Genomic DNA, 144,179 nt, shown 5'->3' with positions numbered 1-144,179 from the left:
AAGATAAACTTTGTCACATGCTCAAAATGCTTAGCTCCATACCTGCTAAAATCTTTCCCATTAGAATTAAATGAGTAGTTGGAGAGGAAGAAAGCTATGTGGCTAAACATTCGTAGGCATTGTGTAGGTTGTGGCATTGACCATGTAGCTAGCAATTTCCAAGAAGCTCCTAATGAGTTTTAAAAGGATGTGCCCAAAACAAGAGATAAGATCCCATTCTACTATCTTGAAGGAATCGCCTCTCCTCACTCATCTAGCATTGATTTTAAACTAATAACACTTAGAGTGGTGATAAGAGACCATGATAGAATGACTGAAAACCAGGATATATTGTCCTCAAATGAGGAGCTAGTTCAAGAACAAGTCTCTCCAAAACCACAAAGGGTACATAAACATGAGCATTCATATGAGATGTAAAATCCTAAAAGAAAACTTGGGAAAAAGGGATGTTGGAATTAGGGTTGCAGAGAAATGCACACAGCTTGGAGAAGATGAAGGAAGCTCAAGGCAGACAACTAAGAGTATATTACTTAGTGTGCAATGGAAAGATAGATAGCCCTAGAGTGATGGGCGTATATACAATGCATAGGGGGAAAAACCTCCTACAGAGGGAAAAAATGCCCCGGGTGTATTTTGTGTTCACACACATCACTACCACATGTATATGGTAACAAATCCCCCCTAGAGTGATGCGGTGAACAAGAGTTGGCACATGATTAAAGGGAAGTTCCATGCCCTGAGGACATGATCAGTTCACAAAGGGGAGCAAGCCCAAAGCTTTGTGGAAAACTTTGAGCTTCTCACAAGAAAATGCCTTTGTGAAAAGATCTGCAAGGTTGTCTTGTGTTGGCACATAAGCCAAGATGATCTCTCCTGTTGAGAGCCTCTCCCTGACATAGTGGTAATTCACCTCAATGTGCTTTGTGCGAGCATGAAAAACTGGGTTTCTTGCAACTGCCAATGCGCTCTAACTGTCAGTGTAGATAGTGTTGGCAGTGTCCTGTCCAACACCCAAATCTGCCATAAGGTGTCTGAGCCATACACACTCAACCGTAGCTGTGAAGACTGCCCTCTACTCAGCCTCACAACTAGAAGTGGCCCGCTTCTTGCTCAACCATTATACCACATGAACTTCCAAGCATGAAACAAAAACCACTTGTGGACACTTGCGTGTCAAACAACCAGCCCAATCTGAGTCCAAAAAAGCATGAAAGTTTGGCGGCAATGATCCCCCCTTGGGATAAAACAAGCCAAGATGTAAAGTGCCACTAAGCTAGCGGAAAATCCTCTTGACAGCCTACCAATGCTTAGACCCTTGGCTATGGATAAATCTATTGACCTGTGAGACTACAAACTAAATATCCAACCTCATGGCATACATAAATGAGGCAGCCAACAACAATTTGGTAAAGAGTGACATATGCACGATCACAAACATCATGTAGACTCAACTTCAAACCTATTTCCATGGGAGTGGCAATAGGTTTGCAATCTTCAAGTCCAAACTTACATAGCAATGTCTCTAAGTTTTCTGACACAAGGCAATACCACCATCACACTGCTTAAACTATATGCCCAAGTAATGCTGCAATAGCCCCAAATATTTCATCTTGAAAGTAGCATTCAAATCAGCCTTAAATTCAGTAATATGTCTCTCATTTGGTCCAGTGATTAGCAAATCATCTACATAAAGAACCACAATGATAAGTACATCACCCTCACACTTTACATACAATGTGCTTTCTGTTGGACTGTTACGAAAGCCTTGTTTGACCAAATGAGTGTCAGCTTTCTCATACCAAGCACAAGGAGATTGCTTCAACCCATACAAAGCCTTCTTACATCTGCACACTTTGTCCTCTTGTCCTTTGTTGACCAAACCGCGAGACTGCATTACATAAACTTCCTCAAATATGTCCCCATTCAAGAAAGAAGTAACAATGTCTAATTGATGTACATCCCAGCCAAAATGAGCTACCAATGCACATAGAAAACGCATAGTAGTCATACGACAAGTGGGAGCAAAAGTCTCTTCATACTCTATGCCTTTTTTTTGTGCATAACCCTTTGCAACAAGTCGAGCCTTATGGCGATCGATCTCACCATCCGGCTTGTGTTTCAACTTGTAAACCCACTTCATACCAATGGCCTTTTTGCCAAGAGGCAAATCACATAAAGTCCATGTGTCATTTTCTATAAGTGCATCATATTCTGATTGCATGGCAGCCATCCAATTTTTTGAATTCTGTGCTTCATCAAAAGACAGAGGTTCCTCAACATCATGTAAGCTAGACACATCCAAAGCATATCAATCTGATGCATAAGATGCATGGCCAGAGCCTGAACGAGTACCACTAGACAAAGGTGCATCCAATTTACTATCACGCAATGTATGCACCAGCCATTTTGGCATACCTCTAACTTGCTCATTTTCATGCCTTTCCTCATCAAGTACATCATGTACATATGCATCAGCTATAGGCTAATTTGTAACATTTTTAGAGACCCCCATAGGTTGTACATTTGCCTCATTGGAATTTACATTCGAACTTCCACCACTAAAAAGAGGCAACAAAGTGTCATAAATGTCCTATGAGCTTACATTATACAGGCAAAAGATTCTTTTTGATCCCAGGTACATAAAGTGCATCAACAAGTCTGAAAGAACTTCCATTTGCAGCAGTAAGCACAATCTTTCTAACTCCCTGAACCAGATAAGAGGCATTGTTGGCACAAGTGACTAAATTCCCACGAGGGACAGACTCAAGAGAGGTGAAGAATTCACGATGTGAGGTAATGTGCTTTGTAGCACCACTATCGAAATACCACACATGTGAATCTGCAGCAACTGACATGCATGCATCATGGACAGCAGGATTATAAGTGCACTCTACACTAAAAGCCCATTCTGCATCAACATCAACATCAGCATCAGAGTCTCCTTTCACAGAAGACTCAACAATGGCTGCATTTGTAGTGGAACTGGCATTTGCAGTGGAACCACCCTCTTTCTTCTTACCCTCTTTGGCCTTTAACTTAGGACATTTCTTGATCAAGTGATCATTACCTTTACTATAATGGTAACGCATCTTCTTTTTTCCTTATCACCAAAATTTCTAGACAAATTGCTGCTAGCAGAAGCATTAGGAACAGGAGTTTTTCAACGATAAAAAGCTTGTTCTCTCTCAAAGCTTGAAAAATTACCTTACTCAAGCCAAAAGGCATGACTAAATATTCATAAAGACCAAACATTGTACGAAATGCGGTCTTTAGGATATCTTCATTCACTATCCTTATTTGATGATAGCCGCTTTTAAGGTCAATCCTACTGAAGTAGGTTGAACCTTGTAGCTTATCAAACAGATCTTCTACCCATGGTACGAGAAATTTTTTTTCGATAGTGATATGGTTTAGCGCTCGATAGTCCACACACATGTGGTATGTACTTTTACACTAAAAGGATTGGAGAACAAAAGGGAGAGGAACTAGGCCTCCCCATCCCTTTGTCTACCAACTCTTGTACTTGCCTCATGATCTCCTCGCTTGGGAAACTCGATAAGGAGGCTTGTTAGGTGGTGAGGTTTTTGGTAGGAGCTCAATTCGATGGTCATCATCCCCTCGTTTTTTTTGGAGGTAAGTCCATAGGGATATCATCGATGAACACATCTTGGAATCCATTTAGTAAAATTAGACAAGTCTAATTCTTCTTGATTCCTAGCACTTTGCTTTGTTAAAAACATTAGCATCATAGTAGAGACTCTTTGACAAAAATCATGTATGCCAAAATTGAGCTTTTCATTGACTTATCAAAAGAAGGTGAATTTACCTTGAATTTACAAGTGGTACAGTACGACCAGACTCACTAGCATCTATATACATGCTCTTTTCCTTGTAGGTGAGGTAGATTCTCCTTTCAAGGAATTTCATGTTGGTAGCGATGCGGTTGAACCATGGTGCCCCTAGGATAACATCCTCATGTTGGAGAGGAGAGATGAAAACGTCTTCTTTGTTGACGTAGCTTTGGACATGAAGGCTCAACTTTCCAATGAAAGGAGTAATGGAGGCTTGCTATCCCTTGAAAGCTCCATCAGTTGTTATAGTATCTCCCATCTTGAAAGCTTGAATGCCCAATTTAGTGGCCAACTCCATTGATATGAAGTTGTGAGTAGAGCTAGGGTCAAACAAGATGAAGGCATCATGCTCCCTTACCTTTCCCCAAGCATAGGAGAGAGGTGATCCTTTGCAATGAGCATCCTCTTTTGGAGCTTCAATTGTGGAAGCCCTAGGAGTCTCATTGCGGGCATTTCTCTTGGGACAAGAATGATAGCCATGTCCTTGCTCCCCACATTTGAAACATTTCTGATCCTTACAAAAAGCTTCTAGCTCTTCAGGAGAGAGTTTATTTTTACCTTTGTAAACTCCCTTCTCCTTAGACCGATTGTTGTTGTTTTTGTTGTTGTTGGAATTGCCTTGGGAAGAATTTTGGGCATTTTTTTTCTCCTTTGCATCACTTTAGTCTTCGCTTCCATGGGCTTGCCATTCCTTCTAGCCCCTTCTTGGAAATTAATGTGCAAAGAAACCATAGTGTGGTCTATTACTTCGATGATAGAACCAAGCCATTGAGAGTTCACGTACTCGGCCATTTATTCAGGTAATCTCGGACAAAATTGTTGCTTTTGCTCTGCAAAGTCTATCTTTTGAAAGACAGTAGCCTTGAGATGTAAATCCCAAAACTTGTCCACATATTTGTGGATAGACTCGTTAGATTGCAGCTTCAAATGCCGCCATTTTGGTAAGCACTTTGTCCTTTGTATCGCTTATAAGGAATTACTTCATGATGAAAACTTGTAGATTTTTCCATGTCTTTGGGGCCTTGCCATTTCCACAAAGGCTAGCCCACCATTGATGAGCCAATTTTTGGAAGTGCATAGCTACATGGCATAGCTTGGAGGACTTTGTGAAGCCCTCCTCTCCAAAGGCCACATCAAATTGCTAGATGAAGGCCAATACTTTGTCTGGTAGCACCAAAGGTGCCATCATAGGTGAGAAAAGAGATACTCTTTCATCCCTCTTTGAACTTCTTGAGCTTTTGGGACCTTCCCCATGCAGGGTAAGATTTGCGATGTCCTCTCCTCTTGTATTCTCTAGGAGAATAGTTGTTTCTTTCGTCGGAAGAGAAGGAAGGTGAAGAAGAAGGAGAAGAGGGTGACCTCTTTCTTGCCTTTTTCTTCCTTTGTTTCCTCTCTTCCCTTTTGGAGTGACAAGGAGAAGGACTATGGGATGACCGTTTCCTCTTGGGAGGAGTTGGGAGCGTCTATCGCCGTCTTCGTGGAGCCACATCTTTAGATTTCTCCTCTCTTGTGGGAGAGAGTCTTCTTTTGGGAGTCTCATCAAGAGGCATCCTAATCTCTCTCTTCTCTTGCAGAGAAAGGTAAATCCCATAAGCACGAAGTTGTTGAGTAACTTAGGCTTGCAAAGAAGGGGTTGCCCATAGCTTGCTACAACCATAATTAACAAACATGGGGGCATCATCATTAGCACCTTCATGTGCAAAATCGAAGTTATCAATTTTCATTCTACTCTCTTGGTTATTGTCAGCCATGTTGATTTTAAACTTATGTATAGATTACTTTGTGCTTTGGTACCCTCAAAAGACTTAGTTGCAATTGTTCTTTACCTTTGAAAATTAGTTCTCAAGCAGCCACACCCATGGTTTAGAGTCTATTGATTGCAAAGACTAGTGGAGAGGGTCTAACATTGCTCGGTTGGTTATGGTTCCTATTGAGCTTGCTCGTAGCTCAATAATGGTTAAGCCAAAGGCAAGCCCCAAGGGACTCCATTATTAAGACTATAGTTCCCAATGGTGTACGTCAAACTAAGTCCTTCTCAACCACCATAATAGATCGTTGCCCCACTTACCCTATTGCAATGAGCAGGTCCAACCTTTCATGGACAACTTAAGGACCTCTCTTCTTAAGCAAGAAAAGAGAAACCCATAGCACTGATACCAATGTAATGAAAATGGACTATGAACTTTGAGAATAGCGGAATTAAGAGAATTAGAGTGATTATTTTCATGATACTACTTTGGGAACATAGAGGGTGAACTTAATTAGCGGTAGCAACATAACCATAATACTTAATTAACTTGGCATGAATAGTACTTTTGCAAGAGAGAGAGTTAGAGAACTTGACAACAGTTGAGGATCGAATTTATGTGGAACCGGTCCCCCTCCAATAGGCTTTTGTATTATAGATTCTCCCATCAAGAGAGAATTGGTACAATACAATCTTTGTGTTCCTTGTGGCCTAGGTGATGCAATGAAGATGGGAAGCATCATGCATCACAAGAATAACATAATCCTTTGCAAAAGCATTAACCATCCCCGGCCTCAGCCCCAAGGCCTCAAACACCTTCAAAAATGGAGAGAGATAGTGGGGAATGAGGGTAGGGAAGATGAGGAAGAAACATTCATAGGAGAAAGGAATAGCTCCTCACTTATCATCACTCTTCTTGCTTAGCATAATATAACAGAATAGTAATGAAGATGAATAAGATGGAAAGCTTAAGCATTGAATCATGGATCTTGGTTGGATTTGCACTCCATAGCCAAGAGTGTTGGTGTAGGCTCTCAACCTCTCAACAAGCTTGGAGAAGGAGATGGAGATCTTTCACTTTGCACAATGTGTGTGTGTGTGTGTGTGTGTGTGTGTGTGTGTGTGTGTGTGTGTGGAGGGGAGAGAGTATACCCCCCAAGCTAGCCCCACCTTGCTTTGTTCGACCCCCTCTTCTAGCTCATGGTGGAAGCTCATTAGACCCCTTAATAGCAAATCAAATGCAGAGTGCATATCAAGCAAGCATGCTAGCCTTGGGACAATTTTCCCCCTTTCCCCTTTGAGAGAGAGGACTTGATAAATGCATACACAATTAATTAAATTAGCTAAATTATCATTAAACCCCTTGAGAGGATAACCAATAGGCTTTAGGCACACCTTGAGGGCAACATGAAGAGGAAGTTAACAAGTTTCCTTGTTACTTCTTTAGAAAATGCTTGAATTGTGTGAGGGTGTGTGTGTTCTCTCTCTATATCCTACAATGAGGTCTCGCCACCTCTTGAGTAGGGATCATGTTGACTTTTGGGAACACTTTGAACCCTTCAAGCTTGGGGAAGGTTCTCACCTCAAGCTCATGTATGGAACCTCAGGCACGACAAGCACATCAATCACCTTAGTCAGAAAGCACGATAAGCACCTCAAGCACCTTAGTGAGCAAGCGGGACAAGCACCTCAAGCACCTTAGTCAGCAAGCACGACAAGCACCTGAAGCTTGGGCCAGATTCCCACCTTAAGTAAAGTCCTAGCTTGCCTAAGGTCAAAGGACTTTTAACACTAACCTTTGGAGGTCTTTAATGAAGCTCACCCTAAGGTCTTTAAGCTCCATTAGGTAGCCTTGCTCTTTGACATACCCTCTATCATTTGAACCCTTTAACCTTGGCCCCATGCTGAGATAGATCCATAAGCACATGTCTATATTCTAACCCTTGTTCCCATTTATTCTCCCACATTAAATGATCACTTTAATATGAGAGAATCATTTGGGTGGTTAGATATTAGAATTTATGACATTATGTGTATGAGGAAAAATTAAATAGGTCACTCTTATTTTTTCTTGGTATCCCAACAACATGCAGCCTCCTACATTTTGTTGCGGTAAGGGTAGTTCTGACTAGGGTACATTCATATGTTCTCCATGTTGGGGGGTGATTCTATCTCTTGCATATCTACCATCATTAATCATTAGGAAAAATATGAACCCTCTAGGGGCCCTTTGGGATTAAGGTTAATTAGAGGCCAGTCAATGAGAAGAGGGTGGTGGACACATTCTATGCCCTCAAAAATGTAGGGGGACAAAGTAGTCTTACACTTCTTAAATGGGCTCTTACCTAGTGAGAAGGTGGGGGGGCAGGGGGGGGGGGGGGGGGGTTGGCCATATGGAACCTCCAACTCCTCAGATACATGATGTAAAATCACCGTTTTGGAAGTAATAAAAAATATTTGAAATTGTCTCTCTATCTTGCAAATTCTTTTGAATGTGATTTGTCAATCTTGAAAATTGTTTCAATTGGTGATATGAAAATTGTTTTGATTGGTGACTTTGTAATTTCAAGTTCTGTATGTAATTTAAGTCAATTTCAATAAATTTAGGTATTTTATGTTCCCTAGGGGGTAGATAAGCCTACCAAGGGCCAAAAAAATTCTGGCCACAAGGGCGGGCAAATGGCCCATCCATCAGTTTTGGATGGGCCATTTGCGCGCCCTTGTGGCCAGGCTTTATTTTGCCCCTGGTAGGCTTATCTACCCCCTAGGATACTTACAAAGCAAAAATTTATTGAAATGAATTCGTATGGCATCATTAATTTAGATGCACCCTTTTTATGGCAATTCCAGCATATGTTCACACTCAAGGACACTAGAAAAGGTGAAATCAATTATAAAATGAAGTTTTCAGCACACTATCACCTACTTTAGCTCTACCTAGTACACCCCTGCACCAAAAATCCCAATTACATTGAACATTTGAAAAATCCAAATTAATGTTGCATAGACACTTGTTTTCACAATATCTTTTTTTTTTTTAATCCTATAGGGAATTCAAAGCTTGAAATGGCCAAAAAAGGGTGTCCACAAGGATCCATGTAAAATAATGTTGCAAAACCAATAGGTTTTAGTAAATTTGTGCTTTCTAAGTACCCTTGGGGGTAGATAAGCCTACAAGGGGCAAAAAAAAGCCTGGCCACAAGGGCGCGCAAATGGCCCATCCAAAACTAATGGATGAGCCATTTGCGCGCCCTTGTGGCCAGGCTTTTTTTTGCCCCTTGTAGGCTTATCTACCCCCAAGGGTACTTAAAAAGCACAAATTTATTGAAATTGATTGAAATTACATACAGAACTTGAAATTACAAAGTCATTTCATTACAAAGATAATAGACACAGTAGACACAACTGTTGATCATATCGTCATTGGAAAGTCAAATCATTACAAAGATAAGGGTGTGCAATACAAAAAGAGAGGTAACTTCGGCTAATGCTCGAAGTCTCGTCGCAATCGACGTGCAAGCTGCATATCTTTTGGCTATATTGTCACTCGCTTTGCATGAATGGCGCATAGGTTGGTATCTTCCAACACCGAAATGATGTGGGCCTCTGCAGCTTCTTGAATAACCTCTAGCGCTATTGCTTCCATTCTATATTGATTTCCATAGCTTTGAAGTACCTCCTTCATAGTGCGAGCAAAGGGGGCGCGTCGAATCAAAAGCTTCGTCGTCTTCTGGTAGTGGCGGATTTCTGCAAATACCCTTGCTATTTTTCGATGCCATTGCGGTTGTCTTGGGGGCACTTGCACATTTGCTGGCGGGCGGTGTTTAGGCTTCTTGAAAAACTTAGACTTGCGCCTGTTTACATACTTAGGGGTTGGTTCTGCAGCCTCTTTTGATTCTTCCTCTTCCCTTGGCTGCCAATCTTGTCGTGTGGGGAGAGCTCCCTGGCCTCAAGGCAATGTCTTCCCCCCAACGGCCACCCGGTGTGTACGCGGTATTTTATCTCGCAGCCATGGTGACTCACTCTCTGATTCAGTGTCTGTATGGACCACCCGAGTCCTGGATGGTCCTGCTTGTGATTGGTGGCGTGACGGCTGCTCCCTATCGGACTTTGTTGTTTGCTGGCCCTCTTCTTCTCTCCAATGCTGGGCACGTTGCTTCATTCTCCTTCTAGGTGTTATATCTTGAGGAGGTGGAGATTCAACAGTCCTCGATGACTCTCGTGCCCTCCCACCATGCCCACTACCAGATGAGTTCCTGGAACGGCCAGGCGTTCGTGGCCGTTTTCTTGTGCCTTTAAGCCATGACGGCTTCTCACATACTTGGAGGGTGTTTTTGTTGGCAGGCGGATGCTCTTTCGCGGTTTGTTTGGTGCGCGCCATTTCGTTGGTAAGAGCTCACCTTTTCTTAAGAAATGAGTGGTTTATGAGAGCATGCAATATTTATAAGGGCCCATTTAAAAAAGGACCCTGTTCACACAAAAAAAAAAAAGTATAATTTTTTAAATAAACATGTCGCTAAGAGTTGGACCCTGCGTTCACGTTTAGTGACTCGCGCAGTATCCACTTTGATCCTTGTCGCACTCTGCATCACCGCCATGCAGCATGCTTGGTGGGACCTTGCAACATTTGCCACTTGTTGCCTTGCTCTTGACGACTCCATTTCCGCACTTCAATAGCAATCTTGGATTGTCGCGCACGCTCCATTGTGAGCTTACGAGCAAATATTGTGCGAAAAAACCAGTTGAACATCTCCTCCAAATAATTGGATTGCACCATTCCACCACCATGTCGAGTATTTTTGAAGTACACTCCCCTTGCTCGATAATGGGACTTCTCCATGCCTTGAGTGCTAAAAATTTCAAGCGATCCATACTTGTGCATAAAAAATGCACCATGCGCAAACAAGATATGTTGTTCACATGAATAAACATCCACATTGTTAAATAAAAGCAATCCCTTGTAATGAATACACCATGTAAAATGACTTACCATGTAATGTGTGATGTTATTTTCACCCAAAAAAGGGTGAAGACCTTGGTAAAATCCACCAAGGCTTCTTGAAATGATTGGCGTTGTTCTTTTGTTGTGCTGTTAAGGCCCATAAGCTTGACCATTTTATCAAAATGTGCCCAAACTTGCTTGCGCTTGTCTGCAATCTCGCCATTTGAATCATTGTCGGTAGTAGCTTTTCATAACTCCTTCTAAAGCTTCCAAAGGTTACCTGCCTACTGGTTGGAGCTGTTTTGAGCATCATATCGACTTGGCTTTCCTTGGGAAACTTTCTTCAAAAAGTGTCTAGCTTTTTGTCCACTCATTGACACTTGTTGAGCAATTTCATGGGCCTCCCCTGTGTTCTTTGCAGCAACGATAGGCACATTTCCACCGTGACAGCCAATGGAATTCAAGAGTACCTCCACTCTTTCGATCGCTTCCTGGGACTTTTCCAACGGTTTCATTGTGAAAGCATAGTCAATGTGGAGCTTCAATAGCCTATCAAAAATGCACATGAATGCGTGTAATGTACAAAAATGTACATTCGATAGAGGAAATCAAAATATTGGATTCCAAGTGTGGTCCTTTTAATCACAGTCTAGGGCATTGAGCATGGGACATCTCAGAATAGACGCTTCCCATTCTCTACCTTCATCTCCGGCATCACGACAATCTAACCCTTGTTCTCCATGCCCTTGTCATGGAAGCATGGAACTAGCCTTTGCAGTGCTCTTATGTGATTTTTGTCCATTAGGTTTGTACCCTCGAGTGCAAAATTGACAAGGCATGAGAGAAGAAGCCCCTTGTTTGCAGCCAAGCAAACACTTTATGGTCTTCAAATCCCCACCTAAGTGCCACTCCACATCATAACTACCAAAACCCTCAATCTCCAACTTCTGACCTGCAATTTGGGAGTGTATTACTTCTGTAATCCATGGATTTCTCTCAAAAATCCATGAAAGTACTCCATTGGTCTCTTTGGGCACCTCAATAGCACCCAACCACCAAATGTCTTTCTCTGATTGCACGCTAAAAGATGGGGTGGGAGATAGCTCGACTGAATCCCTTCGCTTGGTTTGCATAAGGGCCTCGTTCCTTAGAGTGACACTTAGCCTCTCTAACCTTCGGCCTTTCACTATTTGACACTCATCGAGTTTCAGCACAAAAGCGACTTTTGTGCCAAGCACTACAAAATAAATAGTGCTAAGACCTTAAACTTTAGAGTCTATGATAAGAATAATACCAAAGAAAAAAGTAAAGTGTGTCACTTTCTTCAGGTAACTCGTAAAATCTAAGCATGGCTTCTTGAAGCCTTCTAAGATCCACGATAATATTGTTCCACATTGTGTAAGGAAAGCCCTTCTCCGAAGGTCTTATGGATTGTTTCTTACCTTTTCCCCTTGTCTTTGTTGCGCACGAAGCATAAAGGGAAGTTTGCATTGTGTCCTCAATGTGTAGGTATGTCCCAATGCGGGAGAACACATCTTCGTTTGTGGCCTTCTTTGCGAGCTTGAACTTGTGAGGAACGGGAAATAGGTTTTCCACAATGCCATGTTCTTGAGGGCATCCTTTAGGAGTTGGAAAATAACCTGATAGGCTTTGGTGCTGATTCCAGCCTCATCACAAGTTTGTTGAACGTCAACAGCACTAACCACATTTCTTAATTTACGCATAAGGTCCTTGGTGACTGCATCCTTAATGTGCTTACCTCCAGGTGATTGTAAGATAGAAATCACGTCCTGGATATTGAGACAACTAGTGAGAAGGTTGACTCGATCATCTTGGCTTGTTCCACTGCATGCCTCCTGGATGAAGTTTCTAGCAACAAATAAACATAAATGTTAGAAAATAGTGTGAAGTAAGAATGCATCATGCAAGTAAAGACCAAATCACCTTGTGGCTGTAACTCGTCGTTTGCGTGCTCCTCCCGAATGTGCAAGAGTTTCAATGGATGAATACGTGCGTTTGTATTCCCTTGCACCAAGGGTTTTTCTTTCAAGTATGTGATGGTGTTGGTAAGCTTTTGGATGTGGGACTCCTTTTCTTGCATTTGTTGTTCAAGAGTTTTAACTACCCTCTCCGAAGAGGCAACACTCTCTTGTAATGCCGTCGTCTTGAGGTGAAGAGCTTGACATTCGTGCATCCACATATGCAAAGAAGCACATGCACCCATACACAACCGCTTGCAATAGCCTAACAAGCCTGCTTCTCCCCTCCCAAGAAATTGAAGAAATGTGAAAAGGCTATTAAACGGTGGATGGAAGCGGCTTATAGGATCGTAAGGGTACAAATGGCCATCCACCCAAATGTCAACATTGGTCTCACAAGCGGTGCGACGTTCCTATGATGACCTTTGATCACCTTCACTAGTGGTCTTCGGTGCAAATGCCGTGGGTAAGCGAATATGTATGTTTTTGGTGTGCGGAGTACGTAGTGGTGGAAGCAAACCATTTGTGACATCCGTGAGCACCATGGAAGCTGTTGCGTGAGGAAGCAAATGATGAAAAGATAGAGGGGGAAGGGTAGAGAGGTTGAGGAAGATGGGAGGAGAGAAGGAGGGAGGGGGGGGAGGGAGAGATTGGGGAGGAGGAGGAAGGTAGGGGCAGGGAGGGAGAGGAGAGGGAGAGGGAGAGAGGAGAGAGGAGGAGGAGAGAACAAAATGTTTATTACTTTTTGGGGAAAAAGATTTTTGAAAAAATGGACTTTCTAAGCTTGTGGGTTAAAAAATGGGTCAAAAAATGATTTTTGGATATGTATATATGTTGGTAGGGAGTTTTAAGTAAAAAACAAGTAAAAATGAAATTTTTTTTTAAAAGTCAAATTTTGACTCTTTGTGACCTACGTTTTTGCTGATGTGGACACACCCCTATGCTTCCTTCACTTTAAAAAAATCTAGAGAGAGAAAGTAACCCTTTAGGTCCACATCCTACATTTGTCTAAAAAAAAGGCTAGAAAAGCCTACTCAAAACTACCTTCTTCAATGCCCTTGCCCCCTAAACCCCACACAACATTAGCCTTAATCCTTAAAAATTAGGATTCCTTACAAGGCCCATGCAAAGTTCATATTTCTCCTGATGTATTATGGTTATCTCACTTGACACCATGTACTATAAAGTGTTGATCAATCATCATTCATACATGGATTTTGGCCTCACAAGTGGGTTGACTCATTGATCACAAGTATTGCAAAAATGGTGCAAAATAGGATTCCTTGATACTTTGGTCTTAACATGCATGTTCTAAGGAATACACTTCAATAATTTAGTGATGGAAATAAACTTTTTTCCAAAGGTTGGAAAACTTGCAAATGGAAAAGTTAGAGGTGAAATGATCATATTTGAAGGTTTTCTCACTAAATTCCATCAAATTGTATAGGTTTTTATCTTCTAATTTTAAATTTGGAGGCAAACCTCAAAACCACAAAGATTACCAGGGTATATTCACTCAAATGTTCCTACTTGGTTTATATCCTAGTTTTGTGCATTAAGCCATAGAAGTGGCTGATGCATATTAGATCTAAGTGCAATGTGGAGAAATTAAGAATGATCTCTCTGTCAAAAAATGACTCATTTGACCAGTCTAAATGGTTAGGAGAGATTATCTCAAAAGGAAAGGTCTTTCGCCACCTTGGTGTCCCACTATGGGTGGGAGTAGCTCAAAAACAAAGGTTCCAATGGGCCATGAACAAAGTTTAAAGATGCAATGGTGGGAATACATGCTCCTCCCTTTCCACAATAGGACGAACGTAATAAGTTTGTTCTTCATCTTGTATTTTTCCTTTGTGGAACATCTCCTCAAAATAGAAAAATGCAATAAGAAGGAATTCTTGAAACCAGTGAAAAGATTCCTATGGAAAATATCACCAAAGATATTGTGCCCTAACAATGGGATAAATGGGAGTGTGTTTCTATACCTAAGGTGAAAGGCAATAGAGGGACCTTAACTCTACAATCCATGATGGAGTCCAATGTACTAAATTTATGGTCTCAATTTCCAAACTAGGCCTTGCATGGCCATCATGACATGGGACATGATTGACAAGGTGAAGCTAACCTCCCAAGTAGTCTCGTGTAAAGAGGTTGAGGTCCATGAAAAACTAATGGCATCTCAATAGGAAAACTTGAATTTGGGCGGGATTACGGCGAGCTGATATGTATATGTGTCAAAGCATCAAAGACATGAATGAGGAGGGGTTCTTTGCAAAATTCACCATGTATATCTTGAGGCTGTAGAGCCTCACCCTCAAAGACTTCTACTTCATGTAAGGCATCTGCTAAACCCAGCTTTTCATACACAGTTTCAACTATATCTTCATCATTAGCCTGTAAGAAGGTAGCATCTTGTACAATACACTCATCAATCATAGCTTCTAATTTTCATTGTACTTGTCCTCGAATATCTGTGTAGTTTGGTAGACTTGGACTTTGTTCTTGATAGCTTGCATAATGCTCATAACTTACTTGTACAATAGCTTCTTTGAAGTATTCCCAGTCGTCGTTGCAGGTTTTGGTAACCTCTTGAATCTGATACTTCAAATCTGAATTCACTAACTGTTCAAAGGTTTTGATCATTAACTCTTCTGGTATCCCTCTTAACTTTGTTTCTGATTCATAACACTCTAGGTAGCCCTCTGGATCATAACCATCAAAGACTCACCCCTCATCAAATACCGATCTAAAGCTACATCCAAAGTTTCATCCATTTGAATCTTCTTCTTCATGGTCTCCATTTCAAGCAGAGATCCTTGAACCAATTGAAGCATCATCAAAAAATCTGGAACTGTTGACTTATCATCAAAACCATTTGCACTTAACTCTCCCACCAACTTCATCATCTGCTCTAAATTCTCCATGTGTACCTACCACCCCTGCTTGTTTCACGTCGGGTTCACCAAAGATGTCCGAGGATATGTCTTCAAAACGTTGGAGAGGGGGAATAGGAAACACACCCAGAACACAAAATGTTTGCCTCTCTATAGCCTAGGAATTCCACAGCACCCCTAACCTCTCTAATAACACCTTCAAATTGGCTAATTTGTACTAACAACTCCACTTTAGCATACCGAACCACCGCCTCGCACCCTGCAAGAAACACTCTTCAACACAAACACACCTACACTGCTCAACTCACCCTTTCCGACTCACAACACACCCCAATTCTACCCTCTTAGTGACACCCTTCAAGTTGCAGGCAAACACCGGCAATTACACAAAGAGCAAGAGGAAAGGAGGGGGATGGGGAGAAGCAACACAAGAAGTAGGGGCAAATATTTGGTATTATTGCATAGGGGGTAGCACAGTCACGTATGCAGCTCCAATGGCAAGCTTGCAATACACAAGCTTGAAAACCCTCAATTACTCCCTCTGCAAAAAAAGCCTCTTGGTCCAAAGACCCCAAAAAATGAACGTCTATCCCCTTTTATAAGGTTTGCCTAAGGCTAAAAATGAAAAATAACATGAGCTATCTAGCTCGTACAACTTAACTGGAGCTTCTTTTAGAAATTTCGATTGCATTTCCACCCCTTGGTACACTTAGTATTTTGGTATATGCATGGTCTTTCTCTTTGTCCATTTTGGCTTTTGTGGCAGGCGGGATAGGCCCCTTTTCAACGGCTTTGTGACCTCTCACCATACAACCCTCTTATAATGTTTTCCCAAGCAACAAAAAACAAACACAAGAGCTCTTGAGTCACATACAAGAAAATACTACAAAAGAATCTCAAAATGAAAATGCATCACCTTAAACCAAACAAGATGAGGTTTCCAAGCATGAATTGAAGAGACTCAAGAGAGTTTGAACCGCGGTAGCACCCAACTTATTGATTCAATTGATGTGTAAGAGTAGGTACAACTTTGATTGGAAGTTATGAATCACTCACTCCCTTGCAATGCTACAACTAGCTCAAAGAAGATTTCCTATACACCACAAGTGATGGTGTATAGAGAGCTCACTCTCGAATGGTACGCTCAAAGTAGTGAGAAATAGTGTAAAGATCATGCTATTTACAAAGGAAAAAGGGCTCTATTTATAGGTGAGGAGAGACCTTATTAGGATTATCTCCTGATCAACATTTACATAGAAAACCATGTTTAAAAGATTTTTTATATGTTCTTATGAGAGTGGGGCTCTCTTGCCTCTTGAGTCACATGGATGTGGGCTCAAGAGGAGAGAACTATTGAGATAAAATAGAGAATATTCTAAAGAGGTGAGTGATTTTTTGTGTGAGGTTGCCTACTCCAAGGTAGAGTAGAGTGGGTGCAATTTACAAGGGTTAGAAGTTAGTGTTAGTAGTTAGTAGGATGGGGTAAAATTACATGGCATATGCACTCAAGGTGCATTATATGATTTACACAATGATAAAAAGTAAGAGAAGGATTAGAATATACACAATTAGATGAAAACCACAAGATAGAAAGGGAATTTTTCACCTATCTACTCCAGCAAATGAAGCGGTTGTAGAACTCTGTCGGTGTAGTTCTTGTGACCATGGAAAAGTTGAATTTTCCATGTTCAAGCTCCTGATTTTGTAGAGCTTGAGCTTGGTTACTTGCTGATTGTTTCTCTTTTTGTGAAAGGATGAAGAGGTTTTGGTAATATGAGTTTGATTCTAGAGAGAGAAATTGAGCTATAAGTGTGTAGAGATGATATTTTTTGGGCTATGGAGTAAGGGAGATATGGGAATGGTGAAGAAGATGAAAGAAGCCATGAAAGTTGCAGGTTTGAGTGAGTGATGGAGAGTAATCAGTGTGTGTGTGTGTGTGTGTGTGTGTGTGTGTGTGTGTGTGTGTGTGTGTGTGTGTGTGTGTGGAAGTAGGAAAGAAGGTGAGAGAAGACTATGGGTTACTTTGTGAGAAAAGTGGGCAGACTGGGGTCAACACAAAAAATCCTATCTCACCGGTGGTAGCTCCAAAAATTATCAAAAATTTTGAAATGATTATTCAGCTCTTGGTGCACATTTTGTTTTCTTACCACCGCTTCAAATTTGGAGTAGAGATAGATATAAAAAATCTCAATCAAAATACCTAGTTTTCTTCACAAAAAAGTCTTCAGTGGCCCCCCTTTTGTTGAATTTGCATAAGGCTCCAAAGGTTAACCCCTTCTTGCATGAGAGCATGACCTAATAAATTTCTAGAGGTTTGAAAACATGCATGGTTGTGAATTATGCACAAATAATATATGGATATGATGGACAAAAAATAGATTAATATATAATTAATTCATGGAATCTAGAATAGTGTTAGCTATATATAAAAATACAGGGAATCAAATGAGGAGGGTCCTCATTTGTTTTTATTGATGTATATTTATTTACAAGAGATGAGGAAAAACACATGTAGAAAATAAGAAGTTAGTGAAAGGCAGTGACTGATGGTGAAAGGTATTTTTGAGGTTTTTCATTGGAGTGGATTCACACCAAAAATAAGAGAAGCTTGCATGAAATGATTTTTTAAAGAATACATGGTAAGAAAGATCATGGTAATGGTGAGTAAATGTACATAGCATACTTTAGTAAATAACACACCTAGGCACACCTAGAAAAAGTTTGAAGAAACCTGACAAGAGGAGACCGAATAGGAAGAGAAGTTGGACCAACCAATGGCAACAACACCAAACTCTACTGAAGCAATAGAAGGAGGAGGTAAGATGGAAATGCTAATTGAAGGTAGACAAGAGCCTAAACTACAAATGGAGATTCAAGAAGAACTCAAAGAGGCAACCCCCAAATGTATAACACCTGCTCATTTGGAACAATAAAAAGTCAAGCAAGATATACTTGAGGAAGATAAAATAGAGAAGGCTAGCACCTACCACCTACTAGCCTGCAAGACATAGAATAATATGCACAGTTCACACACCATATAGTGGAAAAGATGAAAACAAAAGTCTATGCAAAAGAGAAAAAGATCAAAAGTAAGTGGAGGCTGCTAATATACATCTAATTGCCAGGATTGAATTAGGCAGGATTGAATTAGGCCATGCATTTGTGAAAGAGTACATTAACTTGTACAAGCAAGCACACGTAGAGATTGGTAGTTTAAAGGAGGCCAGCACCGACCAGCTGAACTTCCACATTAGTTAAGCCATTGACAACTGCAAGTGAATTCCATGAGAAGAAGCTACAAGAGGTCAATGCCTCTCTACTGGATACCAATGCTCATGCCTAGTGGCTACAAACCTAGCTAGAGGTAGCAAACCTTCAAGAGATTAGTGTTAACATTAGGAATAATTTTTTATATGCATTAGTGTGCATTTTTCATTTTTTTTTGCATACTTTAGCCCTTAATTTACTTTCTCCCCGTAAATCTGCATTGATTGTGTGTGGAGAAAGTGATCTTTGAACTCTCTTTTATGAGCCCCTAAGCTTCCTATTTTGAGAGTCCTAGCCCAATTAATCAAATCCTAAACTTTTTCTAATAAATAGGGTGTGTGTGTGTGTGTGGGAGATCACTATAAATACGGTGTGTGTAATTGTGTGTCCCGTGTGTGTGGGGGCTCAGTATAAAGCTGAGATCATATTGCCTTCTTTCTGAGCATTGCATAAGCAAGCCCACATGAGCTCATGGTTAGACTAAAAAAGTGTCGAGCATGCTCAGATTCCAATTAATGGTTCTCGATTAAAACAATGTCAGTAGGTATACCATAAAGTCGATATAGATGCTCAACAAATAACCAAGCCAATAAATGAGAGTTTATATCTAAATGATAGGAATAAAACTATCCATCTTGGTTAACCTATCAATGATTAGCCACATTAAGACACGTTCTGTTTGTATTCTAGGTAGTCCAATGATAAAATCCATAGAGATACTCTCCCATTTCCCCAAAAAAATGTCTAATGCGGGAAGAAGACCTTCAATATTTAACCTTTTTGCTTTATTGATTTAACAATTATCACTTGTCAGTATGCATTGCTGACCAATAAAAGTGCCTTTTAATAATACTATAAGTCTTCCTAACGCAAGTTGGGTATCATGCACTAGGGCCGTCGTGACACTCATGAGTTATAGAGTATCTGGCGCCTTACATCTTGATCCCTTGGAACACATACCCTACAATTGTAAATTAAATAACCATCATCTATGAAAAATTATTTCACTTAAATCCATCTTGAGCATCCATAGATGCTTGAATATCATTGAGAAACTCTTCATTGGGATCCCTTTTGTCAATGGTTTCCCATATCTTGGAATATGCAGGATCATCGTGACAATTTCCTTTGATTGATTCAAGTAAATCACATGCAAAATGAGTAAAACTTAACTCATTTATCATAGGCATTCTACTAAGGGAATTCAGTACAATATTTTATTTTCCTTTTTGAGACCTAATCTCGTAGTCAAACTCTAGAAGTAGTTCAACCCATTTAACCTTTTGTTCTTTGAGCTTTGTTTGATTAGTGTGTCTTAATTCTCTCTTAATCAAACACTATCATAACTTTGGCACCATGTAAATAGCTCCTCCACTTCTTTCAAGCATGCACAATAGCATACAACTCCCTTTCATGATTGAATAGTTTTTTGCTTTCAAAAGCAATGATTTGACTCTCTTGAAGAAGGACCACACCTATAGCAAAACTGCTAGCATTTGTCTCAACCATAAATAATTTATTGGGATCCACAAGGAATGAAATAGGATTTGTAGCTCTGTCTACATTTAGCTTTTGCAAACTTCTTTTTTGTTCTTCCCCCCACTCAGAGGTTTTTCCATTCCCTTTGACTTGGTTAGTCATGGGAACTGCTACCTTGGCTTAATATTGATGAAACATTAATAGAAACTAAACATTCCTAAGAAGATGTGTAGCCCTTCCAAAGATAGTCCCCAAGACTCCTAGGACATTAGGACTTGTTTGGGGTCTTCTTGGGCCCTTTAAATTGGACGCTTATTGAAGTGCTTAAAATTCTAAGAAGGTTTGACCAAGCTAATGGCATAGGCCTGAAAATACATATTTGCATTTCTTCTAAAAAGTAAATAGGTCTCAATCATATCTAGTCACCAGATCCTCTCAGCTTTTTGGGTGTTAGTGCAGCCCCACATACCACTCCCACACTTTTGAATTTGAAAATTTTCGTCACTTTTCCCTCCATCCTTTTGAAGGTGTTGCAAATGTCTTTCTCTCTCTATACCCTCTCTCTAAAATGAGTTTGGAGGGTTATGCTTGGGTTTAGGATTCTTTTTCCCTCTCTAGAAGCCATAGCCTGCAGATTTGAAGCTCCTCTTCCTTCCTCACCTCCACCTCTCTCTCTCTCTCTTGTAATAGCTCACCATAGCTCTTTCTCTCTCTACTATACATTGGTTTAGACCTGCACATTATTGCAAGCTCGATCTCCATCTCCATTGGCATCTCCACCTCCACCTCCATCTCCAGCTCCACCTCTACCTCCATATCCATCTCCAACTCCACCTGCACCTCCATCTCCATCTCCATTTCCATCTTTACCTACATCTCCATCCCCAGCTACAATGGCTATGCAAGACATCACCAACAAGCCTTCAAGTTCAGATTACATGTCAATTTGGAGCAGAAGTGTTCAAATTTGCAAAGCAATCAAGACAACGAGTCTATTCCAATGGACATGTTACGATTACAAGGGAGGAAAGCCATTGACCTTTGAACGGATAGTGCGATTTATCCCCTTGATCCTTAGACAGGTGCATCTTCACCATTTTGCAACATCATGTAGCTCTTATGCTTTTTGGGTGATGGCTACCATGGATTGTTAGTCTATTGCCAAAGGATTTACACTTTGTACTTGCAAGAGCTCTCGACACATAATCAGATTCAAACAAAACTAGACATGTTGCAAGTTGCAAGCTTAGCTGAAAAGGAACAACTTCGGACATCATCCTTGATGACAAAGGAGCAATTCATGGTGCAAATAGTAGAATTAAGGAAGAAACTTGCAGAGCAGAAGGTGAATCTTGACAAAAGATGAAAGCGTAGGGCTATGGGGCTCCTTGTTAAACTTGGAGGCACTCATAAGAGAAGTGTACACCAAACAAGGTAGTTGCAAGTTGTAAGAGTGTAGTTTGTGTAGACATGTAGTAGTGTTAGTGTGTATACGCGCTTCACCAGGGGCACTTTTCTCCCACTGGGTTTTTTCCCCTAGACATCTGGTGTGAAAGGACACCTTATCTCTTAGGGTTTCATATAAGCTTTGTAGCTCTGAGTTTGTATACTCTATTTTTCTAATACAGAGAGACAGACTACAGAGATCTCGTACGCAAGCTCTGTGTCTTCTCCTTCTCCATCTTCTTCCTACTATGAGTTGTTGTCTTCCTTCTGTTTCCTGTTTCATCATCTGCAACAATTGGTATCAGAGCGAGGTGATTTCCAGAGCCTCTACTTGCGTTTTCGCGTCCGCGCGCGCAATCGCAGTTTTCAGGTAGTTTTCGGAAAATTTGCTCGTGGGAGCATCCTCGACGTTCCGAGAGTATTCTGATCAGGTGACCTAATGTTTTACCCCCCTTTCGAAGCCAATCGAGCCCTCAAAATTTTGTTCTGAGCAGCGTAGCAGAAGTTACTTTTCGGAGGCGTTTAGATCAAGAGGGTGTGATTTTTGACAGATTTTCTTCAAGTAAACAGTTCTTTTGGGAAGCAGCTTGTCTTAGCTTTGTGTTGAGATTTTGTGTAGAGTTTTGCTTGCATTGGAGAGGAGATTTTTGAATCTCTTGGAGGTTATTTTTCTCTCTTGTGTGCATCCACAGTATGGCTCAATCTATGGAGAAAGAGATTTTTGGTGCGTTTACATCTGAAGACAAATTGGATGGTACCAACTATTCTCTTTGGTCTTTTATGGCCAAAAATGTTTTGGTTGGTAAAGGATTGTGGGATTATGTATCTGGAGATTAAGTTTGTCCAATTAGCATTGCACCTGCCACGCCTGGTCGTGGTGCAGCTGTTGGTGCAAGACCCTCACAAGTCACTCCAGAGCAAATGAGATGGGATACTAAAGATGCACAAGCTATGGCTGTGATTGCCTTAACCATAAAGAGGACAATCACACCACATATCAGATCTTGCAGAACTTCTGAGGATGCTTGGAACACTCTGCAAGCTATGTTCGGAGGAAGAAACGCTGCCAGAATAGAGTTTTTGAAGAAACAACTTGACAAAATACAGATGGACGAAGGTGACGATATCGTCGAGCATCTTACAAAAATCAGGGATCTTAAAGAGCAATTGCTTAGCATTGATGAAGTGATTCCAAAGAAGGACTTGGTTTCCAAAACACTCAATTCACTACCACCATCTTATTTGACTTTTCAGACTTCTTTGACTCTGTCTTTGCGAGCTAATCCTGAGCCTCTTCATTTTGAAGAGTTAGTGGCTTTGCTATTGCAGGAGGATCAATCACGTAAGAACAAGTCTTTACAGGTGGATGGTATGGATCATGCTCTTGTTGTACAGAACAAAAACAAGGGTAAAGAGAGTGATCCTTACTCCAAGTCTAGTGCAGGACAATCTTCAGAGAAGTCTAAAGGTGATTCCAACAAGTCCAAGAAGAAAGGTAAATGTCACTACTGCAAGAAACCTGGTCACTACATTAGTGAGTGTAAAAAGCGAATTGCTAAAGAAAAGAAGAAAGAGTCAAGTTTGGTTATTTCAGCTTCTGGTGATTCTTCTACAGCTAAAGAAGAGTCTGCAAACTTTGTGCAGGATTCTTATGCTTTCGTAGTATGTTCAAATTTTTCTGCTTACAGTGTTGACAAGACACAAATGATTTGGTACTTTGATAGTGGTGCATCCAGGCATATTACTTCAAGGAAGGATTTGTTTTGTTCATTGGATGCAGCTCCAGCAGGAAAGAAGGTGACATGTGCAAATAATGCTTCTTATCCAATCAAAGGCGTTGGTAAGATTTTGATTACCATTTCAGATGGTTCAGATTTATGCTTGCCAGATGTCTTATATGTTCCAGGGATCAAGAAGAATTTGTTGTCTGTATCCTCTCTTGCAAAAAATGGTCTTCGGGTCATTTTTGAGGATGACAGATGTGTTGTACGAGATCGAGAGAATGGTTATTCTCTTATCACTACAGGTACGCTGGAAAATGGACTATTTGTGCTAGATCGTTATGAAAAGCAGATTCAGGTATGTATTGCAGAAACAAAGACTCAGGCCATGCAGGATGCTGAGTTGTGGCATGCTAGATTTGGGCATGTTAGTTATGGCAGTTTGATGACTTTACAACGTCATAATATGGTGCATGATTTGTCTTTATTGGAGATGCCACCAAGACATGTATGTGAAGGTTGCGTTCTTGGAAAGATGCACAGATTTGCATTTTCGCAGGATGGTTCAGTTAAAGGGACACGAAAGTTGCAGCTTGTACACAGTGATGTATGTGGTCCTATGAGGACGCCATCTATAGGAAACAGCCTTTATTTTGTGACCTTCATTGATGACTTTTACAGGTTTTGTTGGGTGTATCCACTCAAAGCAAAGTCAGATGTGTTTGCAGTTTTTCAACATTATGTCGCCATGGTTGAAAATGAAACAGGTTGCAAAGTACAGACTCTTTGTACCGATCGAGGAGGTGAATACATGTCAGGTGCATTTAAGGATTTTTTGGGAAAGAAAGGCATTAAACACCAATGCACTATGCCATACACATCACAACAGAATGGTGTTGCAGAAAGGAAGAACAGGTCTTTAATGGAGACGGCTAGATGTATGCTCAAGGCTAAGAGTTTGCCTCATAAGCTATGGATGGAGGCAGTTGCTTGTGCAGCACATGTTTTGAACAGGTGTCCTACTCGTGCCTTGAAGACCATTACTCCATATGAATCTTGGTATGACAGAAAACCTTCAGTCAGTTATCTTCGTGTTTTTGGTTGTCTTGCTTATGCTCACATCCCTCAGCAGTTACGTGGGAAGCTTGATGATAAGGCAATCAAATGTATATTTGTGGGGTACAATAGTGGAAGTAAAGGCTATAGACTTTACAATCCTGCTACAAACAAGATTTTTGAAAGTCGTGATGTAATTTTTGCAGAAACTACTGCTCAACCTATGGTTGCTTTTGATGTACCGCATATGGAGACACATGATGTATTTGAAGGTTTGCTTCCTTCTTTTGTGGAGAATCAAGAATCACAACAGGTTGATAATCTTGATCAATCTTTTGATCAGCATGTGACACCTCATGATGTAGAGGAAATTCTGCGTGAAGAGCAAGAAGTTCTCAGGGAAGAAAGAACCTTGTCTAAATGGGTTCAGAAAACTTTTCAGGATAGCAAGTTGGATGCACCGTTGCCACGAAAAACACGTGCTAGTACTACTTTTGGTAGAGAGCAAGTAGATTTGGCTTGCTTTAGCACTCTTTGTGATGCAGATGAGCCTGATTCATTTGAACAAGCTTCAGAGTGTGTTCAGTGGAAAGATGCTATGCAGCAAGAAATTGATTCTATTCATAAGAATCATACATGGGATCTAGTGGACTTGCCTACAGGAAAAAAGCCCATTGGTACAAAGTGGGTTTTTAAGGTAAAAAGGAAACAAGATGGTACTGTTGACAGGTACAAAGCAAGGCTTGTGGAAAAAGGCTATGCGCAACAGAAAGGCATAGATTATGATGAAACCTTTGCTCCTACTTCTCGTGCGTCCACAATTAGATCACTAGTTGCAATTGCTGCTCATCATGGTTGGAAAGTGCATCAGTTGGATATCAAAACTGCTTTTTTGAATGGTGATTTGCAGGAAGAAGTTTAAGTAAGTCAACCAAGTGGTTTTGTTGTAAAAGGTCAAGAGCAAAAGGTGTGTAGATTGCGTAAAGCTTTGTATGGTCTCAAACAGGCTCCAAGAGCATGGTATAAGAAGATACATACTTATTTGATTGGCCAGGGATTTCAGAATAGTCCAACAGAAAGTACGTTGTATGTCAAAAAGAGAGATGGAGTTCTCATTATGCTAACACTTTATGTAGATGATATGCTTCTTACAGGCAATAATGCAAATGAAGTTGAAGCGTTTAAAGATGCTTTGAGAAAAACCTTTGAGATGTCTGATCTTGGTTTGCTACATTATTACTTGGGTATTCAGTTTGTGCAATCAGAGGATGGCATATACATGTTGCAGGCAAAATATTTGCATAAAATTTTGGACAAGTTTGGTATGCAAAATTGTAAACCAATCTCTACACCCGTAGAAACTAGATCAAAGTTGAGCATGCACGATGCTGGAGAACCTTTTGATGTACATACTTATGCAGCAGCGGTTGGTTGCTTGATATATTTGGCAGGCAACACTCGTCCAGACATTCAATTTGGGGTTTCACAAGCAAGCAGATTTATGCACAGCCCAGGTATGCATCATTGGCAGGCTGTGAAGCGCATACTTCGTTACCTTTCAGGTACCCCTAATCTTGCCATGTTCTTTCCAAGGGGGGATATGTATGGAAAGCACAGTTCTATGCAGCTTCTTGGTTACAGCGATTCAGATTGGGCTGGTGATTTTGACACACGACATTCCACAAGTGGCAATTGTTTTTTCTTGGGAAATGCATGTATATCTTGGCTAAGCAAGAAGCAACCCACAATGGCTACATCAACTTGTGAAGCTAAGTACAGGGCAACTTTCACGGCAACAGTTGATTGTGTATGGATACGCAGGTTATTGGCAGATCTTTGTGAGTGTCAACAAGCACCCACTACCATTTTCACTGACAGTCGGAGTGCTATGGCAGTTGCAAGGAATCCAGTATTTCATGCAAGAACAAAGCACATAGAGGTTCACTACTACTATGTGAGGGAAAGGCTACATGCAGGGGAGATCACACTAACTTACTGTCCTACACAGGATAACATTGCAGATCTATTTACGAAGGCATTATCACGAGAAAAGTTTGAAGCTTTCCGAAAAGCTTTGGGCTTACTCTCATACACATGATGATCTGCTACCTTGTACGGATTCACACTATCACTACAGGGGGGATTTGTAGACATGTAGTAGTGTTAGTGTGTATACGCGCTTCACCAGGGGCACTTTTCTCCCACTAGGTTTTTCCCCCTGGACATCTGGTGTGAAAGGACACCTTATCTCTTAGGGTTTCATATAAGCTTTGTAGCTCTGGGTTTGTATACTCTATTATTCTAATACAGAGAGACAGACTACAGAGATCTCGTACGCAAGCTCTGTGTCTTCTCCTTCTCCATCTTCTTCCTACTCTGAGTTGCTGTCTTCCTTCTGTTTCCTGTTTCATCATCTTCAACAGTTTGTTAGTAGAATTTAGTAATTGACTCCATTTCTATTTGCTTTTTGTAGAGAATGTGTGGAAGCAATTCTAGGTTGCAACAATATTGAGGAGTCATTCAAGGAATCCATACTTCGGTACGTGGTTGATGAGAAAGACATTATAAATATGATCTCTGATCCTGGACATGCTAATTGCGACAATCCCTATAGAAACTGTTGTTGAAGGAGTTTCAAAATATTATTCCTTTTGGCGACATGCTTATAGTGTGCAACTTAGCTAGGATCAGTGATAAGGGTTACAAAGCATTGTATGCATGCATAACATGGCATCTACACAGCAAGGGAATGGCTCAATCAATGTTACCAACCGCATACAATATGGCTATGGCAAAAAAACCGCAAACAACCATGTTTCAACCTTGCTAGGCAGGTATAAGTGGGTGGATGGCAACATGCCAATGTCCTCAAAGATTTTTGTTCACAACAGGTTCAACAATGTTTACGTTGAAATAGAAGCCGTGCAACGATCTATGATCCAATATTACAATATCACAATAGAGGAGACAGATGAAAAAGCTACTTTTATGTTAGAATAAGATGAATGCCAGGTTGTCAAAGGGTAGAGGGTGGAGCACACAAGCCTCATTGTTGAGCAGGGTACTAATGGGAAAGGGGTTACAATGTGAAGAGGCGGCCGAGTTGATTAGCAGGAGGTGGCAAAGGCAAGATTTTTATGGGGTGCAATCAGAGAAGAACATATGGTGGCAGGCGGCATGGGCACTCCTGCACGAGGACCATGACAGTTTGAGGTGGTATTTCAACCGTTCAGGTATTCAAGAGGCAATAGATCGACAATGCAATAGGGAACTCCTCAATGTCCCTCGTTGTAAGATCCCCAAAATTTGGGTCTCTTTTAAAAATAAAAAAATTAGATTTCAATGATAGTTTTGTCAGATTTTGGTTTAAAATGCTTTTTTGACAATATTGTATGGTTCTAAAGTGAAAAGCAAGGTCGTTTCCATGTTCCAGTAGGTCAGACGGATGTTTGGTTTAGTTTTAGAAAATTCCACTTTTTTTTAGCTTTTTCATGTTTTTTATGCGTTTAGGTGCTTTTTTGCAAAAAATAGGGCCGGATCCTTAATCTATGAGATCCGGGGAAGCTATATTTCAATTTTATAAAAATTTGCTTTTCGAGCGTTTTTCACGCTATTTTTAGCTTTTCATGATTTTTAGTGTTTTTTAGTGAAAAATAAGTCCGCTTCTTATTCCAATGGAGAAGGGGAAACTTAATGAACTTAAATAATCCCACGGAGAATCAAGAGAGACAAATCAAAGGATTCCACATTGAAGACGATGATCTTTACTTCAATAACCGTCTTTGTCCCAAATCAAGTTGGATCAAGCTTCAAGTACTACAAGAAGCTCATGATATGCCTATTTCAAGACACCCAAGATACATTAAGACTTACACTACTGTAAGGAAAAGTTTCTTTTGTCCAGGATTAAAGTGTGATGTATTGAACTATGTTATAAGATGTTTAACGTTGTTGGGAAACAAACAAACTGGAACACAAGAGCGTTGAAAGAGAACTACAAGACACAAAAAGCTTTAGGAAACTCCTTTGAAACACCACTAATCCAACAAGAGTAGTCCCCTTGGGAATTTACTGGCCGTCGCCCACCCAAGAGACTATGCCCACAAAGAAGGAAGAAACCTGTTAGGCACGGAATTATGGACGTCGCCTACCAATGCTCTTGAAAACAAAGATTTCCCCTTCATCAAAAACCACTTTAAAACTCTCACTTCAAAGCATACATTACCCACCAGATGTATGGGTTTCCACAATTCAACCTACAAAGTTTTGCCCCAAAGCTGCCATGCACTGTAGGTTGTAGAGAACATACCATAACTCCAAAACCCCAACTCCAAAAGACATTATTTCAAACTTCAAAAATATTTGCAAAATCTGCAACAAAAGTGCTAAAATCCTTTAAATTGAACCCACGTACAACTATGTGCAAAATCAATGCAGGAAGACCAGGTGTAGAGAGAGCTAGTCGAGGGTAAAAAACTGCATCAAAAGACATCAAGAAGCCAGAACGAGAGCAAACCTGCAAAATTCTAAACTTTGGCTGAACTTTTTTAAGTTTGTACATGAGTTAGTTATATACAAGTCTCACTTCAAAAAACTCACTCACGGGCACTTATAGTAGCCCGACAATTGTCACTAGACTAGCGACTTGTAGTGCATGTACATGTGCTTGCTAAAGCAAGCTAAAAACCTCACAAAACCAAAGCTCACACACCCTTTTGACATCGGGCGTCATGTCCATATGTACAAATTTACAAAAAATGGGGTTCTCAAAATGCGCGCAGCAATGTGTCAATGTATTAAAGTTGGACAAGTTCAATACCCTGATAAGCTTCAACCAATTGATGCACCACAAATAAAGTGGGAATGCATATCCATGGATTTCATTATAGGACTTCCTACATCTCTAGAATATGACTCTTTTTTTGTGGTTGTTGATATACTTACAAAAATAACCCATTTCTTTTCAATCAAGACAACATTTACGGCTAAGGATATAGCTCAAGTCTTCATGAAAGGTGTTTTCATGTACAATGGTTTACCTCATTGTACAATTTCTCATCGTGATGCTGCAAAGCTTATCTCAAATTTTTGAAAAGCTTTATTCTCAACTACAGGAACCCAGTTGGCCTTTAGTACTGTTGATCACCCTCAAACTGATGGGGTCAAACAGAAAGGACCAATCAAATCATTGAAGACATGTTAAGAGCTTATTGTATGCATGAGCGGGGTAAATGGGCCAGATATTTGTATTTGGTTGAATTTACGTACAATTCTTCATTCCAACACTCGATTGGGATGTCTCATTTTCAAGCATTATATAGACAAGAGTGTCTTACTCCACTAAAAAGGACAGACCCTCTCATACGTGTTCAAGCATCCAAAGAAATGTTGGATGAAATGCAACTTCAGACCGATCTTATACGACAAGATATTAAGACTGCTCAAGATAGACAGAAAAGTTATGCTGACCCTAAACGATCTACTAGACTCTTTGAAGAAGAAAATATGGTATTTTTTAGAGTGAAACCCAAACGTAGCTCTTTATCAATGGGTAGATGTAAGAAGCTCAGTGTCATTATTGTGGACCTTTTGTAATCACAAAGAGGATCGCTGATCAAGCTTACAGACTCTTATTACCACCGCACATAAAGGTACATGATGTTTTTTGGCTTGCTCCACATCACATTCTTGATGATTCTCTATTATCTACCTCTACCGATGGAACTTTTGAGGTATATCCTGAAGTGATACTTCAAAGTAGAAATAAGCCTCTTTGTAATTGGACCATTATTGAGCACCTTGTTAAATGGTCGAGATATCCTAAGGAAGGTGCTACTTGAGAACGTGATGATGTAATGAAACTAAATTACTCAAAATTCATGTCGAGGTGAGGACACCTCGAATTTTTTAAGTTTGGGAGGATGTAAGATTCCTAAAATTTGGGTCTCTTTTAAAAATTAAAAAAATAGCTTTCAATGACCATTTTGACATATTTTGGTTTAGAATGCTTGTTTGACAATATTGCAAGGTTCTAAAGTGAAAAGCGAGGTCGTTTCCATGTTCCAGAGGGTCAGACGGACATTTGGTTCAGTTTTAGAAAAATCTCCTTTTTTTAGCTTTTTCATGCTTTTAAGTGCTTTTTTGCAAAAAGCAAGGCTAGATCCTTGATCTACGAGTTCCGGGGAAGCCATGGTTCAATTTTGTAAACATCTGCTTTTCGAGTTTTTTTCACACTATTTGTAGATTTTCATTATTCTTAGTGCTTTTTAGTGAAAAGCAAGTTCGCTTTTTTATTCCAGCGGACGAAGAGAACTCGTGGTTCAATTTTACAAAATTTTGCATTTTTTTCTTTTTACGCTATTTTTAGCTTTTCCTGCTTTTCGACGTTTTTGAAAAGCAATGTGCTTTTTAGGACGACCTAAACATAAAAATATTATTTTTAGTTTTCGTCGGATTTAAAAACCACTACCCGAAGAAAAAAACGAGATTAAACGAAATTTTTACGGGGATTATTTTTATAAAAAGGGATAAGGTAAATAAGCCAGGGTAGTACGAAAAAGTCATTATTATGTAGGAGCATCACAGTGCAACATAGTATAATCACGGTTTCATTAGTTGCCCGGATACTGTTCCATTAGTCAATTTTATTGTAAAAATTGAATGGTAAGTGGGAGAGTTGATGTCAAAAGTTGTGCCATGTTTTTAGCAAAGTGCCCAAAAGCTTGCAGCTATTCCAGGCAGAAGAGGTATCGCTAGTTTTTGGCTTGGGCATCATTCTGGCTTGCTGGAGTGTTTATAAATTGCCAGGGAGTGCTCAGATTACAGTGCCGTCAGTTGCATCTACTACCGCAAGGCACTACATACATATTATATGGAGAGGTGCAAGCTCTCCATTACCATCTCCATAAGCTCTTTCCTCTTGCTTGTGGGAAGGAGAAGAAGAAGAATACTCTCTCTCTACTTGCTGACTATCTCCTCTCTCAATTCACAGTGTACGCGCTCTCCAAAGGCTCTCATGGGAAAACCTCCACGTAGCTCTCATCACCTCTCTCTTGCGGAAAAGGAAGAAGCCTTTTAACAACCCCTAATCAATTCTAAAGCATGGTGAGAAGCTCTAAACTCCATAGCCATCATCCCTCTCTCTCTCTCTCTCTCTCTCTCTCTCTCTCTCTCTCTCTCTCTCTCTCTCTCTCTCTCTATGTGTGTGTGTGTGTGTCTCGTTTCTGAGTAGATATCCTCTCTATGGTTTTTTTTTTGTATACGAGTGCATGTATGGACTTGTCGAGTGCGTATGAAGTTGCTCCATGATTATTTCATTATGTTTAACACGCTGATTTACGCACACAATGTGTTTATGGTCATAACTCAGGAAACCTTTATGAATCGGTGTGAACCCTTTGAACCAGATATAAAACACATCGTTTAGAACATTTTCTCTCGTAAATTTTATGTAAAAATCACGGAGAGCTAAAAGTTATGGTAAAAAAACAACTTGCTACCCACTACACATTCAAATTTTTGGACCCCAGGCTCCTTGGAGGACCACTATCTAGATTCACCGGATGAGAAAACCCACTTAACCAATTGAGAAGCTTGATTAAACTTGATGATAAATGTATTTAGGTCTCCATTATCGCTTTGGAAATGCGAGTTATTAACTATTCCATAACCGGATTTACCTATGCGTACAGGGATGCTACCAATGGAGAGTATCATACGACGTCGTGAATTCACCAAGATGTTTATATATGATTTATGGTTTATTTTGGTGATTTGATTTCAAGTATTAGATGTCCATAAACTTATGTGAGGGTATATGATTAGTCAACCCGAACCGTACAGGCAGATGTGAATAAAGTGGCTTTCTTTTTGTGTTATTGTTTGTTGCATGAGTATCATATGGGCAACGTGATGTGATAAGGTGTGAGTATATATTATGGATCTAATCTTGTTGCATTGTTTTGAGGTCAAACACTTTCAATTGCATGTTATGTATGCACCCGAAAATGGCAAAAGGTTTTTTTTCGCACATATGTGAAGTTATGGTTTATAGTCGACGTAAATGTTAGAGCTATTTTGCATCATGTTTATGTTGATGGAATGATATCATATGATGTATATAACCTCATGGATAGATGCGGATTCCTCATATACATGTGTATGATTGCAGGTCAAAACTAGCTCTATGTGCTAGGGGGTTGAAGTGCAAGTATGATGCATCAATTATGCATGATTGGATGTTGTCAAAATTGGATTTTGATATCATGTTTAGTTTTTTGTCGGACTTATTTTTGTTGGGATTAAAGCCCAAGTGGCCTCTTATACGGATATGGCCGGTCGCCCGCCTAACTCGCTTATCACTAACTCTTTGTATATACTCACTTATACTTGTGTGAATAATAAGATCTGTGTGATAACCCTTCAACAAATTCTCTGTGTACTGTGTAATATCTCTGTCTATGTATCTGTGTGTGTGTGTGTGTGTGTCGATCTAAGCTCCGCTCCGCGACTTCAATTGGTATCAGAGTAAGGTTCAGTGTGTTTTCGCGTAATCGCCTGCGTGCTTTTCAGGCAAATTCTGGATCCGGAGCTTGGAAATTCATACTCGACATTGCGGGAGTATTTCCATCAAGTGACCTACGGTTTTACCCCCCTTTCGAAGTTGTTTATGCCCTCAAATTTTCGATATGAGCACTATCAAAAGATAGGTTTCAACCACAAAGAAACCCGTCTTTTGTAGATTGGCAAGCAAGAGGTGGTCGGCATCAATATCGGCATCGACATACATCACTCATTAGTCTTCAAAGCATCATCTATAGACCAGATACACATATATATCGTCAGATATATATATTGCAGTCTGCATTGCTACTTCTTGTGCTTGCCAGGTTCCAAGGGAGGTGTGGCCATACGACTGCTTGACACCACTGGCATGCATTGCAAATTGATGTAATGTGATTGTGGGTCTGCTAGTTGTGAGTCACGCTAGCAGACAGACCGCCGCAGCGGTCATAGGACAGTGATTGGTCTATCGTAGGATGTATGTTAGTTCTAGGCAGTTTGCTGAGCCATCTGAGAGGGTCGTGTGTGAGGCTTTTTGAAGCCAAGCACTGGGGGCTGGGTTAGCCAATGTGAGGTGAATTAGGTTGCTGGAGTTCCCCTCCACACACATCGTCTTCGGTGACTTTTATCCCATAGGATGTATGACTTTGTGTAGATACTAGATTGCATCTTATGCGTCAGGCCGTTGAGGCATTGTTCAGGGTTCAGTCTTGAGCCAAATACAGGTTCTGTGATCACCCAGACAAGAGACAGTGTATGCTTACAGTATAGCATATTACAAAGATTTTTAGATTTGTCACTGGTCAGCTATTTATGGTTGTTTTTGAGCTATCTTTTGGTTTCCAGAGCTCAGTTTACAAGGAAAACTCTGTCAAAATTTTTCAAAATATTGATAGTTCTTGAGGAGAGGTGTTCAGCTTGTTTTTTACAGCTTGTTTATTGTATACAGAGGTCAGTTTACAGGGGAAACTCTGCCGAATTTTTCCCAGGAGTAAACAGTTTAGCAAACATGGCATCTTCTCAAAGTGAGACTCTTTACAATATAAAGAAGCTGGATGGCACAAACTTTCCATTCTGGAAGAAGCAAATTTGGCAGGTTTTGGTACAGAAAAAACAAGTGAAGCCACTAAAGCTCAAAGGGAAAAGACCACAAGGTATGGTTGAAGATGAGTGGGAAGAGCTTGACGAGTTAGCTTGTTCCACAATCATGTTGACACTGACAGAAAATGTTTACTTCAATGTAGCAGAAGAGACTACAGCGTATGGCGTATGGCAAAAGCTATGTGGTATGTACAAGAAACAAAGTGCTGCTTCTCAGATTTACTGGCTCAAGAAATTGGTGGATTTGAAGATGAAGGAAGAGACAGCCATGTCAAATCATCTCAATGAATTTCACACAATTTTCAGCCAGTTAACTGCACAGGAGATAGTCTTTCCAGATTCAGTGAAGACTATGTTTCTCTTAATCACTTGCCAGACAGTTGGGATACTTTTTGCACGGCATTAAGTAATTCTGTCGCGCCAGAGGGTCTTACAAGTGCCAATGTAGAAGGCAGGTTTCTTACAGAGGAAGTGAACAGAAAGAACATTGACAAAGGCAAAGGCAATAGCGCTTTGGTCGTTCGAAGGAGACAACAATCTAAAGAGAAGAAGGGTAAGAAGACACAAAACCGAAGTAAGTTTCGTCACTCGAAGTCAAAGGATGACATAGAATGCTACCATTGTGGCAAAAAGGGTCACATGAAGAGAGATTGTAAGAAGTGGAAACAAGAAAAAGGCAAAACTAAGAGTTCTGAGTAAGATGAAAAGAAGAGTTCAGTGAAGATCGAAGAGGTGAATGTCACAGGATCTAGTTCAGATAGTGATTCTGGTATAGCAACTGGTGACATCTTCCTCACAAGCAATTTTGATTCTGTTTTCTTGACTGCAAAGGATGGACATGCTATCAGTGATTGGATTATCGACTCAAGGGCATCTTTACATGTTTCTCCGTACAAAGAGTGGTTTACATTATATGTGGCTACTAAAGATTATGCCAGACTTGGCAATGAGCAGGTTTGTGACATACTTGGAGTGGGAGATGTGCAATTGAAGTTTCAGAATGGCTCAAGAATGTCATACATGTTCCAACAATCTGAAAGAGCTTGATTAGTACAGGGAAGTTGGATGATGCGGGTTATGTGACAGTTTTTTGGAACAGCGCTTGGAAGATCTCCAAAGGTTGATGATTGTAGCACATGGCAACAAGTCAAAACTCAGTACAGTTTACATGTTTCAAAGGTTAAAAACCATGTAATTAATGTGATTGAGCAGCCAAGTGTGTCACTGTGCTTGGCATAGGCACAATGACCATCAACAACTATGTTGATCAGGAGACATTCAATTCTGTTGATCTATTCTATTGAGATTGAAATGGGTGGCTAGTTGGTATGCTCTTACCATCTTGTGTTGACATGTTCCTTAAATCGGGTCAAGTGAGTGAGACCTTTATTATTGACTTTTCTGGCAGCTTCTCTCCAAAATCTCCCCATTTCAGTGTCTTTGCTGCTTTGATGCATTTACGTACTAGCTTGAGTCTAAGTTTCATACTAAACCATTGAGGTGCCATCAGTTCGTTATGAACCTGAGCCTCTTTCCATGAGCCCACATAGGAGATGAGCTTCGCCTTGTTGATCATGCCCCATGTTATGACGGTTCATGCCTGGTCTCGTTTGGCGATTGCTACCATAAATTTGGACACTAGGCTTCAGCGTGCATTGCAAGGTCGACGATTCTGATACCGCTAAGCTCCTTGGGTCTGGCAATGCATTCCCATCCACGATTTGGTGTTATTTTTCCATAATAATTTTTTCATGGGTTTCAAGAATTCCGTCCAATTGTATTTTGCTATCTTTAGGAGGAGCCCAACAAGGACAGATACGAGATTATAAATGAATCACCTTAACCTCATTGTGGAATGGGAGGAGCACATATTTTCATCTTTGCATTTTGCTTCGAACTTTGTCCATGGCCCACTAGAACCTTTGCTTCTGAGATTTCCCACCCCTATTGGGGCTCCTAGATGGCGAAATACCTTTACTTTTGAGACAATCTCACCTAACCATTTGGAAGGGTCAAACGCATCGTTTTTAGACAAAGATATCAATCTTGATTTCGCCATGTTTCGTAAAAAAACTCAAGGAAGGAAAGCACGTCAATTGCCAAACACGATGGCTACGAGGGTCAAACGCATCGTTTTTAGACAAAGATATCAATCTTGATTTCGCCGTGTTTCATAAGGAATCTCAAGGAAGGAAAGCACATCAATTGCCAAACACGATGGCTATGAGGATCATATGCAAGCCACTCAAGCAGAGAGATAGGTGTGATCAAGGGAGAGAGACATATTTGACAATGTTTGGAACAAAGAGTAAAAAACTCACTATATTTCTTGCAATGTAAAGCAAAAACATAAAGAATGAAGTCGCGAGGAGATTCTCAATACTTATCAATACTTAGATGGCATGAGGGATAGAGGGTGGAACGAATTGGGGGTGGTATGGTTTTTGAATGGAAGCAACATAAGCAAACCCGAAGGAATTCACCTGCTACACGAGTGTTGGGCCCTTTTATTTCGCATACAAGATTACCCCCTGTGGTTTGCCCTTTTTTTCAATGAATACACGAGATGCCATTTTCATGTATCCAATAAGTAATATACAAAGAGCAATTTCAATGGATTCTCAAAACCTTGCAAACACTCCATAGCTTCAAAGCTTTTTAGAAAGCCAAGAAGCCTTCCAAGCTTATAGCATATGTCCTAAGGATGAAAATTGAGGAGCTTTAGGGTAGAGTATGTACCAACGATTTAAAAAAAATCGCTATTAATAGGAATCTTGAGCGATTCCACAACAAGGACAATATGCGCAAGACGATGATGAGCGGTGATGCTGGTAGCAAGACGACGGGCAATGAGCAAACACAGGCGCGAAGCCAAGCAAGACCATGAGCAAGCAATGGTAGAGCAGGGGCCGGTGACCGCAGTCATTGAGCTAAGAAGGCTTTTTTTGTATTTTTGAACTGTCTTAGTTCATACACCACAATGGCTTGGGCGGGATGGTTAGTGCGATAGACTCTTTGCGATGGCACACGTTACATGCTCGACTCCCTGCACTCGATTGGAGTTCTACTCTAGCTTGGAAAAGAATGAGGCAGATGAGGCATCTACGAAGATTCCAAGCAATAAAATTAAAAGCGAACCAATATGCGAGTACATGTAGAGTAAGCAAGGAAAAAAACACATATTACACAATGTTTGGAAGGAGGATGGTGCTTGCGATGTAGAGCAAAAAGTATGAACTAAAGTATTACAAAAATCCTCAATATACATAGATGGCATAAGGATGTAATGACTTAGGGGTGGTGTGGATCTTTGAGTGCGCTTCAATATAAACCACATAAGAAGCACCTGACGAGAGGAGAGATGCTTGACATGCAATACAAGAACCAATTGAAGAACAATGTTACAAAGAGTTAGTGGTGGAAACCCTTCATTTAGGGAACCCATTTTAGCAAACGTACTATTAAATTTAGTATAACCTTCAAAGATGATATTTTGATTATGGAAAATTACCAAAATACCCCTCTAATTTGTGGAAATTCCCAAAATACCCCTCATATTTCAAAAATTCCCAAAGTACCCCCATAATTTGTCATAAATTCCCAAAATGCCCTTCAAATTTTTCAAATTTTTCAAAATTCCCAAAATACCCCTGGTTGTGAGAGTAAATTTCTCCAAAAACAAAAAAAAAATGTAGTTTTTCATAAGAAGAGTGATTGTCTACCATGCAAGATGCTAAAACTAAAATTTGAGTTGGTTATGTAAGCTTTGGAGATAAATTCCTTCATTATTTTTGGACATAATTGACTTTTTTTGGGAGGTAATTTGCAAAAAATTACATGCTAAGCACTTAAAAACCTTGTCAAACAAGAACAAAGATTAGAAAATCTTGAAGATCCAACGAAAATAGATATAGGGGTATTTTGGGAATGTTTGAAATTTGAAGGGTATATTGCGAATTTCCACAAATTAGAGGGGTATTTTGGTAATTTTCCCTTTGATTATTGAAGCAAGTGTCACTTAAGAAGATAATTATTCCTATGTTATCTTGCAAACTAGTGTGGATCACAAGAATCCATTAGTACTCCTTGATACACGAGCAAAACCTTCATTGAAAAAAGAAGCATGGGAAAACACATCAAAATGATGATTTGCATTATGATCTTATTGATGCTCCCTCCTTGTCCAAAGTTGTAATAGAAGGTGCCTAACCCAAGTTTAGAACCTTCAATTTTATTTCTAGCTAGACGATGGTCCTGGCCTTGTGACATTGTTTTTTTGTATTCATGAACCTTTCACCACCAAGCATGTTCTTATCAAGAATCACCAAGCCGCTCCAATATTATGATGTTCCCGCTCCAATTATTGTTAGCAATGCTGCAGTGGTAAAATGGAGCATGTATAGAAAATGAACCCTTCTCACCTCTATTGCACCCTTCACATTAACATTTAATAGAATCGACAAGCAAGAAACAAGTAGCGTTAGTAGTATCACAAGAAGTTTTGGACAAATTCTCACAATATTTCTCACATTGTGACTTACCTCAACACCATGAGCTTCTGTGAGGGAGGCGCCGCATACCTAGCAAGGTACGATTGGGGGCAGGGGACCGCCGGCCCGATGGGGGGGCCGGGGGTCCTTTGCCCCCAATCCTACCTAGCTAGGTATGCGGTGCCTCTCGAGTAGAAGCTCATGATGTTATTGTATAAAAAACATTGAGAAAGACTCCATTTTCCTACATGAGAAAATTTCTAAATCTTGTGTGTATCAAACTATCAAAACAAAGCTTATTAACACCAAACCTTAGCAAAAGATCACGTGAGAAAAATGCAACATTCTTACCTTTGGTGTAACCTTCGTTTGTATGCTATTCTCTCAATGTGTGGCTTGGTACGCTTACATTTAGCTATGTTTCTCTTTCGTCGAGGTTCACGACTTTGAAGAAGACGATAAGCTTGAGTGCGGTGAAGAAGATGATGAGCTTGATGTGGTGGAGAAGGACACGCCAAAACAGTCATTTTGCAGGAGGAAATTTTTTTGAATTTGCAAAAGAGAATGAGAGGGAAACAAAACTAAGGGGGGAAACCTTTCACCTCATAGGAAAGAGGCGATGAAACGTGAAACCTAAACGTCAATATAAGAAAAAAAACACTCCAAAACGGCTCAACTTTGCAAGTTGTAGTAATAACTTGAAAGTTGTTTCAGCCGAGGTTTCATGTGGGTCGTTTCAACACGACCCGAAGCGTTTCAAGCAGTGTTCTGGAAAAATCGTTTTTCCAAACATACAAAATTCCTTTTCTTGATTTTGTCAAAAGAAAATTTTTAAAAATTAGGTCATTTTTTCGGGTTTGTACGCTATTTTTCTCGGTTTTGAGGTAGAATTTCTCCTTTTCCCCTTGCTCTCAACCAGCATTTTTGGAATTGAAAACGGCACGATATTAAGCTAAGACACATTTTTCCCGAACGCTGGTTTCAAGAGTTTGAAAGTTTCAAGCTTTCACCCGTGCCGAAACGCATTTCATAGTGGCCATGCGTTAAAATGACATTTCACAAAGAGAATAGGAAGGCAAACGTTTAGCGATCTTGAAAGTGAGTCAGCTGCTCTTGACAATGACAGCCAAAGTACCAAAGTAAAAGCCAAGAGATTCACCCTCGTCATTTTTGAATCCACAAATTCCTTTTTTAGTTTTTAAAATGCAAATCAATACTCTGTCTTGAATCTCTTACAAGAAATAAAGTGACCTCAAACTTCCCCTAAGGATACCTTGACCTTTGGCCCTAGATTCCTTGACCTTTATGCATGGGTATAAAGGTCATCATGTGCCTTAACTTTTGAGGCTAAAGTCCTTGACCTTTCACATGAATCACTTCCTTTCAAATGGGCTAAACATGGGCTATGCAAACTAAGCATGCTAAATGGTAAGGAATAGACAAAAGGAGGCATTTATGGAGGAGGAATCTAGGCTATCACCCCAACACCTATAGGTAAAGGAATCTACTCCTCCAAGCCAAAATCTCAATAGGAAAGGTGATCAAAGCAAGTCTAAGTTGGGTAATGTGCTAAGTGCAACCCAAAGCATGCCTAGAACACAAGCCTAGCATGTGTATGACTGACCAAACCAGGACAAAGTGCATGTTCACGTTTGAATGAGAGCCTTAATGCAAGTTAAAAAGCGTATGGAAAGTGTATCCATTGGCCTTGTAACAACATATGTTGAAAAGCTACCAAGGAGAATGAAAAACGACCACGATGATCCGAGCCAAATAGCCCATCAACGAAGATCACCATGGATAGGAGCACCAAGTGTACCAAGTGAAGACAAGGCGTAGTGGAGGATAAGGAGAGGACTCCCTCATTTCACTCTAGCCCAAGAAGAGAGGCTATACATCGAAAGCTAGCAAAACACTCAAGTCATAGTACTAGTCTTATGTCATAGGAGGGTGTAAGGAATGAAGAGGCTAAACCTTTATCCACATTGAAGATGACAAGGTGAGAGCAACACTCCAAGAAGAACCTATCTCAAAACCATAGACATCATCAATGTTTATATCCTATAAAAAATCATGCCATCTATTGTCACATTCAAATACGCTAGGTAGTGGGGATCGATAGCCGTGGATGATCCTAACTAAGCGAAACGAGACCACCCTATCAATATCACAAACTTTTTTTTTTTTTTTTTACTTGGAAAACCTATATATGAGAAAGTTTTGAGGTAAATTGACCATATTTGAAGGTTTTTACAATAAATTTCTCTCCCCTTCAAACTTAAAAGGTTGGTTTGTACACTAAATTTTAACTAAACTTAAAAGGTAGATTGACCATATTTGAAGGTTTTTACAATAAATTTCTCTCACATTCAAACTTAAAAGGTTGGTTTGTACACTAAATTTTAACTAAACTTAAAAGGTAGATTGACCATATTTGAAGGTTTTTACACTAAATCTTCACCTTCCAACTTAAAATTTGGAGGTATATCTCAAAATTTGTAGGTGGAATTATATTAAACCGATGTTTTTTTCTAGCACTGCAAACTATCCTAATTGAGAGTAACCACCATCCCCATATAAAGAAGCTTGGGAACCACCACTTCAAGAATAGTAAAGCTAAGGAAATCAAGAAGATTGTCCTTGGCCATGGCTAAGAGGAACCACCACTCCTTGGCTAAAGAAGCTAGGGAGGAATCATCCTCCTCATAAGCCTCGTAAGGAACATCTCTCTCCAAAGCAACGTTCTAACAACTCCTTCCACCCAATGGCAATAGGCCTAGGAGAGGTAATAATGAGTTTTACTTTAGAAGCTGCAATATTTTTTAGTTATGGCTAAAAATAAATGAAAATTATTTTTGTGCACACAAAATAAATACATGAATTTATGAATCCATTAGTACCAATTATGTCCGGATATTATGATAAGTAGACAGTAGCTATACTTCAAAACAAGTACATGAATAAGATGGTATCTCGAGTTCGTTCAAAAATGTTATAATTTGATAGTTTTTGCGATGGCGGCCCACGAAGTGACCGACCGAACACGTTGGAAATACAGCCCGATGAGAGCCGACAAACGGTCAAGAGAGATATGATATCCGTTGGGTAAATAATGCCCCAGATTGGCCAGAAAACTAGGAAATAACCCTTATAAATGCAATGGCCAGTCAATATAAACGCGGTTAATTGTTTTAAACATTAAAATAAGACTTAAAGCTCAGCGACGATCTCTCTCTCCAAAGCAACGTTCTAACAACTCCTTCCACCCAATGGCAATAGGCCTAGGAGAGGTAATAATGAGTTTTACTTTAAAAGCTGCAATATTTTTTAGTTATGGCTAAAAATAAATGAAAATTATATTTGTGCACACAAAATAAATACATGAATTTATGAATCCATTAGTACCAATTATGAACGGGTAAACTTTCCACTGCAATGCACCATCTGGAAATCTATCTATGTCCGGATAGTATGATAAGTAGACACTAGCTATACTTCAAAACAAGTACATGAATAAGATGGTGTCCCGAGTTCGTTCAAAAATGCTATAATTTGATAGTTTTTGCGATGGCGGCCCACGAAGTGACCGACCGAACACGGTGGAAATACAACCCGATGAGAGCTGACAAACTGAGTCAAGAGAGATATGAAATCGGTTGGGTAAATAATGCCCCAGATCGGCCAAAAAATTGGGAAATAACCCTTATAAATGCAATGGCCAGTCCATATAAACGCGGTTAATTGTTTTAAACATTAAAATAAGACTTAAAGCTAAGCGACGACTAGTGTAAGATTTAGAAAAGCAGCAGCACTGACAGTTTTGTGAGGCATCTCTCTCTCTCTCTCTCTCTCTCTCTCTCTCTCTCTCTCTCTCTCTCTCTCTCTCTCTCTGTGGCAAGTAAATTCCCAGCGCTAGGATAAAAGGAGGGTAACGCTACCATCTGTGGGGACACTACATCAGTTTCCCTTCATGCAAAGATTCTCCTCTCTCAGCTCTCAATCCAACCAATTCTATCTCTCTCTACAATTTTCTTGCGAGGCGAAGGCAGTGAAGCCCGCGGCAAAAGCAAAGTGCAGCCGTAGGAGCTTGTGTGCGTTCCTACACAGAATAGTTGCACTTAGACAAGTGAAGTAGCGGCTGCCCACAAAAGTGTGGGCACTCTGACGCGTTCCAAAAGTGGAATTCAACCAAGGAGAGCTCATGTGGGCATCCCTTACACGAGCAGATATCAATAGAAGCCTCTCCGCGCTAAAATTCCCAGTATGATGCAAACATAGCCGTTCTCGGATATAGGTATAATGAATTTCAACCAATAGGCTTATGAAATCATGCATCTTTAGGCATCAGAAAATATTCGAGACATGAACAATGAATTCTGTTTCTCGATCACATACTTGTAACAGTTTAGAAATTAACAAAAATCTCCTTCTAGGGAGAGACTAGCCCATCTTTTGGTTCCTAGTGCTGTGTCGGCTTTTCTGCATTGTTTTTCCCAATTTTTATGTCGTAAATTCCACATGTGAAAAAGTAATTTAGTTTTAAAGTTACAAATTCACGCTTGCGTTTCTGTGACAGTGGTCAAAGAGCAAGGCCCTCTCCTTTCCTTTCTTAAAGCGAGACGATCCTTGGCAGAAAATGGCAGAAAAATATTCGTCATGGTCGGACAAGCAAAAGAGCTTGAGCGGCTCAGGCAACAGATGGCAGAATTGTAAGTTGTTCTAACTCCGTCAAAAGTGCAAAAAGTGCTTAAGACCCTTGAAAAAGAGAAAGCAAAGATGGTGGAAGAGCCACCTCAGAAGCCCCATGTACCAACTCAAGGAATACCTCAGACTGAGCGCCAACACGACCTCGGAGGACCCTGCAGTAGGAACCTCCCAACATCATGAAGAAGAAGAAATCCCTTCGCCAACTTACTCGTCAAATTACTCTTTCATGAAGAAGCTGGATAATATCATTCTGGATGAGGAGCTTGACTTGCCCCCAGACGATGTTGTACATAACCACCAAAAGCAGAAAAGCAAGACAAGGATCGTAAAAAGAGTCGGCACAAAATTCCGGTGGATAAGGATACCAAAGCCAGCTCCAAGAAGCGGTCCTGACACCACAAGAAGAAAAAGAAGACGTTCAAAGCTGGAGACAAAGATGTTAAATTCGAATGTTATAAGGGAAAGAGGATCGCTATGAATGTTCTCTTTTATTTGACAATTCGAGGTGGCTTTTCCAAAAGGTAACTTCTCAGAGCGCTCGAAACTGCACCATATTAGCATATATCTGAAAGCTATGGCTAGCAACTGGTGGCTTACCACAATTCTAAACCACCACACGAAAGCGGCATTCAGCTCAGCCCAAAGTCCAAGAAACGAAGGTAGAGGGAGCAAAGAAAAGCAAATTCCTCACTCCCTCTCAGCTGAAGGCGTACATGGAAGAGGACATATGTTACTATTGTGACGAGAAAGGCCACAAGAAACCAAATTTCCCACAGCTTACGAAAGATTCTCCTCCTCCTACAACAAATTTAGTACTTGACATACAAGCCAACACCAAGAAGGCGAAAGGAAAAAGGTAACTACTCAAAGGGTGGGGTAGCTTGAATGGGCAAAGAGTATTGTTAATTTAGGCCCACCGACAACTTCATCTCATTAGATACCTCAGAATCTCTTGGACTTACTCCTGAAAGACTGGGAACTCCAATCAATTCAGAATCAGCCTTTTAAGGGTTGATTATGAATTCCACTCCTTTGTAAGGGCATTTGAACTCAAAGATTGGAAAGTACTCTGATCGAGAGTTTTCCCAGAGTGGAAATACGATCCGACGATAGCCAACACACTGACTTGAGAGAGATGCAATCGATCAAGTAAATAATGCCCCAGATCCGGCAAGAAAACTAGGATTTAATGCCCCTTTTAAAGTGTAAAGGTTAAAAAACCCTTATAAACTCAATGACCGCTCAGTTAGAACGCGGTCAAATGTTTTAAACCTTCAATTAAGACTTCAAACTCAACAAATAGCGCATGATTTAGAAAAGCACCAACATTGACAGCTTTGCAAGGCATTTCCCTCTCTGACGCCATCTGGCAAGGAAATTCTCAGCACTATAATAAAAGGAGAATAGCGCTACCATCTATGGAGACACTACAACAGTTTCCCTTCACACACACTCTCCTCTCTCGGCTCTCAATTCAACCAATTCTCTCTCTCTACGAGTTTCTTGCTCGTGTCCGAGAAGGTCGTGCAGAGGTGGTGAAGCCCGCGCCGGAAGCAAAGTCCAGCCATAGGAGCTACGAAATAGTCGCATTGAGACGAGCACAGAACCGGCTGTCCACGAATCAGGTTCACCGACCAATGGCATTAGTTAGACCAACACGCCATAAGTGCTAATTCCAGGACATCGTCTCCACACTGCATAGGTAACACCGTCAAGCTTCACGGATGAGAAACGACACCATAACTCCACATTAGAAGAAGAGGAATCCCCAAAATCTCGGGTCTCAAGAATAAAAGAGGCTGGGTGTATCTGATATTCATGCCAAGAAGGCACCACACCAATAAAGTAAGAAAGGCCAGCGGAAGCAACAAAGCCAACAAGGGAGCAATTGATGAGAACCAATTAAGCTGCTGTCTGTGTCAAAATACTGCAATAAGGGGTTGAAAACGCTGCTGAACAAGAAAATATCAGCAGTCCATTTGTTCTCGAGGACATCAGAGCAAGCTATAGAAGGCTGATGAAGACTTTAGGACCCTGGTGTGGAGGAATGCGGCCAGAATCACCAAGAACAAGCCGCAATCAGCAATGAAGCAAACTCCATGTTGTGTGGAAGGTCACGTGCTCACAAGAGGCAGCCAGCGATGTTAAAAGAACCGAGATCAGACAAGGAAGAAGGCTAACCACATATACTTCCAAAGCACTATATGATGATGAGGGAGTGGGAGGAAATTGCTAACTCTGGAAGTGCTCCCGATGGCTTTCAACTCTGGAATTAGCGAGACAACAACAAAGCGGGGCTCCCTAGCCTTGCTCACAGCGCCTTTCCTCTCATAAACTCCAGCTTACAGAAGCCAAAAATTGTTATCATCAGTTTACAAAAAAGCTCTTATTTCAACTGTACCACTACTTTCATTTGCTATGCTACTAATAGCAAAGTCAATCGACGTCTTCTGAATGAAGAACTTAAGCAGTCTGAATAACTTAAGCAGCCATCCAGACTTCACATAAAAAGGATTGCCATCAACCATGGCCTAAATCCAGACCATCTGCAAACCCAACCGCCCATCACAAGATCCTAAAGCTCCAGCAACAAAGGCTCCCATATTCCAGGGCCCAGGCATTCCGTCAAATTCCACAGAACAGACTGATGTGAAAATGTGCACTGGACCAGCTCCAAGACCATTTGTACAAATGAAACTAGGCCATTCTTTCCCTGTAACTGCAATTGCAAGGGCTCTTCCTCTCATCAAAAAGGGAGAGATTATAAATCCCATGATAAGAGTTGAGGTGCTAAATAGCAGGCATACAGGAACATTTTGATGAAGTAAAATTCTTTACCGCAGATTCCTGAAAAATTATTTGCAGGAGATTGTTACACATTTGGTCAGTCTCTTACAATACATATTCAGCAGTCATAATGTTGCCGATGAAGTGGGCTGATTTGAGCCATTCAACCAATACCACAAATACTCTTCAAAATAGTCATTACCTGCTTAGGGTCAATTGACAATAAAAAGCTTACAGTTGATTATTGGTAGATGCAGAAGCCTGAAGCCGACGGGAGAGCTCAAGTATTCGATTACCGTCTAATAATAAAGAAAATTAGAACCCTCAACAAATTTGTGAATGGCCAGAATTACAGTCCTAGAAGGGCTAGATGCTCACCTTCACATGGGAGCATGCGCAATCAAGATCGAAACAACTTAAAACACGGTCTCTTCAGCCTTCGTGCGCTTCTTGAGAGCTGCATTCAGAGACGTTCTCCTTCAAGCAATTTATTGTAGGCAAGAGCTGACAAAAAGTGGCATTCAACACAAGTATCAGGCAAAAGAACTGTTTCAAACAAATGTCAGTAATGGTGATAAAGACAGTTCAAATGAATAGCAGGAACAGAACACGTAAACTATAAATCATCTCCATTCACCATTCACATGCAGTTACAGCAATTGATTTATAATAACAAAAGGGGAGAAAACTAAGAGAATGAAGCTCAAAAATAGTCCTTAATTACTAAAGCTAGACAATGGAGCGCCGTCTCTCTTCTTGGCAACTGTGGTGAAATCCCATTGATACATCGTGAAAGCAACATTGGAGCACTCCTCACTACATCAAATCTTTTTGCTTGTAAGACTCGCCAAGGGGTCCTCTTTTAACTTATAATTCAGCTCTTCAAGTGCTTCATGCAACGAAAACCCTCTTAGCCCAAATTCTCTAAAGAGGAAATAATACCTCCGATTTCCTACGAGCTGTCCCCCATAATCCCCTGTTCTGGCCCGATTTCGGCAACATAACCGTACTAGGATGCTTCACAGACGGTATCCCCACGAAATAAGTGACTTTCCCGGCGCATACAAACACTTTACAAAACCTGGCGAGAATCTGCGGCACTCTGAATTCTCTGTTTTCTGCCCTGAAAATGCGCCAGATCACCTATACAGCGGTCCCCTCGGGTCCCCGGACGTCTTGGGGGTATTACGGACCGTTTAGGGCCGAAACCCTAAACCTGCAAAAATACACAACAGGCTGTATTTTCCTGTTTTGGGCTCTGTTTCACAGCCGGTCGCATCCGTAGCAAGCCCTTGAGCTCCCGTACCTGTAGGGCTACTTGTCCTTTGAATCGGACGAGATTTCTCATGTGAAATCTCTCCGAATTCACCTGTACTGCGGGGGATTAGCAACTAGCTAATCCAGTACCTATGCAAGAGGCTCTTGCCTCGGCAATCACGCATGAACCCACATACATGCAGATGAGTAGCCCTCAAACGGGGCATCACGATTCTGTATTCAAAAGGGGAGAGAGGTGCGCGAGGGCGGAATCATCGCGGTACATAGTGCAAGGAGAAGGCAAACGTTCCATTAAAGCTTCATCACCTGCACCAACTACTCACACACACACTGTAAGTCCCAATGTGAGAGAAGGGCAGCCCTCAATGGATTTTGCACCAATTTTCAGTTGAGGTGGTAGAGTTTGACCCTCTGGAGACTCTGGTGCTGCCAAGTATCCACTATGCCTCTTTTGAGTTAATTTCCTAGTACTCGCTGACTTATAAGTGTAGCGAGGGGGCCTAAATGACTTTGAACTGACCCTAGACACCCTTTTACTGCCCGGATTCCAGTGTCAATCGGCCCAACCAACTTGTGGCGACAAGGCCTTCCCGTCTACAGGTGAAACTCTCGGCCGTCGGCCGTTTCACACTGGCCATACAATGTCAGGCCATTTGTGACTGCAAAAAAGAGGGTCCCAAAAATAAATAAAAAAGCAACGGAATAACTAAGGTTAGCAGTTGCCACGTCCTCCTGACAGTAATTAACAGTTGCCACGTCCTCATGACATACCCCCCTCTTGAAATCGCAAACGTCCTCGATTGCATGCCACATATACGTGCCATTGATGATCTTGTGTTGTTAGCACGGTTTTAGTATGTACCCGCAAGAAAGATCATAACACATAGATACAAATGAGACCTTCATACTTTTGTCATTTCCATGTATGATAGAAGTGAGCATAATACCTTTAACACGTGAAGAGCGATGCACACTTCTATTGCCTTGAACCTATATGTACATTTGATGTGCTAGCCCTCCTTTGCACACATTGGGTTGGGGCATACGTAGGCTGTAACCCAAAGGCCTCAAGGTAAAGCTGCAATACATTTGGTGACTTTGACAATTCATGTTTTTCTATCCACTTTGCATCCATAGGTAGATAGTTCTTGAACTTCACCAAATAACGTCTTGCAACCTGTCCCTTAACTTTTCTTTCTTTATGTGTCGAAATCTGCTCAAGTACCAAGATCTCATCAAGTTCATCGAGTTCTGGCTAATCCTCCTGTGGCATATCTTCTGGCACGTCACCCACAAAGGGTCTTAGAAGACTCACGTGAAACACGTTATGAATCTTCCAAGTGTCAGGCAATTTCAGCCTATAAGCAACATCGTTGATCTTCTCAAGTACTTGAAAGGCCCATAATAACACATGCTGAGCTTTGGAAACAACCTTTCCTTGCCCTTCATCTTCTTTAACCTTGCCTTTTCACCATGAGAGTATCCAATCACTAGGTGAAAACAGTAATTCACGACGGTGACGATCACTAGCCCTTTTCTGCTTTGCTTGAGTCTTCTCCAAGGCAAGCTTAATCTTCTTATACATTTCATCCATGTTCTCAACATATCGATCTGCCTCAAAGATCTTGTCCTTTGTATGCAAAATGGGAGGAATCTTTTTGCGGGAGGAATCTTTTTGCCATCTTCAACAATCTCAAAAGGTGCCTTGCCTGTGGACGAATGCACCGTATTGTTGTACGTATACTCAAGCATAGGCAACTATTGTTCCCACTTGCCCTTATTATCTGACACATAACACTTCAGCAGATCCAAGAGAGTAGAGCTAGCCTCTTCTGAATGTCCATCAATTTGTGGATGAAATGAGGATGAAAACTTTAGCGTGGTGCCAATGTTTTCAAACAATCCTCTCCAAAACAAACTCATCATGTGAGGATCACGATCACTGACAATCAACTATGGCACACCATGGTACTTAAACACATTGTACATGAACAATCGTGTCATCTGGTCACATTTTATCTTCTTCCAGATAACCCTAGTGCCTTTTGCCTGTCAAATTTGACCTTTTGGCAAATCACCCATGCTCGCACAAAGGCATCCACATCTCTCCTCAAAGTAGGCCAATAAAAGAATGTCTCTACCGCTTTCACTGTCGCATTAATACCACGATGCCTTGCATACGATGGGACATGACTTTCTACCATGACCTTATGTCGCAATGGCCTAGTGACACAAAGTCTGCCATGCATCATCATAAAACCGTCTCTAAGGAGGTAGTGCTCATGACATTACCCTTCTTGCAACTGTTCAAAGATCCTTGAAAAATCTTCATCAATAGCATATTGTTCCTTCATGTCATCAAGCTCATGATGATACGGAATTGACACAACTAAAATTTGTGGCTTTCTTGATAATGCATCAGCCACAACATTCTTCTTGCCTTCCACATGCATTATCTAGAAGTGGAACATAGAAAGAATGTTTGCCCATCGCATATGCTTTTCGAATAACTTTTACAGTGTCAAGAAGTATCGCAAGGTCTCAAGGTCTCAAGGTCTGATGATTTGTCTGGATAACAAAAGCAGCACCTAACAGGTAGTTCTTCAAGCTAGAGAGCGCATGAATGACGGCCAATAACTCTTTCTCAGATTTGCATAGCCTTTTCTAGCCCTTGCAAGATTCTGCTTTCGTAAGCTACTACCCGACCATCTTGCATTAGCACTGCTCCGATGCTATTGCCACACGCGTCTCACTCGACCACAAATGACTTCCTGAGATCTGGTAAAACAATCACAGGATGATCTGACGTCAACTTTTCCTTTAAGAGACTGAAAGCTGAAATCTCTTTTGGGTCCATCTCAAAGTGGCCTCTTTCTTTTGCATAGCGTAAAGAGGTGAAGTTATCTCTGCAAAATTCCTGATAAACCTTCTATAGTATGAGCACAATCCCAAGAAGCTTCGGACATCGTGTACAGTCTTCAAGTCTGGCCATGTCTTAATAGCTTCAACCTTTGAGGGATCCATTCGGACACCATCCTTTGACACTATGTGGCCAAGAAAATGGATCTCTTCTAAGAAGAATTCACTTTTCTTAGGATTAACAAGTAACCTGTGACTACGTAACTCTTCGAACACAATGGTCAAGTAACGCCTATGCTCCTCTTCATTCTTTGAATAGACTAATGCGAGCGGAAAATCCGGTCCATCATCCGATTGAACGTAGCACGAGCATTTGTAAGACCAAATGGCATCACTAAAAACTCATAGAGACTAAATGTCGTCCTAAACGCAGTAGGGGGTACCAGCTGGAGAAAACTCAAAAAATGGTGGTATTAATCTAAAATGGAAAAGGGAAGGGTCGAAGGCTCAGTGAGAAGGGGGGGGAGGCAAGGCACGTGGGGACCATGCGTCGCTTCTCTTCAACTTCTTCTCTAAACGCGTGCAAGTTGAGCTTTGTGTGTGTGTGTGAGAGAGAGAGAGAGACCTGGGATAGACGAAAATAGCCAGGGCACACATCTCTCTCTCTCTCTCTCTCTCTCTCTCTCTCTCTCTCTCTCTCTCTCTCTCTCTCTCTCTCTCTCTCTCTCTCTCGCCCCTCCCCCCCCCGGTTGCCATGGAGGTAAAAGGGCAAGGTGAAGGTGCTAAGGAAGATCTGGAAAAAGAGGCAACTGGGCTTGCAAGTGGCGAAGCAGAGGCTAGGCTCCACAGGCGCTACAAAGTCTGCGGAGATGCTCATGAAAGCTCTCTCACTCTCATGTTTGGAAGCTGTGCTCTGCATCTTCTCTCGCAGAGGGAGTGCATCCGTGTTGCAGCCATGCGAAGGGTGCAGGAGGGAGGGAGGGGAGGGGAGGGGCTGTCAGAGAAAAGTGCACACGCAGCCGAGGCGCAAGGGCGAGGCACGCCCAGATGCAGAGGGGAGAATATAAACGGAATCTCTTGAATATTGAATTTTATTTGAATACTTCCAATAGCAATCTTGTGCACATCCTCTGGCCTTATACGAATCTGATGGTACCCGCTCTTAAGGTCTGTTGAAAATTGCAGCACCCTCTAAACGGTCAAGAATATCATCGATCCTTGGAATAGGAAACCTGTTCTTGATGGTATTCTTATTCAAAGCACGGTAAAGTCAGTGCCTGCTAAGCCAGTTTATGGCTTCTGTCTGTTTTGCAAGCGTAATCGAGGGCGATTACAATGCTTTCAAGAGGGGGGTATGTCACAACTTGGTGACATTGCTGCCCAATACACACACACACACACAAGGATGCAGAAATGATGACGTGGCTGAACATGCTGACGTGGCTGGCTGCCGGCAGAGCTGACACGTAGCAGGCTGTACGGACACGCAGAAATCGCGGCAGGAATTGCGGCAACAGAAAAAAAAGCATGATTTGCGGTGGTTTTTGCTTTTTGCTGGCTATGCAAATTGAGAGAGAGAAAGAGAGAGAAGCTCTTTTGCTTTTATGTTTTTTTTTAAGCTTTTGATTTTAAAGCTTTTGGGGCTCTGCTTTTAGCATCCCTTGTAACCTACATATTGGTGGTTTGGGCTCTCACTTCTCAAAGCATCAGGATGCAGAGTCTGAGAGTGAGTCCCGACTACTTGCTTGTACTTTGAGTTTTATATTAATACAAAAAGAAATACCAAAAGGAGCGCCAGTGGCCAATATCTCTAGGCACGGAACTCCGTCGGACCAGTGTTGAATCAATTGTGAACTGTGAACTGGGTGATTATTTGTGGTGTCGCAGTTGATCCTCGACTTGGAGTATCCAAGTCTGTTACAATGGTATCAGAGCGTGGCCGATTTCTCTTCTACCGGGAAATCCGATCCTTTTTATGCGACACTTATGGCTTCAGACAAAGATCAGTCCTCTACATCCGAAGATGCGGGAGGAGAGCACGAAGAAGATTCACACGAGGAGTATGGCCCGCCTCGGCCTACTCCGGTGGAGCTTGAAAAGATGGAGCGTCGACGATTGATCGACGGCGCAGGAAAGATGATGCTAAATTTTGCGAAGGACCCGAAATTTGCAAAATTCATGACTCAAACCTCCTTCGACTAGGTGTATGCACAGTGGCAGCAGACCACTGAACCACCCCACAAACCATTACTCAAGAAACCTCCTACCCCAAGGATGTTTACTGAGCAGGAATTAGAAGAGGTGGTTGATGCACGGATTTCTCAGCTTTTGACGCGCAGAACAAAGCAGAAACGCATGACAAAAGCAGAAGAAAGGAACTGATTCCCCGGGTTATTTGGGTCGTCAATCTACTTTTGCCTCGGCTAAAAGCAAAAGAAGCGTGCGCGGTTTGAAGGATTACCCAGTTCTTCTTCTTCTTCTTCTTCTTCTTCTTCTTCGAGTTCTTCTAGCTCTTCCGATTCAAGCAAAGAAGACTAAAAAGGCAAAAAGCCATGTAAAAAACATAAGGGCAATAAAAAGGCAAAGAAGTCTAACTCTCGCCCAGTTTCAGACAGTTTTTCAGAGGACTCGTCTTCAGATTGTTCAGACTCCGACGATCGCAAATTCTATTCAAAGAAGAAAAAATTTTACAAAGCCAAGCAGTATAACTTTCTAGAAGATAAAAGCAAGAGTTCAAAGAAGGTGGACAATCAATTAAATTTCACACTTTTTCTAGTTTTCGAGATGCTTTGAAGGCTTTGGCCTTCATACAGCAATTTGACATAGCCTTCTCTGGAGGACGTTACTCAAAGCACTCCAAGATTCTGAGGGCTACTTCCTATTTCAGAGGGAATGCTCAAACTTGGTGGTCCACTCTTCTATTGAAGAGGAAAGCGCCAGTTAAATGGCTGAAATTTAAAAGGCTTTTTATTTCTTCTTGGCTCACTTGAGAGTACAAACGCGACATACGAACTGCTTGGAACCATCTTCGGATGACCAAGAAAGATACTTTAGACGCATATTGCGAGAGATTCTGGAGCTCTTTTCCACCAGTGTCAGTTGGAGCGAAAGTGAATTTTGAACTTTGCTCAAGATGAGTGCTCCGAACTGTGGTCAAGGGTCCTTTTACTTACGGAAAGGAGAGCCTTCCATTCCTTTAGTGAGAGAGTGCAATGGACACAAACAAAGTGAATAGACACTGTGAATGAAGGTGCATCAGATTGAGAGAGAAAAAGAGAGAAGAATACGACACCAGAATGTTCTCAAACCCCTCCTCCAAAGGCCCCACTCTCTATGGCGAGAGCGGTCTACTATGATTGCACAAATCTCTACAATGCTTGGACTTGCCGACAATGTCAACGACGATGAGGACGACGACGAGACGAGCTGAAATCTGAAAACGCTAATGGCTGAAATCTGCAAATCTTTATATGCTGAATTTTGACTCTATGTCAGTGACGATGACGATGCGACGACGCCGCGCTGAAAACGCAGATGCTAAAGTCTGCGTTTTCCGGGCTGAAACTGCAAAGTTCGCTGGATTTGAAAGTGCGGCGAGAATTTGCTGCGGGGAGGTGAGATCTGCGAGGTTCGGGGATTCTACTGCGGGTACTGACTGCTAAAAACTGAAAACACTGATGCTATCTGAGGTCTTGTCGCGAAGATCTGCAAAAACGCTGATGGTCTCAGGTTGATGCAAAAACGCTAAGGCTAAAAACTGCTATTTGCTCTGGAATCTGCTACTGCTAGGGAATCTGCTGTCTTCTGTTGTCGCCGGGGCTGATTTGCTGTTCAAAAACGCCACGGCTGATCAATCTTGCAAAAACGCTAGCTTCTCAGATGGGCTGAAAAACGCTAGGTCTCTTACGGGGGTTGGTCTTGCTAAGTAGTTGTTTGTTGAGCAAGTGCTCCTGCTGCCTCTTCTGCCAGAAAGTGCTAGTGCTAGGTTTCTTTATATACAAACTTAACAAAATTGCCCTACCTAGTTCCCAACAAAAGCCACTTAAAAATAATAAGTAAAAAATGTCAAAAATAGGGAAAATAGGTCTATGCACTGTAAAAATGCTCCTGATGGGTTCTTATGGAAATTTGATAATCATGTTGTGTGCAACCAAAGGATATGCATCTACTCTAAGTGTCTAGACATGCACGGTCTGCGAGCAAACTCACAAAAGTGCTAGATCACTTCCTATTCTAAACTGACTGAACTGGACTGAACCCTTGTCATGAAGTAGCTTGTCCACGTACACATAGGGTTAGATGTGGACGTGACATCCCCTCCTTTTCAAAGTGAGGTACTGGTACCGAACTGTATGGCGTCGAGGGAGATCGCCAACAACATCCGGAATCCTCGAAAGGACTCTTCGCCGGCCCATTCTAAGGTGTGGGTCGTGCGATACTTCAACTTCATAAAGGTCTGCAAAGTCTTCTTCTTTGGGCCGGGCCGAAAGCGACACAAAATCATCTGTAGCTCTTTCAATGCTTCAACTTCGTCTATAGTCATGCGTCTACCTTCTTCAAGAATCTCCGAAGCTGAAAATTCATGAAACCACTTCCAACACAAAACCATGAACATACCCATTCCATGTAAAGTGACTGGAAAAATTCTCGTCTTCTCTAAAGACTGTGCATGCAACGTAGATGAACATAGAGACGGAGTGCCAAACCGTTCATCAAACACGTGCAAACAATGAGATCGAATCTTTTCTTTCTTATCTAAATCTATCAACTGTGGCAAATCACAATGGAAATGTCGATGCTCGATGCTCAATCTTTCTTGTGCTCTTTCTGAGACTGTGTCATGCCAAGGAAGAGACATGAAATGTGAATTCCTTGGGTGCAAACATTTTATCTTTTCACGGATCATCCGCATACATCCGTGCTCATTCATGAGGGAATCGTGCTCAACGTACAATATGGCAGGCCTATGAAAAGGGATCACATAAAGACACTGACTAAAATACAGGAAAGCATCACGAATGAAACACTCGAACAATGCGTGCTGACTAATCATTTGAACACATAGTACTTCCTGAGAGGGTTCTTTCGACCTAGGCTCGACAGCCAAAATCGGTTCTTCGGGATCTATCGAATCTTCTTGTGGGGGTTCTGTAAACCTCAACTCGAAAGCCAAGATCGGTTCTTCATGATTGATTGAATCTGCAATGAGGTTAGCTTCACTAGAAAAAGTATCATATCATCTTCATGCAAATCATCATGCTTGTGAGAAATCACATCTTGATCATGCTCATCATCATGCTTGTCATTATCATGCAAATCATGTGTGTCATGCTGTGGAGAAGACGAGACTGAGAGAGTCTCCTTTTCCCGAATCTCTTGCATCTGTGCCTGCACTTGAGAAGAGTGCAACAATGCGGCTTTCCTTCCGTTGTTCTCATGCTCTATGGCTGCCATTCTTTCTTCGTATTCACGCTCTATGGCTGCCTTTCTTGCTTCACGTTCTAACTTCCTTGCTTAGCATTCTAACCTCCTGCCCCATCATCATCTTGTCGAAAGCCTCCATAGGAGTTAGTGCAATCAAAGGGAGAGGGTCAGAAAAACCTCTTGGTGTGGAAAATTCTTCTTCGCCACTTTCCTACTCACCACCTCCATGCGAAGTATCCAATCCGCTTCGGGTGATGACCATACTCTGAGATCGAGGTTCTTGTGGGTTCTTGTAGTCTTGGGTTCTTAAGTTCACGAGGAACTTGGGTTCTTGTGGGTCTTGGGGTCTTGAGGTTCTTGAGGTTCTTGAAGGTCTTGAGTCTTGAGGTTCTTGAGTTCTTCTTTCGCTTGCAATTTGTGTTACAGAAGGATCTTCTCTTACACGAGCTATCCTCTTCCCTGCAGTCGCACCCCTTGGCGGCCTTGCGCTCACACCAAGGTTGCTTTTTCCCACCTCACGTCGATTGGCCGGCCGCTAAGTGCACGGTCCGCTCTCAATGAGTGAGAAGAGGCACAAGGGGAGACTGGACAAGCCCTTCTTTCTTGGGTTTCTTGTCACTCTTCAAAAACACGATTAGAAATCGACACACCCAAGAGGTCTTGGGCTACGTGCGACCGTAACAAGCAAAAAAATTTATGTGGTTCTTGTGGTTCTTTCCTTGAGTGATACAGAACACTGTCAAAGCTCTAATACCAATGTCAGGTGGAGCGGAAGTGAATGTTGAACTTTGCTCAAGATGAGTGCTCCGAACTGTGCTCAAGGGTCCTTTTACTTACGGAAGGGAGAGCCTTCCATTCCTTCAGTGTGAGAGTACAATGGACACAAACAAAGTGAATAGACACTGTGAATGAAGGTGCATGAGACTGAGAGATAGAGAGAGAAGAATACGACACCAGAATGTTGTCAAACCCCTCCTCCAAAGGTCCCACTCTCTATGGCAAGAGCGGTCTACACAAATCTCTACAATGCTTGGACTTGCCGACTGTAATGGAATTGGCCTATTTAATTTGAGAGTAGCGGAAATTAATGAGAGTACTTTTGAGAAATGACTTTGTGAGCATAGCGGGTGAACATAATTGAATATAGCAACATAATCATAGCAATTAGTTAACTTGGCATGAACAATACTTTTGCAAGAGAGAGAATTTAGAGAACATGACAACAGTTGAGGACCGGATTTATGTGGAGCCGGTCCCCCCCCCCAATCGGCATTTGTATTATGATTTCTCCCATTAAGAGAGACTTGTTACAATACAATCTTTGTGTTCCTTGTGACCTAGGTGATGCAATGAAGATGGAAAGCTTCATGCATCACAAACATAACATAAACTTGAAGAAATCTTTAACTATCCCAAGCCTCAATCCCAAGACCTCAAACACCTTCGAAGGTGGAGAGAGCTAGCAGGGAATGAGGGTAGGGAAGAGGAAGAAGAAACATTTCGTAGGAGAAAGAATTAGTTCCTCACTTATCATAACTCTTGTTGCTAGCATATATAATAGCATAGTAATGAAGAAGAAGGAGATGGCAAGCTTAAGCATTGAAGCATGGCTCTTGGTTGGATTTGCACTCCATATCCAAGAGTGTTGGTGTAGGCTCTCAACCTCCACTTGCTTGGAGAAGGAGAGGGAGCTCTGGCACTTTGCATAGCACACAATGAGAGTGTTTGTGAGTGTGTGTGGGTGAGTATACCCCCTAAGCAACCCCCTAGCTTGCTTGGGTCGACCCCCCCTTGTAGCTCATGCTTGAAGCTCATTGGACCCCTCCAGGGCCCAGGCCTAGCCAATCACAAGCAGGAGGCATTACAAGCAGCAAGGGTAGCCTTGAGACAAGTGTCCCCCTTTCCCCTTTGAGAGAGAGGGCTAGATAAATGCTAAATCAATTAATTAAATCTCCTCAATTACTATTGGACCCCTTGGGTGGCCAACCAATAGGCTTCACGCACACCATGAGGGCAACTTAAGGAGGAACTTGACAAGTGTCCCTCTTGCTTTCTTTGTACCATGCTTGCCTTGTGTGAGTGTGTGCGTGTTCTCTCTCATCCCCCCTCATGTAGGGCTCGCCCCCTCCTTGTAGGGATTGAATATTTGACTTTTTGACACCTCAAGTCCCTCATACATAGGCCCAGTTCCCACCACAAGCTTGGCCGTTAAGCACTTTAAGCTTGGGCTAGGTTCTCACCTTAAGTGCAACCCTAGCATCTCAAGCATGTCAAGCACCTCAAGCATCTCAATAATTAAGCACCTCAAGTATCTCAAGCACCTCAAGCACCTTAGTCATCAAGCATGACAAGCACCTCGAGCTGAGTCGGGTTCCCACGCCTCAAGGTCAGCCCTAGCTTACCTAACGTCAAAGGACTTTTACACACATTATTGGAGGTCTTCAATGAAGCTAACCCTAAGGTCTTATGCTCCATTGGTTAGCCTTGCTCTTTGATAGACCATCTCTCATTTGGGCCCCTTTACCATTTGCCCCATGTTGAGATAGATCTATAAGTACATGTCTATATCTTAACCCTTGTTCCCATTTATTCTCCCACATTAAGTGATCAGTTTAATATGAGAGAATCATTTGGGTTGGTTAGATATTAGATATTAGATTTTATATCATTACCTCTCTCTTGAAATCATAGTCGCCCTCGACTATGAGGTAGAAGAGATAAAGCCTTAGTCATTAGTCAATTTTACTTAGCGGGTAGAGGATCCCTTTTTACCCTACGATATCTTTCCAAGATGGATGACTAATCCATTTGGTGCTTGGGAGACATAGCTGCCGCAAGCATGTCTGCTCTTTAGTCCATTTCATTCTCCCAAAGTAGAGTGACAAATTCTACTTGGTGTTTGAGAGACGTCATCATCACAAACATGATTCTAAGCATGCATAATAGTTAAATTTGTGCACAATTAAAAAGAGGACTAGTCTTATAAGACAAAAACATGAGTCATTTAAAGAAATTTGTACATTTGCTTACTCTAATGTAGCATTGTAAGCATTGACAAGGTTCATACTATCCTTAAGCTGTATTCCTTGTATCCATCTAGCATCTTCAAAAGGATAATTTTTAAACTTAATAAGATACCATCGGATATTCTTACCATGTCGTAGTACCTTGTCTTCATGCCGAAGGACAGCTTCGGGTTGTAGCACCTCTTCTTGGTCTTCAACTTCAGGAGGGTCTTCAATAATTGGTTCAGTTGGTGGCTCTCCTTTGTAGGGCTTAAGTAGGCTTACATGAAAGGCATTGTGTATGAGCCAATGGTTGGGCAACTTGAGTTGATAAGCCGTCTCATTGATGGGCTTCAAGATTTGGAAAGGACCATAGTATCTTTTTGCTAGTTTAGCATAATACTTTTAATGGCCCGTAGGATTTTTGCCCGTCGTTTGCCTTAATCGAGCCTTAGGAAACTTGAGCAAGACCCAATCATTTCCTTTGAACATTAAGGCTCTTCTGTGCTTATCAGCAACAACTTTTTGCCTTTGTTGAGAGATGGATATAGCCTCCTTAATCTTTTGAAAAGATTCTTGTAGGTCACGGCTATACTCATCGGCAGCGAAGATCTTCCCATGTACTTTGAGTAGCAAGGGACTTTTAGGTCTTCCCTCAATGATCTCAAAAGGTGCTTTTCCCGTAGAAGTATGTACAGTATTATTGTAGGCATACTCTACAAGAGGTAAGTAATTTTCCCATTGTGAGCGTTGATCTACTTCGGTAACATAAGTCTTGAGTAGATCGAGTATCGTAAGATTGGCTATCTCACTTTGGCCATCCGTTTGTGGGTGATAGGCCGAAGAGAAATTCAATCTTGTTCCTAGATTTTCAAAGAGACCTTTCCAGAAATTACTGGTCATTCTAGGATCTCTATCTAACACGATGGATGTGGGTAATCCATGGTGCTTGAAAATCTGAGATATGAAGAGAGTTGCCATTTGATGTGCCTTAATAGTCTTTTTGACAGGAATAAAATGTGCTTGCTTGCTAAACCTGTCAACTATTGTCCATATTCCTGTATTCCCATGGATAGATTTGGGTAATCCAAAGATGAAATCCATGGATATACCCTCCCATGGTGAATTTGGGATAGGCAATGGCTGGAGTAATCCAGGTTGCTTCCCTCTATCATACTTGGTCTTTTGGCATACTACACATTTTGAAACATACTCTTGTATGTCCACTTTCATGGTAGGCCAATAGAAGTACGTCTCTACTCCTCGGAGAGTAGGTTGAATACCTCTATGCCCCGCATATGGAGGAGCATGGAATTCATACATAACTTTCTCACGAAGGGAATGGGTAACACATAGCCTATTGCCGTGGAGAAGATAACCATCCTGCAAAGTGAATGGTTCCTCTTTCTTCCCCAAAGCAAGGGCTGACATTATGTCTCTAAAGTCAGGGTCAGTAGCATACTCATCTATCGTAGAGGATAGATCATTGTGAGTAGCTATAGACACCACATTAACTTTGGGTCGTCGTGAAAGTGCATCGGCCACTTGATTGTGCTTACCAGCTATGTGAGCAATATGCAAATTAAATTGCGAAAGAAAATTTGCCCACCTCATTTGTTTGTCGGAAAGCTTGGTTTGTGTCATGAAAGAGTTGAGACTTTGGTGGTCGGTTCGTAGGATAAATGGAGTCCCCAATAGATAGTGCTTCCATGTGTCTAGGGCATGTAGAACAGCTAAAAGCTCTTTCTCATAAATGCCCAAGACTCGTTCATCAATATTGAGCCTTCGGCTCTCATATGCTATGGCATGCCCTTCTTGAAGTAAAACTGCTCCAAGGCAATCATCACAAGCATCACATTGGACCTCAAATGGCTTTGAGAGATCCGGAAGCACGAGGACTGGTTGGGAAGTAAGCTTCTCTTTGAGATTTTTAAAAGCATTTTGCTCCTTAGCAGTCCATACAAACTTAACGTTCTTCTTAGTTAAGTCGTGTAGTGGTCCTGCTACTTGAGAGAATTTTGCTATGAAGCGTCTATAGTATGCGCACATACCAACAAAGCTTCTTAGCTCATGTAGATTTCTTGGGTTAGGCCATGCTTTTATTACCTCTAACTTTGATGGATCCATTCAGATACCATCTTTAGAGATAATATGACCTAGGTATTGAATCTCTTGAAGAAAGAATTCGCTTTTCTTTTGGTTGAGAAAAAGCTTATTCTCCCTCAATGCTTGAAAAATCACTTGGAGATGTTGCTTATGTTCCTCCAAAGACTTGGAGTAAATGATGATATCATCAAAGAACACTCCAGTGAATTTGCAGTATGGTCTAAAAACTTTCTCCATCAAACGATTAAACGTAGCTGGTGCATTGGTCAAGCCAAAAGGCATGACTAGATATTCATAAAGACCAAACGTTATACAAAACGTGGTCTTTAAGATATCTTCATCCACTATCCTTATTTGATGATAGCCACTCTTAAGGTCACTCCTACTGAAGTAGGTAGAGCCTTGTAGCTTATCAAACAGATCTTCTACCCGAGGTACGGGAAATCTGTTTTTGATAGTGATATTGTTTAGTGCTCGATAGTCCACACACATACGGTATGTACCATCTTTCTTTTGCACTAGAAAGACTGGAGAACAAAAGGGAGAGGAACTAGGCCTCACCATCCCTTTGTCTACCAACTCTTGTACTTGCCTCATGATCTCCTCTTGTTGAGCTTGTGAGACTCGATAAGGAGGCTTGTTAGGTGGTGAGCTTCCAGGAAGGAGCTCAATGCGATGGTCATCATCCCCTCGTTTTCGAGGTAAGTCCATAGGGATATCATCGATGAACACATCTTGGAATCCTTTTAGAAAATTAGACAAGTCTAACTCTTCTTGATTCCTACCATTTACATTTGATGAAACATTAGTATCTTTTAGAGACTCTTTGACAAAAATCATATACGCAGAAACTGAGCTCTTCATTGACTTATCAAAAGCAAGAGGATTTACAAGTGGAATAGTGCGACCACGCTCACTAGCATCTATATACATGTTCTTTCCCCTGTAGGTGAAGTAGATTTTCTTTTCAGGGAACTTCATGTTGGAAGCCATGCGATCAAACCATGGTGCCCCTAGGATAACATCCTCATGTTGGAGAGGAGAGATGAAGAAGTCTTCTTTGTCGACATAGCTCTGGACATGAAGCCTCAACCTCCCAATCAAGGGAGTAACGGAGGCTTGTTGTCCCTTGAAAGCTGCATCAGCCACTACTATATCTCCCATCTCAAAAGCTTGAATGCCCAACTTGGTGCCCAACTCCGTTGATATGAAGTTGAGAGTAGAGCCAGGGTCAAACAATATGAAAGCATCATGCTCTCTTACCTTTCCCCAAGCATAGGAAAGTGATGATCCTTTGCAATGAGCATCCTCTTTTGGAGCTTCGATGGTCGAAGCCCTAGGAGTCTCATTGCGACTATTCTTCTTGGGGCAAGAACGATAGCCATGTCCTTGCTCCCCACACTTGAAACACTTATGGTCCTTGCGAAAAGCTTCAAGCTCTTCAGGAGAGAGTTTGTTTTTACCTTTGTAAACTCCCTTCTCCTTGGACCGATTGTTGTTGTTGTTGGAATTGACTTGGGAAGTATTTTGAACATTGGTTTTCCCCTTTGCATCATTTTTGTCTATGTTTTCCATGGGCTTGACATTACGTCTAGCCCCTTGATGGAAATTGATACGTGAAGCAACCATGGTGTGATGGATTACTTCGCTAATAGTACCAAGCCGTTGAGAGTTGATGTATTCGGCCATCTCTTCAGGTAATCCCGCACAGAATTGTTACTTTTGCTCGGCAAAGTCTATCTTTTTGAAGACAGTAGCCTTGAGATGTAAATCCCTTTAATTCTCCATCGGTAGTTACAGTATCTCCCATCTTGAAATCTTGAATGACCAACTTAGTGGCCAGCTCCGTTGATATGAAGTTGTGAGTAGAGCCAGGGTCAAACAGGATGAATGCATCATGCTCCCTTACCTTTCCCCAACCATAGGAGAGAGGTGATCCTTTGCAATGAGCATCCTCTTTTGGAGCTTTGATCGTGGAAGCTCTTGGAGTCTCATTGCGGGCATTTCTTTTGGGGCAAAAACGATAGCCATGTCCTTGCTCCCCACACTTAAAACATTTGTGGTCCTTACAAAAAGCTTCTAACTCTTCAGGAGAGAGTTTATTTTTACCTTTGTAAACTCTCTTCTCCTTGGACCGATTGTTGTTGTTGTTATTGTTGTTGGAATTGCATTGGAAAGAATTTTGGGCATTGTTTTTCCCCTTTGCATCATTTTTGTCTTTGCTTTCCATGGGCTTGGCATTCCTTTTAACCCCTTGTTGGAAATTGATGTGCGAAGCAACCATAGTGTGGTAAATTACTTTGGTGATAGAACCATGGCGTTGGGAGTTGATGTACTCAACCATCTCTTCAGGTAATCCTGCACAGAATTGTTGCTTTTGCTCGGGAAAGTCTATCTTTTGGAAGACAGTAGCCTTTAGATATAAATCCCAAAATTCTCCACATATTTGTGGATAGACTCATGGGAGAGGAGCTTTAAGTTGCGCCATTCGGTAAGCACTTTGTCCTTTGCATCGCTTGCAAGGAATTGCTTCATGATGGAAACTCGTAGAGTTTTCCATGTCTTTGGGACTTCACCATTTCCACGAAGGCTAGCCCACCATTGACGAGCTGATTTTTGGAAGTGCATAGCTATATGGCGTAGCTTGGAGGACCTGTGAAGCCCTCATCTCCAAAGGCCGCATCAAATTGCTGGATGAAGGCCAACACTTTTTCGGTAGCACCAAAGGTGCCATCATAGGTGAGAAAAGAGATACTCTTTCCTCCTTCCTTGAACTTCTTTAGCTTTTGTGACCTTCGCCATGCAGGAAATGATTTGCGATGTCCTCCCCTCTTGTATTCTCTAGGAGAATAGCCATAACTTTCGTCGGAAGAGGAGGAAGGTGAAGAAGAAGGAGAAGAGGGTGACCTCTTTCTAGCCCTTTTTTTCTTTTGTTTCCTCTCTTGCCTTTCAGAGTGATGAGAAGGACTATGTGTTGATCTTTTCCTCTTGGGAGGAGTGGGCGATCGTCTAGACCACCGTCTTCGTGGAGCCACATCTTCAGAGGAACTTAAACTTTCATTGCTTTCTTGCTCTTTGGATTCCTCCTCTCGAATAGAAGAGTCTTCTTTTGGAGGTCTCTTCAAGAGGCCTCCTTAGCTCTCTCTCCTCTTGGAGAGGAAGGGAAATTCCATAAGCACGAAGTTGTTGAGTACCTTCGGCTTGCAAAGCAGGGTTGCCCATAGCTTGCTGCAACCTAGTCACGAGATAATTCACAAACATAGGAGCATCATCATCAGCCATCATGTGCAAAATCAAAGCTATCAATGTTCATTCTACTCTCTTGATTATTGTCACCCATGTAAACAAAATTTATGTATGTACTTAGTGTATGCCCTTGATTATTGTCAGCCATGTTAACAAAATTTATGTATGTACTTAGTGTATGCTTTGGCAATTCAAAACCTTAGTTGCCACTCCTCTTAGCCTTTGAAAATCGGCTCTTAAGTATTTACACCCACAGCTCGAAGTGGTTAATTATAGAGCAGAGGAGTAGATCTAACATAGCAGAGTTGCCAAGGGCTAACTCCTTTCGGACTTCTTATGGCTCAATAATGGTAAAGCCGTAGGCAAGTCTAAAAAGACTCCATTATTAAGTCCAAAGCTCAAGAGATGTGCACCATCCCCCACATAGTGGGCTCAACAAAACCGATAATAGATCCCAGTTCCACTTACCCTAATATAATTAACAACATCAACCATTTATAGGCTACTTAAGGACCTCTCTTCTTAAGCAAGAAAAGAGAAACCAAATGCTCTAATACCAATGTAATGGAATTGGCCTATTTAATTTGAGAGTAGCGGAAATTAATGAGAGTACTTTTGAGAAATGACTTTGTGAGCATAGCGGGTGAACATAATTGAATATAGCAACATAATCATAGCAATTAGTTAACTTGGCATGAACAATACTTTTGCAAGAGAGAGAATTTAGAGAACATGACAACAGTTGAGGACCGGATTTATGTGGAGCCGGTCCCCTCCCCAATCGGCATTTGTATTATGATTTCTCCCATTAAGAGAGACTTGTTACAATACAATCTTTGTGTTCCTTGTGACTTAGGTGATGCAATGAAGATGGAAAGCTTCATGCATCACAAACATAACATAAACTTGAAGAAATCTTTAACTATCCCAAGCCTCAATCCCAAGACCTCAAACACCTTCGAAGGTGGAGAGAGCTAGCAGGGAATGAGGGTAGGGAAGAGGAAGAAGAAACATTTCGTAGGAGAGAGAATTAGTTCCTCACTTATCATAACTCTTGTTGCTAGCATATATATATAGTAATAAAGAAGAAGGAGATGGCAAGCTTAAGCATTGAAGCATGGCTCTTGGTTGGATTTGCACTCCATATCCAAGAGTGTTGGTGTAGACTCTCAACCTCCACTTGCTTGGAGAAGGAGAGGGAGCTCTTGCACTTTACATAGCACACAATGAGAGTGTTTGTGAGTGTGTGTGGGTGAGTATACCCCCTAAGCAACCCCCTAGCTTGCTTGGGTCGACCCCCCCTTGTAGCTCATGCTTGAAGCTCATTGGACCCCTCCAGGGCCCAGGCCTAGCCAATCACAAGCAGGAGGCATTACAAGCAGCAAGGGTAGCCTTGAGACAAGTGTCCCCCTTTCCCCTTTGAGAGAGAGGGCTAGATAAATGCTAAATCAATTAATTAAATCTCCTCAATTACTATTGGACCCCTTGGGTGGCCAACCAATAGGCTTCACGCACACCATGAGGGCAACTTAAGGAGGAACTTGACAAGTGTCCCTCTTGCTTTCTTTGTACCATGCTTGCCTTGTGTGAGTGTGTGCGTGTTCTCTCTCATCCCCTCTCATGTAGGGCTCGCCCCCTCCTTGTAGGGATTGAATATTTGACTTTTTGACACCTCAAGCCCCTCATACATAGGCCCAGTTCTCACCACAAGCTTGGCCGTTAAGCACTTTAAGCTTGGGCTAGGTTCTCACCTTAAGTGCATGTCAAGCACCTCAAGCATCTCAATAATTAAGCACCTCAATCATCAAGCACCTCAAGCACCTTAGTCATCAAGCATGACAAGCACCTCGAGCTGGGTCGGGTTCCCGCGCCTCAAGGTCAGCCGTAGCTTACCTAAGGTCAAAGGACTTTTACACACATTATTGGAGGTCTTCAATGAAGCTAACCCTAAGGTCTTATGCTCCATTGGTTAGCCTTGCTCTTTGATAGACCATCTCTCATTTGGGCCCCTTTACCATTTGCCCCATGTTGAGATAGATCTATAAGCACATGTCTATATCTTAACCCTTGTTCCCGTTTATTCTCCCACATTAAGTGATCAGTTTAATATGAGAGAATCATTTGGGTTGGTTAGATATTAGATATTAGATTTTATGACACCGACGAGGTCGACGACGATGAGGACGACGACGAGACGGGCTGAAATTTGAAAAGACTAATGGCTGAAATCTGCAAATCTTTATCTGTTGAATTCTGACTCTATGTCGGTGACGATGTCAATGACGACGATGCGACGACGCCGCGCTGAAAACGCAGATGCTGAAATCTGGATTTTCAGGGCTGAAACTGCAAACGTCGCTGGATCTGACCGTGCGGCGAGGATTTGCTGCGGGAAGGTGAGATCTGCGAGGTTCAGGGGTTCTATTGCGGGTACTGACTGCTGAAAACTGAAAACGCTGATGCTATCTGAGGTCTTGTCGTGGAGATCTGCAAAAACGTTGATGGTCTCAGGTTGATGCAAAAACGCTAAGGCTGAAAACTGCTATCTGCTATAGAATCTACTAACGCTAGGGAATTGTTAGGTACAGTGGAATGAATGTTTGCGCTTTGCTCAAGATGAGTGCTCCGAACTGTGCTCAAGGTTCCTTTCGTTCTTATGGAAGGTAGAGCCTTCCGTTCTTAGTGAGAAAATGCTATGATCACAAACAAAGTGAATGGACACTGTGCGTGCAAGTGTATGAGACTGAGAGATAGAGAGAGAAGAGAGATACGACACCAAAGACGTTGTAAAACCCTCCTCCGAAGGCCCCACTCTCATCGGCGAGAGTGGTCTACTTATGATTGCACAATCTGGTACAAATGAATACAAGTGACTAATGCAAGTCTAGGCTATGTCGACGATGACGACAGTGATGACGAAGTCGACCTAAGGGCTGAAATCTGCAATCTTTCTACTGCTATCCAAAATCGCTATGGGCTGAAATCTGCTAATCTTCTATCTGCTGAATTTTGACTCTGTCGGTGACGATGTCGATGACGACGATGCGACGACGACGCGCTAAAAACGGAAATGCTGAAATCTGCGTTTTCCGAGCTGACTTGCGGAAACTGACCGTGCGGCGAGGAACTGCTGCGGGAAGGTGAGATCTGCGAGGTTCGGGACTTGATCTGCGGGTACTTATTGCTGAAAACTGAAAACGCTGATGTTCCTTGACTTTCCGTCGCGATGATCTGCAAAAACGCTGAGGTGGTGCTGCAAATCAAAAACGCTAGGTGCTGAAATTGGTCTTTCTGTCGCCGGGATTCTGCAAATGCAAAAACGCTAGGCTGATCTGTTGTGTCTAACTGTTGCCGGGTTGATCTGCCATGCAAAACGCTAGGGCTGATCTGCAATGGAGAAAACGCTAGGCTGTCCTTGGCTGAAAACACTAAGTCTCCTGCCCGGGGGGTTCTGCTGAGAAGTTGCCTGTTGAGCGTGGAGCTCCTGCTGCCTCTTCTGCCATTGAGTGCTAACTTGGGTTTGCTTATATACAAACTTAGCAAAGTTGCCCTACCTACTTTTGTTGGAAAGTCACTTAAATTAATAAGTGAAAATTGCCAAAAATAGGTAAAATAGGCTAAATGCACTGAAAAATTCCGTTAACTGATTCTAATGGATTCTGATGGGGATACTGATGATCATGTTGTGTGCAACCAGAGGATATGCATCTATACTAAGTGACTGGGCATGCACGGTCTACGAATAGACTCACAAAAGTGCCAGATCACTTCTAAATCTAGACTGACTAAACTCTGATCATGTTGTAGCTTGTCCACGGACACATAGGGTTCGATGTGTCACGTGACATCCCCTCTTTTTCAAAGTGAGGTACTGGTACCGAACTGTATAGCGTCGAGGGAGATCGCCAATAGCCTCCGGAATCCTGAAAGGGGCTCTTCACCGGCCCACTCTGATGTGTGGGTTGTGCGGTACTTGAACTTCCTAAAAGGTCTGCAACGCTTGCTTCTTTGGGCCGCGCCGAAAGCAACACTAAGTCTTCTCTTGCTCCTTCGATGCGTCAACTTCGTCTAGAGTCCTGCTTCTTTCTTCTTCAAGAATCTCTATGGCTGAAAGTTCCTGAAACCACTTCCAACACAAAAACATGAACATACCCATTCCATGTAAAGTGACTGGAAAAAATCTCGTCTTCCTCAAAGACTGTGCATGCAATGTAGATGAACAAATAGACGGAGTGCTAAACTGTTCACCACACACACGCAAACAATGAGATCGAATCTCTCTCTTTTGATCTAAAGCAATCAACTGTGGCAATTCACAGATTCCTCCCATCAGTAGCAGTAGATAGCCCAGCGTTTTCCTTGCAAAAACGCCAGCAACACTTGCAGATCTCAGCATTTTTCAGCCAGCGATATCAGCAGCAAAAACGCAGATTTTCAGCCTTGAAAAACGCAGGTTTTTCAGCAAATGAACAGTAGCATATCAGCCCCAGATTGGTTGCAGAAGATCCCCCATTTTCAGCCATGAAAACACAACCAAAACAGTCATTTCAGCCACCGAAACAGTCCCGAATTTCAGCGATTAGAAGATCCCAGATTTCAGCCATCAAGTCGTCGTTGTCATCGGCATAGTCCCATTGCATCAGTCCATTGCATACGCATTGTACACCTTTGTGCAAACAAAGTAGACCCCTCTCGTCGAAGAGAGTGGGGCCTTCGGAGGAGGGTTTTACAACCTCTCGGGTGTCGTATCTCTTCTCTCTCCTTCTCTCAGTTTCATTCACTTGCACGCACAATATCCACTCACTTTGTTCGTGATCATAGCACTCTCCATAAAGACGGAAGGCTCTCTCCTTCCCTAAGGACTAAAAGGAACCTTGAGCAATAAAGATCACTAATCTTGAGAAAAAACAACATTCATTCCGCTGCACCTAACACATTCGTGCTCATTCATGAGAGAAACGTGCTCAACGTACAATATGTGTCACCAGCGTCTGACTACTATCTATCCTTTTTCCTGATTTCTTTCTTATTATTTATACATTTTCACTTTTTGGAAACACCCCTCTGGAAATCTAACTGCCCTGCATTGCATACCTAGTGTGGAACTGTTCAGAGGGAGTCCAGGCCCGAGGGCAAGAGAGCACTAAGGTTGGACAAGGACTATGGTTAGCCAAAGTGGGGTCATTGACTAGCCAAAGTGGAATCCTTTGCTACAGAGGCTACATTTCAGTTCTTGGTGTGGCTGCAGTGTACAAAGAGGGTCGGATGACCTAGAAAGATACAATGGCAACATCTCCTAAAATTTAGGGAACTGCTATTTTGGGACTTGAAAATGTGTTCGCGTCATTATCTCCGGAATGACAAGGGAAACATTTTATTACTCTACCGTGAAGTCAACTGGGCAACCGGTCAGGAGATTTTTAGGCGGCAACCCCGAAACAGGAAATAGCCTGTAAATGTGCCAAGTGGCACATTTCTATGCACTTTCCTCATGCAGGAAGAAGTGGCGCTGATTTTAGGAGAAGGGAGGCTCATTTTCAGTCTGTCACAGGTTGAGAGCTATGGAGTGCTTCATTTCCCTCTTATGTACAATGCGGTGCCAGGAGTGATGCCCTGCACGCTACGCACTGCCCTCTCTCTCCTATGGCAATATGTTATGCCCCTCTAGTGGGCTTTTCAATTGGCCAATGTACAGTTGTGTGGGTTCATGCGCGATTGCCGAGGCAAGCGCCTCTTGCACAGGTACTGGATTAGCTAGCGGCTAATCCCCCGTAGATACAGGTGATTCGGAGAGGTTTCACGTGCGAAATCTCGTCCGATTCAAAGGGCAAGTAGCCCTACAGGTGCGGGAGCTCGAGGACTTGCTACGGATGGAAGCAACCTACAAGCTATGCAACAAGTCTTTCCACCACCTTCAGTACACCCTGGCTATTTTGGAGGTGGATCGATATTCCAGAGCATGGCTGGTCATACACCTGGAAATCAGTTTTACACGCCAGGAACACTGTTCGGGGGTGCTCAAATGATGATGCCTAACCCCATGTATGGTGTCATGGGCATGCAACCAGGGTTTCAAAGCACTCAGGGCCAATTTGGGATGCCACAAGCAAATTTTGGTATGGCTGGAATTACAAATCAGCAGCCAAATATGGCATTTCCAGGTCAACTTAATAGCGGTCAAGGAACACAGATGAACCTTAACAGTGTTCCCATGTTTCAGTCACTTCCATATGACAACTTAACGCCGCTGGAGAAGCCAACTCCGTACAAAGAAAGTGACAAAGGTGTGACATTCACGACCTTTACAGGGTTTGATGACAGGAAGAAGGCTCTCTCATTCCTCCAACAGTTTGACAAGGCCTATGCAGGGGGAAATTTTACAGAGGCTTCAAAGGTCCGCAAGGCAGCCACTTTCTTGACAAGGAATGCGGGACAATGGTGGACAACTTTATTGCTTCAAGGGCAAGCTCCGTCCACATGGATTTACTTCAAGCAGATTTTTGCAGCAGCATGTTTATCTGATGACTTTGAAGTAGATGTCATGACAAAATGGCACCAGCTTAATGCTGCTACTTGCAAGAATCTGGACGACTACAATCGGAAGTTTTGGAAAGCTCTACTTCCAGTAACTTCCTATAGGTTTGTGCCATTGACAGAACAGATTGAAAAATACTGTTGTGGCCTACCCAAAGGATTGAGAAAGTACTGTACGAAGACTACTTTGACGCAGCTCATCGAGGTAGCAAACACTGGCAATGGTTTACTCAAGGGAGAAGATTGTGGATTTAATATTGGCGTCAAGGAAGGATCGGCCAAGGAAAATTCAGCGAAGAAGTACGTTCCCAATGAGGTTCCTAAAGCGACTCAGGAGCCATCCAACGCAGGGAAAGGCAAAGCTATGGCTGAATCAGAAAAGGGACCAGCAAAGAAATGGAAAAGACGTTTTCCTCACAAGTCGGAAGAGCAAAAGAAGGTCCTGAGGTCAGAAAACAAATGCTTTATCTGTGAGCACCCTGGCCACATTGCTCAAAATTGTCCTCAAAAGAAAAGGCCAGCTGATTCTGAAGACAAGGAGGACAGGAAAGGAAAGAGGCCCATGGCTGGTCTAGTGCCAGATATGGTGGGCGACAAGCCAAATTCAGATGCAAGCGAACTTTGCAGAGCATGGAGAAAGGTCAGGAATCAAACAGTGCTTATCTTCTTTGATCCAGGTGCCAAAGCGAACTTCATTTCCCCAGAATTGGCTTCAAAGTTGGGAATCAGACCTCAAGTGATGGGGTATACAGCAGAGGCAGGTTTGGCATGTCCTGGCCATACAGAGGCTGTGACACATCATCGAAAAGTTGCGCCTACATATCCAGTCCTATTTAGATGCTAAAGAATTTTACATCATGCCACTGGACGGATGTGATGTGTTGCTAGGTATTCCTTGGTTGTTTCGTGTACAGGGAATCATGGATGCCTACAACAAAAAGATCACTGTACAGAGCAAGGGAAAGACTCACATTCTGGATGTAAAGCTTAAAGGGGAGTCTATTCCCACTGTATCAGCTTCTGCTATTACTTCTGTAATCAAAAAGCATCTTTCTGCGTACTTGGTTTTTGCACATGAAGTGTCAGATTGTGATGAATCAAATTTATCTAGGTTAGATAAAGAAAGGTCAATGTTTTTACAACAATATAGTGACTGTTTTTCCGATTCATTACCGTCTCAATTATCGCCAGAGAGACCCGAGGACCATGCGATAGATTTGGTGCCAGGCAGTAGCCCACCAAATAGGCCTCCGTACAGGGTTAGTGCGGCTCAGCAGAAAGAGATAATCAGGCAAGTACAGGAGTTGTTAGAAAAGGGGCTGATTCAGCCCAGTTCATCTCCATTCTGTTCTCCAGTGTTGTTGGTGCAAAAAAAGGATGGCTCATGGCGTATGTGCATCGACTACCGTGCACTGAACAAGAATACCATCAAGAATAGGTTCCCTATACCTTGAATTGATGATATTCTAGACAAATTAGAAGGAGCAGCTATGTTTAGCAGGATAGATCTAAAGAGTGGGTACCATCAGATCCGCAATAGATCAGAGGATGTGCACAAGACGACGTTTGGCCTTTACGAATTTTTAGTGATGCCCTTTGGTCTCACAAATGCTCCTGCTACGTTCAATAGGATGATGGACAGAATTTTCCGTCCACACCAGCAGTTTGTTGGTACATTCTTTGACGACATGATAGTCTACTCAAAGAATGAAGAGGAGCATAGACATCACTTGGCCATTGTGTTCAAAGAGCTACGCAGCCATAGGTTGCTCATCAATGCAAAGAAAAGTGAATTTTTTCTGGAAGAGATTCACTTCCTGGGACACATTGTCTCAAAGGATGGTGTTAGAATGGATCCTGCTAAAGTTGAAGCGATCAAGTCATGGCCAGATTTGAAGACGGTGCACGATGTCCGAAGCTTCTTGGGACTATGCTCCTATTACAGAAGATATATCCGAAATTTCGCTGAGATTGCTTCACCTTTACATGCTCTTCAAAAGAAGGCAGTCACCTTTAGATGGACACAGAAAGAGATTTCAGCTTTTAATCTCTTAAAGGAAAAGATGACTTCAGATCCAGTCATTGTGTTGCCAGATCTTAGGAAGTCATTTGTGGTCCAGTGTGACGCCTGTGGTAGTAGCATTGGTGCAGTGCTAATGCAAGATGGCAGGGTAGTAGCCTATGAGAGTAGAATCTTGCAAGGGCCAGAAAAGACTATGCAAGTCTATGAAAAAGAACTGCAAGCCGTGATTCATGCGCTCTTAAGTTGGAAACACTACCTGCTAGGTGCAGATTTCGTTGTCCAAACGGATCATCAGACCTTGCGATACTTCTTGACACAGGCAAAGTTATCTGAGAAGCATATGCGATGGGCAAATATCTTGTCCATGTTCCATTTTCAGATTGTGCATGTAGAAGGCAAGAAGAACGTTGTGGCTGATGCCTTGTCAAGGAAGCCACAAATTTCAGCTGTGTCAATTCCTTATCATCATGAGCTTGATGATATGAGGGAACAGTATGCAAATGATGAAGATTTTGCAAGGGTCTTCGAGCAGCTAATGGATGGACAACGTCATGAACACTATCCCCTCAAAGATGGCTTCATGATGATGCATGGCAGATTGTGTGTCACAAAGCCATTGCAACGCAAAGTTATGGAAGAGAGTCATGTCCCACCGTATGCAGGGCATCGTATTATCGATGCTCCAGTAAAAGCGGTTGAGACATTCTTCTATTGGCCTACATTGAGAAGAGATGTGGATGCCTTTGTGCAAAAATGCCTAATATGCCAGAAGGTCAAGTTTGACAGGCAAAAGGCACCAGGGTTATTGCAACCACTGCCTATTCCAGATAAACCATGGGAAAGTATTGCTATGGATTTTATCTTTGATCTTCCGCGAACGCAAACAGGAAATGATGGTATTTGGACTATCATTTGCAGATTCAGCAAGCAGGCTCATTTTATTCATGTCAGGAAGAAGATAAAGCCAGGTCAGATGGCACGCTTGTTTATGAGCAATATTTTCAAGTATCATGACATGCCAGAGTCGATTGTTAGCGATTGTGATCCACGCATGACAAGTTTGTTCTGGAGAGGCTTGTTTGAGAATATGGGCACAACACTCAAATTCTCTTCGTCCTTTCAACCTCAAACAGATGGGCAGTCAGAAGAGGCAAATTCTACTGTCCTAGATCTGTTGAAGTGCTACGTGTCAGAGCATAAAGCAAAGTGGGAGTAGTATTTGCCATTGGTGGAGTATGCATACAATAATACAGTGCATTCATCAACTGGCAAGGCACCTTTTGAGATAGTTGAAGGTGGCAAGAAAGTTCCTCCCATACTGCATACAAAGGACAAGATATTTGAAGCAGACAAGTATGTTCAGGACATGGATGAAATGTACAAGAAGATCAAAGTGGCCTTAGAGAAGAGTCAAACAAAACAAAAGAAAGCAGCTGATCGTCACCGTCGTGAAGTAGTATTTTCACTTGGTGATTGGGTGCTTCTACGCTTTGAAAAGGCAAGGTTAAAGAAGATGAAGGGCAAGGAAAGACTCTTTCCAAAGCTCAGCATGCGTTACTATGGGCCTTTTCAAGTATGCGACATAATCAATGATGTTGCATATAGGCTGAAGTGGCCTGAGAGTTGGAAGATTCACAATGCGTTTCATGTGAGTCTTCTCAGACCCTATGTGGGTGATGTGCCAGAGGATATGCCAGCTGAAGATCAGCCGGAAGTCGAGGAACTTGACAATGTAACAGACTTGGACACTCCAAGTCAAGAATCAACCGCGACAGCACCAAATAACCACTTCAAAACAATTCACAGATCACAATAGATTTGCACTGGCCCGGCGGAGTTCCGTGCCTAGAGATATTGGCCCCAAAGACTGGCGCCCCTTTCGGTATTTCTTTTTGTATTAATCAATCATCAAAGTACAAGAGAGCGGTTAGGGTTTCACTCTCAGACTCTGCGTCCAGATGCTCCGAGAAGTGAGGCCCTCACCACTAATTTAAAGGTTACAAGGGATGCCCAAAAGCAGAGCCCCAAAAGCTTTTAAAATCAAAAGCATCAGTTCTCTCTCTCTCTTAGAGAGTCTTTTCTCTTTTTTTTTTATAAAAAAAAAGCAAAAGCAAAATTCGCGTCGCTCATCATTTTCCCAAAAAAAAAAATAATAATAATAATAATCCGCCTCCGCGATTTCCGGAATTTAGGGTTTTTGGCAAAAATTAGGGTTTGCAGGAATTTTAGGGTTTCTGGCAGAAATTAGGGTTTTTGCTGTCCGCCACGTCATCACTTTGTGACATACCCCCCTCTTGAAAGCATTGTAATCGACCGCGATTACGCCTGCAAAACCGACAAAAGCCATAAACCGTCTTAGCAGACACTGACTGTTAGTACCTACGTACTAGGAACACACATCTAGCACATGTACAAAATCGACAGTCACATCACATGACATCACAGGACATCACATGACATTCAACATTCATTCGGATCTTAGACCATGATTTATCGGCAATGTAGCTAGCAATCACATCTAGGTCCAATCGGGACCTCATCGATGTCCGATTGACTAACCCCTATTGCAACCATGTCTATTCGAGATCAATCAGACCAAAATGCTGCAGTCATTTCGGCTATCAGTTCCTGCACTCACAAGAAGTCAAGAACAAATCAGTATCATAATCAGGAATTCCATTTCATAAAGTCATCCAGCAGAATACTGTCAGCTCTCAGTATCCCTGAAGCTCAAAGAGACATCAGTGACTTTAGTATCAAAATCGAGGCATCTGTTGACAAAGGAGTGGAGCGACTCCCCTCTTGTGCATCCCACTGCACCAGATCTTCGGCCAAGCTGAGTTTCTTCCTCCATCCACTTCGCATCAAATGCAGGAAAGTTCTTGAACTTAACCAAGAACCGCCTTCGGACTTTACCTTTCTTCGTATCATTATGTGCCAAAATCTGTTCAGGAACAAGGATCTCCTCGTTTTCTTCCACTTCGGGTTGCTCATCAGGCTCCCCATCATCAGGCACATCACCCTTAATAGGTTTCAAGAGACTCACATGCAATGCATTGTGAATCCTCCAAGTATCTGGCAGTTTCAATCGGAAGGAGACATCATTTATCTTGTCAGTAATCTGGAAAGGTCCGTAGTATCACATACTAAGCTTTGGAAAAAGCCTCTCCTTTCCCTTGTTCTTTCGTAGGCGTGCCTTCTCAAAACGTAAGAGCACCCAATCATCCTCCTTCAATTTCATGTCGCGACGACGGCGATCCGCTGCCTTTTTCTGTCGTTCTTGAGACTTCTGCAAAGTCTCGCGAACCTTGGCAAAAGCCGTATCCAGATCTCGCGTATATTTATCCGCTTCAAAGATCTTATCTTTCGTGCTCAGGAAGGGTGGAACCTTCGCAGCACCTTCAACAATCTCAAATGGCGCCTTACCCGTCGACGAGTGTATCGTGTTATTGTAGGCAAATTCCACCAAAGGTAAGTTCTTTTCCCATTGAGTCTTCTGATGCGAGATCCAAGACTTCAATAAATCTAAAATCACTGAATTGGCAATCTCAGATTGCCCGTCAGTCTGCAAGTGGAACGATATTGAGAACTGCAACCGCGTGCCAATGTTCTCCCAAATTGCCTTCCAAAACAAACTCATAAATCTGGGGTCTCTGTCGGAGACAATCGTCTCAGGCGTGCCATGTAATCGGAAAATCATCGTGATCATTCTGTATTCTCGGGAGATCAAAAAAAATGAAATCCATTTCAATACTTTCCCAGGGGCGGGTGGGTATGGGTAAAGGCTGTAACAATCCCTGTGCTTTATGCCTGTCAAACTTGACCTTCTGGCATACCAAGCAACTGCGCACAAACTCTTCCACATCCTTCTTCAGTCTCCGCCAAAAGAAATCTCTCTCTACCCCTTTCATGGTGGTAGCAATGCCGCGGTGACCCGTAAAAGGTGGACAGTGGCAATCAGTCATAACCTTTTCCCTCAACGGCTGTGTAACGCACAACATAGTTTTTTTCATCAAGTAGCCTTCCCGAAGGGTATATCCAGCTACTGTCTCCCCATCCCGTATCCGTGTGAAAATATCTGCAAAATCTGTATCTGTGGCACACTGATCGACCATATCCTCGAAGCTCCTATGATGTATCGCGGAAATAGCCAGAACCAACGGTTTCCGAGACAAAGCATCTGCCACCACATTCTTCTGTCCCTGCACATGGACAATCTGGAAGTGAAACTGTGACAAGATGTTCGCCCACCGCATCTGCTTTTCCGAAAGCTGCTTCTGTGACAAGAAGTAGCGCAAACTCTGATGGTCTGTAAAGACAATAAAATCCGCTCCGAGTAGGTAATGCCGCCACTGAGTAAGAGCATGGATAACCGCCAAAAGCTCTTTCTCATAAATCTGTGCTGTCATCTCCGGCCTAGAGAACAAACGGCTCTCGTAAGCTATGACATGGCCTTCTTGCATCAAGACCGCACCCAGACTACGACCACAAGCATCACAATATACTTCGAATGACTTCTGCAAGTCCGGCAAAGTCAAAATAGGTCCCGTAGTCAATTTCTCTTTCAATGTCTGAAAGGCAGTCACCTCTGTGGGTCCCCACGAAAAAGGTACTCCTTTCTGTGTCAAGATATGCAAAGGGGAAGCAACCTCTGCAAACTTTCGTATGAACCGCCTGTAGTATGAACATAGTCCCAAGAAGCTTCTAACTTCATGGACATTCCTCAAATCGGGCCAATCACGGATAGTCTCTATCTTGGCCGGGTCCATTCGCACTCCTCCTGCTGACACAATGTGTCCCAAAAAGTGTATCTCTGGTAGGAAAAATTCACTTTTCTTTGCATTAATCACTAACTTGTGATCTCGTAATGCCTGAAAGACCTGAAACAGATGATCTCTGTGTTCTGCCTCATTCTTGGAGAAAACAATGATGTCGTCAAAGAAAGTGCCAACAAATAGCCTGTACTCTCGAAAAATCCTATCCATCATCCGGTTAAATGTCGCAGGAGCATTGGTTAAGCCAAAAGGCATCACCAAAAACTCAAATAACCCAAAAGTCGTCCGAAAAGCTGTCTTGTAGACATCTCCTGGTGCTATCCTGATCTGATGGTATCCACTCTTCAAGTCAATCCTGCTAAAGCACGAGGATCCCTGTAACCTGTCGAGTATATCATCGATCCTAGGAATCGGAAATCTGTTCTTGATGGTGATTTCGTTGAGAGTGCTATAATCGATGCACATTCTCCAAGATCCGTCTTTCTTCAAAACCAACAACACTGGAGAGCAATACGGTGAAGTACTAGGCTGGACAAGACCCTTTTCCAAGAGGTCTTTCACTGAGTTCATAATCTTTTCATTCTGTACTCGGCTCACACGATAAGGTGGCCGATTCAGTGGCGTGCTTCCAGATATCAGATCAATGGTATGATCTTCAGGCCCTCTCAAAAGCAATCGGCATGAGCGTGGAGAAAAAAATCTTGGCGTTCTTTTCTTCAGGTCAAAACATATTCAACCTTTATCCATCGTTCAGTTCTCCCAAAAGAATGAGTAAGAAAACTGAAGTTCATCAAGTACAATCTCTAAGCCCTTCATTTATCAAAGTCGCTTTCTCGGCCCGGTAGTCAACCACGGCGTAGTTCTTGTGGTACCAAGGGATCCCGAGTAGAACGTCACTCACGTGCCCTGAACACCCCTGTCATTGCAAACGAAGTTTGCCAATGCTCGGTGTAATGGCAACATCCCATCCGGGTGCCAGTCGAACTACCTCCGCCAGTGGCGTCAGTCTGTCGGGCGCAGTTCCAAATCGAGCCGCCAATTCCAAGTGAAAAGAAGTTGGCCTTGGCTCCTTCAAAAGAGCTTCTACATCCTTCACTTTGCCCCAAAAAAAAACGGCAAAGTTTGTACTTTCATTCATTTGATTCGGTGCAAGTCCCACGCCATGTGGTACCAGTTCTGCTTTTCTATCTGCCTTTTCTGCCACATTCCTCAGCTGCTCTCGAACTCTCAGACCTGTCGTCGTCTTTATCATTCTGTTCTTTCTGTGCCTTATCAGGGCACTTTGCGGAAATATGTCCATGTTTCCCGCATCCAAAGCACTTCCCCTCTCTGATGAAGCGAGCTCTCTCCTCAGGAGTAAGCTTGGGTCGTGCATCCTTTTTTTTTCTCTGGGTTGCTCTTTTTCATTCTACTTTCATTCCCAGAAGTCTGTTTGGCTCGTTGTGTCATGGCCTCATCTGTGGGGTAAGTCAGACTGCCAGAGTGAATGGCAAAGCCCCGCTTCGCATGACTCATCAACTCCTGAATAGAAGCTGACTTCTGTTCCAAGCAGTGATCTCGGATCTCTGTAGGTAGACCCAAGGTAAACCGCTCAATCTGTTCTCTGAATGAAGAGGCGGGTAGAAAAGAGCTCCAGAATCTTTCACAATAAGAATTCACTGTATCGCTCTTGGTCATCCGGAGATGGTTCCAAGCAGCTCGTATATCTCGCTCAAACTCTTGAGTCAACCAAGAAGAAATAAAAAGCCTCTTGAATTTCAGCCATGTAACTGGCACAGTCTTGCTTAATAGAAGCGTGGACCACCAAGTACGAGCATTCCCCTTAAAGTAAGAGGCAGCTCTCCGAATCTTGGAGTGCTCTGAATAGCGTCCTTCCGCGAAAGCGATGTCAAACTGCTGTATAAAAGACAAAGCCTTCGAAGCATCTGAGTATCCTGAAAAGTATCAAACTTGATCGAGTGGCCACCTTCCTTAAACTCTCGGACTTTCTTGCTGTTATCTTCGAGAAAGTCATACTGGTTGGCTTTGTAAAAATTCTTCTTGTTCGCATAAAACTTTCTGTCATCGGAATCTGAGCTGTCTGTAGACGAGTCCTCAGTAGAACTGTCAGTCTCTGGGCGAGATGTAGCCTTCTTTGCCTTTTTCTTGCCCGTTCCGAAGCTTTGTGTCTTGCTTCGCTTTTTGCTTTTTTTCTGTCTTCTTCGCTCTAATCCGAGGAGCTAGAAGAACTGTCAGAAGAAGAAGAAGAAGAACTGGGTACTCCTTCAAATCGAACACGCTTCTTCCGTTTCTTTGCTTTGTCGAATGTCGACTGACGACCCAAATATCCCGGGAAGTCGGTACCTTTGTTCTGCTTTTTGCCGTGCTTTTTGCCGTGCTTTTTGCCTTTCTTTTGCACGTCGAAAAGCTGAGCAATCCGTGCATCAACCACATTCTCCAGTTCCTTCTCCGTATATTTCTTGGAGGCAGAAGGTTTCTTGAGAGCGGGTTTCGGGAGTGGTGTTGTGGTTCTCTGCCACTCCATCTGTAGCTCTTTCAAAGAGGTCTCGTTCATATATTTTGCCATCTTCGGGTCCTTGGCAAAATTGAGCATCATCATTGTTGCATCGCTGATCAACTGGCGACGCTCTATCTCTCGCCGCTCCACCTAAGTAGGCCAAGGCGGGCCATACTCTCTGTCTGAATCTTCGTTGTGATCCCAGCCCGCATCTCCAGATGCAGAGGGAGTCGACTGATCATTGCCTGAAGCCATAGGTGCCGCGGAAAAAAATTCGGGGATCGGATTTCCCGTAGAAGAGAAATCGGCCGTGCTCTGATACCACTGTAACAGACTTGGACACTCCAAGTCAAGAATCAACCGCGACAGCACCAAATAACCACTTCAAAACAATTCACAGATCACAATAGATTTGCACTAGCCCGGCGGAGTTCCGTGCCTAGAGATATTGGCCCCAAAGACTGGCGCCCCTTTCGGTATTTCTTTTTGTATTAATCAATCATCAAAGTACAAGAGAGCGGTTAGGGTTTCACTCTCAGACTCTGCGTCCAGATGCTCCGAGAAGTGAGGCCCTCACCACTAATTTAAAGGTTACAAGGGATGCCCAAAAGCAGAGCCCCAAAAGCTTTTAAAATCAAAAGCATCAGTTCTCTCTCTCTCTTAGAGAGTCTTTTCTCTTTTTTTTTTATAAAAAAAAAAAGCAAAAGCAAAATTCGCGTCGCTCATCATTTTCCACAAAAAAAAAAAATAATAATAATAATAATAATCCGCCTCCGCGATTTCCGGAATTTAGGGTTTTTGGCAAAAATTAGGGTTTGCAGGAATTTTAGGGTTTCTGGCAGAAATTAGGGTTTTTGATGTCCGCCACGTCATCACTTTGTGACAGACGAGATCTTGGTCCCGGAACAGATTTTGGCACATAAAGAAAGAAAAGTGAAAGGCAAGGTTGCTAGGCGTTACTTGGTGAAGTTCAGAAACTATCCACCAATGGATGCTAAGTGGATGGAAGAAGGTGAACTTGCAGAGTCACCAACTGTGTTATCACTTTACCTTGAAGCCTTCGATTTGCAACCTACCTTGACCCCTTGAGTTTCAAAGCTACATGGATTGTCAGTGTGACAATGGCTTCTGAAAGAAATGATGTACATGGTATTTAAAGTGAGCTCAAATCAAGTACATCTTACATGAATGTTAGAGTTGTACAGATTGTCAGTTTGGCAATTGCTCTTACGGAATGTCCAAAAGTGTGGTTAGTGCTATAGAAGTGAGTATTTCTTGTCAGTTTGTCAAGGATACAGTAATTGCTTCTATTAAAGGGTACATGTGTAACTGCATTCTTAAACTGTCGGTTTGGGTATGCTCGAAAGTGTTACTGGATCCAACGTGCACTAAAAGACAGTGGCAAAATGCGTAGCTACCATTTTGTCATTGGAAAGTTAATGACTCAAGGCAATGGCAGAGTGCGAAGCTACCACTATGTCATTGGGACAGGGTTCACACGCACGCAATACATGTGTCGACGAGGTGTTCAATACACCAGGGTTAACAATGAGCATGTATGTGTCGTACATGTGTCGACAGGCGTTGAATACACCAGTGTTGACTGTGAGCATGTATGACATAGATGCAAACGAGGACGTTTGAGATTTCAAGAGGGGGGTATGTCACCAACATGAGACTACTATTTATCCTTTTTGTTGATTTCTTTCTTATTATTATACATTTTCACTTTTTGGAAACACCCCTCTGGAAATCTAACTGCCCTCCATTGCATAGCTAGTGTGGAACTGTTCAGAGGGAGTCCAGGCCCGAGGCCAAGAGAGCACTAAGGTTGGACAAGAACTATGGTTAGCCAAAGTGGGATCACTGACTAGCCAAAGTGGAATCCTTTGCTACAGAGGCTACATTTCAGTTCTTGGTGTGGCTGCAGTGTACAAAGAGGGCAGATCACCTAGAAAGATACAATGGCAGCATCTCCTAAAATTTAGGGAACTGCTATTTGGGACCTGAAAATGTGTTCGCGTCATTATCTCCTGAATGACAAGGGAAACATTTTATTACTCTGTCGTGAAGTCAACTGGGCAACCGGTCGGGAGATTTTTAGGCAGCAACCCTGAAACGAAAAATAGCCTGTAAATGTGCCAAGTGGCACATTTCTGTGCACTTTCCTCATGCAGGAAGAAGTGGCGCTGATTTTAGGAGAAGGGAGGCTCATTTTCAATCTGTCACAGGTTGAGAGCTATGGAGTGCTTCCTTTCCCTCTTATGTACAATGCGGTGCCAGGAGTGATGCCCTGCATGCTACGCATTGCCCTCTCTCCCCCCTATGGCAGTATGTTATGCCCCTCTAGTGGGCTTTTCAATTGACCAATGTACAGTTGTGTGGGTTCATGCGCGATTGCCGAGGCAAGAGCCTCTTGCAAAGGTACTGGATTAGTTAGCGGCTAATCCCCCGCAGGTACAGGTATTCGGAGAGGTTTCACGTGCGAAATCTCGTCCGATTCAAAGGGCAAGTAGCCCTACAGGTGCGGGAGCTCGAGGACTTGCTACGGATGCGACCGGCACGCAAACAGAGCCCGAAACAGTGAATTACAGCCTGCTGTGTATTTTTGCAGGTTTAGGGTTTTGGCCCTAAACGGACCCTAATACCCCTAGGAGGTTCGGGGACGCGAGGGGACCGCTGTACAGGTGATCTGGCGCATTTTCGGGGCAGAAAACAGAGAATTCAGAATGCTGCAGATTCTCGCTAGGTTTTGCAAAGTGTCCGTATGCGTCGGGAAAGTCATCCAATGTGTGGGAATACTGACTGTGAAGGGTCCTAGTACAGTTATGTTGCCGAAATCAGGCCAGAACAGTTGAAATTCAGCCAAGGTTGTGCGGGGCAGCTTGTAGGGAACCACAGCGTTTAATCCCTCTTTTAAAGAATAAAGAAATACCGAAAGGGACGCCTATTTAGGGGCCAATATGGTGTCGGTCTTCTCATAAAGGTGCAATCTAGCAGCCTGTATCCCTTTCCCTTTTGTTGTGTCTTGAAAGTACAGGTAAAGTGGGCGACAAATAAAGGGGTGAAAGCAAATAAGGTTTAAGTCTAAGGTCTACCGCCCTTTTTGGATTAAATAGGCCGGTTTCAATATGTCATGCCTAATAAAAGGGATCACATAAAGACGCTGACTGAAATACAAGAAAGGATCACGAATGAAACACTCGAACAATGTGTGCGTATCAATCATGCGAACACAATATACTTCCTGTCAGGGTTCTTTGGACCTAGGCTCGAGAGCCAAGATCGGTTCTTCTTGAATGATCGAATCGTCCTGTGGGGGTTTCTTTGGACCTCGACTCAAAAGCCAAGATCGGTTCTTTGTGATTGATTGAATCTACCCAAAGAGGGGAAGTGCTTCGGATGCAGGGAAACTGGGCATATCTCCGCGAAGTGCCCTAAAAAGGCATCGAAAGAACAGAATGACGAGGATGAAGACAGGCCAGAGAGTTCGAGAGCAGCTCAGGACCGAGGACGAAAAGGCAAGATGAAAGCAGGACTAGTTCCAAATTGCATGGGTACTGACCCAGGCACGATTAATGAGAGTACAAAACTTTGCTGAGTGTCACAAAACGGGAGCGTACACGAGCACTTAGAAATCTGAAAAATATAATACTTTGCAAACATGAGAGAAGGGAGAAGATCGACACAGTATTGGGGACCGGAAGATGGGCTGGTCCCCCCCCGTTAAGAGTATTCTTTTATTCAGGGAGAATTCTTATACAAGCACGAGAACCCGAGGAAACCCCTCCGTTCTGTAATCTTAGACCCGAAGGTCGTGCTTTCCCATAAAAGGACTTGGGCACAAGGCCGTTCCTTCCCATAAGGGACTTAGGCGCGAAGCCGTACTTTCCCGTAAGGAACTTAGGCGCGAAGCCGTACTTTCCCGTAAGGAACTTAGGCGTGAAGCCGTACTTCCCGTTAAGGGCCTTCCCGTCAGACGGGAGATTCCTGTAAAACAAACCACACAAAACAACAATTCTCAATGCGTATCAACACCTTATACCTGTCGCTCCTTGCTCGGAAAAGCGACCTCCGTACTCAGTCGTCACACGAACACTTGCCGTTTCTGTCGCCAACCTCTGCTCCAGAATCCCAGCGCTGGCTTCCTCTGCTGCTTCCGGCGTTCTCAAAAATTGAACGCTGGCTACCCTTTTATAGGATCTAGCACCCGGCGGGAATAGAGCCGAAAAAGCAGAGCCCTGGCGCCCTAGAGAGAGGGGAGAGAAAGATCGCTGAATTTGGCGCTTTCTAGAGAGAGGAGAGAGAGGGTGCGCTGTTTTCAGCCCATGTGTAAGTTTTTAGCGCTGGTTTTTTGAGAGCCTTGCTTTATTTTATTAATAAAGGGCTGGTCACTTAAAAGTGACCGGCCATTTAATAAAATAAAGTGTGAACCTGTTCAAACTTTTAAAACTCACTTAGTTAGTGAAAACGAACACATTCCAGGCGTCCCCGGGTGCAGGACACGACACAGATGCAATGCAGACACAGACTCCTCGCGGGAAAACATCTGCCCTCCCGCGACTGTTCCTACTTTTCGTAAAAAGCTTCATTGAACCCATCTTTATTCTTGTGCTTGCGTTCTTACGCGTATTTCTTTACTCAGTTCGGATTTCCTCCTTAGCCTACAGGATGCCCCCTTACTGATGCACCCGTCACCCATCATGTGACGCATCAAAGGCCCTCGTAACCCGGCCCTTTCCACCGAACTTATGGAAACTTCTTCACGATGTTTACCGTCACCCATCAAATGACAGATCAAAGTTGTCCGTTCTTGATGGCAGTTCCTGTAGCTACAATCTTTTAACAGTTCTTAGTGCACACAATAAAATATCCTAAAAAGAGATTAATCATTAAAAATAAGAAAATAGTCCAATTAGCAACATCCCTCTGGCTTCTAAACAGTTGACCTCAACTGTAGTGCTTGAACATATACCTCCAGTATCTCGAGATAAGCTGCTAATTCCTCCTGCGTCATCCACTGAGCATCTAGATTCGAATAGTTCTTAAACTTAACCAAATACTTTCGTGTTATCTTTCCGGATTTGAGAGGCCGCTCCTGATGACTTACTATCTGCTCCGGTTGGAGTATTTCTTCTGTTTCCTCAACCTCAGGAGGTTCCTCAGCACTGGGCTTGCTCGGAGGCGGTCCCACATACGACCGAAGTAAACTGACATGGAAAGCATTATGGATCCTCCAATTAGGCGGTAGCTCTAATCGGAAGGTGATATCATTCACTCGCTCAATGATCTTAAACGGCCCATAATAATGGGTAGAAAGTTTTACCACCTTCCCCTTATGAGATGCTTGTTTCTTAAGTCTTGCCTTCTCAAACTTGAGTAAGACTAACTATCCGACTGTTAAGTCGAGATTCCTCCTGTGCTTGTCAGCTTTCTTATGCTTTTCCTGAGAGCGTAGAATAGCTCTCCTAACTTGCCCGTAGGCTGTGTCCAGATCCCGGACAAATTCATCTGCTGCAAAGATCTTATCCTTAGTTAAAAGGATGGGTGGAAGCAAAGGCTTACCATAGAGAATCTCAAAAGGTGCTTTCCCCGTCGATGAGTGTATGGTATTGTTATACGCATACTCGACAAGAGGCAAATATTTCTCCCAGTCAGATTGCCGGTCTGACACATAAGCTTTTAACATATCCAATACTGTGGAATTGGCTATCTCACTTTGCTCGTCCGTTTGAGGATGGTAGGCAGATGAAAAATTCAGTTTCGTACCAAGATTATCCATCAAGGCACGCCAAAAATTTCCTGTCATGCGAGGATCTCGATCGCTCACAATAGACTTACGCATTCCATGATGCTTAAAGATCTGTGCTAAAAAGACCCTAGCCATATGATCTGCTTTGATCGTTTTCTTGACTCGTATAAAGTGTGCTTGCTTGCTAAACCTGTCCACAATGGTCCGGATCACGTCATTTCCAGTCTGAGTTCTAGGGAGGTCCATGATGAAGTCCATGGCAATACTTTCCCAAGGTTCGTTAGGCACAGGCAAAGGTTGTAACGACCCAGGCGTCTTATGCCAATCATACTTCACTTTTTGGCAAACCAAGCATTCCCTGACATACTTATCAATGTCTGCTTTAAGGCTAGGCCAAAAGAAATATCTTTCCATTGCTAAGGTCGTAGGGAGAATACCCCGATGACCCGCATAAGGCGAAGCATGTGCTTCATCCATGATCTTCTTTCTTAATGGTTCCGCCACACATATGGCCTAATGGTGGTAGAGATAACCGTCCCGAATGGAATAGGGAAACTCATTCTCTCCACGATGTAGCTTTCCCCAAATGGTGGAGAAGTCTAGGTCATTCGGATACAAATCCGGTAGTGCTTCTAATTCTTGGTGATACACCGAAGTGATAGCGTTCACCCTTGGCCGCCTAGACAATGCGTCCGCGACCACATTCTTACTCCCAGCCGTGTGAAGGATCTGGAAGTGAAACATAGACAAAAAGTTTGCCCATCTCATCTGCTTCTCAGATAGTTTCCTTTGCGTAAGAAAATACCACAAACTCTGGTGATCAGTCTTGATCACAAAATCCGCTCCTAGAAGATAGTGCTTCCAATTGGATAAGGCGTGAATCACAGCCGTGAGTTCCTTTTCGTAGATTGATGCATGCAACTCTACATCCTTAAGCCGTGGACTTTCGTAGGCCACTGCATGGCCTTCTTGGTTTAACACTGCTCCGATGCAATCGCCTGAAGCATCGCAGTGAACCTCAAATGGTTAAGTCAGGCACTATCAAAATAGGTCCATGGCTTAGTAAGTACTTGAGCCGATCAAAAGCTCCTTGTTGTCTCGATCCCCATCTGAAAGGAATCTTCTTCTTTGTCAAATCATGAAGTGGTCCTGCTACATGAGCAAATCCTCGGACAAACCTTCGATAATACGAACATAATCCCACGAAGCTACGTACATCATGTACCGTAGTGGGAATAGGCCAATCTTCTACCACTCAGATCTTGGCAGGATCCATACTCACTTGATTGTGAGAGACTATATGGCCGAGATAGTGTATCTCTCAGAGAAAGAACTCGCTCTTCTTTGCATTCATATGCAACTCATGCTTTCGCAATTCTTGAAACACTAAGTCCAAGTGCTTCCAATGTTCCTCTTCTGACTTAGAGAAGATGAGTATGTTGTCAAAGAATACTCCCGTAAAAGCTCGATACGGGCTGAAAATGCGGTCCATCATGCGATTGAACGTCGCAGGAGCATTGGTCAAGCCGAAAGGCATTACCAAAAATTCATATAGTCCAAAGGTTGTGCGGAAAGTAGTCTTATGGACATCCTCAAGGGCGATCCGTATTTGGTGATACCCACTCTTTAAGTCTATGCGACTAAAGATACTTGCACCCTGCAACTTATCAAGTATATCATCAATCCGGGGGATCGGAAAGCGATTCTTGATCGTGATCTTGTTTAAAGACCTATAGTCTATGCACATTCGAAACGTGCCATCTTTCTTCTGCACCAGTAGAACTGGAGAGCAGTAGGGTGAAGCACTTGGCTGTACTAACCCTTTCTCTAGAAGCTCGTTGACTTGCTTCAGAATTTCCTCTTGCTGAGCAAGACTCACCCGATAAGGGGGTTGATTGGGAGGCGAGCCACCCGGTATGAGATCTATGCGGTGATCTTCCGGGCGTACCGGAGGGAAGTGTTTCCGTGAAACAATCTTTGTACTTTTCAATAAATTGAAGACGCTTAATTTCCGAACTAGAGAGAGAGTCCCTACTAGTTTTATCCTTCTCACGTGCAAAAATCAAGTAAGTAGAAACACACTTCTTCATTTCTTATGGAGATATGGCTTACAATTGGGAATTGCCAATCTCCTACATCAGCATGAATCTTTATTTTCTTACCCCCATGATCAAAAGTGAGGGTCTTTTCCACATAATCGGGAATAGGTGTCATGTGGAAGTGCCATGGCATACCCAAGATGATATCACATCCCTCGATGGGTGCCATCAAAAATGATTCGCGGTCCTTGTACTCGCCAATCCGAAGATTGAGCTGTCCTTGCACGGGAGTTGCATTGGTTGTCAACCCCTCGAATGCCGATCCGGATGTAACCGGTGTGCCAAGCTAAGCCGGTGTGAGGCACAAACGTTCCGCAGTATCCAGGGAGATGAAGTTATCCGTGGATCCTGGATCATAAAGAATCAGTACTCGCTGGTTGTTCAAAGACCCCCAGCCCTTCAGAAGTTGACGCTTCCCTTTCTCAGATTCTGTGTTTCCTTGAACATCTGGGATTGAGTTCGAGCTTGGCGGTGCGGGTTCCTTCCTTGCTTTCTCTTGCCTCGCAGAGGCTTGTTCTTGCCTTTGCTGCTTTAGCGGGCAATCCGGTTTCATATGTCCTTTCTCGCCACAGTAGAAGCATCTTCCTTCCTCTCTGAAAGTTTGAAGTTGAGTAGGAGAAAGGTACTTAGTTCGCTTGCCATTACCCTCTGGCTTCTTAGAGTGGTCGTCGTCCCTAGATGGAGGACGTTTTCTTCCTTGGCCCCCTTGGTCATCGTAGACCCCTCTTTGTCTTGCACGGTAAGTGCTATGCTTCATTTTTCTGGGCGTTCCAGTTGAGTGCAAATCCTCAGCAATGATTGCTGACTCCATCATCCTCTGAAGAGTATCATGCGGATACACCTTCATACTCTTTCGAAGCTGCGGTTGAAGACCCGCTTCGAACTTTCGTTTCTTTTCCTCGTCGGCAATCTTCATGAAGGGAGTGACCTTCAGAAGAACCGACCAATACTTGTCCACATAAGTCGTTACTCTTTCATGTTCCTTCTGGGCAAGCCAATCCCATTCCTTCCGTATGTCCTATTCGAAGTCAGGTGGAAGAAATTGTTCATAAAATTCAGATTTGAAGCTCTCCCAAGTTCTGGCCTGAGAACCTTCCAGAATCTTGGCTAACCACCAATTACTTGCCGTTTCCTTGAGGTGCATCCCCACATGGCGTAATTTGGATCTTTCTGTGAAGTGCCCATTGGTAAAGGCGACTTCAAACTGTCTGATGAAGGACAGTGCTTTGGAGATGTCTCTCCGTCCGTTGTAGGTTTCGAACTTGATGTCCTTGTCGCCGGATTTGAAGACTCTCATGCGATGTGGAAACTTGCGACCATGCTTCTTGAATCGAGGCTTATCTTTAGGTTGATGTAGGGTAGTAGCAGTAGCGGCTTCCTTCTTCTGACGAGATGATCGAGAAGTAGAAGTATAATCAGGAGAGTAGGATGGAGAGGAGATAGAGATGTCCTTGCTCTCGTCTAGCAAAGAGAGCGCTTTTTCCTGGCCTTTCCTTGGAGTAGGCAGTTCATTCCGATCCGAAGATCCTTAGTGCACCTCGGCACGTTCTTCTTCTCTTTCCTCCTGTGGTCTTACACCAACAGTGTTGTCTGGATGCTTGGCTGCATCAGTTCCATTCGTTTTCTTCATTCCGCCCAAGAGCTTTTGGATGTCTGGCAACAGTAAGATTTGTTGCAAATCCGCAAGCTAAGCTTGCACTTGTTGAAACTCCTCTTCAACGCTTCTCCCTTGGCCCGACATGGTTCTTCCCGTTCTTCCCGGAATCGTCCTTCTTTGCAGAGAAAGAGAGGAGTCCGAGCTCTGATACCACTGTCCCAAAACGGGAGCGTACACGAGCACTTAGAAATCTGAAAAATATAATACTTTGCAAACATGAGAGAAGGGAGAAGATCGACACAGTATTCGGGACCAGAAGATGGGCTGGTCCCCCCCCCCCCCCCCCCGTTAAGAGTATTCTTTTATTCAGGGAGAATTCTTATACAAGCACGAGAACCCGAGGAAACCCCTCCGTTCTGTAATCTTAGACCCGAAGGTCGTGCTTTCCCGTAAAAGGGCTTGGGCACAAGGCCGTTCCTTCACATAAGGGACTTAGGCGCGAAGCCGTACTTTCTCGTAAGGGACTTAGGCGTGAAGCCGTACTTCCCGTTAAGGGCCTTCCCGTCAGACGGGAGATTCCTGTAAAACAAACCACACAAAACAACAATTCTCAATGCGTATCAACACCTTATACCTGTCGCTCCTTGCTCGGAAAAGCGACCTCCGTACTCAGTCGTAACATGAACACTTGTCGTTTCCGTCGCCAACCTCTGCTCCAGAATCCCAGTGCTGGCTTCCTCTGCTGCTTCCGGCATTCTCAAAAACTGAACGCTGGCTACCCTTTTATAGGATCTGGCACCTGGCGGGAATAGAGCCGAAAAAGTAGAGCCCTGGCGCCCTAGAGAGAGGGGAGAGAAAGATCGCTGAATTTGGCGCTTTCTAGAGAGAGGAGAGAGAGGGTGCGCTGTTTTCAGCCCATGCGTAAGTTTTTAGCGCTGGTTTTTTGAGAGCCTTGCTTTATTTTATTAATAAAGGGCTGGTCACTTAAAAGTGACCGGCCATTTAATAAAATAAAGTGTGAACCTGTTCAAACTTTAAAAACTCACTCAGTTAGTGAAAACGAACACATTCCAGGCGTCCCCGGGTGCAGGACACGACACAGATGCAATGCAGACACAGACTCCTCGCGGGAAAACATCTGCCCTCCCGCGACTGTTCCTACTTTTCGTAAAAAGCTTCATTGAACCCATCTTTATTCTTGTGCTTGCGTTCTTACGCGTATTTCTTTACTCAGTTCGGATTTCCTCCTTAGCCTACGGGATGCCCCCTTACTGATGCACCCGTCACCCATCATGTGACGCATCAGAGGCCCTCATAACCGGGCCCTTTCCACCGAACTTACGGAAACTCCTTCGCGATGTTTACCGTCACCCATCAAATGACACATCAGAGTTGTCCGTTCTTGATGGCAGTTCCTGTAGCTACAATCTTTTAACAGTTCTTAGTGCACACAATAAAATATTCTAAAAAGAGATTAATCATTAAAAATAAGAAAATAGTCCAATTAGCAACACCGAGCTTGGGGCAAAGTAAAAGACCAAGAAGCCCTGATTTTCTTTGATGGAGGAGCCAAGGCCAACTTCATTTCACCTAAATTGGCGACGCGGCTCAGATCACACCCAATCGGATGGGACCACTAGCAAAGGCAGTTCTAGCGGCACCCGACAAGGATGTAGCCATTACACCTGTCATTGGCAAACTTCGGTTGCATTGTCAGGGGTATTTGGGGCATGAGGACTTTTACATAAAACCTTTGGAAGGTTGTCATGTCCTCTTGGGAATTCCCTGGTACCACTAGAACAACGCTGTGGTCGACTATCGGGCGAGGAAAGTGACTTTGACCATAGAGAAGGCCACTGTACTTGATGTGAAACTTAAGGGTGAGTCTGTCCCTATTGTATCGGCTTCGGCCATTTCAAAATTAATGAAATCCAGTCTCTTTGTTTACTCGATCTTCTTGAGAGAGATAAATGATGAGAATAGGACAAATATGTATGAACTTGATAAAGAACGCCAAGATTTTCTCCACACTCATGTCGATTGCTTCTCAGAGGGCCTGCCAGGCGAGTTACCACCCGCTCGTCCTGAGGATCATACCATTGATCTGATACTTGGAAGCACACCACCGAACCAGCCACCTTACCGTGTGAGCCAAGCCCAAAACGAAGAAATTATGAACCAAGTGAAAGACCTCTTGGAAAAGGGTCTTGTCCAACCTAGTACTTCACCGTATTGCTCTCTAGTGTTGTTGGTTTTAAAGAAAGACGGATCTTGGAGAATGTGCATCGATTATAGAGCTCTCAACAAAATCACCATCAAGGACAGATTTCCGATTCCTAGAATCGATGATATACTTGGCAAATTACAAGGATCCTCGTGCTTTAGCAGGATCGATTTGAAGAGCGGATATCATCATATCGAATCGCGTCAGGAGACGTCTACAAGACGGCCTTTCGAACGACTTTTGGGTTATTTAGATTTGGTGATGCCTTTTGGCTTAACCAATGCTCCTGCAACATTTAACCGGATGATGGACAGGATTTTTCGAGAGTACAGACTATTTGTTGGCACTTTCTTTGACAATATCATTGTTTTCTCCAAGGGTGAGGCAGAACATAGAAACCATCTGCTTAAGGTCTTTCAAGCATTATGAGATCACAAGTTAGTGATTAATACGAAGAAAAGTGAATTTTTCCTACCAGAGAAACACTTTTTGGGACACATTGTGTCAGCAGCAGGAGTACAGATGGACCCGGCCAAGATAGAGACTATCCGTGATTGGCCCGATTTGAAGAACGTCCATACAGTTAGAAGCTTGGGCTTGTGTTCGTACTACAGGTGGTTCATTAGAAACTTTGCAGAGGTTGCTTCCCCTTTGCATATTTTAACACAGAAAGGAGTCCCTTTCTCGTGGGGACCCACAGAGGTAACTGCCTTTCAGACTTTGAAAGAGAAAATACTACAGGACCAGTTTTGACTTTGCCGGACTTGCAGAAGTCATTTGAAGTATATTGTGATGCTTGTGGTCGTAGTCTGAGTGCGGTCTTAATGCAAGAAGGCCATGTCATTGCTTACAAGAGCCAATTGTTCTCAAGACCGGAATTGAGAGCACAGATTTATGAGAAAGAGCTTTTGGCGGTTATCCATGCTCTTACTCAGTGGCGGCACTACCTACTCGAAGCGGATTTTACTGTCTTTACAGACCATCAGAGTTTACGCTACTTATTGTCACAAAAGCAGCTATCGGAAAAGCAGATGCGGTGGGCGAACATCTTGTCACAGTTTCACTTCCAGATTGTCCATGTTCAGGGAGAGAAGAATTTGGTGGCAGATGCTTTGTCTCGGAAGCCGTTGGTTGTGGCTATTTCCGCGATACATCATAGGAGCTTCGAGAATATGATCGATCAGTATGCCACACATACAAACTTTGCAGATATTTTTACATGGATATGGGATGGGGAGACAGTAGCGGGATATTCCATTCGGGATGGCTACTTGATGAGGAAAATCATGTTGAGCGTTAAACAGCCGTTGAGGGAAAAAATTATGACCGAATGCCACTGTCCACCTTTTACGGGTCACCGCGGCATTGCTACCACCTTGAAAGGGATAGAGAGAGACTTCTTTTGGCCGACACTCAAGAAGGATGTGGACGACTTTGTGCGCAGGTGCTTCGTATGCCAGAAGGTCAGACATAAAGCACAGGGATTGTTACAGCCTTTGCCCATACCCACCTGCCCCTCGGAAAGTATTGCAATGGATTTCATTTTTGATCTCCCGAGAACACAGAGTGGTCACGATGGTATCTGAACTGTTACTGACAGATTTAGCAAGCAAGCTCATTTCACTCCAGTGAAAAAAACAGTCAAGCCGGATCACTTAGCGAGACTGTCTGTGGCCCAAATCTTCACACTACATGGCATGCCCGAGACGATTGTCTCCGACAGAGACCCCAGATTTACGAGTTTGTTTTGGAAGGCAATTTGGGAGAACATTGGCACGCGGTTGCAGTTCTCCTCATCTTTCCACCCGCAGATTGACGGGCAATCCGAGATTGCCAATTCATTGGTTCTAGATTTATTGAAGTCTTACATCCCAGATCAGAAGACTCAATAGGAAAAGTATTTACCTTTGGTGGAATTTGCCTACAATAACACGATACACTCTTCGACAAGGAAGGCACCATTTGAGATTATTGAAGGTGCTACAAAGGTTCCACCCTTCTTAAGCACGAAAGATAAGATTTTTGAAGCCGATGAGTACACGCGCGACTTGGACACGGCTTTTGCCAAGGTCCGCGAGCCTTTGCAGAAATCTCAAGAAAGAGAGAAAAAGGCAGCAGATCCCCATCGTCGCGATTTGAAATTGAAGGAGAACGATTGGGTGCTCTTACGTTTTGAGAAGGCACGTTTGAGAAAGAAAAAGGGAAAGGAGAGGCTTCTTCCAAAGCTTGATATGCGATACTACGGACCTTTCCAGATCTCCGGAAAGATAAATGATGTCTCCTTTCGACTGAAGCTCCCCGAAACTTAGAGGATTCACAATGCTTTTCATGTGAGTCTCCTGCGGCCTTTTAGGGGCAATGTGCCCGAAATCGGGGAGCTTGGAAGAAAACGAGGAGATCCTTATTCCAGAACAGATATTGGCACATAAAGACAGAAAGATTAAGGGTAAAGTGATAAGGCAGTTCTTGGTTAAATTCTAGAACTATCCTCCATTGGATGCGAAGTGGATGGAGGAGGAGGACCTAGTAGATACTCCTCAGATTGTGAAACTTTATCTTGAAGCTTTTGGTTTAGCATAGTCTATTCCAATTGGAACCCCGAATTCAGCTTGGCCGGAAATCTTGTCACGATTGTGACTATGTTAACAGCAATACATCTACTCCTAGTTGCAGATACGCGAAGTGCCATGCCAAGGAGGACCCCTGCGCTTGGATGGTCACACCTCTTCGTTCAAGAGACGTGCCTCTTCGCCAAAAGCCACACTCCTTCGATGACTGGTCACACCCCTTCGCTCTACGGGTGAGACTCTTCGCCCAATGGTTGCAGCTCTTCGCCGAAAGGATGTGTCTTTTCGCCTAAAGTCATGTCTCTTCACAAAGAGACATGCCTCTTCACTGATGACTATTCAATTCCTATAAAAGGAACCCTTGTATCATACATTCAATCAATCAAACACAGAGTCTTCTAAGTCTTGTTCTAAGTTCAGTTTCAGTTTCTTAAGTCTTAATCATAAGTTTAAGTACTTGATTAAGGATTAGCGACTAGAATCCTTACAGTGGTATCAGAGCAATTTTTTCCCGGGACCTGAAGGTTGTGAGCCTCTCACCCTCGCCGCTCCCCTCTCCCGCCCTTCCCGCAGTTGTATGGAAGCAGAAGAAAGGTGGGCTTTCCTGATGGATACTAGCCGGCGTACTTAACCTCACCGACTCCCGAAGCAAACATTGCCTTGCACAAAGATGACGTGCATTTTACCCGAAGCTTGGGCTCACGTGCTTGATGATTCTCTACAAGCGTGGCCCGGCAGCAGGTGCTTGTTCCGCGCATGCCTCTTCATGTGTTGCCTTCCTTGGTGAAGGGGCACACACCCCTTGGTGAAGGGACACACCCTACACCTCTTGGCACCTGTGTGTTTGCGCTCTTTCAAGTGAACGGACACACTCCCCGCGGGCAAGTGTCTCCTCGTTGGCTGGATACCCTTCGTGACGCACCCCTTCGCGATGCCATCTCCAAGCGTTGCATCCTTTCACTGTCTGGCTGCCTTGTGCTGGCTGCCCTTCGTGAAGTTTTTTTTACGCAAAGTAAATTAGCCAGCAGCGTTTCAGTTTTATTAACGCTACATGAGTACCCTCAATTTCCGTATTAAGTGGCCATTCACCCTTTAATGTGAACACCCTTCACAATCTCCAGCCACAAAACCTCTACGTAAACAAAATGCCTCCAACCCAGCGCTTGCAGATATCGCACGCTGCTCTTCCTCCCAGCGCTGGCAATTGCTGAAGCGTACACGCTGGAATACTGACGCTGACTTTTTCAAAAAAAACAGATCGCTGGCTGTTATTGGGCGCACCCTCTTGTTGCCGATTTCCCACACAAGCGGCCCTTTTAATCTAAGAAGACCAAACTTTTAAAAGATTGGCCCCTTTGGGCACTTGGCATAATAAATTCCAGCCAGCGTTAAGCTCCAGCCAGTGGACAAGTTAACCTCTTCAACTCACGATCATCAGCAGCCCGCACCTTGCTGAGTCTTCTACATGCACAAGAACCAGCCCCCGGTGTCCCTCTTCAGCGTGGGTTTGGCAGTTTCGAAAGTGAACCGGGCAGAGCCGAGTCGAACCCTCCAACTATTGACAATTCACCAACCAAAGCTTTAGATGCTTGGTTTGCAGACAAGCAAAACCCAACAATGGTTCAGCACACTCTCTTCTCCCAGTAGCTATTGCTACATAATCGGCGATGAAGACAAGATGGCGACGACAATATATTACCGAAGATCCGATAGCAACTTTCAAAAAGGAGATGGCAGCAATTTCATCAAGCCTCGCATCAATTCACACTCGCTTCGAGCAGATGCAGACGCAAAATGCTTCCCGGAGTCACTCAACAGCTTCTCAGACAATACAAGCATCTTCTTCCGACGCCTCAGTGGTCGACCAGGAAGGACCACTCAAACAAAAGCCTTCGAACTCAAATTTTCTCACCCAAAGCATGGTTTCTCAGAGACAACTAGACGCAAAGTACCTTCGCGCGAGCAGCAAAAGTCTCAGCATGAATATTCTTGGAAAAGTTACAATTCTAAGCAGCAAACTTCTTATTGGAATCATCAGCAACAAAAGCAGCAATATGAAGCTTCCAACAGATCATCAGCAATATCAAGATGGGCTTACTTAGTGGCACAGATATCCAACCATAGTCACGTACTCGGTCATGAACGCCGCGACGCTGGACAAGTTCCCCCTCGCGAGCCATGTCCTACATTTAAGTCTTTCTTGTCTGATGGTGGTAAAGTTGAAGATTTACTGATCCTTTCCTTGTGCAAGAGGATCCTTCAGAGGTCTAAGAGGCGACAACTCCCTCAACCTCCCCCTTCTCAATTGGAAGCCTTAATACCCGTTGAGAAAGCTGAAGATTCAAAATATTTCAATTCCTGTGTGACAACGAACAAGCACATAACCCCTTCTTTGGCCGTGATCCAGGCAGGAAAATTTGCCTCGTCACCGCCCTTGCAGAATACGGTCTTTGTCTCTAAACAGATACCAAATGCTATGGTGAATGATAATTCTTCAAACTTGAAGACTTCAGTCCTTACCTTCAACGATGCAAAGGATAAAGCGGATACAGACTCTTGCAGCACGACTTTAGTCGCTGCAAATGAATCCTTGGACACGAATTGTTCTAGTGATAAACCTTTACAGATGGATATACCTCCAAACACTACTCTGTCTCAGTCTACGACATCCCTTCAGGAGGATCTTACTGTTCCAGACAAACCAATGGAATACCTTACAGATTTCCAACCAATGGTCATCACTCAACAGAAATTTCAAGTCAGTTTACCAATAAATTTACTCGAAGCAGATACAGATTCAATCTTTTCTTGGACAAAGCTCGAAGTTACAAATGACTTTGACAAAGGCACTTATCAAGTTGCAGATATGATCAGTTTTCAGTTTGGAAAAATAGTCATGGTCAATAACAGTGCCATGACATGGGACTTAACAGAAAGAGCTTTGGATGCAGAAGCACTATAACAATACATTTCCTTCTCCCGGAGTTCTTCAACCACCCTGGGTTTTATTTAAAGAGGGAGGGAATGTCACGATTGTGACTATGTTAACAGCAATACATCTACTCCTAGTTGCAGATACGCGAAGTGCCATGCCAAGGAGGATCCCTGCGCTTGGATGGTCACACCTCTTCGTTCAAGAGACGTGCCTCTTCGCCAAAAGCCACACTCCTTCGACGACTAGTCACACCCCTTCGCTCTACGGGTGCGACTCTTCGCCCAATGGTTGCAGCTCTTCGCCGAAAGGATGTGTCTTTTCGCCTAAAGTCATGTCTCTTCACAAAGAGACATGCCTCTTCACTGATGACTATTCAATTCCTATAAAAGGAACCCTTGTATCACACATTCAATCAATCAAACACAGAGTCTTCTAAGTCTTGTTCTAAGTTCAGTTTCAGTTTCTTAAGTCTTAATCATGAGTTTAAGTACTTAATTAAGGATTAGCGACTAGAATCCTTACAAATCTGGTGCAGTGAGTATGCACAAGAGGAGAGTTACTCCGCTCCTTTGTCAACAGATGCCACGACTTTTGATACTAGAGTCACTGATGTCTCTTTGAGATTCAGGGATACTGAGAGCTGACAGTATTCTGTTGCAATGACTTTATGAAATGGAATTCCCGAATATGAAACTGACTTATTCTTGACTTGTTTTAAGTGCAGGAACTGATATACGAAATGACTGCAGCATTTTGGTCTGAATGATCTCGATAGAGATGGTTGCAATAGGGATTAGTCAATCAAGCATCTATGAGGTCTTGAGTGGATCTAGATGCGGTTGCTAATTGCATTGCCGATAAATCATGTCTGAGATCCGAATGAATGTTGAATGTGATTTGTCATGTGATGTCCTATGATATAGTGTGATGTGACTATCGATTGGTACATGTCCTAGATGTGTGTTCCTAGTGCGTCAGTACCAACAATCAATGTCTGCTAAGACAGTTTATGGCTTCTGTCTGTTTTGCAGGCGTAATGAAGGTAATCAAGGGCGATGCTTTCAAGAGGGGGATATGTCAACTCGATGACATGCCTGCCCAGTACACACGCACCCCCCCTCTGGCAAGGATACAAAAATGATGACGTGGTTGGACATGCTGACGTGGCTGGCTACCGACAGGGCTGACACATGGCAGGTTGTACGGACGCCCGGAAATCGTGACGGAAATTGCGACAGCAGAAAAAGAAGCATGATTTACGGTAGCTTTTGCTTTTTGCTTGCTACGCAAATTGAGAGAGAGAAAGAGAGAGAAGCTCTTTTGCTTTTATGTTTTTTTTTTAGCTTTTGATTTTAATGCTTTTGGGGCTCTGCTTTTAGCATCCCTTGTAAACCTTTATATTGGTGGTTCGGACTCTCACTTCTCAGAGCGTCTGACGCAGAGTCTGAGAGTGAGTCCTGGCTACTCACTTATACTTTGAGTTTTAGATTAATACAAAAAGAAATACTGAAAGGGGCGCCAGTCTTTGGGGCCAATATCTCTAAGCACGGAACTCCGTCGAGCCAGTGTCGAATCAATTGTGAACTGTGAACTGGGTGATTATTTTGAGGTGTCCCAGTAGATCCTCTACTTGGAGTATCCAAGTCTGTTACAAAGACCTTTTCCTCGAGCGACTTACGTATAAAAGGCTTCCTTTTCTATTTCTTTGTCTGTGCTCCAAAAGTCTCGACTGAGTCCTTGTCCTTGTTGAGCTTTTCTGTTGACCCCTGTGACGCTTCAGGAGCCGTTTTCACAAAGGGCTTTTTTGCTAAATTTTTCTTTTGCTGCCTCCCTTTCACGTTGCACAGAAACCCATTGTCCTCTCCCTTCAACAAGACAAGACCAGTGTTGGCAACTTCCATAAGCTAAGTGAGGGTAGCCACTCTATTCTTTGTACAATAATCTCGAAGCCCTATAGGCATCCCACAACAATACTTCTCAATCAACTCTGTCAGTGGCACAAACTTGTAGGAGGTTACTGAGAACAACGCTTCACAAAACCTCCGTTTGTACTCTTGTAGGCTCTTGCAAGTATGCCGCAATGAGTTGGTACCAATTTGTCATGACATCGTCTTCAAATTCATTTGACAACCATGTAGATACAAACATTCTTTTGAAGTATACCCATGTGGCCGGTGCCTGTTGATGCCCGATTGTACTCTTGTAGGCTCTTGCAAGTATGCCGCAGTGAGTTGGTACCAATTTGTCACGACATCGTCTTCAAATTCATTTGACAGCCATGTAGATACAAACATTCTTTTGAAGTATACCCATGTGGCCGGTGCATGTCCTTGCATCAACAGTGTCGTCCACCATGTAAGCACATTGTCTTTCAAGAAAGTGGCAGCTTTCCTGACCTTAGAGGCCTCTGTAAAATTCCTCCCTGCATAAGTTGTATCAAATTACTGGAGGAAAGTAAGAGCTTTTGCCTTATCCTCAAAGCCGCTCAAAGTGCTAAACTTTACAATTGCACCACCTTCTTTGTAGGCTTTTGGCTGTTCCAATGCCCCCAAATTGTCAAGGAATTCTCTGCAACATGGACACTGTAGTAGGGATCATCGGCATTCCTTGGTCATTGATATTTTGCGTCATAAGTGTCATATCTGGTTGTTGTCAAGAAAAACCAACCATGCCAAAATTGCCCTGTGGCACCCCAAACTGACCGTGATTGCTCCAAAAGCCTTGCTGCGTACCGATATTACCATACATGGGGTTTGACATCATGCCTTGCGTATCTCAAAAAATTGTTCCTTGCATGTATTGCTGATTTTCAGGCGCATAACCAGCCATACTTTGAAACACAGATCCACCCCCAAAATACCCAAGATGTACCGCGGATGGTGGAAAAATCTGATGCATTGCCTAAAAATTGGTTCCCTGTTCATTTATAGCAACATGCGGGCTCTGAAAGGTGGCAGGCTGAACTGACAAAACATGTGGAACTGTCGTCCTAACCACCTGTTCATGGACGAAAGGAACCTGTCTTGGAGCCCCAAGAGACTCCACAACGTGCGAGTGCTCCCTATGTTGCTGGGACACATGAAGTTCCTGAGCTTGAGCCTCAATGAGCTCTACTAGCTGTGTGAGTTGCCTTGTCTGCCGTGGCACTGGTGGCGCTTGCAAAAACTTCATAAACCTTGAATTCTGGACTAGTCGAGTAATAACATTCACAAGGAAGATTAGCTTTATGTTTCACATGCGACTTACACAATCAAAATTGCATTTGGATATCAAAAAAGCCACCAAAAAAATCATAAAGGTGCTAAATATGCCAAAAAACAGGATTAGGCAATTTTTGTAATTTAGTCATAATTTTAAACTTTAACACTTAAGTCCCCCTAGAAACATCAGAACATGTTGAGAACTACTAAGGTTAATCCTCTAGCAATATAAACCTCACAACCATGAATTTTAGAGTTGTATAGTTGCAAAACTTTGAACAAAAAACAAAAAACAAGACCCATTTTTCCACACAGTTTAGGTTTAATGATGTTATGCAAGAGTAAAATTGATGGTGAGATCAATATTTCAAAAAAATGTGAAGTTTTTCTCAGCTCATAATGCAACTTTGTGAATGTATAGCACCTAGAAATTCATTTTCAAACTCTTCAAATAATTCAAGCAAAATGGTCACTTGGCATAAAAGTGTCCCATTACCAATCTAGTGTTAATTTTGGTGACACGACATAATAATTCTCAAAACAGGGTATGGTAACAGGTAACACATCATTTCATGAAAGATAAATGCCTTCTTGCATGGAAGATAGTACCTTGAGTGTGTTTTTCCTCAACGTCTCTTCAACCCACAGGTCATAAGCTTTCACATTCAAGCCAGAGTACCGAAAAATCTGAAGCTCAACACAGAAAATCTCTGCATTCTCAAACAAAAAAGGCTTAAGAGCATGAAGCATGGTATCCATCCATGCGGTTAATGCGCACGAGTCCACTCTCTGCTTATCTTCATGACTCCTTAAGATCTCAAGCACAAGAAGTGTGATGAGAACCACGTCCTGAACTTGCATAAGAGCCTGGAGTTCCCTTCGTATCCACTGCTTCACATTCGCATTCCCTGAAACGTACAAAAAGTTCCTCCTGCACTTTATTTTCTGATTGAAATTCTGAGCGACAACTGTGTGCAAGCCATTTTTGTACACATACAACCGCTGATAATGGGCTGGAGAGAGAGGAAAAGGCCAAGCTTGGGAGGGTGAAATGCCAAACAGATAGTGGCGTTGGAAAGTGTCGAGAACTACGCTATGGATGATGCAGGAGCTGGTTCTTCTGCAGAGAGGGCAATCTAAATGAGTCTTGCCTTCCATGGAGGGATGTGTAAACACCATCTCTGCCCATTGCAAGATGCACTGGAAGCAGAAACTGTGGAAACAGGAATTGAGGCAAATGGGACAGAGTTGGGCAGCTGCCATAACCATGGCCTGCGCGGGCTTCTGTGCTGTTTCTGAAGGGGAAGATCGCCTGGCCTCAGTTATTAGAGCCTCAGTTATTAGAGCCTCTGTTTTCATAGCTTCCACAGCTATGGCAAGCGCAGACTTCTCTGCGTTCTGTGAAGGGAAGACGGCCTGGCCTTAGCTACGAGCCTTGAAGACGCCAATCACGCATCAGATCGCACAGACATATAGGCAGCACGCAACAAAGAAAAAGCTGGTTAAAATGCTAGGCCTAAAAGCAACCGACCTCACTTTTCTTTTCCTACTAACGCTAAGAATACGAGGCCAGGTGGAGTTCATGCATTCTGTTTCCAATTTAATTTATTGGTTCTCTCTCTTTTTCTCTCCCACTGAATGAGGTCGCGAGCTCTTCTTTGTCTGCAATGCAACACGCTTATGCTCCCAGACGCTTCAGGTGATGGTGAGAAGACGGGACGGTTCGGAAGTACAAAGTGCATTAGTGAATTTTTAAAAAATTAAATTGTACTACTGACCTAATAATTGACTATAGGTGTCGTCCAATTGTGCAAGTCCAAAGACGTCTGTGTCAAGCTACATAAAAGCAATGTGAATAGTTAAACATTTCATCTTGCAATGAACCGCCACAAGAAAATGATAATTATATACTGCACGTCATGTAAAAGTGCCATACAAAAGTATGGTGGAGAGTTGGCATTGCGATCTCTCCAAAAACAATAAGAAACGAAAGTCGTGCCCTGTCCCGTAGCATTTATGTGTTGCGCTAAGCAAACATATAGGCATAGAAAATTGGATGCAGAAAGCAAACCTTGTAGTGTTGTCGAGCTGGCTCCATTTTCAGATCTTTGATTATTCATATGTGATCAGGGACACTAAAAAGCGTTGAATGTGAATGCTTACTTTCTCCACATCTAGAGCCTTGCTTTTAAGACGACGCACAACACAAATGTTGGTGAGCATAGGAGGTTGCTCCATACTTTTGTCTTGACAATGCTAGACGATATTCATCATCATCATCAATGCAACATAATAGAATATACGCATATTGATATCAAGCATCTAGCACTTAAGTAAACAAATGCAAAGTGCATTGGCAAAGTTTTAAATAGATACAATGATCAAGACTGAGCATTGACAAACTCAAAAAATATAAAAAGCATCAACAGATTAGAAAAATTATATTGTACTACCAACCTAATAATCGTGTATGGGTAGTACGTACAGTGTCATCCATGCAGGAGATCAAAAAAGGAGACAGTTGTGGGATAAGGAGATCAGGTTGCCACTTTGATTTTACGTTAGATAATATAAAAGCATGCCCTTGTATTTGAAGCCGTTTGATTAAGGTCAAGGGCAATGGCTTTGGTCATACCAAGCGGCTTCTTGTGGACTCAAGTAATCACAAGAGCGGATTAGGCTTACCAAGTAAAAAAACAAGTAATCGGTTGATCCGGTCACACTCATTGTCATATCGCCTGGCAGGCTAGTATATAGTTAGAGCCCATTGCCATCTATTCAACGATGTCGAGTTGCATGCCAAACCTACCTAATGGGGAGGAATATGAAGAGTCTTATGACATTGGAAGGTCAAAGGTTTTTGTACTCTCTATACAAAGGACGAGCTCAGGCACGACAGGTCTTGCACACTCTTACCAACGGTCGCTTTGCGGCTCATTAATGGAGATTTTGCAATGGGCAGGATTATATGTCCATGGCTGCTATTGAAATTGACTAGGATTCACATTGTTTGAACCTTTCAAGGACAAAGAAGAATAGATGAAGCTACTATGCCAATCCCACCTCCTCAAGGGAAAATCATTTTGGATTGTTGAAGAATCGACCACAAACCAACTCAAAGCTAAAGTAGGCGAGCTGGATGTATTCGCAGTACTAAGTTGTCTTTCCCAACCATTTACAGCTCGTCTCTAAAATGACTGGTAAATGTGGATCACAATTCCTTGCAACATTGTTGAGTAATCAACAATGTTATGAACAACCAACTTTATTAACTGTACAAATTTTAGTCATTGATCTACCAACACCCAAACTGAGAAATGACCTTTACTAGTGATTGGTAAACCCACAACTAAGATCGTAGGGATATTGCATATAAAGTACAAAATAATTTATAAGGTATCAATTTCATAAATGTCTGCACTCCAAATTAAACACTAGGGACCATAACACCTAGTATGCATGCCTTTAGCAAAAACTAATCCAAACCTGCATTTTCATTACTATAATTGCCAATACGTATGGCAAAAGTGATGCTCATAGCACACATCAAAGAGGAGAGTAAATAATTCTCAAAAAAAAACTAAATACTTTCTACTGCAATCACTTGCAAGCCTTGGGAAAAATGTTTGAACCATAATAGAATGTGAAACATATAGGTACAAACAATGAAACATTTTCATTAACAATACATAGCCTTGCTATATGCATAAACGACCATCTGTTAATGTTGTTTAGCAACACTTGTAACCTTAACCAGTCGTTCTACGTAGCCGACATTTTTTGGCCACTGAAATTGTTTGTGATACTACGTGCTCAAAATGGTCTACAAAACGGATTTGACCAGCACCTAGGGACTCTGTCAAGACACATAATTGAAATAACATGAGCGATTGTTAGTCCCAATGACTCATATTCTCTACATGTGGAATTTGTCTCAGATAAGGAGGTCCAAAAAAATGATATCCTTCAAGTACAAGATGTACTCGTGTGTAATTGTAAACACTCAACGACATGAGTGAGAGGGACCCTCATAATCCATGCTCCACATTGGCTAAACCAAACTCCATGAGTTCCTAGACCATGTTTCTCCCCAAAACAAAACCTGCCATGTAGGTCCATAACTGCAGGGTGTAGAAATGCAACGAGTACACTATTGTCTCCAAAATTCTTGCTTCTATATGACCTTGTCATGTGTTTGAAGAGCAAAATGGATGAAATCATTCTAGCTTATATATTCTACTTGGAAAACTTAATCAAAGCATATGCAAAAAGGAATAAGACCAAATCATATGCGTACCTGGAGGTTGAACATACAGTTCACTTACCCGTAGTCAAGTGCACTTTGCAAATTTAAAAGATACAACTTGAAAGGTGCCTTACTAAAAAGTTAGCCTTAACAAGCGAGTATGTCATTGACCTATTGAACACTAAACGAAATATTTGTGAAAATCAAGAATTATGAATTGGTAACCCTAGGTGTTGCCTTGGCAATCCAAACCCCTTGGTTAGACTCTACAATGTCAAACTCCTTGGTTAGACTCTGCATGGGAACTGCACAAACTAGCAGTCAACGGTGACTAACACAATCCATCGTGTCTAATAGTGATTGAAATCAACTTGGAAAGTTGAACTTATCCACTATCCCTTAGCACATTGCATGGACTTCTTTCCTTGAAAGTACAATTGTGATGAGATCAATGTGTGACCCTCAACACCTATGGAGTGATTGTGTATTAGCTAGGTCATACCCCTGAAAATACCACTCCTAGATACGCAATTAATGCTATAACTAATCAATAGATCTTCTCAAGTTGGAATCTTATTCACAACTGGATCGTGAAAGAATCTTATCTCTCCATGAACACAAGCGAAAGATGTGTAACACCCCAAAGAAGGTAGCCATACTAGATTTTCTTGGGTGTTCAAACAATAGATCCCCTACTTTGAGGCTCGCGTTGCTATCGACCTGCAAATTCTCCTCCTTGGTTGAGCCCACCATACACGAGAGAGAGAGAGAGAGAGAGAGAGAGAGAGAGAGAGAGAGAGAGAGAGAGAGAGAGAGAGAGAGAGAGAGAGAGACCATGCATAGCCATGTAAGGCCATGACCTCCATGGCTCCCCTTCCTGCTGCCCCTCTCCTCCAAGATCTAATACCAATATGAGGACAGAAGAACTACGACATGCTTGTCTCCACCCAACCTTGCCCTAAATAGACCCCCTGGTCCCTTTTTCAGGAGCCCCCTAAACTATGCATGCGTGGATTGGGCCGTGCCCATCCCAGTCCTACCTTAGGCCTGACATTCCCTATTCTTTCTCCATTTTACATGTTGATGTATCTCCATGCGTGTTGATCGGAGTAAAACTACAATGGTGTCATAAAATCTAACATCTAACAAACCCAAATGATTTTCTCATATTAAACTGATCATTTAATGTGGGAAAATAAATGAGAACAAGGGTTAGAATATAGACATGGGCTTATGGATCTATCTCAACACGTAAAGGGGTCCAAATGAGATGGTCTATCAAAGAGAAAGGCTAGCTAATGGAGCTTAAAGACTTAGGGTTATCTTCATTAAAGACCTCCAATGGTTAGTGTTAAAAGTTCTTTGACCTTTGGCAAGCTAGGGTTGTGCTTCAGGTGAGAACACATCCCAAGCTTGAGGTGCTTGTTGTGCTTGCTGACTAAGGTGCTTGAGGTGCTTAAGGTTCTTAATGACTAAGGTGCTAAGGTGCTCCATGACTAAGGTGCTTGAGGGTTCAAGGTGTTCCTAAAGTTAACAAGTATCCCTACTCATGGGGGGGCGAGCCCTCATTGTAGGAGCATGAGAGAACACACACACACCCTCACACAAGTCAAGCCTTGCCTAAAGAAGCAATAGGGACACATGTCAAGTTCCTCTCCATGTTGCCCTCATAAGGTGCCTAAAGCCTATTGGTTGGCCTCTCAAGGGGTCCAATGATAATTTAGCTAATTTAATTAATTGTTTATGCATTTATCAAGTCCTCTGTCTCAAAGGGGAAAGGGGGACACTTGTCCCAAGGCTAGCATGGTTGCTTGATATGCACTCTGCATGTGATTGGCTAGGCTTGTAGGGGTCCAATCACCTTCCAACATGAGCTACACGAGGGGGTCGACCAAGGAAGCTAGGGGCTAGCTTGGGGGGTATACTCTCCCACACACATACACACTCTTATTGTGTGAAGTGCAAAGTGCAAGAGCTCCATGTCCTTTTCCAAGCTTGTTCAGAAGTTGAGAGACTACACCAACACTCTTGGCTATGGAATGAAAAATCCAACCAAGAGCCATGCTCCAATGCTTAAGCTTTCCATCTTCTTCTTCATCATCATTATTATGCTATTATGCTATGTTATGCAAGAAGAGTGATGATAAGTGAGAAACTATCTCTTTCTTGTATGTTACTTCTTCTTCCTCTTCCCTACCCTCATTCCCCGCTAGCTCTCTCTACCTTTGAAGGTGTTTGAGGCCTTGGGACTGAGGCCGACGATCGTTAATGCTTTTACAAAGTTTATGTTATGCTCGTGATGCATGAAGATTTCCATATTCATTGCATCACCTAGGTCACAAGGAACACAAAGATTGTATTTTACCAAGTCTCTCTTGATGGGAGAATCTATAATATAAAAGCCTATTGGAGGGGGGACCGGCTCCACCTAAATCCGATCCTAACTATTGTCATGTTCTCTTATTCTCTCTCTTGAAAAAGTATTTTTCATGCCAATTTAATTAATTATAACGGTTATGTTGCTACCGCTAAATAAATTCACCCTCTATGTTCTCAAAGTAGTCTCATGAAAATGCTCACTCGAATTCTCTTAATTCCGCTATCCTCAAAGTTCATATCCCTTTTCCATTACAATGGTCTTCAATTTTACATGCATGTAGGGATGAAATATCCTCTCTCTCTCTCTCTCTCTCTCTCTCTCTCTCTCTCTCTCTCTCTCTCTCTCTCTCTCTCTCTCTCTCTCTCTCTCTTGGAGATAGTTGGTGGGCATGATGGGGTGATTATGGGGCGTGGCAAAAGAAACAGGTCTACATGCAAATATTGGGGTAGCAGATTTTGATGGGAGGAGAAGGGGCAAGAGAGAAATGTGCAAAGGAAATGATGGTAGAGGGGGAGCCTTCATAGTTTATACAAGCCACCCCCAAAGACTTCACATGTTTTGGTGCCCCCTTTCTAAGGAACTACATTGGCTCTCCGATTAAGACTTTCCTTGGAGTCAAGCTTAGTCTTCTACTTGTAATTTTTGATCATGGCATATGAAAGGTTTATAGGTACAAATGGTGAAGGCCCAAGAGGCCCAAGAAGGTTTTTGAGGCATGTACAATTGCAATGAAGAGTTTAACTACACATCAAAATGATATTACTTCTTGCCTTTGGAAGAGGTTCAATTATGTATCCATGCAATGGGAATAGTGTATGAAGCATGCTGAATTGATGTTAGTGAAGGAGTTATATACACACATTCAATTTGAGAGTTGGATATGTTCAAAAGAAAATTGAGCCATACCTTGAGATCACATGTGGAATTGAAGAATCCAAGAAACATGAAAGAAGCATTATAGGTTGTTAACCCTCACGGACACCCTATCACCTTCGACGGACCCATATTATTTATTTGATTGAATCATGGATAGGGCTTGTCGGTCCAATAGGTGTGTAGGTGATCGCCGATGAGAGGCGCACCACTTATCTTATTTTTACAGTAGTTTTGCAATGATCGGCCACTGTGGGCGCCCATGTGTGAATGTGCCAAACTCTTATAAAAGGTCCATTTGACCTAAAAGTCCTCATTCTTGGAGGTGTAAGCTAAGAAGTGCTCTTGCTACATCTCTGTCTCCTTCTCCTTCGTGTGCTCACAGGTGTGTGTGTGTGTGTGTGTGTGTGTGTGTGTGTGTGTGTGTGTAGGTCCAGTATTAGTACCAGTACCAATACTGTACCCAATACTGTACCCAATACTAGTACTAGTACCAATCAGAGAGTTGGTTGAGTAAGTCTTAAGTGTAGTCAGCTATGTTAGACCAGTACCAGTACACCAGCTCGGGAACAAGCCTTTAAGTATACTAGCATACCAGGTCCAGTATAGGTCTGGCCTGTACTAGTATATACCCAGTACCAGTACCCCCATTATATACTAGTACTGTACCCCAATACCAATACCAGTACCAGTACACGTACCAGTAACAAAGAAAATATATGTGTACCAGTACTCGTACACCAGTACCAGTCTATGTGTGTGCAATTAGCTGTGTTAGATAGTGAGCTGGGTGTGTACCAGTGTCAATAATACCATTGCTAGTACCAGTAGTGGTAGCAGTGTTAGTATAAGTACACACCAGTTTACCAGTACCCATAACCCAGCTCGTAAGGAACCCTTTAACCGTATTAGTGGCAGTGAACCAATACCAGTACTGTACCAATACTATACAAGTACTAGCTAAAAAATATGAGAAGAGAAGACATAGAAAACTCCAGTACCAGTATAGATCCAATAACAATATACCAGATGTACAATATACCACTACTAGGGGATACCAATACCAATATAGTACATTATTGGGTATAATACCAGTAGTACCAGTACTGCTACGTAGCTAAGAAAATCCGAACCCAATATCAGTACGAGTAAGGCTATGTTAAACTGAGCTTGTTGAGTTTAACGTCTGTGAATGACCAGTACCAGTAAAATGTTGAAATCTGAGACCAACAGTGTCTAGTACTAGTACTATCAGTGAAAATTTAATCCATTATACCAGGGCCAGTATAGGAGTACCGATAGTACCAGTACCAGTACCAATACCAATACCAATACCAGTACCAGTACCAGTACCAGTGCCCAGTGTGTGCCCTCTAGTAGTACCAGGATCAATGAGTTGGTTGAGTTAGTAACCGTTTATGAGTACTCATCCAACACCAATACCAGTGAGTACCAGTACAGTACCAGCTCAAAAATCTGAAGTATCAGTACACCAGTATAGTAGTACCAGTACTACGCTAACTCCGTGAGTGTCCAGTATCAGTGCTCAGTGTGTGCTAGTATTAGAAGCACCAGTACTAGTAGTACCAGTGTATGATAGTATAGGTCTGGCCAGTACTAGTACTACTAGTACCAGAACCAGTGACGGTACAAGAGCTGGTTGAGACAGTGAGTGTAGTAGTACCAGTATCAGTATAATCGCTCCAAAATCTGAGGCCAAAGAGAAAATTTAAGAAAAATTACAAACAAAAGGAAAAATCTATGTGTGTCTGTATACCAATATACTAGTACCAGTATACCAGTACGCTCGCTGAGTAAGTTTGTGAGCGGTTTGTCGTCTTAGAAAGTGAGTGTCCAGTACTAGTACCAGTAAACTAGTTCAAAACAAACCTTAAAATGTACCAGTACAGGTCCAGTATAGGTTTGGCGAGTAGCAGTACCAGTACAGGTCCAGTATAGGTCTAGCGAGTAGTAGTCAGTACAGGTCCAATATATATACCAGTACCAGTACTTCACTAAAATCTGAGACCAGTACTACCAGTACCAGAAGCACCAGTACCAGTATAGTAGTATAATGGTATAGGCATATTCCAGTACTAGTAAAGGTCCAGTACCAATACTACTCGTACCAGTATACTCATGCGCAAGTACAATACAATACCAATACAATGCCAGTAAAGTACAATACAAAGGGAAATGTGAGACCAAAAAGAGGGTAAATTCGGGTTGCAAACACCCAACAAACTAGGTGAGCAAGCCTTCACGGGCACTCACCAACACTTCTAGAGTGTTGAGGTCACATGCACCTATGCTCTAGTTGTGTGCTAGAGGACGATCACGTAGAGAGTCTCTCCGTTTACGTGGGCACTCATTATTCCTCCACGTTAGGCTCTAGGCCCTCAGCGGGAACCCCCGAGGGATTCACTCTATATACGAAATGGGACGCCACCTGCAGTAAACAACTTTGATAAAACCCCATATATACGGCTCATATTAGGGAATATGACCCCCCTTTCTACACTTATGCGACAATCAATGAAGAAAACTATCATACCCCTATCTTACATATAAAATTTAGGTCTCACATAATCTAACTGAGTAAAACTAGTTAAAGAGTGTGTAGCATAGTGATTGGCAACGTACTAAGGAACCACTTCTGTTGATAACTAGATGTACCCTCAATGTGTCTTAGTTTGACTTTCAATCTATGTGCTCGATCAGCCTGCACCCATCCAAAGCTGGTGTAAATCAACCCTTGAAGACCTGATCCAAATTAGCACTTATCTATGACCGGCTTGATGCAAAATTTGATGTGTAACCTGAGAAACAACTTCCCCTAAATTTATCTGCGTTCTAGGGCACATTGGTGACCAATTGTTATAAGTAATCAACCCGGGTCAGCCCCCCTCTAAATATGATACCCCGCTTCCTTATTTTTAAGATTGGGAGATAAATTATTGGGGGTCTGCCCCTAACTTATAGCTTGTGTAGCTTCTGGAAAAACCCCCTCCCCTACACTTACGTGGTGCGATCAATTTTCCATGGTGAATCCCGTGCGGGAACCCAAGGTAGTACCACTCAGGACCCACATATTGAGTCTAGTGATTCTTTCTCTGACTACCACGTCATGGAGGGTTACCCGATACCTAATCCCAATATTTCAAGCCAAGACATGCCTGCCATGGGCCCACGGTCCGGGCCGAGCGTGCTTAGCCGCTTGATGGAAACTTTTAGTAGAGCTACTTGCTTCGAACATGGAGCTAACGAGGTAAATGAAGGGGGTGGGGAAGTAAATTCTCCATTCATGACCAATGTAGACCCCATGATCCTGGAGAGTGTGCATGTGAATACTCCATTCATTGCACCCCTTGACTCTTCAGAGCTACTCCCCTTCGAGGTTATATTACCTGATGGTAGAAGCCTTGCCAAAGTGCAAGAGGTTGAGCGGTATATCATTGCGGCTAAGGAAAAGGAAATCAAGAGCTTACGTAGGGCAGAGCAAAGAAGAATTTTAAAAGAGAAAGCCCCTATGTCAACATCCATGCCAAGCAAGCAATTGAGTGCTCTTGAATTAGCGACCACTAAGGGTCAACCCATAGAGAGCCACAATACATCTAGTTCAAAGGACACCCCTAACACCTCAATCCTAGATGGAGAGTTCCTAAATGAGAACTGGGAGTACAAACTAGAAACGAAAACTCTAACCGACCTATACGCACGTCACACCTATCATGTGGGTTGGTTAGATGTCCTACAATCCACAACGGGTGCTACTAGTGTAGAGGATCAACAACAAAGAGTTTGTGAGATCATCCATAGGGTTATTGAGCTAGAGAGACAGAACAAGGGGATCAACATGCCTTCAATGGGTCGCATGAGATTCTTGGATACAGGGAAGGCTAAACAACCAACCTTATTGCAAACGGAGACTCCCTCAATAAGTCCGATGGATCCTCCATATGTTGTTTTGCCAGGGGTCTCAGTGCAATCTAAGCCCACAAGTGATATCTTTACCTCTCCAAGTCTAGCTCATCTTTCCCTTGATGACACCACGGCTACCATGCCTACCCCAGTGATGGGCATGCCAAGGAACACGCCATGGACCTCATTTGTTAGTAAAGCACTGCTACATGGTAGCTCAATGCTGGCAACAATACCTACAAGTGTGTATCAATTATATACACCTATAGATCCTCGTACTCATATAGCTCCTACCCATCCCATGTTTCAACAACTTATGCTCCATAACCACAACACCCAAGCTCTTATTTCAATGGGACCATATCGGCTAGCATTAGCATGTCACATCTGACGTCTGCTATGCCTAGGGCCACACATATGAACTTTGGGCCGCCACAAGGCACAACACTGTACCAAACTTGGAACCCAAGGGCTTCTTATGCGCCAAGCCCAATGCTAATACCTACTCCACATGTAGTCCATGGAGTGCCTTCACCCACGGTGCCTGCTCACTTAAGTAACTTGGCAATGTTTACTCAAGCTATCGGTCGATCTATTGCTGAGAATATACGTAACACGCCTGATAGGGAGCCTAGAAGTAAGGCAGTACAAATAGCCAAGCTCACACAAAAAATTAGTGGAGCTGGGGATGTGAGAAAGCATATTGAAGTGTTTGAAAAAATATGGGATTCCCTAGGAGAACACAATGACCTGCATAAGAGTAATGCTTTAAGCCTGACCTTAAGTGGAAAGGCTGGGGATTGGTATAGAACCCTAAGGGTGGAAGAAAAAACGATTTACCCTACTCTTAGGAGACTGTTCTTGAAGGAATACATACGAGAAGGCGTGCTTTGGGGTGTAGCATCTCAGCTCCAAAAAGCCCAACCAGAGGAAAGAGAGTCTGTGAGAGACTTTATTAGTCGCTTGAAGCATTTGAATTCTCGTTGTAATCCAAATGAGTGCTTCAATAATAACCAATTGCTTGATAGATTCATCAGGGGATTACGACATGAGGATATCTACAATGGCCTAGTCATTAGAGGTATCACCACTTGGGAAGCAGTCACCACCAATGTGATCCAACTACAGGATAATTTAATGATTCAAGGAGAAAGAGTGTCTGTTGAGCCTAAATCTACTAGCTTGCAAGTATCGGCGCATGAGCAAATGACCATGAAGCCTATTGCTAAGGAGACAAAGATATCTGAGATGACTTTAGCAGATCTCACCAAGGCCATTCAAGAGAGTCTTCGAGACAATCGTTGTCGTGTCGCTCCACACCCATGACAAAAAAATGAGCAAATGAATTCTGATCAAGAGTATTTGAATCCTGCATGGTTACTCATCAGCTATAACGGCTTGCTAACAAGCCAATTTATAAGCTAAAAGTGTGCCAGATGCAGCTCTAAGGGCCAGAAGATGTCTTGGTAATGCTAAACAATGAGTATTCTTGAAGTGGTCATAGCTGGGATTTTATTAATCCAAGTTGAAGTACTCAAAAAGCTCTACATGCCTGTCTTTACGGCTCGTCAATCGGAGCTACGGATAAGAAGTTATGACAATTTTAAGTTGAGTCAGTAGCAGATCTGTACCGGATTGGGCAACTGCAGCTGAGGGGACAAAACTAGAATGAATGCATCAGGCTGAAGTGCTCAATTTTTGGAGCGAGTCGGTCTTTTGAGATCGGTGATCGAGATTTCGGTTGGCAAGATATGGCCAGTTTAAGTATCGCCGGGGGCTGGGTTCAAACCGCCCTGGTCGCCCTGATCAGTCACATTCATCTGGCTTAATGAAGTGCGATGCCTGATGTGTATGCCAAATGTGGGCCGATGCGGAAGCATTTTTTTATCATAAGCCTAGCTTTGATGGACACAGATACTTGCATCTTGGAAGCTATGGTGCCATTCAAAACACTAGAGTGGGCAATAGAATTCACGATGATATTGCTAATCAGTGGATGTGGAAAATGATGTCAAGGAGGCAAAGGCTTAACCCGTATTATGCCAAATGTGATTCCTTTACAATGACTATGGCCGATATGCATGCCAAATGAGAAGCCTTCTACTAGCCAAATGTGATGCCTTCTACTTGTAGGCATTGCACGACTGTTATGTATTACCAAATGTGGTGCCCTTACTAAGCCTTGGCCACCCAAAAAGCCTAAGGCCGCCCAAGCCATGCTTTTAAGACCAGCCGCCCACACAAACAAAGGGTGGCCGCCCATTAAGTAAAAAAAAAGGGGTTTTTTATTTAACCTAAATGTGAAGGGGAAGGAAGGAGATGACGGGCGGCAGCGAACAGAGGAGGCAGCGGGGAAGTTTTGCTTGCCCAGGCCGCGTGAAGGCTCGTATGAGCTCGCATTAGAGACGGGACTTGCTCATAAGCTCCTTGCACTATGATTTGGCACCAACGGGGCATGATTCCGTACTGCCAAAAGTCACTATTGCCACGTCATCAAGGGCTAGGACCCATTGGCGACGTCGCTAATGGGTGCCTAGCTATTTTTAGTAAGAGAAACATGCATCCATAAAAAGGACGGGAGGATTCGTGTGATTGGGGGGATCATCATCTCATTAAACGCTCTCTCCTGGAGAAGAGTCAAGAGCACTAAGCTCCCATTAAGAACCCCTAAGCTCTCGTGAATCGCACTTAAAGCTCTCTAAGCCTTAACCATGCTCATCTTCTTAAGCTTAACAAGCCATCCTTAACCCACTCTAAACCGCATATGCCATCCAAAACCTATTTGAATCCTAAAGCTTAAGCCATAAACCATCCTAAACCTCTCGAATCCCTCAAGCTTAAGCTCTTAAGCTCTTGTAAGAGCGCTAATCCTAATCTCGAAAGCCTAATCCAAGCCTAAGGCGAATTCATCCTCTTCTCTCTGGGGGGGAATATCAAGCGAAGCCAAAGCCTGTTTACTCAAGGAAGGCAATTAAGCCCGGATTATCAAAGGTAAGTTTTTCTAGCCATTCGAATCCTCAAGCTTAACCTCATAAGCTATCCTTAACCTACTCTTAACCTCCATAAGCCAAGCTTCATAGCCTAATCTCTCTCTTAATCCGGATCTCATCAGCATCTTAACGATAACCTCTCTAAGCCAACTCTCGGGGATTCTTCTTAGCCTTCGTAATCTTAAGCTTAATCCAAGTTTTTTTGATCCGTTGAAGCCAAAGCCCTCGGTAAGATTGAGATCTAATCCTCAATCATAAGCCAAGCCGAGATTTTAAACTCGATTAGCCAAAGCTTTCAAGCTTGATCAGCCATTCAATTTCTCCCGAAGCCGTAGCTGAAGAGAAGATCTCTCTCTCTTGACCTTGAAGCACCAGGAAGGAGCTAAATAGGTCATCATTAAATTCCTTAATTACCACCTAGATTAAGCCAGGTTTCATCTTGTAAGGAGCATTAAGCCTCCATTAATGATTGATTAATGCTGATTACGGTTGATTAATTGGAATTAAGAGGACCGTTTGTTTTGAGCACTGTTGTCGTTAATTGTGCCTGCTGCACCTCTTTTCCCGCACCTCTCACAGCCGGGGGCCCGGTGCCTACCCGGCTCACCTTTCGCACAATTATCCACCGACATTCTTGGTGAGCCCGACGCGAAACGAGCCGGGGTTGGAGGTCAGGATGGAGATTCCAGCAGAATTGAAGCAGTTTATTGAAGATTACAACCTGAATAGATTTGACAAAAATCTAGCAGAGCGGATCTGCCCAAAATGTTGGGCTTAGTTCAGGGATGCTTGCAAGAAGTAAAAGCTATGAAGATCAAAAAGCAGCTTGCTGATGCAGTGGAGATGGCACTTGATGCCGTGCATGAGCAGTATGGGATTTTTCAAGGTCATGATCCAGATGGAATCCTTGCATGCTATCAAGCCGAGTTGAAGAGCCGAGGAATTCCATAAGATCGGATGATTTCGACCTTTGAAGAAGTTGTAACCTCCGAGTTTAAAGACAAGGTCCGAGAACTGACAGAGACATACCCCACACAGTGGGACTATTTTGCAGATGGTTTTGTTCATGAAATCTCAAGAATCATCGAGTTAACAATGAAGGAGATTAATGAACGAGGTCAGATTATTTTCTATAAAGAAGAAGGGGATCATATGCAGTTCCTTAATTATGATCAATTTTGGGATCATATTTCTGCAAGAAGTAAAGCCAAGGCAAATACAGCTTTGGAAGAAGCAGATTCAACTTCAAAGGACCATATTTTGAGCAACCAAGCAAAGGTACATGATGAATTTACTGCTGAAACACAAATGTATGAATTTTTTTCAAAGATTTCTCGCATGGAAGTTATTTCGAATAATGGTTCTAGTGAAGAGCTAGACTGTACAACAAATTTTTTTCCAGCTACTGATCTTGGCATGGGATGCTCTCAACAATTCTATCAAGAATATGAGCCACTACAGGCTTCTAATGGTTCTATCGGCACTATAGATGAACAAGGCAGCAGATTTATTGCAGATGATTGCATAAACGAATCCATTATATATACGAGAGCTGATGAAGTGATCGAGACTGTGAACCTAACACAGGATGTACCTGATAATGCCAATGAGCTTATGGTTGATTCTGGCAATATGTTTGCCGATTCTATTATCACAGAAGCAGATTCCATAATTGATGGGTTTTTGGCCCAATCTGAAGGAGAAGGTTATAGCAGTATAGCATGTACCCCATCAGAGGGGGTGCCTGATGAACCTTTTCAAAGTTATAATGGCTTGCTAAGTGGCATGGATGCAGATGAGGAAGTAGAGGGCGATATTGAAGATTGTCTAGATCATGCTGATTATGAACAGGATAATGACACGGATTGTACATCTACGCTTATATACGGGCTGCAAGAGGAGCCAACTCCTATAGCTTTGCTGAATGTTGAGACTTCCAAAGGTGATTTTCTCAAGGATGTTAAGGATGAAGATTTTCAGGACAAAGCTATTATTCATTACCAACCTCAAGAGCTAGGTAAAAATCTCTCTGATGATACAGGTCCAGAAAGTCCTAAGATTTTTCGTAATGGCTGTTAAGCTAGAGGGGGTGATGATGCTAAATCATCCCTGATACTGCATAAAGTGCATAGGATTTTCCATTTCTTTGGGCAATGTGCCAAATGTGGATGGATTTGGATATTATTCCTAATTCTTATGTCAGTAATGTCCTGGCTACCAGTAAAAGGGAGTCAGAATTCTTTAATTCTTGCTGGTAGCGACCTTAAGTTACCAAAAGTTTATGAGATGTGGCTGCTACACTATGCTTCAGGTGAAGCTCTAGTATATTGCGGAGGCCATCAATGTTATGTGATTTTAATGGTATTTGATCCAGGTGATTCTAAAGATATTGAAAAGCAGGTTCACTATGGATGGGCATATTTGGGTCTACATGGTGGTTTCTTTCTGCTAAATCCTGGCATAGCATATTTGGAGCAGAAATTCTTAAAGTTGATTGATTCAGAATGTGTGTGCTTAAGTGGATATTATGCTGCTCCACTATTGGGGCAATTCCTTATTATTCCATTTGATCCTGGGAGCTATTGAAGAGCAACTTGCAGATTCAGAGATATCATTTATTTTCCTGTATAGCAGGTTACTTGGCAGTAGATTTATTTTTGGATGTATGCTAAGACATAAGTGTTTATGGTTATATGATCAATAAGCTTACATGGCTAGCTTCTAGTTGACATCTTGGACAATTGTTATAGTATCTTCACATCTTTTGAGATGGTTATGCTACCAGAACTTGAAGTATAGGACTTGACAACCATTCCGTGTGCAGACAGAGTAGGGCATACTTGAGCTTGACAGGGTTCCTTAAAGAGAGCTGATGGTCAAGCCGTGTGCATAAGTAACTGGAGCACTTGAGTCTGGCGGGGTTCACTATCTAGGGTTTCATAATTGCATGCTTTGGAGATACGACCACAACGGTTAAAAGATTTGTGATGGGACATCTACCAGATAATTGAGCTAGACTATTGATGTTATGATTTACACTTCTTTTTGTTTTACATAGCTTTTTCAACTACGTGAGCTTGATGATAAGTAGCTGAAGGTATTTATAAAAGATGCAGCTTGAAGACCGGTTGGCACAGACCGGAGGCTGTGTAGGTTCAAAGGGGGTGAATGTCGTGTCGCTCGCTCCCATGACAAGAAAATGAGCAAAGGAATGCTGATCAAGAGTATTTGAATCCTGCATGGTTACTCATCAGCTATAACGGCTTGCTCACAAGCCAATTTATAAGCTAAAAGTGTGCCAGATGCAGCTCTAAGGGCCAGAAGATGTCTTGGTAATGCTAAACAATGAGTATTCTTGAAGTGGTCATAGCTGGGATTTTATTAATCCAAGTTGAAGTACTCAAAAAGCTCTACATGCCTGTCTTTACGGCTCGTCAATCGGAGCTACGGATAAGAAGTTATGACAATTTTAAGTTGAGTCAGTAGCAGATCCGTACCGGATTGGGCAACTGCAGCCGAGGGGACAAAACTAGAATGAATGCATCAGGCTGAAGTGCTCAATTTTTGGAGCGAGTTGGTCTTTCCAGATCGGTGATCGAGATTTCGGTTGGCAAGATATGGCCAGTTTAAGTATCGCCGGGGGTCGGGTTCGAACCGCCCTGGTCGCCCTGATCAGTCACATTCATCTGGCTTAATGAAGTGCGATGCCTGATGTGTATGCCAAATGTGGGCCGATGCGGAAGCATTTTTTTATCATAAGGCTAGCTTTGACGGACACAGATACTTGCATGTTGGAAGCTATGGTGCCATTCAGCACACTAGAGTGGGCAATAGAATTCACGATGATATTGCTAATCAGTGGATGTGGAAAATGATGTCAAGGAGGCAAAGGCTTAACCGATATTATGCCAAATGTGATTCCTTTACAATGACTATGGCCGGTATGCTTGCCAAATGAGAAGCCTTCTACTAGCCAAATATGATGCCTTGTACTTGTAGGCATTGCACGACTGTTATGTATTACCAAATGTGGTGCCCTTACTAAGCCTTGGCCACCCAAAAAGCCTAAGGCCGCCCAAGCCATGCTTTTAAGACCGACTGCCCACCCAAACGAAGGGTGGCCGCCCATTAAGTAAAAAAAAGGGGTTTTTTATTTAACCTAAATGTGAAGGGGAAGGAAGGAGATGACGGGCGGCAGCGAACAGAGGAGGAAGCGGGGAAGTTTTGCTCGCGCAGGCCGCGTGAAGGCTCGGATGAGCTCGCGTTAGAGATGGGACTTGCTCAGAAGCTCCTTGCACTGTGATTTGGCACCAACGGGGCAGGATTCCGTGTTGCGAAAAGTTGCCACTGCCATGTCATCAAGGGCTAGGACCCATTAGCAACGTCGCTAATGGGTGCCTAGCTATTTTCAGTAACAGAAACATGCATCCATAAAAAGGAAGGGAGGATTCGTGTGATTGTGGGGATCATCATGTCATTAAACGCTCTCTCCTGGAGAAGAGTCAAGAGCACTAAGCTCCCATTAAGAACCCCTAAGCTCTCGTGAATCGCACTTAAAGCTCTCTAAGCCTTAACCATGCTCATCGTCCTAAGCTTAACAAGCCATCCTTAACCCACTCTAAACCACATATGCCATCCAAAACCTATTTGAATCCTCAATCTTAAGCCATAAACCATCCTAAACCTCTCGAATCCCTCAAGCTTAAGCTCTTAAGCTCTCGTAAGGGCGCTAATCCTAATCTCGAAAGCCTAATCCAAGCCTAAGGCGAATTCATCCTCTTCTGTCCGGAGGAGAATATCAAGCGAAGCCAAAGCCTGCTTACTCAAGGAAGGCAATTAAGCCCAGATTATCAAAGGTAAGTTTTTTTAGCCATTCGAATCCTCAAGCTTAACCTCATAAGCTATCCTTAACCTACTCTTAACCTCCATAAGCCAAGATTCATAGCCTAATCTCTCTCTTAATCCGGATCTCATCATCATCTTAACGATAACCTCTCTAAGACAACTCTCGGGGATTCTTCTTAGCCTTCGTAATCTTAAGCTTAATCCAAGTTTGTTTGATCCTTTGAAGCCAAAGCCCTCGCTAAGCTTGAGCTCTAATCCTCAATCATAAGCCAAACCGAGCTTTTAAACCTCATTAGCCAAAGCTTTCAAGCTTGATCAGCCATTCAATTTCTCCCGAAGCCGTAGTTGAAGAGAAGATCTCTCTCTCTCTCTCGACCTTGAAGCAGCAGGAAGGAGCGAAACAGGTCATCATTAAATTCCTTGATTACCACCTGGATTAAGCCAGGTTTCATCTTGTAAGGAGCATTAAGCCTCCATTAATGATTGATTAATGCTGATTACGGTTGATTAACTGGAATTAAGAGAACTGTTTTGTCAGGACAAGGGTCCTACGGGGCAAGGCCCAACCTAGGGGGTCAAGGACCTAGGCCAAGGGCCGGTTGGACCAGTGCAGACTGGGGATCCACTTAGGGCAAGTGCTAGGAGCTAGCCTATATAAGGGGCGGTAGGGAGGAGGATCCTAGGTTCAGTACCCTAGGTCTTATATTGGTATCAGAGCTAGGATAGAGGAAAGCTATGGAGGAGGGAAGGAGAAGGGTTGATTTGCTGTGATTGTATGATTGCATGTCCTCTCTCGCTCTCTCTCTTCCTCTCTCTCGATCTCTCGTTTTGACGAGCAGAACATGCATGCTCATGCAAGCCATGGTGTGCACGGCGGTTAAGCACGGAGGCCGGGTCCAAGACATCACGCGTGTGCAGAACCTCTTAGGAGGGGGCGACCCACTGTCGAATAGGTCAAACGGAGCATGGTTAGGCCCGACGGATTCGCGCTGCGGAGGGGATGAAAATTCGTCACAGTGGCGTTGGCCGGGAGGCAACACATTGTCTTCGACCTCTCCTAAGCCCTGCAGCGTAGACAGAAAATCCGCCATCGCTGTTGTAACAGTAAATTGTTTTTTTTTTTTTTTTATTTTTTGTGTTATTCTCCACAACCGGCTGCCCAAGGGGACGGCCATTTAGCAAAAGATGGGTTAAGGGAGCGTACCCACCCCGTGCCCCCCCCCCCCCCCCCCCCCCCCCCCCCCCCCCCCTCATATGATGCATGTGCTTCGCAGCAGTCCGCGAGCAACTCCTCACCTTCTTTTGCAGATATCTGCTGCATGTAATTCGTGGCCGTTCATGCAATTACTCATCATGACTTGGTTGGCCAATCTATGATACGTATTTTGCATGCCAGTCAATATGGGTTTAACACCTTCTCGACGGCCATGGCCCTTTGCTCCGACTCTAAAGAATTGCAACAGAACAGGTGCCAGTAATACATGCAAATGGAAAGCAGCGCATTCGACACACGTACTTTGTGAGGTATGAAGTTTCCTTCTTGTTAAGCATGTGTGTGTTCTCTATAGCATGCAAAAGGCGTGTACTGCCACACCAGTTCTTATCTAATTGTGCAATTTAAGCATTTGCAACGACTAGTCAAGCACGACTTGACTTTGCACAGATTGGAAAATTTGGGGTTCCCATGCACAGATGCATTGTTATTTTTTCGTTTGTACAACATTTACGACAAGCAAGGCTTGCATTGAACTATGAGCATCGACCAAGGGGTTGAGGAATGGTACACGCATTTTTTTTGTCAATCCTTTTTAGACTTCGAGTTGGACACAAGTGCAAGAAATCGCTAGAGCTGCAAAACACTGGGCATGCATGGTCATGCCACATGCAAGATATTGGCAACATAGCATGTCGATTCGCTGGATTATTGAGACAGTAAGCACAAGGTGCTTTGTCGCGCCAGCGTTTTGTGACACAAACAAGCATGCACGGCATGTCTTGGACGATTCTTATGCATGATTGCATGTTTAGCACTCCAAACACAAGCATAGCTTGTGACATTTTGTGCAAAGATTTGACTCAAGAGTATCTTAGCTCTGAGTCATGGTGGCATCCAAAGTGGGTCTACTGAAAAGTATCATGCAAAGACAAAGACTTCCATGATCGGCCTATGCTATGCGCATACAAAATTAGCACGGAAATTGACGATATGTTTGCAGGTTATTTTCTATTGCAGGTTATTTCATTATGTACCAGACAGGTGTATAGGATATACGACGGCGTCTGTGCAGATATGGCTATAAGCCGTTTTGGAATGAGTTTTTCCTTCCCAAGTTCATGACAACTGGTTACAGCAACGACCAGGTAAGCCAACTTTAAGTTTTTTCCTGTTTACACTTTACTTGGCAACTACTGTCGTGCTGCAAAGCAAAGTGCTCTGGCAATTTTATATAACACAAGGATTCAAGGAATTGGCAAAATAGGGAATCACAGCTCACCTAATCCCTACCAGTTTAAACTGTGCAAGACACTTACGGTTTTGGCTCTCATGTTTGAGGCCATCACTCTCGCCAAGGGCTTAAAAAACGGTATGCAAGGCATCCTAACCAGGTGGCATGAATTCCACCGCTTCAGAGATTACGCTTCCGCTATCACACTTGCAACTCTGTCCATGGACAGAGTAAAAAAGGGATTGTTTACAACACCACTAAACAGAACCTAAACTTTCGACTTATTTCACAGGCGAAGAGCCATATTAAGTCATTTTTGTAAAGTCACGACCCCCTACATGGTAAGTGGGGCAAGCTGTGGCTTGTTTTTTCTCTTTCCTCTCTTGATGATAGCATTACATAGGCAGATTCTTGCATGCTTATAGGATAAGCTGCCAGTTAGGCATATGATGTCTCAGAGAAAACATTCTGGGCACACACACACTAGAGATTTAAGGAAAGTACCTCAGCCCAACATGCTCTTCTTTTCGTTCTTCATCTCTTTCTCTAAAGAACAAAATGAAAATTTTCTACGAAGTGTTGTTACATGTTTCACTACTGAGTTCTCCTGAGCCAAGATGCTCTAAAACTCTCGGCTAGAAATTGGGCAAGGTCCCATCCACATTAGTTTTCATCCGTTCGACGATGGAACACTAATTGCCATGATGGCTATGAACCACGCACGCTGGCTAAGAGCCATTGCTAAACCTAGGATAAGATCCACTTCTTGGTATTCCCTGGACGATTGTTCTCAAGATCTAACAACTCTACCCAGTGGAGTACACATTGACGTTAATTGACAAGCAAGCGTCTTGTCATTACGGATGTTTAGGGTGTCGTTTTTGCACTACATGTTTTCAGTGCAACGCTCAAGTGCGTTATTGATAATCTTAAACTCACACCGGCTGATCTCTACCACAGAGAATAGACGCAGCAATCAGTTGTGACAACATGGTTGTAAGGGATTGGTAGTTCACTCGTGTGGGTTTCCTGCTCTCTCTCTATAACACTACGGAGTGTCTATGGACATACTGTTTTGGGGTAAGACCCGGCGGGTGATTGCTACATCACTCCATAGGCATTAATGATCATAGTTTCATCTGCATTGAGGATCACAGTTGATCTCTCCCAGTTATAATTTCAAGGAAAGAATTTTGCAATCTACCACGCGGTAATAGACGAACACACTTTTCAAGTTGATTCCACTCAATTTGTACACGGTTAACTATGTCGGTTATCGTTATCTGCTAGTTGATCAGTTTCTACAAAGAGTCTTATCAAGGGGTTTGACTACGTAGATTCTAATCCAAGGGAATGGTTTGCAAGGGCAACACCCCGGGTTCCCAGTGCAATGTTGTTTGTTTTTTCAGGTAGGGGACGTGCTCCTCTCCATTTGACTCCGGGTAAGTGAACATTACGTTCAAATCTTCAGATATGCATCTATTGATTTGGTGTTATTCCATTTTTAGTATGCTTTGCTTGGTTTTCAAGACGTATAAGTACGCTTGAATGTTACAGAGTCATGCCAAGGGCATGTCGGCACGAGGTATTTTGGGCCAAGTGTCCAATCTATCTTTCTGCCTTATGCTGTTACGAACCTACTTGTAGGGTTCAATTTGGCACATGTTGTCACATGGGATACAACATGGTCTAGGAACTCAAGGAGTTCAGTTTAGCCAGTTTGGAGCAATGAATGAGGGTCCCTGTCACTCTTGTCATAAAGTGTTTAGAGCTACCTCCACACACAAGTACATCCTGTACTTGTAGGATGTTCTTTTCTAGACATCCTTAGCTGAGACATATTCCAAGGTGGCGAATATGAGTCTTTGGGACTGACACTGGTGCCCCTATTTCAACTATGCATCACGACAAAGTCCCTAAGTGCTGGTCACATCTGTTTTCTAGACCATTTTTAGCATGATGTATCAGGAGCAATTTCGTGGCTAGAAATTGTCATACTTAGAATGACTTGTTAAGGTTCAAGTATTGCTAAACAACATTACAGATGGTTGTTGATACATATAGCAAATGAAAAAGTTTCATTGTTTGAACCTAGAAGTGATCACTGTTTCACCTTCTATTATGGTTCAGACGTTGACGAAGGAAATTTGGAATGGCGGCCTCTACACCAAAACAAACTCCATTGCGCCACAAGGGAAATGAGATGAGGGCACCACTTAGTCTTGGAAGCGTGGACTAGGACCGCTACACAAAGAGAGAGAGAGAGAGAGAGAGAGAGAGAGAGAGAGAGAGAGAGAGAGAGAGAGAGAACTATCACTATGAATGAAGCATTAACCTTAGTGTGTGTACAAGGAATGGATAACTTCAAGCACTCCCAACACAAATAGCATGTAGATTACTAAACAACAACTCAAGAATTAGCCAAAATCATATCAAGCACTCTCACACACACATAAAAGATCTCTCTTAATTAACATAAGTAAGAGGAGGGGAGGTTACTAGCATAAAACAATTTGCACTCTAGAATGTGCAAGAATAGAGTGAATGAATGAGCTTTATGGGCTCATGATGAGTGATACAAAGACTCAATGGGGCTGAGGGATACTTGAAATTACAAAGGGGGGGGCCTCTTTATATAGGAAAGAGAGTGATTAGGAGTGAGGTAAAGATCCAAGTGCAATTTGTACAAATGAAGCTTGATTAGGGACATTCAACCAATGAAGAAGCTCCTTCCAAGTGATTTGTTGACCAATTTGCAACTAATTGGCTCCATCATCACTTGTGTTGTCTTCACTTCTTCCTCCATAGCTTGAGTCCAAGAGCTTCCTTATTTTAAAATGTAAAGAATCTACATAAAATCAATGTATATCTAGTAATAATAGAAAGGGGTTGAATGAGAACTTATGAATTACAACAAGATTAAGCATGATGAGAGAGGTGATTAGAAAAGGAATTTGTGATGGTTTTTTGAGCTTGAGAGAGAGGAGGAAGGAGGGTAGGGTGAGAAGACTAATGGATGATTTTTAGAGAAGGTCTCAATGTGGAAAAGGAAGGGTGTGTGTGTAAAGGTAGAGGGGGTGGTCTCCACCACAGTTGAAAAAACTAGCGTCCGCCATTTTGGCCATATCTCCTAGACCGTAGATGCAAAAATTATAAAAAAAATATGGTCAGAATCTCCAGCTCATCAGCTACAACTTTGATGAAGACAACTTTTCTTGGATTGGAGTGGAAGTGTTTTTTAAAAATCCAGCAAAATCATGTGTCTGTTTCCTTCCTTTACCAAGTCTTCCATTTGGGTCCCATCTGTTTGAATCATCATATGGCTCCAAAGCCATGATGATATGAGCCACTCATGACCCTTGAATCATGGGTGCATGGCTCCACAACCACATCATATCTTTTCTTTTCACATTTACATATTTTCCCTTCCCTTTACCACTAGGTTCTCCCTCTACCTTTCACCTCCGGTGAACTAGTCAAGAAAAATTCCATCAAATCATTTTTTGAAATTTTCCAAGAGGTTGTTCTCACTCTTTCTTTTATTGTAAACCTCTAGAAGCAAGGAAAACCAACAAAATATAGTAAACAGAAATTTGTGATAGGCTCGGATCATAGCCCCCCCAAACCGGGCTAGGGGTATTTATGCCTCAAGCCTACTTTCTTTAATCTTGGGCTGACCTTATCCTGATGTGATAATGCTTTAGACGCCATCCATTTGTCCTGGTCTTGTGCACTTTACCATCAATGTCTTGAAGTCTGTAAGAGCCATTTTTGAACTTTTTGGTGACCAAGAACGGGCCTTCCCATCGAAAAAGAAACTTTCCATCCTTACGAGTGTCGAAGCGATTGTCACATCGAAGCACCAGAGATCCCTTTTTGATGTCTTTGGATGCTAGCTTTTTGTTAAAATTTTCTCTGCGCTTCTCTGCTTTTTGAGAATAGTGGTTGATGGCTTCTTCACGATCCAATTGCAACCTCTCTAGATCCATGATCCTGTGATGTACTTTCTCCTTTTGAGAGCCTACTTGGCTACCCAATATTCAAAGACTTGTTAACTTCACTTCAATGGGTAAAAGTGCCTCCTTTCCATAAACCAAATGAAAGGGTGTGTACCCTAATGCGGTTTTGAAGGAGGTTCTATAGGCCCATAGAGCTCCATTCAGGTGTTTGTCCCAATGTTGGCGCCTGGCATGTACCTGTTTGGTGAGAATTTTGCAAATGATTCCATTTACTTTTTCCACCAAGCCATTGCACTGAGGGTAGTAAGGAGTAGAGTGTTGATGCTGAATATTTAGCTTCTGCATGAGTTCTCCTACCAAGTCTGCTCTACACCCTGGTCCTCTATCAGATAGTATTTCAAGAGGGGTGCCAAACCGGCAACAGATGTGGTCAAAGATGAACTGACTCACATCCTTAGCACTAATTATATTGGTTGGAATAGCCTCAGCCCATCTAGTCATATAGTCTACTCCCATAATGACGTACTCTTTACCTGACTGAGTGCGTGGTAGAGGCCCTATGGCATCAATTCCCCACTTCTCAAAGGGCCCATATACCTTTATTGGGTTCTGAGGTTCAACTATGAGCCGTCGTGGTCCTGCTTTCTGACATTCATCACATGTTTGACACCAGTATTTGACATCACGATGAAGACTTGGCCAAGTAAACCCAGCTTGTAGAACCTTTCTACTAGTGATGTCGTGTGCAAAGTGTCCTCCACACACATCATCGTGACAAGCTTTTAAAATCTCTTCAATTTCACTCTTCAAAGGCACTCTCCTAAGAACACCATCCTTACCAAGACAATACAAATTATCATTTACTATGCGATACCTGGTAGCTTTGCTAGCTAACCATCGCCTTTCCCCTGCATTCATGTGTTCAGGAGCCTCTCCTTGCTCCAAAATGTGCATAATATCTTCTAAGTCCTCCTTGCCTTGCTGAAGGGGAAGTTGGATGGACATTGCTCCCACTATTGACTCATTTAACTTCGATAATGCTAGGTGGTCTGCCTCCTTGTTCTGGTTTCTTGGCACATGATGTACTTGTGCCTCCCTAAATCTCCTCATAAGAGCTTTGGCTTCTCTCATTTTAGTAGAGAGATTGGCATTTTTGCAAGCCCATGTACCTTGCATTTGCCTTACCAAAAGCATGGAGTCACCAAAAGCATTTAATCTCTCAATTGAATTATCCAGGCACCAATAAAGGCCATGAATTAGAGCTTGATATTCTGCTTCATTGTTGGAGTGGACATCTTCTAGAGTGATCCCTTCACCATGGATCCTCTCTCCCAATGGAGATAAGACCACGATGCCTGCAACTGCCTTATCCTTCGTTCTCTTGTATGCTCCATCAAAGTAGAGGCTATAAGCATTGACCAGAGCCTCTAGAGCTGGAGGTGGTGGAAGTTCCTTTCTCTTCAAATGGAAATTTTTTTCATAGCACTTGTTTGTTAAAATGTCGGCTAAGCATGCTCGAGTTGTTCTTTCAACCTGTATTGTATAATCAAACTCTTGAAGTCGCACCACCCACTTTGCTATTTTGTCAAAGATTTCCATATGTTGTAGTGCGTAGGGAAACATATCCTCCACAGTGATAATTACAAACCTCTTTGGCAGCAAGTATGGCCGAAACTTGGTTACCGCAAACATGAGGGCTAACACTAGATGTTCCATCAGGGTATAGGCCTTCTCTGTGTTTTCCATGAGGCGGCTAGCAAAATACACAGGCCTCATAAAGGATGTTTTTGGATCTTTTTGTAGGAGGGCAGCACCAATGGCTTCTTCTCCCACACTAGGGTTTACAAAGAATGTTTCTTCCCAACAAGGTTGGAGGATTACAGGGAGTGACCCTAACATTTTTTTTATCTCTCTAAAATGCCCATCACTTTCTTCACTCCAAACAAGCGTCTCTTGACGAGTCAGCTGTTGTAGAGGAAATATCACTTGGGAGAGTAAGTGTATGAATCTACTCAAATATCTTAGCTTCTGCAAGAAAGAGATTAATTGTTTGATGGAAGTTGGGGGAGGTAGATTTAGCAATGTTTCTATCTTTTCGGGATCTACCTCGATTCCATAAATGGACACTACATGCCCCAATAGTGTAACCTTGCTTTCCCCAATGTGACATTTGTCCTTGTTTAGTTGTTCACCCAGCTTAGCAAAACGAGTAAATCCTTCATCAATCTTGCCGAGATGCATACTTTTGGAGCTGTAAATACAAAAGTCATCTATGAAAACCCTTATGGACTTACCAAAGTAAGGTTGGAAGACCATATTCATGAATCGTTGAAAGGTGGCTGGAGCGTTGGTGAGACCAAAAGGCATGACTCGAAATGCAAAACAGCCCCATAGTGTGATGAAAGTAGTCTTTTTCTGGTCCTCCTCTGCAATACGTATTTGAAAGTAACCGGAGTATCCATCACACACTGTGTATCGCTCATGGCCTGCTACTTCATTTAGAATCTCATCTTGAAATGGGAGAGGGAAGTGGTCCCTTTTTGTTGCAGCATTTAGTGGCTTGTAATCCACGCACACTCGCCATTTACCATTCTTCTTTGGCCTCACCACTACTAGGGAGACCCATTCTGAATCTTCTACTGGGTATATGAATCCTGCTTCTAAGAGTCTCTTCACCTCGGACAACAGTGCATTTTGTTGCACAACTCCTAATCTTCTTAGTTTTTGTACTGCTGGCTTGCTCCCTTCTTTTAGATGGATATGATGCTTCAATGCAGTGACACCTGTAATGTGAGTGTAATCAGAAATAAACAATGATGCATGCTTCTTGAGAACATTTACATAACCCTCCTTTTCTTCTTCCTTTATATCCTTGGATAACATCTTCTCTAGGTTGGCATCCCACACATTCTCCATTTGGATCCTTGGGTTGTCTTCTGATGAGGTAGTTTCCTTTATGGTGACGCCCATGACTTCGATAGTGCTATCACTCTCTTCACTTGAACTCTCTTCCTCGTCCATGGATGAGGAGCATCCACTTGAGCTCCACTCATCAGCTGACGTCTCTAGTTCAAGGTTCTCTTGTCGCCCATTCTTCAAGTTATAAACCACCTTCCGACTATGGCCACCCACTCGAGGCCTCAACTCCAAGTCTCCTGTTGCCCAATCTTGCCTAGCTCCTATACCCATGAGCCAAGGTCGTCCTAAAATAAGGGGGTATCCTTCTCCCTTTACTGGCATCACATAAGCATCAACCTCTGTAGTGATTCCAAAAACAGAAACTCTCAAAGCTTTCACTACACCCACACAAGTGACAGAGACATTATTGGCCATTTTTTCCCTAAAGTTTGATTATTCCATTACCTCTAAACCCAATTGATGCATTAGCTTTTCTGTCATGACACAAACCTCTGCTCCACTGTCAATGTAAGTTTTTGGAATCCGTTGTCCCTTGATTTGAGCCTCCACCAAAGGCACTATATCCTTGAGACCATATGCTTTGATTACACTTACTAGCTTACTTCGCTTTGCCCTCGTGCTCACCATTTTTGACCATTGTTGTCGCAGCTTTGGGGAGATATGAAGTAGTTGTGGCCAAGTAATCTTTGGTCCTTGCGAACTCACATCAGCTGTCAAGTCATAAGGTTGTGTCCGAGATTCCATAGGGAAATCAGAGATGTCAATTTGAGACCTAGTACGGGTCTTTCTCTTCTTGGCTTCATCTTTAGTTGCCCGAGATGTACTTGCTTCATTGCTTGCATCCTTGCTTGTTTCTTTACTTACTTCATCTTGGACACGCACACGCTTGATAGGCATTGTAGCCACTACATCTATCTTCATCTTCCCTTTAGCTATTTCTTCCTGGTTGCTTCTGCCCTTGAAGACCTCCTCCATCCTTATGATGCTCACATTTGGCTGAGTAGCAAGGGCTTGAGCTTGAGCACGAGGTGGCTGCAAAATTTGAGGTTGCGGTTGCTCTTGTGCTTGAGCTCTAGCACGGGGAGGACTTACTTGTTGTCGAGGACCTCTGACAGGGTAGTCATATCTTCTGGGATGAGGGCAATTATACATGCCGTGGCCATTTTCCCCACAATTGTAACACAACATTTCCCTTGCTTGACGTCGTATTGGTGGCCGATTCCCACCATTCCCCTCAATAGGCCTTCTTGCACCCTGCACAAGATTTACTCTCAAACCCTCTAGCTGGTTTGTGAGATTGTTTATTTGTTGGAGCATATCTTCTTGTTGACTTCTATTGAGGTTTGGTGCATTAGGCACATTTGGAGGTACGTGAGAAGCTTCCATAGTTGTGATATTGCCTCCCAAAGCTAGCTGGCCAGCTTGGGCTTGATAGAGAATCTTTCGATTCTTTTCCCTAGCAATCCTTAAGGCATCTTCAAAAGTATTTGGAAATTTGCTCTTTACCTTCTCCCTTAGCAAGGGGTACAAACCTGAGATAAATCGATCCTTTTGGAGGCAATTGGGAGCTCGCTCACCAGGGTTTAGTGAGTCTGACCATTGCCCCCAAAGTTTCAGAAAACCTTCCTCATAGGTTGTATAACCATGAGGGTCAACTTGATGAAGGGCCAGAAGCCGTTGCCATAGTTCTTCTGCTGAATTGGCTTGTTGAAATCTTCGTAGGAAAGCCGCCTTCAATCCCTCCCAATCAGCTCTTTGGGTTGGATCTAGAGCCTGGAACCATACCCTAGCTTCTTCTTTGAGCACCAAAGGAAAAGCTCTCAATTTCAATGCTTTGTCATCCCTCCCAGAGACAAGGAAAACCATCTCCAAGTTATCCAAAAAATCCCCAGCATTTTCCCCACTACGCCCAAAAAAATTAGGGAAAGCCATCATAAAATGGGTTACCTTCCTCTCAATACAGCACAAAGATGAAAACGTCTAGGCCCAAATCATATCTTATTAAGGGTAGAATAAATGGATTGATAGATGCATTAATCTCAGCTAGACGACGAGGGCCTAGTAAGTTCCTTATGATGTTTTGGAACCTAAGCTTTGTGCTAGCTATTATATGCACAGTTTGTCTAGCAAGAGGTTGGAAAGGTCCATATAAATCCCTATGATTCATGGAGTATGCTTAAAGCAAGATGAAGATGTGAACATCAAAAGATACATTATACTCCAAAATAGGAAATATTATAGGGTCAGGGGACAACAATATCTCTCTCAACCTCTCAGCTCCAAAATAGAAGACCAATCTTTGTTGGAAAAAAATCTTTCTATCAATGCGCACATTCACCCTAATATTTTGAACTGATTGAAAGTTGTAGAAAATGGGATTATTCATTGGTGCATTAAATACAAACTTCCATGAAGCACTTCATTGAAGTTCAACTCTCTTGGATCCCACCATTTGAGAGATGCAAAAAATTTGCTCACCAATGATTAGCCTAGCTTTGGTGTGACCATCTTCAGCTTTGTAGAGTTCATAGGGTTCAATGGCTACCCTCTCAACTACCTTGAGCCTTCTTGCTAGTAGTAGTTGGAGTGCATCACCATATGTAGCCTCTTGCCAATACCGCACCCCATTGATGTGTAGCTCCCCCTCCAAAAACTTGTTAATACCCGAGTTTGAAAGTGCTTTCACCACCTGAAGTCGAGGCTTCAAAGGAAGTGTCTTCACACTAGCCACGAAGCACTCAACACAATGCTTTGACCTAGGGACTTGATGACTACAAAATTTTCCTTGAAGCAAAGAAGGGTGTATGTAGTTAACTCTCTTTACCCACATACGTGCCGTTTGTCGATAAAGACGCTTCTTTTCTCGAGCTTCTTGGGGAGACCATAGTGGAAGTCTCGGAGAATTTGATGGTCCTTCCTTCATAGGATTGACAGAGCGCTGCTTGAGAACTCCTCCGTGGGGGCACCAATTTATGACGAAGGAAATTTGGAATGGCGGCCTCTACACCAAAACAAACTCCATTGCGCCACAAGGGAAATGAGATGAGGGCACCACTTAGTCTTGGAAGCGTGGACTAGGACCGCTACACAAAGAGAGAGAGAGAGAGAGAGAGAGAGAGAGAGAGAGAGAGAGAGAGAGAGAGAGAGAGAGAGAGAGAGAGAGAGAGAGAGAGAGAACTATCACTATGAATGAAGCATTAACCTTAGTGTGTGTACAAGGAATGGATAACTTCAAGCACTCCCAACACAAATAGCATGGATAACTTCAAGCACTCCCAACACAAATAGCATGTAGATTACTAAACAACAACTCAAGAATTAGCCAAAATCACATCAAGCACTCTCACACACACACATAAAAGATCTCTCTTAATTAACATAAGTAAGAGGAGGGGAGGTTACTAGCATAAAACAATTTGCACTCTAGAATGTGCAAGAATAGAGTGAATGAATGAGCTTTATGGGCTCATGATGAGTGATACAAAGACTCAATGGGGCTGAGGGATACTTGAAATTACAAAGGGGGGGCCTTCTTTATATAGGAAAGAGAGTGATTAGGAGTGAGGTTAAGATCCAAGTGCAATTTGTACAAATGAAGCTTGATTAGGGACATTCAACCAATGAAGAAGCTCCTTCCAAGTGATTTGTTGACCAATTTGCAACTAATTGGCTCCATCATCACTTGTGTTGTCTTCACTCCTTCCTCCATAGCTTGAGTCCAAGAGCTTCCTTATTTTAAAATGTAAAGAATCTACATAAAATCAATGTATATCTAGTAATAATAGAAAGGGGTTGAATGAGAACTTATGAATTACAACAAGATTAAGCATGATGAGAGAGGTGATTAGAAAAGGAATTTGTGATGGTTTTTTGAGCTTGAGAGAGAGGAGGAAGGAGGGGAGGGTGAGAAGACTAATGGATGATTTTTAGAGAAGGTCTCAATGTGGAAAAGGAAGGGTGTGTGTGTAAAGGTAGAGGGGGTGGTCTCCACCACAATTGAAAAAACTGGCGTCCGCCATTTTGGCCATATCTTCTAGACCGTAGATGCAAAAATTATAAAAAAAATATGGTCAGAATCTCCAGCTCATCAGCTACAACTTTGATGAAGACAACTTTTCTTGGATCGGAATGGAAGTATTTTTTAAAAATCTAGCAAAATCATATGTCTGTTTCCTTCCTTTACCAAGTCTTCCATTTGGGTCCCATCTGTTTGAATCATCATATGGCTCCAAAGCCATGATGATATGAGCCACTCATGACCCTTGAATCATGGGTGCATGGCTCCACAACCACATCATATCTTTTCTTTTCACATTTACATATTTTCCCTTCCCTTTACCACTAGGTTCTCCCTCTACCTTTCACCTCCGGTGAACTAGTCAAGAAAAAATTCCCATCAAATCATTTTTTGAAATTTTCCAAGAGGTTGTTCTCACTCTTTCTTTTATTGTAAACCTCTAGAAGCAAGGAAAACCAACAAAATATAGTAAAAAAAAATTTGTGATAGGCTCGGATCAACGTTTAAGCAAAGCTTGCAAAAGATTGCAACTGAAAGTATTTAGTTTCTTTTCAGAACTAGTTACATTCTTTTTTAATGTGTGCTACGCGCATCATATTTTGCCATAAGTACTGACAAGGCTCATTATGGATATACAGGTTCGGATTAGTTTTTGCTAAATGCATGCACACTAGGTGTTATGGGCCCTGGTGTTTAGCAAATGCTGCTTTGGAACGGCATGCATATTCCTCAGGTTGTTGCTTATGAAGCATTTTGCACTCTATGTGCACTATCTCTATGAAGCATTACTTTTGGATCTACTAATCACCAATAGAGGTCATGGCTTGGTTTGGGCGTTTGTGGATTTTTTCAAGTTAACCACGATGGTTATTTTGGACATTGTTTATTCCTCACCAATGTTAAACACTACTGTGATTCCTCGTTTGCCAGTCGTCTGGGACGACTGTCTGTGAACCGTGCGGAAAACACACCTCAGTACTGTTAGTTATCCAATGGGATAGGCAGATTACAAAGAGTAATCTTGTGCTAAAGGATTTCTGAATAGATGATTTTCTCCCTATTCTAGAATTTTATTAAGTACGATTTTTGACTTCGAACACCTCTTGTGGTGGGGTTGGAGATTGTGTCAATACTTTCATACGTCAAGGACTTACCAGGTGTGCTGACAAATTATGTTGGCAAGTAACCTTCATTAGGGATGAACATGTAGTTCTTTGTGTTCCAAACTATTCAGAATTCTACCACGAGGACATTCCCTATCTACGGACTTTTCAAGATACTCAGGCGAGTAGGAAATCTGGCTCACAACTGCATGGAAAGTTACGCCAAGGTTTCCTTGCATTATTCCAGTACCTTCAGAAGATCTGAAAACTGGTTATGCCTTTGGACAACTCTTAGTTGTGGTTACTCCTTTACAGTACTCAAGTGAGTTATAAATGGAGTTACCATTTAGACCCAAGTGGTTGCAAACGGACAACAATGTCTAAAATCAAGATGTTGCTCTTGGTTTCATTGAACCTCCTCACTGCACCAATTATCGGTCATCTAGAAAACTAGCTCACTTATGGAACGTCCATAAAGAGAACATCAATATTCTTAAGAAGATATTACTACTTGTGTTTTCGAGGACAAAAAATCTTCCTTAAGGGGGGAGTAATGTCAGGACAAGGGTCCTGCGGGGGCAAGGCCCAACCTAGGGGGTCAAGGACCTAGGCCAAGGGCCGGCTGGACCAGTGCGGACTGGGGATCCGCTTAGGGAAAGTGCTAGGAGCTAGCCTATATAAGGGGCGGTAGGGAGGAGGATCCCAGGTTCAGTACCCTAGGTTTTATACGTTTGTTTTGAGCACTGTTGTCGTTAATTGTGCTTGCATTACCTCTCTCTTGAAATCATAGTCGTCCTCGACTATGGTGTAAAGAAGATAAAGCATACTCATGAGTCCTTTTATTAGCGGGTAGAGGATCCCTATGTTACCCTACGACATCATTCCACAATGGATGACTAGTCCATTTGGTGCTTGAGAGCCTGAGGCTGCCGCAAGCATGTCTGCACATTAGTCCTATCAATCTTCCATAGTAGAGTGACAAGCTCTACTTGGTGTTTTGGAGACGTCGTCTCCGCAAACTTGATCTAAGCATGCATACTACTTCATTTTTGTGCACAACCAAGAAAAAGAGAGTCTTATAAGACAAAAACTTTGTCATTTTTAACATTTTGTACATTTGCTTGCTCTTGGGAAGCATTGTAAGCATTGAAAAGGTTTAGATTATCCTTTAATTGTATGCCTTGCATCCATCTAGCATCTTCAAAAGGATAATTCTTAAACTTAATAAGATATCGTCGGATAGTCTTACCGCCTCTTAGTACCTTGTCTTGATGTCGGAGAATGGACTCGGGCTGCATCACCTCTTCTTGGTCCTCGATCTCTGATGGGTCTTCAATAGTTGGTTCTTGAGGTGGCTCTCCTTTGTAAGGCTTTAATAGGCTCACATGGAAGCATTGTGTATGAGCCAATGATTGGGCAACTTGAGTTGATAGGTCATCTCATTGATTGGCCTAAGAATCTGGAAGGGACCATAGTACCTTTTTGCTAGTTTAGCATAGTACTTTTGGTGTCCCGTAGGATTCTTGCTCGTCGTGTGCCTTAATCGAGCCTTGGGGAATTTTAATAAGACCCAATCATTTTCTTTAAAGGCTTGGGCTCTTCTGTGCTTGTCAGTAGTAGCCTTTTGCCTTTGTTGTGAGATAGAGATAGCATCCTTAATCTTTTGAAAAGATTCTTGTAGGTCTCGGCTAAACTCATCTGCAACGAAGATCTTCCCATGTACCTTAGCAAGGGACTTTTTGATCTTCCCTCAATTACCTCGAAAGGTGCTTTTCCCGTGGAAGTATGTACAGTGTTATTGTAAGCATACTCCACTAAGGGTAAGTACTTCTCCCATTGGGATCTTTGATCTACTTCCGTTACATAGGCTTTTAGTAGATTGAGAATTGTTAGGTTAGCTATTTCGCTTTGGCCATCCGTTTGTGGATGATAGGCCGAAGAGAAGTTTAGCCTTGTCCTTAAGTCCTCAAAGAGACCCTTCCAGAAATTACTGGTCATTCTAGGATCTCTATCCGACACTATGGACATTGGCAAGCCATGGTACTTGAAAATTTGTGAAATGAAGAGGGTTGCCATTTGATGGGCTTTGATAGTCTTTTTGACAGGTATAAAATGAGCTTGTTTACTGAACCTGTCTACTATCGTCCATATTCCCGTATTCCCATGGATAGACTTAGGCAATCCAAAGATAAAATCCATGGATATGCTCTCCCATAGTGAATTAGGGATTGGCAAGGGTTGAAGCAATCCAAGTTGATTCCCTCTATCAAATTTTGTCTTTTGGCATACCACACATTTAGAAACATACTCTTGTATGTTCACTTTCATGGTAGGCCAATAGAAATATGTTTCAATTCCCTTTAAAGTAGACTGAATCCCTCTATGCCCCGCATAAGGTGGAGCATGAGATTCATACATTACTTTCTCACGTAGTGAGTTAGTAACACATAGTCTATTGCCGTAGAGAAGATAACCATATTGTAAAGTAAATGGTTCTTCTTTCTTCCCTAATGCAAGGGCTGAAATCACATCTCTAAAATTGGGATCAATAGCATACTCATCTATCATTGAAGATAGATCATTGTGAGTTGCTATGGAAACCGCATTCACTCTCGGCCGTTTAGAGAGTGCATCAGCTACTTGATTATGCTTGCCAGCAATGTGAGGAATATGAAAATGAAATTGCGAAAGGAAATTTGCCCACCTCATTTGTTTTTCGGAGAGCTTGGTATGCGTCATGAAGTACTTAAGACTTTGGTGATCCGTTCTCAGAATGAAAGGAGTGCCCAATAAATAGTGCTTCCATGAGTCTAAGGCATGTAGAACTGCAAGGAGTTCCTTTTCATATATGCCTAGAGCTTGCTCAACAGGGTTGAGCCTTCGGCTTTCATAGCCTATGGCGTGCCTTTCTTGAAGCAAAACAGCTCCAAGGCAATCACCACAAGCATCACATTGGACCTCAAATGGTTTTGAGAGATCCAGTAATGTAAGCACAGGTTGAGAGATAAGCTTTTCTTTAAGCTTTTCGAAAGCATTGTTCTCCTTAGCAGACCATGTATACCTAACGCTTTTCTTTGTTAGGTCATGTAATGGTCCCGCAATTTGTGAGAACTTTTCTATGAAGCGTCTATAGTATGCACACATACCTATAAAGCTTCTTAATTCATGAAGATTCTTTGGTTTAGGCCATCCTTTTATTACCTCTAACTTTGATGGATCCATTTGGATGCCATCTTGAGAGATAATGTGATCTAAATACTGAATCTCTTACAAGAAAAATTCTTTCGATTAACATAAAGTTTATTCTCTCTTAAAACTTGAAATATTACCTGGAGGTGTTGCTTGTGTTCGTCTAATGAATTAGAGTTGATGATAATATCATCAAAGAACACTCTAGTGAAGGTTCGATGAGGCCTGAACAGCTTCTCCATCAAGCGGTTGAATGTGGCTGGTGCATCGGTCAAGCCAAAAGGCATGACAATGTATTCGTAAAGACCAAATGTGGTGCGAAATGCGGTCTTTACAATGTCTTGATCAACTATCCTTATTTGATGATAGCCACTTTTTAGGTCAATCCTACTGAAGTAGGTTGATCCTTGTAGCTTATCAAATAGGTCTTCTACCCGTGGAACGGGAAACCTATTCTTGATAGTGATCCTATTTAGTGCTCTATAGTCGACACACATACAATATGTGCCGTCTTTCTTTTGCACTAATAGCACAGGTGAGCAAAATGGAGATGAGTTAGGCCTAACCATGCCCTTCTAAACTAAGTCATGCACTTGCCGCATAATCTCCTCTTGTTGATCTTGAGAAACTCTATAAGGAGGTTTGTTAGGCGGTGAACTTCCTAGAAGAAGTTCAATTGCATAGTCATCATTACCTCGTTTAGGAGGCAGCTCACAAGGGATGTCGTCAATAAAAACATCTTGAAACCCCTTGAGAAAATTGGATAACTCTAATTCCTTTTGGTTGCTTTTATTTTCTTTTGCTAAAGCATTAGGTTCATTTTGAGAATCTTTAACAAAAATCATGTATACGGATTTATTGACTTGTTGAAAGCTGGTGTATGTACAATGGGGATAGTGTTACCCATTTCCTTAGCATCTATATACATGTCTTTTTCCCTGAACTTAAAGGAGATTCTCCTTTCAGGGAATTTAACATTGGCAGCCAGGCGATCAAACCATGGTGCCCCTAGGATTACATCCTCATGCTTGAGAGGAGAGATAAAGAAGCTTCTTGCCCCTTAAAAGCAGTGTCTGCGGGTAGGACATCTCCCATCTTATAGGCTTGTATGCCTAGCTTGGTGGCCAACTCTATAGATATAAAATTGTGAGTAGAACCAGGGTCAAGGAGAATAAAAGCATCATGTTCTCTTACCTTTCCCCAAGCATGGCATAGAGGAGATCCTTTGTGGTGAGTTTGGTGAGTCTCCTCCTCTTGGATTTCAACCAAGGTAGCTCTAGGAGGATCTTGGCGGTTGTTCTTTTGGGGACAAGCGTGGTACGCATGCCCTTGTTCGCCGCACTTGAAACACCGGTTATCCTTGCGATAACGCTCAAGCTCTTCAGGAGAGAGTTTGTTTTTACCTTTGTAAAATCCCTTCTCTTTATCTTTGTTGGAGTTGCCCTTAGGAGACTTTTGGACATTGTCCTTCCCCTTAGGCTCGTTGGAACCCTTGTTTTCCGTGGGCTTATTATTTCTTTTAGCCCCCGTTTGGAAATTGATTTGAGTGGCCACCATAGTATGGAGTATTACCGTCGATATGGTACGTGGCCTTTGGGAGTTGACATACTCCGCCATTTCTTCGGTTAAGCTCGCACAAAATTGTTGCTTTTGCTCTCCAAAATCCAACTTTTGAAGACAGTGGCTTTGAGTTGTAGGTCCCAAAACTTGTCTACATATTTGTGGATGGATTCATAGGGAGAGAGCTTTAAGCTTCGCCATTCGGTGAGTACTTTGTCTTTGGCATCGGTGGCCAAAAACTGCTTCATAATGGAAGCTCTTAAAACTTTCCATGTTCGCGGAGCTTCACCGTTGGCTCGTAGGCTAGACCACCATTTCCTGGCGGACTTTTGAAAGTGCATAGCTACATGGCGTAGCTTAGAGGACTCCGTGAAGCCCTCATCTCCAAACGCCGCATCAAATTGTTGGATAAAGGCCAAGACTTTGTCCGTAGCACCAAAGGTGCCATCATAGGTAAGGAAAGAGATACTCTTCCCTCCCTCTTTGAACTTCTTGAGCTTGGATGACCTCTTCCATGCGGCATAGGATTTCCTATGGCGTCTTCTTTTTGATGGTTCAAAGGTTGCACCATCACTTTCTTCAGAAGCTGAAGAATTTGAAGAAGGTGGAGAAGAGGGTGACCTCTTTCTCGCCTTTTTCTTGTCTTGATCTTTGTCGTCTTCACCATCACTTTCATAAGAGGAAGAGGATGAAGAAGATGGAGAAGAGGGTGTCCTCTTTCTCACCTTTTTCTTCTCTTGCTTTTTATCATCCCTCTTTGAATTATGGTGTGGAGAAGGATGCGATGGTCTTCTCCGCTTTGGTGGTGATGGAGAGCGTTTAGACCGCCGTCTTCATGGAGCCATCTCTGTCGAGGTGGCGGGAGACTCACTTCTTTCTCGTTCCTTCGGTTGAGGCTCTTGATTTTTCCTTTGGGAAGGAGATGCATCATCAAGAAGTAAATTCTTGAGCCCTTCGTATGGATTCTCTTCTTCTTCACGAATCGGAGAGAGACCTCTTTTGGAAGTCTCACAAGGAGGCTTCCTAGGTGTTCTCTCGTCATGGTGGTGAGCTTGGAGAATCCCATGAGCACGGAGTTGCCGCCGCACTTCACTTTGGAGAGATGGATTGCCCATGGCTTGTTGAAGCCTAGAAACAAGATAGTTAACAAGCATCGGAGCATCATGAGTAGCTTGCTCATTAGCAAAATCAAAGTTATCAACATTAATTTCACTCTCTTAACTATTGTCAGCCATTCTAACAACTTTTAGGTGTAAACTTTTTAGGTGTACTTTGGCACTTCATGCCCTAGTTGCTACTCCTCTTTACCCCTTTAGAAAAAGCACTCAAGCTACTGTACCCGTGGCTCGAATACCATTAATTGCAAGGAATAGAAGAGAGGGTCGTTCAACACCAAAACAACACCGGCTCCTGTCAAGCTTCTAATAGCTCAATAGTGGTTAAGCCGTAGGCAAGCCCCGTAGGACTCCACTATTAAGACCATAGCTCTCGACGGTGATGCCCCATTAACTACACGAAGGCAGACGCACTACAAGGCTGAAAAATCCCTATTCTACTTACTCACAGGAAATTAATAATACCAACCATTTATAGCTAGCTTGAGGACCTCCCTTCTTGAGCAAGAAAAGATGTTAACCCTCACGGCACACAGACACCCTATGATCTATAAACGTTGTATTGTTTAGAGTCAGGTACCGGGCTTGTCGGACCAATTGGAACAGGGTAAGGGTGATCGCCGATGACAGGCGCACTCTAACTGGAATATTCAAGGAGTTAGTTGGCTAAGTATGGGCGCCCAAGTGTGAATGGGGTGAGCTCATATAAAAGCAACTAAACCTAATTTTTACTCATTCTCTGATTGTGCAATAGAAGCCGCTCTTGCTCCATCTCCACCTTCTCCTTCACCATCTCCTTGTGTGTGTGTGTGTTCGTGAGAGAGAGAGAGAGAGAGAGAGAGAGAGAGAGAGAGAGAGAGAGAGAGAGAGAGAGAGAGAGAGAGAGAGAGAGAGAGAGAGAGAGAGAGAGAGTGAGAGTGTGTGTGTGATCGAGCGTTGCGGCGGCACGACGGCGGCGAGGCGGTTGAGCACGGCGTAGAGGCGTCTCCCTCTTCTTCGCAGCGCGGGAATCCTTCATTCGCAACTACGCAGGAAGGTGAGTGACACACCATTCTTCCTTGTGAGCTTGTCTGTTGTATGACTGTGTGCTAGGAGCCTTTGTGGCTCGCACACGGCGCGTAGCAAGTCCCTAGCCGTGACATTTTTGGCGCCGTTGCCGGGGAGCTGCTGCGCGTGAAGCTCCAATGGCGACCTGTAAATTGTATTGAAGCTATTTTTTATGTAGGAAAGGCGCGGCTTAAGTTTGATTATTGTTGTTATGCAAAAACAGTAGAGAAAGACACAATGTTGTTGACCTCATTCAAGCTTTCTGTGTTCTGTTAAGCTCTGTTTTGCTAGTTCTATTAAGCTCAGATTTCAGCTTACACAGTTAGCATTTCTTGCATTTCTGCGTTTTCTGCATTTTCTGGTTTGCACTGCACAGTTCTGTCAAGTTTCAATTTTTTGCATTTTCTATGTTTTCTGGTTTGTGCACAGTTAGGCGCACAGTTAGTTAATTAAGTAGGTTAGTAATTAGGTGAACCACTGATTAGCAGGTCAGTAGGTAGGTGAGACAGTAAATAGTTAGGTGAGATCAACGCGCACCAAAACGCGTACCAAATAATATCCCAAAAAAAAAAAAAAAAATCGAAAAATAAAAACGTGAGTGAGGGGGAGGTTATAAAAACGGACGGGTTGGTTTGTATAAAAGTGAGATCAGGATCCCAATCCCAAACCCAAACCCAAACCCAAGCCCAAGCCCAGGCCCAGGCTTTGTCTCTGTCTTATGATATAGGGTAGTCTCACTCCTATATATATAGGCTAGACTCACAAGGAGGGAGTGAGGAATGTGGGATAAGTCCTACACTCTCCTCTCCTTCATTGCACACTAGGACTTGCTATTTGGAGCCTAGTTCCCCAGCTAGGAAAAGACTGTTTTGGGCTTTTCTGGAGCAAAATAGAACCAAACGGTGGGCTGTAAAGCACAGCACGTCCCTCCTAGCGATACGCTCATTTCGAGCTATCACACGGCCCATTCCACGACACACTCTAAAAAATCTAGCAAAAAAACAAACAAAAAACACGCAAAAAACTAGTCACAAGGCCTCCTAGAGCAGCTTTTTGACACCTTAGGGTATCAAAAGCACATGCACTTACGCTCTGGGCGGGTGCTAGAACACGAGCATATTGAGGGTGCCTCTGTTCATACGGACACCCATTACCCATCCACGATAGGCTCTAGACCCTCAGCGGGGACACAAGGTAGCACCACCCAAGACCCTAAAATAGCCGCTAGTGATTCCTCCTTCGACTCTGAAATCATGGAAGCATACCCTACCCAAAACACTGAGAGAGAAGGCCATGCACCTCCCGAAGCTCCACAGCCTAGTACTAGTATGTTTAGCCGTTTCATGGAAACATTAGGTAGAGCTACTCGCTCGGAACCTGATGCAAATGAAGCACACGAAGGGGGGAAGTGGACTCTCCTTTCACATCGCACGTGGACCCCACACCCCCAAAGAGTGTCCATGTGGATATCCTGCCAACTTCTTACCAAGAAGGCCCTGTTGAGCTGCCTCCTTCAGAATTTCCCTCTAGAGTACCGTTGGTGACAAGTAAAACCACGGGGAGCAACATTGCTTCTACCTCACAAGAAACCGTTAACACGTCGACTCTAGAAGGATTGTTCATTAATGATCATTGGACATACGACCTCCACACTGAGGTGTTGACGGATCTACACTCTGGCCACGCCTACCATGTAGGATGGATAGAGATTGTACGATCCACCTCTAGTGCCACGAGCATTGAAGATCAACAGAAAATGATCTGTAATGTTATCCATGGCATTATTCAATCAGAAAGGCAAAACCGAGGGGTAAATATACTCTCAACTGGCCCCATGAGATTTCTGGATACGAGCAAGGCTCAACAACCTACTCTATCACAAATGGAGACTCCTCTAATGAGTCCCATGGACCCATCTTACGTCATTTCACCTGGGGTCTCTATGCAATCTGAGCCTCCGAGCGACAACTTTAGCTTCCCTAACTTTGCTCAACCCTCTACTAAGGAAAACACAGTGCTCACTCCAGGGATAGACCTGACAGAGAATGTACCGATGACATCTACGGTTAGCGCAGTGCCACTACCTAGTGTCGTAGTACCTAATATGGGGCCTCGACCGTATGTGCCTCTAGCCCCTTATGCACACATGGCCCCCACACCTCCAATTGTACCACTTGTTTATGCTCCTCGAGTGCCGCTCCCTAGCCCTTATCCGAGTGGACCTATGCCCGGTTATGTTCCATATCCTGCATCATCCACACATATGCCAAGACCGGTACCCGTCCCTCTCCCACATATGATTCCAAGAGTACCTCCACCGGCCCTGCCTCCTCACATAGGTGACTTGGCAGCGTTTGCTCAAACCATAGGTCGATGTATCGCCGAAAATATGCATCATGCATCTGATAGAGAGCCTAGAAGTAAGGCAGTACAAATTGCCAAACTCACGCAAAAATTCAATGGGGACGAAGATGCCAGAAAACACATTGAAGTGTTTGAACAAGTATGTGATTCCTTAGGGGAACGCAACGAACTACATAAGTGCAATGCCTTAAGCTTGACATTAAGTGGGAAGGCTGGAGATTGGTATAGAACCCTAAGGGTGGACGAGAAAACAATCTACCCTACCCTTCGAAGGTTGTTTCTAAAGGAGTACATACGAGAAGGTGTGCTTTGGGGTGTAGCATCTCAGCTACAGAAGGCCGAACGTAAGGAAGGAGAGTCAGTAAGGGACTTCATTAGTCGTCTAAAGCACTTAAACTCTCGCTGCCCTGTAAATGAGCGCTTCAACAATAACCAACTGCTTGATCGATTCATTCGAGGGTTGAGGAATGAAGGAATCTATAATGGACTAGTGATTAGAGATATCACAACCTGGGAAGATGTCACTGCCAATGCAATCCAATTAGAGGACAACTTGATGATAGCAGGCATGAGGGTGTCTATTGACACGAGATCCACTAGCTCACAAGCCATTGAGTATGAACCCATGATTGCAAAGCCCATTGCCAATGAGCCAAAGGTATTTGAGACATTCTTGACAGACCTCACCAAGGCAATCCAAGAGTCTCTTAAGGATAATCGACCCCCTCAAAATAGTCACATGTATCCAAGAAGGGAGCAACAATGGTGTTCCATTTGCTTAGGTCCACATAGCACTAGTGAGTGCCCTACGTTTAGAGTAAAATTTAATGGAACTTGCAACGCATGTGGTAGGTATGGTCACCAAGCTAAGGATTGTTTAATGATCAAACGTATGATGGCAAATAGACCACCTGTAGCCTGGACGGATGCGCCTCGAGCTCCTATATTGATGCCTGCTCCACCTGTTGAGCAACTACCGCAACACATGGTCCCTAGATCTCAAAATGTTGTACAAGCTACACCGCTACCACCTCCTGTGCTAGGACCGCAGCC

The 144,179-nt window shown here is 42.8% G+C and overlaps 1 protein-coding gene across 5 annotated transcripts; it reads right to left on the bottom strand.

The window, feature by feature from the left end:
* Positions 1–38,163: 38,163 nt before the first annotated feature.
* On the bottom strand, positions 38,164–101,713 carry LOC147426367 (uncharacterized). 5 transcript variants are annotated; one of them, XR_015186125.1, is made up of 4 exons: positions 100,760–101,711; positions 46,408–46,533; positions 46,265–46,328; positions 38,164–38,420 (listed from the first exon to the last, which is right to left on the bottom strand). XR_015186125.1 is itself a non-coding variant. In XM_086498037.1 (2 exons), the coding sequence occupies exons 1-2, from the start codon at positions 101,507–101,509 to the stop codon at positions 46,462–46,464; spliced, it is 822 nt and encodes a 273-aa protein (XP_086354163.1). In that variant the 5' UTR covers positions 101,510–101,712; the 3' UTR covers positions 45,691–46,461. The 5 variants fall into 5 exon arrangements, 1 of the variants encoding a protein (XP_086354163.1); XR_015186124.1 differs by lacking the exon at positions 38,164–38,420 and adding an exon at positions 45,564–46,089; XR_015186126.1 differs by lacking the exon at positions 46,265–46,328 and having other exon boundaries at positions 38,165–38,420; positions 100,760–101,713.
* Between the last annotated feature and the right edge of the window lie 42,466 nt (positions 101,714–144,179).

This window comes from Adiantum capillus-veneris, chromosome 24 (genome assembly GCF_014529385.1).
Source record: "Adiantum capillus-veneris isolate H3 chromosome 24, ASM1452938v2, whole genome shotgun sequence".
Lineage (NCBI taxonomy): Eukaryota > Viridiplantae > Streptophyta > Polypodiopsida > Polypodiales > Pteridaceae > Adiantum > Adiantum capillus-veneris.
The sequence above is the reverse complement of the archived record's forward strand: the minus strand, read 5'-3'. Positions and strand labels throughout refer to the sequence as shown.

What these genes read in the sequence shown, in the direction of transcription:
- LOC147426367 (XM_086498037.1), bottom strand. Translation starts at nt 101,509, where the DNA reads ATGAAAACAGAGGCTCTAATAACTGAGGCTCTAATAACTGAGGCCAGG. An exon ending in TGAGGAAAAACACACTCAAG is followed by an intron (nt 46,534 to 100,759) that starts GTACTATCTTCC and finishes ACTTTTTGTCAG; the next exon opens with CTCTTGCCTACAATAAATTG.